General features: G+C 40.8%; 2 protein-coding genes across 3 annotated transcripts; one reads left to right on the forward strand and one right to left on the reverse strand.

The window, feature by feature from the left end:
• The first annotated feature begins 8135 nt into the window (after window positions 1-8135).
• On the forward strand, window positions 8136-19576 carry TSHB (thyroid stimulating hormone subunit beta). Its single transcript, XM_079136042.1, has 3 exons — window positions 8136-8710; window positions 12779-12941; window positions 13421-19576. The coding sequence occupies exons 2-3, from the start codon at window positions 12780-12782 to the stop codon at window positions 13673-13675; spliced, it is 417 nt and encodes a 138-aa protein (XP_078992168.1). The 5' UTR covers window positions 8136-8710; window position 12779; the 3' UTR covers window positions 13676-19576.
• Window positions 19577-21913: 2337 nt separating this feature from the next.
• On the reverse strand, window positions 21914-65242 carry TSPAN2 (tetraspanin 2). 2 transcript variants are annotated; one of them, XM_079135887.1, is made up of 8 exons: window positions 65096-65242; window positions 49607-49709; window positions 36639-36736; window positions 35203-35277; window positions 33745-33843; window positions 32499-32570; window positions 27409-27492; window positions 21914-22632 (listed from the first exon to the last, which is right to left on the reverse strand). In XM_079135887.1, the coding sequence occupies exons 1-8, from the start codon at window positions 65162-65164 to the stop codon at window positions 22567-22569; spliced, it is 666 nt and encodes a 221-aa protein (XP_078992013.1). In that variant the 5' UTR covers window positions 65165-65242; the 3' UTR covers window positions 21914-22566. The 2 variants fall into 2 exon arrangements, with proteins under 2 accessions (XP_078992013.1, XP_078992014.1); XM_079135888.1 differs by lacking the exons at window positions 21914-22632; window positions 27409-27492 and adding an exon at window positions 30551-32299.
• Between the last annotated feature and the right edge of the window lie 78937 nt (window positions 65243-144179).

A 144179-nucleotide genomic window follows, 5' to 3' on the forward strand; every position in this document is an offset into this window, starting at 1 on the left:
TATTAAATCAATTTTGTCTCTTCACTGGGAGCTTTAAGATAATACAATTATCAATATGCACCTTAGAGCCAACTTTACTTGTTATGAATTATCTGTATTGTTTATGAAAAAACATTAAGAAAAATTAAGTAAACAGGTTTGTTTCAAATGGCAGACTATTCTAGTATGACTCTCATGGATAACAGATTTCAGGTGGATAAGCTGATATTCTAAAAATATCTGCTACCCAGAATTTTAGAATTTTATAGAAATAGAGCATATTAACACAGAAAAATACTTACTTTATGGGGAAATGAAAATGTTAGTAAATCTGATTCATATTCTAATGCTACTCTTGTTTTTAACTAATGGAAGGTTTGTGTAGCTTTTTTTCCTTTGAAAATGAGTTAAAATTTTAATGAAATATGAAAGATATCAGGAAACTTGGATTTTAGCTTGGCTTTGCCTATAACTATCTATAGAACATCAGAATATTTAATAGCCTCTCTAGAGATTTATTTGTATTTCCATTTATTTATTCAATCAATAAGTATGTATGGAACACCCAATACATGCTGTTGGCTGCTTTGAACTCAGAATACAATGATGAGCAAGACAGATAAGGTGCTCCATTTAAAGTGCTTGAATTCTTGTTGGAAGAAGAGACAGAGAATAAATGGATTAAAAAATTACATAATATAAAATGATAAATACTATGAAGAAAATAGGAGATAGTGGAATAAAAAATGACAGGGAAATTACCCTTTATTAGATCTGATGGCCAAGGAAGGAATACTTTCTGAGGAAGTATTTTTAGCTGAGATGATAAAGAGGAAGTCATTCAAAAATTTGGTGAAAGAGCACTTGATAGTGTTTAAATAGCAAATGCAAAAGCCCTTCTGCAAGAAAAAGTTTGGAATGTTCAAAGAATATGACAAGTAAAAGGTTGAAAGAATGATATGAAATCAGATAAGTTATCCTTGGTTTATCCTTGGTTTGCGGCAACTTAACTCTAGTCCTGACATGGCGTCCTCCTTATTCATTTGTGTGCCCAAATTTCTGCTTTTAAAAAGGACACCAATCATATCGGATAGGGTCCCACTCTATTCCAATATGACTTCATCTTAATTAGTTACAATCAGAGATCCTAGAAGTTTGGACATAATATATGAATTTGGGGGGTATATAATTAATCCCTAAACTGCATGTATTTAAAGTGTACAACTTGATAGAATATGTATATTCTGTGAAATCATAATCAAAATAATATATTCTTCACCCTCCAAACTCTCCTCTGCCCCTTGGTAATCTAATCTCTCATGCCCTTCCATACCTTTCCCCATCCCTCAGGCAATCACTGATCTGCTTTCTGTCTTATAATTAATTTGTATTTTCTAGAATTTTATATAAATTGAATCATATGGCATGTACCCATTTTTCCATCTGGATTATCTCACATAATTATTTTTTGAAATTCATTCATGTCATTATTGTTTTAGTGGTTCATTCCTAGTTATTGCTGACAGGTATTCTGTTGTTTGTGTATGCTATGATTTATTACCTATGGATGAGCATTTGGGTTATTTCCAGTTTGGGGCTATGAATATTTGCATACAAGTCCAAGTATGAACATATCCTTTTATTTCTCTTAGATAAACATGTAGGAATGGAAAGCCTTGATTATGTGGTATGTATTTGCTTACCTTTTTAAAAAACTGGTTGTACCTTTTTTATAGTTCCATCAGCAGTATATGAAATTTTCAGTTACTCCACATCCTTGCTAACATTTTTGTCAATTTTAAAATTTATGTATTCTAAGAAGTGTGCAGTATTATGTTTTGAGCCCTAATTTACATACCCCTAAGACAAATGGTGAACATTTTTATCTGTTTACTTTCCATCTGTATACTTTGGTGAAATGTCTGTTCAAATCTTTTGTTCACTTTTAAAATGGGGTAATTTTTTTTCTCCCTTTGCCTAATTGTACCTTCAGTATGGTGCTGAAGAGGATGTGAAAGCAGACATTTCTGCCTTTTTTCTGATCTTAAGGAAAAAGCATTCCTGTTTTTCAAAATTAAGCATAGCTTTTTTGTTGATGCCCTTTATGAATGTAGGAAGATTTTTTCCTAAATTTTTGGATTTCTTCAAATGCAAGAACATGTGTGTGTGTGTGTGTGTGTGTGTGTGTGTGTGTGTGTGTGTGTTTCTGTTGAGATGAACCTATAGTTTTTATTTTTTTTGTAAAGAGAATTTTACTGCTAGAATGCAAACCAACATTGTGTTTCAGAATAAACTCCATTTGGTTACGATGTATTATTCTTTTAAAATAGTGCTGTATTCAATTTGTTAAATTTTTGTGAAGAGTTTTTGCATCTGTGGTCATTTCATGAAAGTTATGGGTCTGTGGTTTCAGTTTCTTCAAATGTCTTTGTTAACTTTGGTGTCAGGATAATGCTAGCCTCACAGAGTGGATGGGAATTACTTCTTCCTCTTCACTTTTTCTGAAAGAATATGAATTTGTGTAGAATTTGTAATTCTCTGCTACTTTCTGTGCAAATTAGATCTCATTTCTTAAATGTTCCATAGAATTTCCCTAGCAAAGTCATCTGGGTCTGGAGTATCATTTTTGAAATTTTTTAAAACCACAAATTTAATTTCTTTAGTAGATACAGGGCTACTTAGTTTATTTCTTCTTGAATGAGATGTGGTAGCTTATATCTTTCACAGATTTTGTTTGTTTCAGCTAAATTGTTGAGTTCTTAATATAAAATTCTTTATAATATGCTCATCATTTCAATAGCTGAAATACATGATATTATTTCTCTTATCTCTAATCTTTGTGTTAATCTTTTTTCTGATCTATCTGATTAAAAGCTTATCCATCTGTTTAATTTTTTTTTCAAAGAATGGGTTTGGGTTTCATTTTTCCCCACTGTTTCTTGTTTTTTATCTCATTGATTTCCTCTTTAATCTTTATTATTTTATTATTTCCTTTCTCTCTGATTATTTTAATTTTCTTTTTCTACTTTCTTATGGTAGAAGTTGATATTAGTGATTTATGATCTTTTTTCTCTTCAAATATAGACCTTTCAGAGCTACAAATTTGCCTCTAAGTATTGCTTTAGTTGCAGGCAAAAATTTTATGTGTTGCATTTTATTTTCATTCAGTTAAAAAAATTTTCTAATTTTCCTTTTGGTTTCTTCTTTAGTTCATGAAGTTATCTAGAATAGTGTTATTTAGTTTCTAAATATTTTAGGTTATTCCTAATGACTTTTTATTTTTGATTTCTAATGTAATTCTATTTTTGGCATAGATCATATTTTGTATGACTTGAGTGCTTTTAGCCAAGAATGTGTGTTAACATGTATTAATTTCTCACAGTTTTCATAGGCATTCTAACTGGGTCTTCTGCTCAGTGTCTCACAGGACTGAAATCAAGGTGCCAGTAGGCCTCATCCTCATCTGGAAGCTTGACTATGGAAAGATCCACTTCTAGGCTCCCTCGTGTTGTTAACGGAACTCAGTTCCCTGTGGCAATATGACTGTTTTATTTATTTATTTATTTTGATGTTGACTGGGGACAACTCTAAAAATCCTAAATGCCACATTCAAGTCCTTGCTACCTGGCCCTTCCCTCATTGTGGTAGTTTGCTCTTTTAAGATCAGTAGGAGAGCATCTGCTGTAGCTTTTTCTGTCTCTGACTTCTGAACCCTCTCTTAAAAGTAACAGTGTCTAACTTTGAATGAAAATGATTATAGACGTTTTGGATTTTGTTGTTCTGTGCTTGCCTGATTCTCAATTTCTTTGTGATAAGTATTCTTTCAGAAAAAAAAACAAAACAAAACAGCAAATGAACAATAAAAATTTCTTTAAAGTTAAAGCCAAAAGGTTCCTTCTATCTTCCTTCCTTTTTTATATATTCTCTGCCATGGTGTCCAATTATATCATTTTTAATCCAAATTCTGTATTTACTTAACTTTTAGAATATGTAAGTCTTTAAAAATAAATAATCTCCAAGACTGAAGAATAAAAAGTACCTACTCAAAATCAAGGGGGATTTTTAAACAGGGTGTGTATACCAGAAGAGAGGAGTTTGAGAGGACTCTTAGAATTCTGCCTCCTACAGCTTATTGTACTTTAATATGATTATTGATATGGTTGGGTTGAAATCTACCATCTTGGATTGTTTTAGATTTGTCCCATCTATATTTGTTTGCTTTGTTTTGTTTCCCCCTTTTCTGACATCTTTTGGATTACACATGCTTTCATAATTCTATTTAATCTACTTTTGGCTTACGAGATATAATTCTTTGCTGTCTTATTTTAGTAGTTGCTTTAAGAATTATGTCCTTATGCATCTTTAAATTTCTAATAGTCTACCTTTAGGTGATTACTTTACACAAAATATAAGAACTTTATAGCAATATACTTGCATGCCTACTCTTATCCATTGTATAATTGTTGTATAATTTATTTCTTCACATATTATAACCCCCATAATATATTTTTTCTTTTAAATATTTAATTATCTTTTAAAGAAATTTAAATAAGGATGGAAAAATATATTTTTTCATTCCTTAGTATAGAGCCAGACATAATGTTTTCTCCTTTTAGTACAAGTATATTGGTAATAAATTCTCAGGTTGTGCATATCTGCATAAGTGTACATTTTTACTTTATTTTGAAAGATAGTTTGCTGAGTCAAGAACTCTGGGCTGACAGTTTTTTCTTTCAGTACTTTAAAGATGGTAGTCTACTGACTTCTAGCTTGCATCTTCCTACTAGAAATATGCCGTCATCCTTAGCTTTGCTGTTCTCTACATTATATGTGTTTTTTCTCTGCCTACTTTTAAGATTTTTCTCTTTATTACTGGTGTCAAGCAATTGATTATGTTTTGTCTTAGTTTGGTTTTACTTTTTTTAATGCTTGAGTTTCATTGGGCTTTTTGGATTTTATTTGTAATTTGCATAATGTCAATTTTCAACATTATGTCTTTAAAATGTTTTTCTGCATTCTCACCTTTGAGGACTTGAATTTCATATATACTTGGGATCTTCAAGTTAGTCCAAACTCACTGATGCTTGGTTCATTTTTTCCTTTGGGTATTTCATTTAGAATTGTTTCTATTGCTTTGTCTTCAATTTCACTAATCTTTTCCTTTGCAGTTTCTAATCTGTTCAATTTAATCAAATTATCCTAGCACATTTTTCATCAAAAACATTTTTGTTTTCATCTTTTGAAGTTAAATTTGACCTTTTATATCTTTATGTCTTTATATGCTTATTAATCTTTTCTCTAACTACTTGAATATATAGAAATTAGTTACAATACCTGTTTTGTTGTTCTCATCTATTATTTCTCTTATCTCCACCAATTCTGGGTTAGCTTCAATTGATTAATTCTATCCTCATTATGTGTTGCATTTTCCTGTTTCTTTGTGTGCCTTAAGGTTTTTTTTTTTAATTAAATGGCACATATTGTAGATTAAACTTTGTTGAGTTCTAGATATTATTGTATTCCTATAAATATTCTTCAGTTTCATTATATGACTAAGTTAACATTACTTGGAAACAGTTGCTCTTTTTAGGTATTGCATTTAAGCTGTGTTAGAAAATGGCAGGACAGCATTTGGTTAAAGGCTAAGTTTTCCTCACAGTTCATGCAAAAAACCTTCTGAGTATACTACCTCATTTCCATAAATTAGGAGATTTTCCCACTGTTGTGGGTTAGAACAAGAACTAAGCCTCATTTTGTGTGAGCCTAAGACTGTTTCTTAATCATTTTTAGTGTTTCTTTCCCTATCCTCAGTTAATTTCCTCAGATGCATGAGTTTATCAGTTTTCAGCTGAATACTCAGAGATTCTCTGCAAATCTCCAACATTCTTTCTCTGTGCAGCTCTGTTCTCTCCATTTCTTTGTAAACTCTAACCGCCTCGCATTCTATGGACTTTGAGGTCTAGCTCCTCAATCTGATAACACTTTTGGTCTCTGCCTAAGTATCTCCCTGCACAAAGGCCAAGAAACATTTTCTGGGTAATAAGGTAGAGCCCACTTATTTGTTTCCTGTCTGTCTGGGATTTCTTTTTTAATCTGATGTTCAGTGTATAGAACTATTATTTCACATATTTTGTCTTGCTTTAAATTTATTTTAGTTGAGAGAGTAAATCTGGGTGAGAAATGCAAGTTCAATTTGTGTGGGTTCTTTTAATAGCATGGGGTCATATATATGAATGCCCCTTTAAAAAAAATCCTACCCTACTGTATATTTTTAATATTTTTTCTAGTAACAGGCCAAATGTGTATTAGTTAGTATATATTAGTAAAATATACTAAGACTACATACACACACACACACACACACACACACACACACAACCAGGGATATGCATATAAATCCACTAGAAAATAAGTTCCTGAATCAAAGCTCCATTAGAAAGGAACATCTAACATTTCCCCCGTTACCATGATCTTGTTAACATCTTGTCTGGCATCACTTAAAGCAAGGTTAAAATTTTGCACCCCAATTCTAATTTTCCTGGACGTAGAGTTCTCTTACTGTATAGTAACTCATATTCCCAAAAAGGTAGGGGTCCCTGGACTGATTCTTTCTGGTATATATCTATTAGGTTAAACTGAGTTGTACCCAGGTTTGCTACTGTTCTGTGAGTCCCTTCTTAATGAACTAAAACCTAATTTAGTATGTAAACTAATTGAAAGCATAGTTTAAGAGTATACTTTGGTAAGCTTCGATTACAGATGGCTAGCTGATCAAACCATATTTATATATGGTATACCCTAAGCTGTAACCAGCCAAGCTGTTTCTGTACCTCACTTATGCTTTCTGTTCATAAATGCTGCCTACTGATGTTGTGGAGCTGCATTTTCTGAGCTTCTGGTTCTGAGGGCTGTCTGATTTGTAAGTCATTCTTTGGGCAATTAAACTCTGTTAAATTTACTTTTTCTTAAGTTTTTACTTAACATATGCCAGACTCTTGTCTTGATATCTCTGGACAGACTTACCTATGTCTGACATCATATTCCTTTAATTTTCATTAAAAGAAAGACAAGGGTAAGTGAAAACAAAAGAACTGTGAGTAACCTATAAGAATACCTATGATTTATTAAGTATCTGCTATATGCCAGGGGTTCCATGGATGTTCTCTAATTCTCTTAAAATCACTAACTAGCCATGAGGAAGGCCTTGGGGAATTGAGAAGGCTTTCAAAAGAGTTGCTTTCTCTGGCAAATCATGAAAGATAAGTAGAAATTAGGCGAAATGAGGCATGTAATGGGAGATAAGGCAGGTGTTCTAAGAGAGGGAATAGTATATGAAAAGGCTTGGAGGCAAGAAAGAATGTGACTAATTTAAGAAACTCAGTTCAGTTTGGCTAAAAAATGAAGTGGAGAAAGGATGCAGCTTGAAGATGGAGTGGGAAGAGATGAGAAAACATGAAATAGATCTAAAGCAGTCATGAGGACTTTGCAAATGATACTAAGGAGTTCAGATTTTTTTTCTTGAGGGCAATTTGAAAATGCCTAATGCATGGAAAAGTCATTTAAAGTAGTAAAATTGAGTTATAGCTATGGAGATGGAGGAATGTGTACATCTGTTCTAAAAATTCAATATTTATAAGCTCCTCAGACATTTATGCATTCAACAAATGCATTTATTGCCTACTAGATATTAGGCACTGTGACTAAATATTGGTTAAGTAAATATATGTTGAGTTATTGTAAATGAACTATCATTTAGAAATGTTGATAACACATTAATAGGTGAGAAAATCAGCCAGGTATGGTGGTGCATACTTGTAATCCCAGCAGCTTGGAAACCTGAGGTAGGAGGATGGTGAATTCAAATCCAGTCTCAACAACTTAGCAAGGCACTAAGCAACTCAATGAGAACCTGTCTCTAAGTAAAATAGAAAAAAGGGCTGGGGATGTGACTCAGGGATTAAGTACCCCTCTGTTCAATCCCCAGTACCAAGAAAAAAAAAAAAAAAAGGTCAAAAAACAAGTAAACAGAGGTCAAGCATTCCAATGACATGTAACTAGTAAATGACAAAAAGAATTTGATCTCAGGTCAGTTTAATATCTTGCCAGATTTTACCATGCTACTTAAATGAGCATTATTTCACACATGTTAACTGTACTTAATATCTTTTAAATCCAAAGGAAAGAACAATAAAATATTTTGCACTAATCAAGAAAATTTAATCAGCAACATATGGGCAAATTGCCCTAGATTTCCATAAAGAAGATGCCTTTATCTTGTAGATGAGGAATAATTTTATATTTCTGTACAAGAGCAGTTAGGTAAAATTTGGAGCACGCAAGCCCCAAATAAATTTTCATTCCAAAGACTTATTTCAATGATGGTGTTTTTTAAAAATTATTTTTCCCCACTCTGTATCTATCCTTTTTTAATATTAACAAACATTAATAAAGGATGTATTTAAAAGATCAATTTTATTTTGAAATAGGAGAGAGGAAAATGCATGCTACAATAATGTCAAAGTTTCCAGTGGAAGATATTATGAACTTGTTTGTCTAAACACATTTTATTTGGGGTTCAGTATGAATTTTCAATAGATGTTTTTCAGATAAGAAAGCAATAATTCAAATGCAATTATATAAACAAGAAGATCAGAAGGGAATTATCCTGAAGGGTATAAAATGAACCAAGAGTCTGGGTCATCACAGAAGCAGCTCACCAATGCAAAATAAGGTAGGTGTCTATATTGAGAAGGCTCTGTGAAAAGAAATGTTCTTATTCTAAGTTTCTTTTATTTTCAAAATTACATTTATTTAAAAATTGCAAGTGCTAAGAGATAATTTGCTTAATTAAGCTCTAAAAATTTAATCATTACTCTAATTGTTCGGTAGTGGGTTAACTACATTCGTAAGGATAAGGAAAAATTCTATTAACTTAAAGGAAAAGAAACAATTGGTTGATTTCCTAAGGAAGAATACTTGATATGCATGACATTCTCCTGTTTACATTTTGATTTAAATTTTTTTTATCAATTGAATAATCTGTTTATTAAATTTTCTCAATTACTAATGGTCATTTTTGATAAAAATATGACTTCTGGGAAGTCTTAGAGTAAATTCAGTTTCTAGTATCTGCAGGGGCAATGTTCTGTGTTTTAAAAGGTCTTTTTAGTTATTGAATAGTAAAACCTCCTTGGATGATATCCAACACAAATATCCACCTATAGTATTTTTGCTCTATAGAAAAATGTACTGCTTTAGGGAAGTTCTGGTATTGTTCATAAGATGGGTAATAGATTCTTCTTCTTTCTTTTTTTTTTTTTGTACTAGGGATTGAACCCAGGGGTACACTATCACTGAGCTATATTCCCAGATGCTTGCCCCTGTCCCTCCACCCCGCTTTTTTAAAAATTTTGAGACAGGGTTTTGCTTGGTTGCCAAGGTTGTCTTGAACCTGTGATCCTCCTGCCTCAGCCTCCCAAATTGCTGGGATTATAGGTGTGCACCACCACTGTTCCTGGCAGCCATTGATTCTTTTTGTGGTATAATGAGGAATATGGAAAGAAAAGATTGCACAGAGAAACATTTATTAAGAATGAAAGTAGTCAGAATGAAAAGAGAAAAGAGAGAAAGGAGTAAAAGAAATAATATTGTCTTGAAGTAAGAAAAAAAAAACATTGCAAGTGGGGACATAATATAGTCATGATGCTGAAGAAGGCATCTCATTCTTTAGGTCCTTCCTGAAATCACATAGAATCACAGACTGTGATACAGAAAACTTTGTGATCATCTTCTGGTTCTAAGCCTTTCTTTCATAGATGAGTAAATTGAAGTTCAGAAAGATTGTGATGGTGAAGTTTTAATTCCAATAAAGAAGTAAAGGAGAAATAGTTCTTACTTTCTATATATCCACAAAAGTTTTATCACTATACTGGCTAATAATTCAACACTTTAAATATTCTACTTTCATTAGTTTAAAGTTCTGCATTTATAAGAGGAACTTCAAAAAAATGTGAATAGGGCAACAATGAGAAAAGGTTAAAACACAATTTTAAAAATATTTTTTAGTTGTTGATAAACCTTTATTTGTTTATTTATATGTGGTGCTAAGAATCGACCCCAGTGTCTCACACATGCTAACCACTGAGCAACAACCCTAGCACCATAACACAATTTTTTGTTTTTTTTTTTTTTTTTTGGGTGCTGGGGATCGAACCCAGTGCCTTGTGCTTACAAGGCAAGCACTCTACCGACTGAGCTATCTCCCCAGCCCCTCATAACACAATTTTTAATCCTAGACTTTTAAAGGGGGTCAAGTGTATTTGTCTGTTTCTATTTCACAAATGGGGGAAACCAGGCTTAGATAGATTAAATGTTTTAGTCAATTTCTCATAGATCCATGGGACAATTCTGTTGCTTAATTTCTAGGTCAATATTTTTACCACTTGGTCACCACAAATCTCTTTTATATAGAATTGTAGAGCTAGAGGTTAATTATTTCCTATGGTAAAAATCAGTAGATAGCTGCCCAGACAAGAACTATGTGATCATGATGGGTGAGTGTTTTATATAATTTACCTGGTTCATATTTTTAAAATCCTGCAGAGGATACTCTAGGTCTGTGGCTCTAAAATAATGAAACCAACTCTATATCATAGAGGGAACTCATGTGTGTGAAACACTTAAGAAAATCTGTTTCCATAAACAGGGAATTCCTTTTTGGGGGCTAGGATTGCAGCTCAGTGATAGAGCAGATCGCCAGTAGAACAGGTTGCCAGGCATACATGAGGTCCTGGTTTGATTACCAGCACTGCAAAAAACAAGACCACAGGAATTCTTTTTTTTTTTTTTTTTTGTTTTTAGTTGTAGATGACACAATATGTTTATTTTATTTATTTATTTGTGATGCTGAGGATGAAACCTAGTACCTCACATGTGCTAGGTGAGTGCTCTACCACTGAGGTATAAACCTAGCCCCTGAATTCTTAAGTTTTTGCTTCCTAAATCAAATACCAAAAAAGTCTACAAGGAATGCTTGAATGAGCAATATTTTACTTAAGAGTTCACCAGCACTTCTTCTTAAAATCATTTAGTTCACTTCCTTTTTTAGTCACAAGTAAGTGTAGTATACCTAAGGAAATCCTTGATAATTGTGAGTTTCGGAGTTATAAGTTGAACTCTTTCAAAGAACTTAGAACAATTGGTGTTGAGTTCATACTTAACTCCACCATTGGACTGTCAGTCCTTTAGATCAAAAACCATATCTTACCCATTTTGTGTCTCTTAGTGCCTGACTCAGATGCTCACTATATATTTATCCAAATTATCTTCAGTTCTCATTCTAGGAATAAGAAATTGGTTGAATGACCACTAGTCTTTAGAAGTTGACATTTAAGATAAATCCCTGGTTACCTGTGAAATGTGGTCTTCATTTTTTTGTTACAAGTTTATTGAAGACAAATTTTAGTTAACTGAGGTTCTAGTGTATGAGTTTCAGTAAGCAGAGGTTTTAGCTTAAAAATACTGTTTGGATATGATTGAAAGATTTGAGAAAATCTTGAAACTTTTTTGATGATTGAATAAAAATGCTTAGCAAATAATTATTTAATAGAATCAGAAAACATCTTTGTGTTCATAGATAATACTATTTCCATTACGGGGTGTATTTTCTTTACTGACAATGATACCTGAGAAGGAAAAAAAAACCACACAACACACACCTTAACTAAGTGTGTACTAGCTAACTGCTGTACAATATTAGTAAAATGAAAAAATCTTCTTAATCTTTAAAGTGATCAACCTACATCCCAAAGTCTGAAATTTGATTACCCTCTCTTAGTAGCAAAATGAAAATAATTATGTCATAACATTATCCAGATCATTACAATGTCCAATTGGTAGTGAACAGGTTCTCCATTAGACAGGCTCTATTGAGATGCATGTTCTACTTCTGCCTCAGAATGCTCTGTTGTTTCCCATGCAACCAAAAAATATTTAGTATTTCTGGCTAACTCATAATAGATCTATCACCATTGATTGTATTATTTTCATTGTATCAAACTATGTATTTGCCTTACCTTCTATTTGAGATAACGAGTTTCATATATCTTCTGTGTAAAATAATCTTTTATTTGTTCCAACTCTGCTTCTTTCAATCTTAAAGGAATACTCTGAGGGTCAGAAGGTGGTTCCTAGATTTCTGGGTTAGCCCCTTAACACTAGTGGTAATTTTAGTTTACTTTTTCTGGACTTTTTCTAGCTTCGTGGTATCTTCCTTGACTGGAAATGAGTAGAATTAATTATATGCAAGATTATTTGCACTGGGATGGTACTAAAATTTGGTTATGCTTTTTTTGGTTACTTTGTTTTTTTCCTGATTATGACCAAAATATTTGTTGGCCTTTTAAGCTATTGGGCCAGAATTTTTAGAAAACTACAATTCTGGGAAAGCCCTTCCTTAAGCATAACTGTTAACTGACTTCTTTTAAAGGTAGTTATTTGGATTATATTTCTACTGAATGAATTATTTTCCATTTGATTCCCATATACATCTCTGTCATTTTTCTGTTGTGTTAACTTCAGGCTTGCCATTTTGCTTCTGGCAAGCTTTGTGGCACTTGCAAGCAGGACCACTACTGAGCTCCTCTACTATGAGTATGTGAATCATAGCCACATCAAAGTATATATCATAAGGTTTGAGAGTGTTAAATATGTAAAAACATTCAGCTTTTCCCAAATGTGCTTTCCAAATGTTCTGAAAGAATATATGTAATAGGTTTTTAACTTTTATCTTTGATTTTAGCATGACTGCTATCTTCCTGATGTCCATGCTCTTTGGTCTTGCATGTGGGCAAGCAATGACTTTTTGTATTCCAACGGAGTATACAATGCATGTCGATAGGAGAGAGTGTGCTTATTGCCTAACCATCAACACCACCATCTGTGCTGGATATTGTATGACACGGGTATGTAGTTCATCTCATTTCTTTTAGACGTAAATTATATAAACATAGGAGCAGTTCATTCCTATCTGTGAAGGAAATGAGGTAAATCACAACCTCATTTTAAAAATCCAATGATTATTGGCTTCTTGAAAGTAGAACACACAGTTTACAATACTATGTGGATCTACTCAGTAAAAGGGGTACAGATAAATTTATTATAGTTTTGCTACCCATATTTGTTTAAACCTATCTTGTTCCCACGATCAAGGATAAAAGAGAGGAAGGTATCAGTTTTGTCTCTGTAGGATTCAGATGGATGTAGATGTGTTGTTACTGGGGAACAGGGTTAAAGAATCCTTGCCTAGTTGTTATTTGTTACAAAGAAATATAGTGAATTGGCTTTCATCTGTTTCCACTATCTATATGTTTTTTGAAGTCCTATCACTTTTTTTTTTTTTGAAGTCCTATCACTTTATACTCTCTTTTCTATTCTTTCTCAGGATATCAATGGCAAGCTGTTTCTTCCCAAATATGCCCTCTCCCAGGATGTTTGTACATACAGAGACTTCATCTACAGGACTGTAGAAATACCAGGATGCCCACACCATGTTACTCCCTATTTCTCCTACCCTGTAGCTGTAAGCTGCAAATGCGGGAAGTGTAACACTGACTATAGTGACTGTGTACATGAGGCCATCAAGACAAACTACTGCACCAAACCTCAGAAGTCCTATCTGCTGGGATTTTCTGTCTAGCTTTAATAGCAATATAATTTGCAATTTGGCTAAATGTGTTTACCTGGAGAAAAAAAAAAACTAATAAAACATCATTATATTTGACAATACCTTGTATATATCTTGAGTATTATTTCATCCATGTGCATGCCCACACAGGCATTAGAGAGCTTAAGGAGCTTAAGAAAAGGTGAGTGAAAAAGCCTTTTGTGGTTTTCACATGAAAGAGCAGAATGGAGGTAAAATAGAGAACAGAGACATGTAGTGAAAGCCAGATTTAAGCAGGTCTTCCTAACAGAGGGCCAGGAGGTTTGTCATGATAGAGAAAGTGAATGTGGGTCCATTGTAGCAATGAAGAGAAAGCAATGTGATCAGAACCTGAAGGTACACATAGCATCAGAGTACCAGAGACATTTTCTTCCAAATGTTAGAAGCTGGGCTGGAATAGGGCAGGGAGTAAGGAATATGTGAAATCTACAATATAAAGTTTTATCTTACTCATTCAAATGCACAGGATAAAACTCCACCAAAACTCAGGAGAGTATGGGAACTCTTTAATTTAATTACTTTGGTGGGTCAACTGACCTATGAAAGTTATACCCCAAAAGGTCAATTTACAAAGCCTAGAAAAGAGGCCACGATCATTTTACATGTGGAAGTCTAAATCCTTCATAGTCCTTGAAGTAACAGGAGATACTTTCCAGCATTTGTACAAAAAGCAACTTGTGCTATTTGGCTTTTGATATCACATTCACTTTCTATAACATGAAAAATTAGTACAATTATGAAAGATTTTAGGGATGCGGGTAAGTGCTAAGGGATTTAAAGGAGTAGAACCATCCTAAATTTTAATCTAAACCTTCATTAATATTGAAATATTGTTTTCTAGTGAATATGCTTAGTAAATGGCTCTTTATTTTCTTTTCCTGCCTTAGAAACTCTGTGAGAGTTTGGTTTCAACAGATGATTGAAGTGAGAGAGGTCTAGTGGCTTGTAGACTTGACCTCAAAAAGACTACCCTATTATTTGTCCATTACTTTCCATGCACATTGCCATCATCAAAGTGAAAACCAATTGTCATTAGGGCCATTTGGCTTTGCTGTATCCTGGTCATTGGTTAAATTCCACTGGGCATCTTGTAAATGACTGTCTGTTGATAGTGACCATGGGGAGGGTGATGTGATGCAGATAAATCAGTACCAAACTCATATTTTGCCATGGAAGGAAACGGATATGCATTTATATACAAAAGAGTCAGGAACTTATATTATTTTTACCATAACACCTGAAGTTGATGTTTTTATAATCTCTAAATATTAATCTGGGGCTTTGGGTTCTTCTATCAATGGATAACATGGATACTTAAATCTGCATATCACTTAAAACTGTTTATCAAATACAGATTTTTAATTAATAAGTAAAATGTCTGATGTTCAAACCTCATTGGCACTAGTCACAAATGACTTTCATGGATTCTGAAAAACATTTTTTTTTTCAAAAACTCAAACCATGGAAGGAACAAGAGTTTTAGGGAGGCAATTCATAAATAGTCCTGCTCGAGATTTTAATTACTTGAATAGGTTTCCTCAACCTGCAGTGAGAAGGCCAGACCTGGACATAGGTGTGATGGGCCTGTACCATCCTGAGCCATATTAACTCTAGAGGGGGTGCAGGAGAGACAATTTGTTTCCTCCCACTGAAGACAATCTGTTTGGATAGATGTGCACATGAATTATATTGAACTATTCTTGAAAGTGGAATAAGCCAAGACAGAAAAGCCTTAGGACAGAGCTTAGGGATTGGATGACCAGTACTTTGCTTCAGTTGGATCCAGAAACTTGGGAATATGGAAGTGCTATTTTGGAGGGGCTTGGCATCCTTTGGTTTAAGAGAAGGAGAATGAATAAAGTTTAGAAATAGGAAACTAGAGAATCATTGCTTGCACAATAGCAGAAAGATGGAAAATGGAATATCTTTTGAAGTGGTTTTTAAATTTAAAGTTTCAAGGAGTCAGTTCTTGGCACAAGAAGTTTAAAACTCAGTGCTTTAAGGGAAAAAAATCTTTTATTCCTCATTTGACTCTGAAATATAAAGAATGCTTTTATAACTTAGGTGAATTTGGGATTAGTGCAGCAGCATCTCTGTTTTTCTAATGACCAAATTGTTCAGGAGTAAGTGAATGTACCAGGATGAATTTATTAGCAGGTAGCATAATGCTTCCTGGTAAAAGGAAACTCTTGTAACTCAAGCTTTTCTTTTTATAGAAATTGCCTTTTCTTTTACTTGAGAGCAGCAAGTCTGAGTCTACGTGCAATAAAAATTCTTTTATCAAGGTAACTTCCACTCCAATCCTTTTGTTCAATGTTGAGTTTTCCTTTACCATCTCAGCAGACCTAGTTAATTCATTTTTATTTTTTAAGACATTTCTGTCTCATGTTTTCTACTTCTGCTTTCTCCTTTGCACCTGCTGTCTTTGTCAGCTTAGCATCCATGTCCCTGCTTCAGATAGTTGCACCTTTTTCTTTGGGGGTTCTTCTTACTCATACTTTCAGTTCAAGTTGTTTGAACTCAGTTCAAATGGATTGAGCCACAGTTCATTCCTTAAACCTTTATTTTCACCTTAAAACTTTACCCTTAAACCTTTCATTTCCTCTTCTGCAACTAGACTTGAGTTTCTGACACTTCACTTGAAAGGTCCTTACTGATGTATCATCTTTCCCACTAGTTTCAGGAGATGTTTCTGATCCCATCCCCCATCTCCTCCAGCACCTTACTGTTTCCTCCTGTATTTTTTTCTACTTCCTCTTTTTTGACACGTCTTCAATGTGAAGCATCCATAGATCTCTTCTCATCCTAAAAAAAAAAAAGAAGAGAGAGAAAACAACCTTCTCTTGACCTTCTATAATCTTCTAATTATTTGCCCCCTCACACCTTGAATTCTTATGCCAAGTTTTTTTGTAAAAGAGTCAGTTATATTAACTACCTACTTCCTCACTTTGCATTCTCTTCTCAGTCCACTACAGTTTGGCTTCTACTCCCTTGAAACTGTTTTAGTAAGAGCAACAGTGAGTAACAAATGTTTCGATACTCGGGACACCTTTTAGTCTTGATCTTCCCTGACCTCTCTGCTTCCCAGTGGAAGTCGCATATCTGTATTCACAATATAATATAGCTATGGCATTTATAATTTATCTTAATGAGGGTAAAATCAACCTTTTCTAATTTTTTCATGCCTTTTCTTTCTACCCTTCTTCTCCAAAATGACTCAAAATCTATGCTATGGTCTTTAGCTGACAATGGTGATTTAGGTCTGGACTGTGTTTTTCTTAGTAATTTTGCTTGATGCCATAGGAGTGAAAATTCTAAACTTGGTGAAAGAAGGGCTAGAGCTATAATGATCTTATCTGTTCTATTAACTGTTTGAATCTTATCTGTTCTATTGACCATTTGGACACTGTTAAATGTAGGGCATATAAGAAACTTGGCTTTGTATGAATTCATTCTTGGGTGTCCTAAGGAAATACACCCATTTCAGTAATCTGAAGTTGGCTTCACACTTAAACTATAACTTTCTTTTACTGTTTAACTAGTTAGAGTTGCATTTAGATGTTAGATGGTAGCTATTAAAGGAACATAGGAAGCTCAAAGAGACTCTCTGGCCTGAGATTAAGAAATGGGTGAGGAGTTATGACTTGTTGCAGGCTTCTAATAGAGTATAGGATTCTAATTTTTTTCAGTTTGATTTTTTCACTGGGGATTTAATCATGAGAGGTGGCTCATCTTGTTCAAATGTCAGCACTATCCCTTTTATGTGGATGATTCCTGAACTACAGTTTTAGTGCAGACTAAAACAGGCACTGTATATCAGTGCGTGTTTATATGTTCTTTTGGATGTCCTGGAGTATCTTCTGCATCTCTGGTTCAATCTACTATTCTTCCTGTGCAGCACTATTTTCCAGCTACTGAGTCAGAAACCTGAGAATTATTCTAGGTTCCTCTCTTTCTCTGATTCCTCAAATCTAATTTCTCTTAAGTCTACTTCTTATGAGTGTTTCCAGTACATTAGTTAGAAATCCTTATGACTCAAGTCTTTCCATCCACTCACTCCTTATATTTAAACCTAGTGATCTTTACCTTTATGTATATCTATAAAGCACTAATTTAGAAGAAATGATAAATAGGAGGAAGGTCAGTAGAGTAGAGGAAGGAAACAGGAAGAAGTGAAGGGAAAGAAATACTAGGGACCGAAATGCAGCAAATTACATTCCATGCATGTATGATTATGTAATAGTAAAAACAACAACAAAAGATTCAAGTTTGGTTTTCTGTCACTGTTTAAGAATTCCCCCATGACCTCAGACAGACACTCCTTAAATATAGTTTAACAGGGGCCTTTATATCATTAGCTGTTGACATGCCCTCCTTCAATGTTTTCATGCTTTCTGTGTTTCAGGGTCTTCGGCATGCTTCCCATACAAATCCTCTGCTTTTTTCCTCTTCCCCTTCCACTTTTGACTTGGATAAGGGGTTTTTAACATCAGTTTAGAGACCCTAACATTCAGGAGACATCTCTCCCCATTCTTCCCAAGTTTGAGTGGGTCTTCTCTGGGTTAAGGATGATTATAGTATTTATCTCAACATACCCACCTGCTTTTCTTCACTCTAAGCTCCCTGACAGCACACTTTGTCTTGCCCATCATACCATATCAGTATTCCTATAAAGTGTTCCATAATACACAAAATAGTAATCCTAAAGTTAAAAACAATTTCAATATTAATGTGGGCTGCATCTTACAATGTAGAGCAGGCCCAGAGAAAAGTATAGTGACTTTGGCTATTGATACCAAGTTTTTGAATTAAAATAGGATTGTGAAATCTATCAAATGCTATTCAGTAATTCAACAAATGAATATGCTCATATAATTAGTATCATACAGAAGTATCTTCAGTTCTATGATTTTTTAGAAAATGATTTACAGTTAACAAAACTCAAGAGAATCAATATAATAATTATAGAAATAGCTCATATTCACTAGTTGCCAGATGCACTAAGCACTTTATATTGGTTATTTGTTTTAATTTGATTTAAATTTCTACTATTTATTGCAGTACTGGGGATTGAATGCAGGGGTGCTCTAACACTGAGTTATGTACCAACCTTATTTTTTTTAAGTTTTGTTTTGAGATAAGTTCTCACTAAATTGCCCAGGATGGCCTCAAACTTGTGATTCTCCTGCTGCAGCTTCCCAAATGGCTGGAATTACAGGTGTGTGACACTGTGCCTAATTTCTATTATTTAATATAAATAAAACCAGCATAAATTACACACAAGGAAACCCCCCAAAACAAAAATGAAAGCTTTGGAAGGGTTTCTGTCACATTAGCTAAGTACTTTATGAAATCAGCATCGATGACACTTTGCATCATACAGGACATGTTACTTCTATCCTTCATGCTTCTTCTATTTCCAGGAGATAGCCATCTGAACAGTGGGTTCCTGGAATGTATTTCACTTTTGTTGTTATAATAAGGATACCAAAAATTAATAACATTCTGTATTTCACCTTTAAAAGGATACTTATATATATAAATACTATGTACCTATATATTTAAAGCAAAAAATGAAGAATCATGTTGAAAGAAGGAGAAAAACTTTCATCCCTCTTAAAATACACATTAACACAAAGTTGATTTTGATGAACCCAAACGAAGATACAACTAACTTCAAGGGCCCTTGAGTGTTCTCCCACAGTTTTTGGGAAAACTGGGTTGCTGAAATTGAGCTGGTGGTCAAAGAGGATGGCAAGGAGTCCATGAACCAGGAAGGTTCTAATATGCACCTATTGAAGCCTCAATGGCTGCCCCCAGAGCAATAGAAAGCACCTTTTTACCTGTGACAGGAAGGTGGCTCTTTTTTTTTTTTTTTTGCAGTGCTGGGGTTTGAATCCAGGGTCTTGTGCTTACGAGGCAAGCACTCTACCAACTGAGCTATATCCCCAGCTCTTCTTTTTAATCTTTGTTAAACTTACTTTAGAAAAGTTGCTGTCCCCTTCGCCCATCTTCCCAGCAGCCTCATCTCACCCAGCCAAGCCTATTAAGCACTGCTTACAAATAAAGGAGAACAACCTTGTCATTGACTGCATCAAGGACCATACTGGACCCTGAGTCATTGTACAATCTTACAGATTAAGCCACAGATTACAAAGAAGCTATTCTGGAGAGGTACAATTTGGATGAAAAAAATATTAGTTGAAATACAACAATATGCAACGAAAGTCTTTAGGATGTTGCTTTTAAAGTTATTCAGCTCCTAATAACATAGAAGGATAACCAGTTGTTTCAAATACCATATTGTTTGGTTATTGATAGTTACAAACATTTAAATAAGTCATGTAACGGTGTGTAAAAAGATATACAAAGATTTTAAGATAACTCAGACAAGCAGTTCAATACATAGAAAATTTAATTTAAAATAACTTAAAATATTTCATCATTAAGAAGTTCTAATTCAGTGCTTTGGCACCAGGGATTTAAGAAAACATTTATGCCTGATCTCCAATCAGTTCAGGTAAACAAATAACTGAAAGAACTTGTAAGTGTGCGCATATGTATAGATATCTATATATACATATATAGATATATATGCACACATATACGTGCACATACATATATATGTACATATAGTCAAATTATAGATATATATACTCAAATGTTTTCATAGAGAGATTCAGGTATATAGGGATTTTCTATCTATATGAAACTATGTCTCTCTGTGTGTGTGTATATATATATATACACACATATAAAATCTACTCTCGCTCAGCAGTGGAATTTTCTAACTTTACCTATGGCACTTATTTTAGAAAGCTTAACCCCCTAAAGGGGCATGTTAATCATATGTGAAACAGATTTCTAATCTTTTACTTAAAAAAAATTTAAAAACATTTAAAAAATTAATATATTTCTACTCTTCCACTTTAATTACTGTAGCCTTCTTTAAGATTGTTAATTCAGACATGGAATGAAATTTATTTTTGTGGAATCTGAGATAATTCTGAGCTGGAGGAACCTGAGTACACACTTGGGCCTGTTTCCTGTCTTTTAGGCAAATAGATGAACTAAAGTTACTAACCTTTGCTTAAAAGGTTACATTTGTCAACTACTGACATGCAAATATTTATTTCATGAAGTGATTTTCTTAAAATAATCTCTTTTTCTTTGCCACAGATACAGCAAAGTAGCCACGCACAATTAAGTTTTTAGCTTGCTTCCAATCTGACTTTTTCTTTTCCTAGAAGTTTTCCTCCTAAGTTAGTAGAAATAGCAAGTATGGCTGAAAGCAGTGTGGTGCTTCATAACCACTACTTTGAGCAGTTACATCTTTTCAGCAAAATGTTTTGTTCTTGGGAACATGGCACTTTCTCTTAGTACACACATGTATAGAAGCTCACTTGGGAATTTCCAAAGTCCCACACATTTTCATTTTTGTGTGATCTTTTGAAATGCAATTTTTAAAAAATCCATGATTTACTAAATATAACAAGTTGTTAAAAATTACTGACAAATATGCCAATTTAGGTCCTAAATGTGGATTCCCTTACTTGAAATCAAGAATTAAGACCAAAAAAGAAAAAAATCTGAACATTTTATTTTCACAGGGGACTTGCATAGAAAGGAATATATTTGTATTGCGTACGTTTGTATATAAATATTTTGTTTCCTTAACTTGTCTTTGTTGTGGGTATACAACTTGGAAATGTTTTTCTTTGTTTTAGTTTGGCCAAGGATGCTTATGATATCTGAATTGTGCAAGAATTTGTTTTATTCAAGTGGTGAAAACTGTAGTTCTTAATATATGAAGAATTCTTTAGGTGAATAAATAAGAAAAATACAAAAAATTAGGAAAATATGTAAACTCAAGTTATGAGGTATTTCAAAGGTACAGTGCCAATAAAAAGTTTCTTTCCCACAATTTGCAACTGCCAGACTTCTTGCTTTAGTTGTTCTGTTCTTACATTTGGAGAAATACAGAAGAGTTTGAGATAAAAGCCCTTTGAGGATATGAGGGTTGCAGTAGTTCAGAGCAGAGTCAGAAAAGGAAAGGGATAAAGCAATACTTACATGTATTTGTATAAGAACGAAATCATTACCTTAAAAGTTTTTCAAAGTTTTTTTTTTTTTTTTTTTTTTTTTTTTAGTTCTAAAAACACTTTTATAGGGCACATGATTGTCTGCATGACTACTCTTTCCAAAGGGAGGGTTTTGTTTTGTTTTGTTTTTGTTTTTAAATACTAGGAAAGCATGACTTATTCAAATTAGATTTTCCATGCTATATTTAGTTTCTACAGATGTGTTCTAAAACTGGTTTACTGTATTTTGGGGAGAGAATGTATATTAAAAAAAAACTCAGGAAACCCTTGTACTCAGAGTCAATTTCAACACTGCACCATGATCTCTCAATTCTGTAGCTTATTGCTTCCATTAAGTAGAAATCCCCAAATTCTCTGTATGTATCTAATTTTCCCGGCTGAAGTCTGAGAAACTGAACTATTATCATACTTTCTGAACAGCCAGGTTTTAAAAGTTTCTCAAAGCTATTCGATATTTTTCCGGTAGTTAAGTAGGTTGTTTCTCTTACATAACAAGAATTAGGAACTCCCAGCAAACAGATTTCTATGATATATATACCAGAAACACACAGCTCATGTGTGACTATGTTCCCAGTCAACACACAGTCATTCACTCAGGGGCAAACCAGTAATGAGTCAGACGTACATACATGTGCAAATGTACAATTGACAGTAAATTATTTTAGATTCTATTGTCCTTTGAACATTAAAAATGAGCTGAGAGATAGCTCTTGTGATTATTTAGTATGAAAACTAGATTGCAATTTTCATGATGAAGTAGCTTCAAATCACATCTCGTGAGTTTCGTATTGCACAGCAAAGGACCATACTGAATATCATGCCAAAGATCTGAAACAAGAAGGAACACTCATTAGTGACTTTCAAATATGTATTATTTGATTAAAAGGTCAGCAAAACTGCCTAGGTGTCTAACTCAAGTTAATAAAAAATAATTTTGATCAATAATTACTGGTTATAAATGGCATGTTTATATGTTCTTTAAAGATGGCTACTAAGACTTCCTTATTTACTGCTTAAATGCATTACTATATTATTATTGTTAACAAATAACAAGTTTCTGTTTTAAGAAAAGTCTGTTTCTAGCTCATAAAACAGTTCTTAATCATTGTAAAAGATTGATACACTAACTGGTTTTGGAATTGTATATATCAGATTAATCCTAGATCTCATTTATGTATTCATTTGAAAAATGTGTTCATAACTTCTTGTTGGTAAATAAGCTTATGACCCAAATAGTTTTCTATTGCCAGAAAAGCTTTAAACACATACTAAAAAGTGGGGCATATTTTCATTCCTGGCCTATTTCTAAGTTCAAATAATTCTTCACTGTTTAACTCAATACTTATACCAATGCACAAACAGAGGTGTTTGAACTATGATCTTCCTGAGTTTTTCTACTTCTTGAATAGTTCTCTTAAAAGCAAAATACTTGGACCAAATCAATGTCCACTTCCATGGTTTGAACAGAAGAATGAAAGAAGATTCTTTCTGTCCTCAATCAATTCCCCTGCAATTGTGCAGAACCTATGGATCCTGTCTGTTGACCCTTCTGTAAATGACTGTCAATTGTTAGTTTTTAAAAATTGGCACCATAACTGATTCTCTCCTCAATTCCATCATAAGTCAGACTCGGATCTGTAAATGCTAAACACAAGGCATGAATAACCAGTTGTTCTGGAAGAGCAGGGCAGACTTAAGTAAGGGCATAGCCAGTAAGGATTTCATGAGTCTGGCTGTCAGAACTCAGTACCAGCATGTGGCAGGGGAGACACCTAATGGATATTTGGTTAACTGGTTACATTGGGCAACTCTGACCTTATTAAAACAAACAAAAAACTAAATATCCCCCAAAGCATAATTGTGTTAAAGGATGGCCCCTAGCTATTAGGAAGTGGTGGAATCTTTAGGAGATGGGGCCTAACAGAAGGACATGGGGTCATTAGGGGCATGCTCTTGAAGAGGATATTAGGATCCTGGTCACTCCTTTCCTTTGCTTCCCAGCTGCCATGAAGTGAGCAGCTTTGTTCCACCTCACGTTCCCCACCACGATTCTCTGCGTCACTACAGGCCCAAAGAGCTATGGGGCCAAATGACCGTGGACTAAAACTGCCAAAACTGAACTAAAATAAACTTTCCTCCTTTTAAGTTGTTTATCTGAAGTATTCTGTCTCAATGATGGAAAATTAACTAACACGCCATGGTTATAAGGTTGGATGCAACCCTAACCTCATCTTAGTAGTACTCTGAAGAAATACCCTCAGAAAGAAATTTCTTCAGTCCCAGCCTGCTGCTGTCAAGAGTCATGGGTGACTTCTTTCAGGCTGCACATTTGTTGAGCTTATAGAATAGTTAGGCTTTATTTGATACCTCTATTATGTAGAATGTTTTCAACATACCTGCCTCAAGATTGTCTATGAGGAGCTGCAGAAATTTCAACCAAGCTAGCCCTGAATTAGATGGGGGGAACCTGACAGATATTGCTCGCTTTAGGGGTTCTCAGCATAGTCTTTTCAACCACTGTCCCACGTCTCTGTGCTCTAAATACAGAAAAAGGAAAAAGTGCTCGTGTGTCCCCTGAGAACTACCTATTCATGGATTTCCTCACTATTTTCATACTTCAGTGAGGGCTGTGAGCGAATCTCTATAGAGGTCTGGAGACTAGCTTGGCATTAGTTCTTATCACCCAACTTCTGGACAATGGAAATCACCTCTTTACTAGCCTCCTGGACTCTAATCTCATCTTACTCCAACCCTTCCCTGATCCTGCATCACATCTTTCTAAACCTCAAAGTCTTCCCTCTCCTTAAAAATGAATTCCAGCTTCTCAGAAGGGCACATAAAAACCTCAATTATGTGAACCTGATACCCCTCCAGTGTCATCTGGTCACTCCTACTTACCTATCCACAGCTATCAACTCCTCTATTATATTCTTCTTTTTTGCTTTAGGAGTACCAAACCCCTGGAGGCATTATGCCTCACACTCTCTTATATGCTGTTCCCTTTGCCTAGATTCTGGGTTTTAGAACACTAAGAACAGCTGGCATTTATTGAGTGCTGTATGTGCCAGATGCTTTATATAAATTAATTTGTAATAATATTTTACATGTAGTCTTCCATTTAATCTTCACAACAATCTTATGAAATTGGTGTATTAAAATCCCTATTTTTAGTTGAGTGTGATGGTGCCTATCTGTAATCATAGCTACTCAGGAGGCTGAGGCACGAGGATCACAAGTTCGAGTTTATCCTGGGCAACTTGGTGAGACCCTGTTTGGTGATGTGGCTTAATGGCAGAGTTCTTGCCTAAATGTGCATGTGGCCCTGGGTTCAATCCCCAGTACCACCAAAAAGCCCATTTTACAAATGATGAAATTGAGGCATAGAGAAATTAAGGTTTTCTATAATTCCAGAGCTTGGAAATAGTGGAACAAGGAAGTGAATCCAAATTTTGTGATGCCAGAGCTTGCTCTATTAGTTACTGTGCTATGCTACTGCTTCAAATCATAGGTAAACTGATATTATGCTATTTTGAATTGAAAATCACTTACCTAATTTAATAGTGGTGGTCTTAAAATAGATGTTATTTTAATGATAAACTCAAGGTCAAAATTAGGTCAATGTTGAAATTTATATCATATCTTAGAGGACTAAGTATGGATGTATTTAATTAACTTTGTTCTTAGAAGATGTACTGCAAATAAATATCTTTGTCCTTTATGAGAATTTTCTTTTAAAATACTGCCATCTAAGAAACACAATGGGTGATAAAATTACCAGGTCCAAGTTGGTTGTGGAACAGGATATTTACATGGTCTCAAAGTATCTTTCCATAAAACATTAACTATGAAGGAAGAAAGAATAATTTAAAATGGGCAGATCTTGGAAGATGCCACTTTACTGATGCGATGACACTTAACATTCCCAACCATTGGGCAAAATGACATCTTGTGGCACCCAAGAGGTACAGTGAGAAAAGCAGAACCATTTCTGTGACATTTCTACACAAAATTCATAACCTCAGACTTAGCATATGGAAACAGCAGACGAACCCAAATTGAGGAAAATGCTACAAAATAACTAGCCCATAATTTGAAAAAATGTTAAAGCCATAAAGGTGAAAAAAGGCCCAACTATGGTCAAGCTTCTCAAAAGGATTAAAAGCACATTATAAGAATCATTTTGGTATTAAAGGATATTGGAATAGTTAACAAACTTAAATGGGGATTTATGAGTGAATAATAGGTTTGTGTGTGTGTGTGTGTGTATGTGTGTGTGTGCTTTTCTTGCAACTGTTCTGTACATTTGGAGTTACTTCAACATAAAAAAAATCAACATTACAAAAAGTGAGATATCATAGGCATCTTTCTTAATAGAGGAACATTGTACTCCTCGTGAAATATTCTTGCCAATTAAAGAAACAATATGATGACTTTATATCCATCTACCAATTTATAGGAAATGTTATGGACAAAATCAGCATACTACAGTGACACAGCCACATCAATGTTTACAGCAGCTCAGTTCACAATAGCTAGATTGTGGAACCAACCCAGATGCCCTTCAGCAGATGAATGGATAAAGAAACTCTGGTATATATACGCCATGGAATACTATTCAGCCATAAAGAAGAATAATATTATGACATTTGCAAATAAATGGATGGAATTGGAGAATATCATGCTAAGTGAAATAAGCCAAGCCCAAAAAACCAAAGGCCAAATGTTTTCCCTGATAAGTGGAGAATGATATATAATGGGGGTGGGGGGTGGGAAATGAGAGACTAATGGGGGAACTTTAGAATATGTAGAAGGAAATGAGAGGGAGGGGGTATGAAAAAATGATGGAATGAGACAGACATCATTACCCCATGTACATGTATGATTTCACAAATGGTATGAATCTACATTGTGTACAACCATAGGAACAAAATGATGTACCCCATTTGTGTACAATGAATCAAAATGCAGTCTGCATAAAATTAAAAGCTAAATAAAAATAATAATAATTTAAAAAATCAGCAAAATAAAGATAATGCAAACCCTACAGGGAAAAACAAACCCATAAACTGTAAAGAAAAAGATAAAGGGGAGTGTATGTGTCATGAGTGAATTGAAGATAAACTGTGTTAGCAAATTTCATATATAAAACACATTGTTATTAGCTACATGTCCACCAAGCTGCACATTGGATCTCCAGAACCAGTTTGCCTTGTTTTTATTCTTTGGCTGACATATTTTCAATTTTGCCACCCCAACCCCTGGTTACCACCTGGTTACCAGCATTCTATTCTGCTTCTACCACTGTGGCTTTCTCCAAGCAACAATTATAATGTATTGAGTTTCTGAAGATCCTGACATAAATGCTATACCTAAGTATATCTATAGGACAATTAGGAATTCGAACACTATTTATGGATTTGATTATGTTAAGCAATCATTAATTATTTTAGTTATTGTTATGATAATGTGGTTATTTAATGAATAAAATGATGTGATGCCCCCCAAAATAAAAAGAGACTGCCATCTCACAGTTCATGAAAAATCATATGCAAAAGTTCAAGGCTCCTAAGAGGGCAAAAAAAGTAAATTCTGGAACTTTCTCACCGTGAGACCTGCAATTCCAATACCGACAATTCCGATGAGCTGGAGTTTAACACTGATTATGGTATCAATTTCATCAATGCAATTCTGTTTTAAAAAAAAAAAAAAGGAAGAAGAAGAAGGAATAAAAACTGCTTGTATGTGTGAATCATCCCCCTCATCCAATTCTTTCCTTCTCTATAGATCATTCTTCTGTGAGAGCTAATCTATGTCAGCTTCTGCCAATATTTAAACCATTCCTCTTGGGTAACATCATCCTGGCAATCTTCAAGTAAAAATGCAATTTGGGGAAAAATACAATCCTCTCCTTTTGGATTCCCTATTTAGGCCAGTGGCTGCTCAGAACCCTGAAATCCGGCTGGAGGAAGCTATTTCTCTGGGATCTGAGGCATATGAAAATTTGAGGCTTCTTCTTACTTTCAGTGAAGAAAAACAAATATCCTTAAAATAAGAACCCCTTGTTTAACCATAAGTTTAAAAGACTTTCTATATACCTTATCCAATTTACTATGCAAGTTAGGCATTACCCATTAAGAAACCAAAAATTCTGTACAGGTTCGACTTAAACAAAGAAAAACTGTCTATGTGGGCCAGGTCTTGGGAGTTAAAGGACCATTCTCTCTTTTGGTGGCAAAGTGGACTGTGGGTTTCTATCCTTTTGCCTGTAAGATGCTTATGAAGCCTGGATTCAAATAACCATCATGGACAGAGCGCAAAACAGATCACCTGTAACCATTATTTGTTTCCCCAGTTTCAAAATCATCTATTTGGAGTCCTTTTAAATAGAGTTATGCTCTCAATCTAACTGTATCCTCAGGCTACTTGATTCTTTTATTTGTCACTGGTCAGCTTCCTCTGATACCCATGTGAGGTCACCACTTCCTCACATCTCTTTTCATTGATTCAACAAACATCCCTGGAGCAACCACTTTGCATCAGCCCCTGAAATGGGTTGGCGGAAGTGGAGACAATAAGACATGGTTTCTTCTGTTCTCACAAAAAATTATATTTCATCCTGGGAAAAGTTTCAGAAACACTGCTGTAGACTGTGGCTTCCTTATATACTGCAGAAAATGGGAGTCAACCTAAAGCACTTCTTCCAGTCTTCCTCTTCTTCACCTCAACTCTTAACACGCTCCCTTCCTTCAGTGCCAGGACTGTCATAGGTGGCAAGCATAGAAAGGGGACATAGCAGTATCATTCCTGACTTCTTTTCCTCTCATTAGTGCCAGAGGTGAGCTTCTCTGTTGAAGGTTAACCTCCTTCCTGCTCTGGGTCTCATTCCCTGTCATCTCTCCAGGATGCCCATGCAGCCAGTTACCTTCCCTCTTTCCTGTACATTAAGCCTCTCCTCCATGGCATTTCAACTCACCAAATAACATCATGTTCAAGTTCTGCAATCTAAGAAAATAATAATACTCATAATACTGTCTTCTGATTGCCCATAGTCCCTCCTTTCCTTCATAGTCAGTTTTCGTTTATGAAAAACAAACTAACAAAACATGTATTGACTATTTAGTCACAAAGGAAGAAATTTGGAAAATGTATGTTAGAAAAAAGAAAATAAGAAATATCTGTACTCCCACCAAGATAACTAACATTTTTGGTGATTCTTAAACAAACACACCCACATATGTAGTTCATTCTATATATTCAATTGTGTGCCTTTCAAACTTAATATTACAATTTCAAAAATGTCTTGTTTCAATAACATTCCTTAAAACTGTTATTCTCAGTGGATGTAATATGATGATACCTTCATCTCATGAAGGTTAGGGTTAAGTATCATCATTTATTTAAAAAATCCCCTATTGTCACATAGTAAGCAACTATCCAATATTTAGCTCTTATGAATAACACTAGAATGAATACCTCTAAACAAAAATTTCTATCCACACTTATCATTCCTTTTTCCTTAGAATAAATTCTGATAAGGGGAATTTCTGGATTGAAGGGCATGAACATACTTAACACCCTGGTCTTACATAAATGCACTAATCTCTTAAGACCATTGTACCAATTTTTTGAAAATGTTCCATTTCATATTATTGTTGCCCAAACAGTATGTTATTATTAAGGCAGGAAAAATAACTTGTCCAATTTCATAGGTTAAACAATGGCATCTCTTCATTTAAATTTGCTATTAATTTTTAAGATCACTTTTAATTACCTATGCTTTTATGTGTTTAATGATAATTTGGATTTGGGGATTTATTTTTTTATGAAGTCTCTTTTCATATCCTTGGCCCAAAGCCAAATTACTTGAAAGAATGCCCTCTTTTTTCATGTCCTGCAGCCTGGGCTCATCATTCACCTTCTTAAATGCTAAATCCTGTTGGTTTTTCTATAGTCACCTCAGTGGACCTTCTTGGGCTTTTAGTTCCCCCGCAAAACCATTGTGTTTTCTGCTTCTGTGTCATTGCTTACACTGTTCCCTCTGTAGGCAGGCTATCCCTTCCCCCTCTTTAATAGCTTAATTACTTCTCACTTTCAAAGATTTAGTTGAGGCATCATTACCTCTAGTCAGCCTTCACCCGGTCCCCATCTTCTGGCTCTCCTAAGCGCCCTCCCTTTGGTACTTCCACAGCACCACAAAAATTTGACACATCATCACTCTGTGCATAACTCCTTTCTTGTACTGTACTCATTTCTGTGTTTACTTCTCCTACCAGACTGCAAGTTCCTTGTCCATAGGGACCTTTCCTTATACATCTTTGTATCCACAGTGTGGGCATGACATAGGTTGTCAGTAGTACTGAACTGCCCTCTATAGTAGCACTTGGCCCTGGAGGCTGACCATTCTCTTCTCCTTTTGTGGTGTCTTCTCACTTGTGTCTGGCTACTCCTCGCAGTTTCCTTACTTGAGCACTCTTTTTTTTTTTTTTTTTTCCTTTGCATAAAAGTTTACATTTTATTTAGGCTTTGGATATTTATTTCAAGACTCTAATATGTGCCTCTGTTACATACATTCTCTCTCTCTCTCTTTCACATGTGTAAAGTCACAAACCAGATTTTCCAACTGCCCATTGGATAGTTCCACTTGTAAGTTTCTATGATTCCTTAAAAAATCACCATATTAAACACTGGACTCATTTTCTTTTCTCCATAACTGGTTCCTTCTTCTTTATTCCTCAACTCAATAAATGATACCATAGCTATACAGGTGGAGGAACCAGAAATCTAGAAGATGGTCCCCTTCCTACTATGGCTAACTGGTCATCAGTCCTGAGGAATTTCCGACTCTCCTCCATGCTGCACTTCCTTGAATGTAACTACCCTCCTTTGCCTCCAAGACTGTGCCCTACCCTGTCTGCCTGGAATATCCCTCTCTTTCGTTTGCTTACTGAACTCCTACTCATCCTTCAAAGTGCATCCTGATAATCACATCAGAGACCCTCCCACAGGCCCAGGTGAGTCTGCTGGGCTCCCTCTCATGTAGCCTTGACTCAGTCTGTGTGGTGCTAATGGCTCCATTGCTGGATGACAGTACTTTACGGGTGGAGCTGTGTCTTGTTCATTTCATTCTACTCAGAAGGACCCAAAACATGTTCAATGGTGATTAATGACACAAGCTGGAACTTACATCTCATCATCCCTTCACAGCAAAATGCCTAAAGGCATTAATGTCGCTGTCTCTATATTCTCCTATTTCCCTCTTTCTTTCTCATGTTATACCTGTGCTTTCCCCAAATACTTCAGTAAGACTGTGTGACAAAGATCACCAATGATCCTCTAAGCAACAAATCCAACAAACTATGTTCAGTCTTCATTAACTGTTCTCTTCCCACATTTGACTTTATGGGCAAACCATCTCCTCCCTTGGCTTCCCAGAAACTGTAGTCTGGACTCTCTCTGACTCTCTGACTCCTCCTTCACAACCTCTTATTCTGGTTTCTTGTCCTCTGCTTGCCCTTTAAAAAACAGGGTCCTTACTCTTTCTTCCTGGGTGTTCTGATTCACTCCTAGGGCTTCAGATACTGCCAACGTGCTGAGATTCCTACACCTATGTCATCCTCTCAGGCTACCTGTAAGTCGCACAGGTATCTAAAGGACAAACTTGGTCAAAACCAAAGTTATCATCTGCCTTCAGGATCTGCTCCCTTCATTATATTCACCTCTCTCAGTGAGTGAAGCCCCTATCCATCCAGTCACCCAAGCAGAATTATGACAAAGTCTCCTTTCCACTCATCCTGTTGATTCTACCTCCTGAGCATTTCTGGAAAATCTCGCTGCCTCTCCTTCACTACTGTTTGTGACTTGCTTTGGCTCCTCATCCTTTCTTACAAGGATGTCACCTAACTGGTCTCCCTCTATTAGTCTCCAACCTTCCATTCTACCCTTCATGCAGGGTAGCCTGAGTACTCTTTGTACAATACAAAACTGTTTATGTCTCATTCTCTGCTCAAAGCAATGGTTTTCTAAAACCTCCAGGTGCAACATCTTTCTTGCTTTCCCTGCCTCTTCCAATGTGTCTATTGCCATTCCCTCTGGGCTCCCTATTCTTCTGCAGTCCTGGAGCTTCATAACAGCATGCCTCTGTTCCTGCTGCTTTCTGGGCCTGGAATGACCTTCCTTTGTTAAAATTCAATTCAAGGATCCCCTTTTACAGCAGCTTACCTAACTCTGCTGTGCTTCATGGTATTCTGTATATACTCTTGCATAGCACTAGAGCCCTAGACTAGTTGGCAAACTGCTGAGGGCAGGGAGCATGTCTTTTTCATCTTAGGGTGTCAACATGCCTGACACAGCAATTAATAGATGAAAGCATTTATCAACACAGTGATTCTGCTGGAGAAATGTGGACCAACATTTTGGGGGCACTCACCTCTGATCCTGGTGAGCATAATACTGTAAACATGCAGGCTCATAACTGGCAAGTGAGCATACCATCATTCTGCAGGGTATTAGGAGGCCACAACTCAGCACTGGTTTATTTTACATGGGAAAAGTTGAGGCCCAGAATCCACTGGGAGAGGTCTCCTAGGGTCCCTGGAAGGTAGGACCTGAGCCTCCCTGCCTCCACCCTGAGGACAAAAACCAGCTCACACACAGGGCAGGGGGGGGGGGGGGGGGTGTTCCTGGTAGAAGCTCACCTTGTGGCCTAGAAGTTCCTTTGGGCATGTGGGTTGGACCTGTTCAGAGCTTTCTTTTCCACAGCACTGAAACTAGAAAGTCAGAAAGAGACTTTAGGACATGAGAGGGGGAAGTGATGGCTATGGTGCCGAGGCAGCAAAGCAGTTACAAGGTCGGTCTCTACAACCCAAACTGCTATTTCTGGAAAGGGAGTGAAGAATCACATCGTCATGCTAGCAAACCAAGAAAATGACTTCCTTAAAGCTGTCTGAGTTCTACGATAGGAAGTGACTCAAGGCAACCCAAACAAGGCAAGAAGCTAATTGACAGTGTCCGTGAAAATTGCTGCTTTTTAGACAGGAGCTGGGCCTTTACAGTCCTTCTTCCCGAAGGGGATTCATATTACCTGCTGAGGAGCTAAAGTTTTATGAGCTTTGAGAAGGGCTCATTAACTGGGGGCTGTCACAGTAGAGAAGTAGTCACAGTAAATCCTAGGGGTCCAAAAACTAGACTGTAAGACTGGCTAGCAAATGGGTGACCTGCCTTAGGGCTGTCCCTGTGAGACAGAGGGACCTGTGTGCTGGTTTATGCCTCTGGGAAACCTGCCAACATTTTTTTTGTGACAGAGAAGATCCAAGTGCCTGAAAACACTTGGCCCAAGCATTCATAGCATTTCCATATCAGTGTCAAAGAAATCAGAACAATTCTGTCTTGGTCCACTTCCTCTGTCAATCTTCTTTGATTAACTGTAAGTAGCTCTGAGCACGCCACTGACAGCACAGTCCCACAGAACACTCCAGAGGAACAGCCTCTCCTGCAACCCTTCATTTTACAAATGAGGGAGATGATTGTGTATCAGGGAGAACCGGTAAATTGCTTAGGGTCACAAAGTTGTTAAGTAGCAAAGATGCAGCTGGAAACTAGCTGTCCTGACTTAAAGGCCACACTTGCTTCTGTCAGACCACCATGCTGCCCTTTGAGAGATACTGACATTTATTTGGGAGGCTTTCTCTGTGTTCTTGTTCATGCCCCTTTGTCTCTTTTGGGCACACTCTGACTTCCTCTTGTGAACTCTGTGGTAGGCCTCTTTCTCCTCTGGGGTTCTATACCGAATGCAAACTATGGTTCTCATGAAGGTTAAAATAGGAGACTGCTGCTTGCCTTTACTGAATTTATTTTTATTTTGAATCCAGGTGCTCAGAGAGAACCTGGTTCATACATGATCTTTAGAAGATATGAGGTTAAGAAAGAAGTAAAGTTACTTACTGCTGAGTGGAAGGTAACAAGAGTCCCATTTCCCTTTCCCCTGTCTTTAAGGTAATCATTATAAGCCTCTTCGTACATGGTCTGTACATGTCGTATAGCCTGAAAAAATACCAGGAAAACTGAGGGCATGCTGAATGGGGAGTTTCAAACACTCTCTTTTCATCAAAGAAAATCCCCTGTTCTATCTCCCTTAAAAACACTGCTTTTCCATATGTTTAAGATGATTCTGTATATATGGAACAGAATAGATTCTAGAGTTTCTTTTCTTTTCGTCATGCTGGGGATCAAACCCAGGGCCTTGTGCATGCTAGGCAAGTGTACTACTGCTGAGCATAGTCCCCGTTGATTCTAGAGTTTCTAAGATGCTTTTGAGGATGAAAGGACAGACTAACCCAAGAATAGTTTCCATAGACCAGAAAGATTTCTTCGAGTGGAGGTTTCCAAACCTGATAGGGCTTCAGCCCCAATGGGACCCCAGATTCCTGGGCTCCACCCAGAAGATTCTGATGTACAACCAGGGCTGGGAACTATGCAATCATGGTACCCCTTGGTTAAAAGGACTCAAGTCTTCTCATGGTATTGTTTAACAGATGTTCATCACTAAAGGAGAATTTCTGTATTCAAATACCATATAAAGTCTGGAGAAGGCTTTCTCAGGCATAAAAGTATGTGACCTCAAATCCATAGAAATCTCAAAATGTCCTAAGATCTAGTTTCACTTCTATATGGAGCTGAGTTTAAAGTAACCTATGAATATAACCAGCTACTTTAGAAAAATTCCAAAGGAGGCGATATATCTTATTTTACAGGTTTATCCTTTTTTACTCTAAAATAAGTTCATGAACACATTATTGATGGTGCATGAATTAATCTGAAATACAGCACTCTTAAAGTTCCATTCTTCTTTCTTTTCCCTTCTAATCTTCTCTACCTCTCAATGTGTTTATCTTTCTAAAAGTCTACTTTCTCTGTGAGTTCTTCTGATAAACTGTTTTGGACACCTGGAGTTGGGCAGCAAATCTAAATTGGCTTTGGGAGCACACAGTAGGTTAAGCTTTAATCTCTACGAATGTCACAGCCTGTGAACAGGCTGAGCCTTAAGGACAAATGAGTCTGACCAGGGACAGACTGGTGATGTATTTTCTTCCTGGACCCCTTTTACTCATGTATATACTCTTGCCTCATTTTGAACTAGGAATAATCTTAAACTAGTGATCTTATTTAAAAAATCATAAACCGCATTATAAATCTAATAAATCCTATGAACGATCTCTCTAGAAACACCTGTGCATGTATATGTATGCATGCTAGTACATACATATGCTCAGTCCTGTGCACTACTTCTAGATTAAGAAGTTCTGCCCATACTATAACTTTGGGCATATTTGATTTTTTAATAACACTCTGCATATCAATATTCTCACAACTTTTGCCATAAAAAAAGTAATTTTTACTTACTACACCCTTGCCTATAAAAGCAAATACTCCAGTGGTTACTTCAGCAGCAAATATCACCAGTAGGCAGGTAAAAAACTGTAGAGGAGAGAAAATACTAATTTCATTAATTTAATACCTTTTCAATGTATTTAGTCCCTTTGCCCCCAGTTCTATTAAAAAAGCATTAGGCAAGGTTATTAGTTTGAACTAATCTAGCAGTAAGCATTTGCCTCTTTAGTCTCCAATATGCAACAGTTATGTCGTTTTTTCATTCATTCACTCAGTAATTGTTTATTGAGCATCTGTTCTGCACCAGGTACTGTCCCTGGTTCTTAGTATACTATAGCCAACCACAATGTCTCTGCTATCATGGACTTCACATTGGATAGAGGAAGATATTCATGAACAAAAGATTTAAAATTTGAATAAAAGAATCTCAGACAGTGACATAGAAGTCTGACCATTCAGGTCAGTGCCTGGCACCTATGTGCTCAATAAATACTTGATAAGCTGAAAAGGCTCTATCAAGATATAAAGCAGGGTCAGGAGATAGAGAGGTACCATAGGGCCTGGGATGGGAGAAGGATGTGGAAAGGTTTCTCTGAGGGTAGCGGAATGAAGGTGTGTGTGTGTGTGTGTGTGTGTGTGTGTGTGTGTGTATGTGTGTGTGTTGTGGGGAGAGGGGGGTCCTCCTGGACAGATTTCTAATTGGGTCTTGGGTTTCCTTTGATCATACCAAGTTCAGTGATAAACTAGAGAGAGATGCCCAACAACAGGGGAGAGAGAGAAAGAATGGACGGGTTAGGAAACAAGTTAGGTGTTTTTATGTAGCAAGAGGTCAGAAGCAGCAGAGGCAAAAAATGCAAAGATTGCAATGAGTAACTAAAACTGAGAGACTGCCTAATAAAAGCAAAGCATCCTTCAGACTCCCTATGAAGAAATACAAAATTTTTCTCTCTTCCTACCCCTCTTCTTTCTTCTTGTTTCACTTAGGCTACATTGGCATTGGCTTTATAGCAGTTAACTGAAATAATTTTTTTTTTTTTTTTGAACCAGAGGTTGGTGGTTAAAATAAGCCACCAGAGGATGTTTGGTTAAGTTATTGATCTTAACCAGAAATGCTCTTCTTGCAGATTACAGCACTTTCCTGCCTATAGGAATCTTTTAGCTGCCTCACCCACAGTGAAATATTATTTTTAAAAAACAATCATAATCGTCCCATACAATTACTATGCACTTTTCTTTACACTAATGACCTCATTTTTTTCACAGTTTCCATATGAGGCAGGAACAAAGATAATATTATTCTTATGCAAGAGACAGAGAAACTCCAGATTGAGGAAGAGAAGTGAGAGTCAAGGGCTCATTGAATCCTGGGGGAGCCGGGGCTACAGGCCAGGCATTCTGACTCCCTTCAGACCAGTGTCCCCACCCCCACCCCCCTGTGCCCCACTTACTGATCCGAGCACACACTGTGACTCCCGCATGGCTCCACAGCACCCAAAGAACCCCACGGCCATCATCAGGGCCCCAGCTCCAACCAGCACATAGAGCCCTGTGGGCAAGAGGTCAAGGGAGACTATTCAGAGCCAGGCTGAGCGAAGTGCCTGGCTCTCTAGCCCGAGGGCCAGAGCAAACAGAATGACCTCCCCACCACAAACTGGGCTCCAGATTCCAGGCACCCCAGAGTATTTGGTTGTCAATACTGTAATGAGCAACACCCGCTGAATACTTGCTGAGCAGGCCATGTGCCTTGGCAGTATGCTGTGATCCTCTGAGGTAGAGGCTACTATTATAAACAAAAATATCCAAAACAGTTTCGGCACCATAACGAAAGCACAAATAACCAGGACAGGAGCAGACTTCATGGGTCAGCACTGCCTTTCATTCAGCAGCGGAGTCAAGCATTGGAAGGGCTCACTTTCTAGGTAGAAAATGGTCCCCTGGTTACAGAAGGGGTCTGTGTTTTATAGTTTACGATGAGGGTGGCTTAGTCATTGGGGACTGAAACAGAATGTGTCAGTTTGGGTAGTCAAGAAAAAAGTTGTAAAAAGCCCAAAACTTATTGTTGAAAGCTCAGAGCCTGTTGTTCATTGTTTATCTCCCCTCCTCCGGGTCCACTGTTACCCAGAGCTTTACTATTTGCTTTTCTCCTTCCAGGACTTATCGGCAATGGGAAAGGGTGAAAGTCCAGGGCCCAGCGCTCAGCGTCCACTCCTCCCTTCAGCACCCATTGTCACTGGGAAGGGATGAATGTTTGCCCTCTTCTTCCCTTCCTCCTCCTGGGTCATACTGTCTTGGGTGTTGTCATTTTCCATATCCTTCATTCAACTGTTACCCCCAGTTCATAGAAGAAAGCCCACGTTAAGGAGGTAAAGGAACCTGCTCAAGGGCACACAGCCAGCAAGGGGTGGAAGCCACAGCTGCCCAACTCCCAGAGCTCACATCCTGGATCATCATAACATGCCTCTTCAGGCCAGGCACTGCACTTCAGATTCCTATACCTTTGCACAGGATATAACATGGTCCACTTTCGCTTTGAATAAAGCCCTTGCTGCTCTGCCACTACAGCTTATGTTTTAAAAGGACATGCTTCTTTCTCTTCCTCTCTCCCTGCTTCTCCTTCATCTCTCCCCATCCCTAATCTCAGGGGAAACAGGATTACCTTTCTTCCCCATCCTAAGCAGAGTTCTCTGTCCTTGAGCACATACCCACCACAGGAATAAAGTAGTGCAGACTTTGGGGATGGCACCAGAAGATCTCAGAAATGACTCTCTCTCAAATTAACAAGTGAATTATAACTCCAACAGAGAGTACATGGAATGTAGCCTTTGAGTTATCTTTTTAAAAGCCCCCAGTTCCTGCTGAGGGGCAGAATCACAGCCTCCAGGACAGGAGTCCCCTGTATGTCTTCTTTGCTAGCAGAGCAATAAATCACCTTCTTCCTTTTTCTCAAAACTGTGTTCTTGTTATTGGATTGGCATCGGGAACAAGGACGGAGCTTTCAGCAACAAGGAGAGTTCTACCATCCACAAGAGATCCCTGACACCGTGGTCAGGAGCTGGTGCCAGGGCTGGGACACAACCAAGGCCAATCTCCTGAGCCCCTGGGCCTCTTGCACTAGAGACTTGATGTCTGTCTCCATCTGAGGGTCTAAAGCCCAGTGTTTGGGTGGGAAGAGCAGCTGCCCAGGCACTGAGTGGGAGCTGCTCAGGCACAGAGGGGGCTTTTGGTCAAGGACAGGAGCAGAGGACACAGCAATAAAATATAGGTTTTATGTGAATTTTCTCCATTAGTGGGCAATACTGTAGACATTGGGCAAAGGAGGTTGTTTGATAAAAACAGCCAACGAGGGCGAGAGACAAGGTCATACACAACAATATTATTAATATGACATTGGCTACACCTATGAGGGCTCATTTTTTCTGGTACTGATCTAAACTAGTGTTGATTTATAAATGTAACCTTCAGGGCAGCCCTGTGAAGCAGAACTCTTATTACCTCCATTCTTTAGTCAGAGAGTCCTGGGCCCCCCAAAATTAAGCCATTTGCCCAAACTCACCAGCTGGTTATTTGGCAGAGTGGGCCTTGAAAGCCAGCTCCTTGCCAGGACTCCATCCTGCCTCTCTAGAAAGAGCAGCAACTTTAATTCGGGTGGTGACTCTACTTCCTACCTAAGTCAAGCTCCAGGAGAGTTGTTCGCACAGGGAAAGAAAAGGGCAGACATGCTCTCTGAGAGAACTTCAGCCAAGCCTTCCCTGATTTCCTTCTCTGATCCCGAGATAAGGTGGAACACAATGAGACCTGGTACTTGGCTGACTTGGAATAATCCTAATAGCCTCTATTTTCTTTTCTGCATTTTACTCAGATGAGTCACCTAGAAACCACTCCCATTTACTGGAGGTGGGGGCTGGTGTCACGCCTCGGTGGGGAACCCCTGAGCCTGCCTTTCAGGCGCTTCCTGGGGCTCCTCTGCGTTGCTGAAAGTGGTTTGTGGGCAGGCCTATCTGTTCACAGACTCGGATGGAGCCGCAGGCGACGCTGCTCTGCTTCCTGCGCCGCCCTGCCTTACTCAGGGTCCTTCTCAGGGTGGCTACTTTGCAGTCCTGAGGGAGGTTCAAGCTTCCTGCTGCTCCAGTTCTGCCACTTCCTCCTGTTCTCTTTTCTCTAAAGGATATTTAATGGGGAGTGGACGTGTTAACAAGGGAAATGATAGCATATTACAACTAATGGTACTGTTGGCTGCAATGCCTAAAAACCTTATTGTTTTTAATAATGTTTTCATTTTTCAAAGCAATTTCACTTCAATCATCTCATGCTTCCTCAAAACAACCTGGTTAGGTAAGACGAGCATTCGTTTTACAAATGGGGATCAGCAGGACGAGATGCTGTACGCCTGGAGACCTGACTTCCCACCCCATACTTCTCAGGGAAACGGGTTGAATGAAGGGCAGCAGCAGTGACACCATATTCAACTCCCTCCCAGAATGTCTCACAGGTGGACCATCTTACTCTATTGAATTCTTGCTTAAAATGTTCCCCCCATTGTTATTGCTACAACTGCGACATGACCATCTGCAGACTCTGCGTGGAGTCACAGCCTAAGGACCAGCCCTCCTAAATCCTCATCCATCCTGCACTCCAGCCATATGGAAATCACTGTGGTCTGACCCTGCCTTGCTCTTTTCTCATTTGGGCCTTTGCAGATTTCCGTATTTGTCTCTCTGTAGATTGTAAGTCTACGAACAAACCTTATTCATTCTATCTAGAATATGCTAAATATTTGAAGTGGATCAAGAGAGTAAGTCAGTTTGGAAGTGCTGAACTGGGCTGCCTCATCTCCCATCTTTGCTTAGGAACCCATCTCAGCAAATATCCATGAAGCCAACATAGGGCCAGACTCTCCAAGGTCAGGCAAATGAGAGTGGAGTCTTCATACCACTGGAATGTAGGAAAGAAGGGTGCTCCTACAGAGGCTGGGGCTCAGTGGGCAGAGGCCCAAGGTCTGAGGAGGAAGAGTTGCTCCACATTGTGCACAGACAGCTTGATCTCTCTGGCAGTGATCCTTATGTTTACAAAACAATGAGCTCTCCGAGAACATAGTTTGGCCAGGTGTGGTGGTGCATGTCAGTAATTCCTGCAGCTGGGGAGGCTGAGGCAGGAGGATTGCAAATTCAAGGCTAGCCTCAGCAATTAAGTGAGGCCCTAAGCAACTTAGTGAGATCCTGTCTCAAAATAAAAAATGAAAAGGGCTGGGAATGTGACTCAGTGATTAAGTGCTCCTAGGTTCAATCTCTGTTACCATAAAACCCCGTATGCTGACTCCAACAGTAGTCCATGCTTAGGCTCTGAGAATCTCAGAGCTCACAGCAAAACCAACCTGCAACTGCCCTAGAACCTCCCACTCCTGAGGCCTCTTTCCAGCCAGCCTCTACTCATGTAGTAGTGCATTGTTGTGACTCCCCCTTCCCAGTGAGCATTGCTTGTGGAGCTGGAGGGAAATCAGAAGAAACCCTGCAAGTGGCAAATTTCTTGGGCCTTCTGAATTCTGTTCCAAATCTGGTTGTAATATTCTGCACAACATAAGGCCACCTATGACTTCCAAGGATACCTTATCTTTCTATGGCCTCCTCCTCAAAAAATAGCTGCTGGATGTATAAGTTAATTTGCAGCATATTTTAATTCCAACATGGTTTCTACAGAGCCCTCTTCTTCCTACAGCACGTGTGACAGACGCATGACCTATTTCCCAAATCCCTCATGCTTTCCAAGCCCTATTTCTCTTGATTTAAAAAGAGGAAACACTTGGAAAACACACACACACACACACACACACACACACACACTTTGAAATTTCATTCTATCACTAATAGCTGGGTGTTGTGATGCCAGTGATCTCTAGTGACAGGCTTCCAACAAGAGCTTTTTCTGAACATCTTTCTCCCTGACAATTCTATTGCTTCTTTCTCAGATTTTGGATACTTCTTTTAAAGCAAGTAGCATCACTTCAGTTAACACAGAAAGGGGAAGGCTTCATAAAGTCCTGTTGGCATAAACTCATTTTAAAATGGCCCTCTCTTTGTAGGGACTGGATATTGGCATAATCATCAGCTTCAGTGTCTTTTGGCAGCAGATAGTTTCACATAACTTGCTAATGACCATTTTTCATCTGAAAAATTTTTTATGTTTCTGCATAAAAACTCTCTCTCCTTCTCTCCTTCTCCTGAATGCATATAATTCCAATAGCCCTCAGTATCCCTGGGGGGTTGCTTCCAGGACCTCCTTCGATATCAAAGTCCCTTTTGTAAAATGGTGTAATATTTGCATATAATCTTCCATATGCTTTAAATCATTTCTAGATTACTTATAGTATTTAGTGCAATGTAAAGGCTATATAAATAGTTGTTATACTATATTGTTTAGGGAATAATCACAAGAAAAGTATCTACATATTCAGTATGTAGATTTTTTTTTTTTTTCAGAATCTTTTTGATCTGTGGTTGGCTGAATCTATAGAACCTACAGTTCTGGAAGGCTGGCTTTAAATAAATATCCAGAGTGTTAGACGGGACTTTGTTCATGGGAAAGGGAGGACTTAGTGCTCTCTAAATAACACCAGTAGCTATCAGCTACTGAGTTTTATTCTCAGTGCTTAACATGTCTCAGTCATGCAGTCACTCAACACTATTGGTAGTAAGTACCACTTCCTGGTGGCCAGCCTGCTCTGAGTGGCATCTATACTGTTAACTTGACAGACATCATCTCAAAAACCTGCAGGCTGAGCAGTTCAATGCTATCAACTAGTCTCTCCTTTATCTCTTCTTCCTATTCTCCTGTGTCATCATGCATTGCAGACAAATCCTTCCTCGGCATGCCCTTGTGACGGTAATAGCAAAAGCCAGCATGTACTGAGAACTCACTTGGAAACAGGTACAGCACTTAAGCATGTTCAAATTTCACGGAGGAGTACTTGGAGACACAGAGAATTAAGTACTTTACCTAAGACTGCATTGCTAATGAGGGGTTAAACTGGAACTGAGCCAAGGTACAAACCCTTAACTGTCATGCCACACTTTCAATAGGAACTCAGAAGAACAGTGACTCTCTTAGCTAGAAATATGGCCATTTAAAAATGGAAGAAGCAGGGGGCTAGGGTTGTAGCTCAGTGGTAGAGCACTTGTGTAACATGTGTGAGGCACTGGGTTCAATTCTCAGCACCACATATAGAAAATAAATAAAATAAATGTCCATTGACCACTAAAAAAAATTTTTTTTTTAAATATGGAAGAAGCATTTTTCTTGAGAAAAGTACTTGAGGTGTCTAGAATTGATGATTCCTGAATTTTCCTCTGAAAGAACAGGGCTGGCATCCTTGCTTGTAGGTAAGTTCTCTTATTCTTCAATTTTGTTATCTTCAATATGAAAATGATTATCTATTCCAACTTGTTGTTAAGTACATGGAGAAAGGATCTCAATGCTATAAACTATAGCACCTTTCTGTTATCCAGCTACTGAGACTGTCAGGTACAAATGAAAACCAAGAAGTTAAAAAATATTACCAGAATGAGTCAGAATTTTTAAAAAGGCAAGCCAGCCCTTAATGTTCAGCATTGGAACACTTTCCTTACACATAACCTCCAGCCACAATCAAAGCCAGGCTCCAGGACTCTGAATTCGACAGGGAGAGACAGCTGCAGCCAGGCTGTGACCCTGGAGAGCCAAGTGGCTCCTGTTTGTGTGGGCAACCCTTCCATGGAGAAAGCTGCTCACATCCTCTGCTTGCAGACATGACCTCATGCGCTCCAGAACACGGGCCCTCCAGCCTCCTGAGGGCTGAGGGGATCTCTCCCCACTCTGCACTCCTAGAAAGAAGACCCTGGAGTGTCTTTCTGTCCAAAAGGCAGGCCAGAGAGGGACAGCAACAGGACATATCAGGGGCAGGTTGTTGGAAATTGGAAGATGGGGGTCTTCTCCTAAGAGTTCACTGAAAGAGGCTAGAGGGGAGAAGGTCTCGGAATCCCTGGTAACCCAAGGCTTCTTACTGCCAGGTCCTCTTTTGCCAGGATTTCCCTCCCTCACCTCAGCAATCAGGGATACCATGGATCAGACTCCCAGCCTCAGCCTGGCCCCAGAGGGCCTCAAGAGATCTCAGCAGGCGGCAGTCAGTCTGACTATCCTCTCCTACTGTCCTCATTTCCACAGCTGGGTCCTCCTGTCTTGGCCTAGGATCTGTCACTCTTCCAGGCTTGGAAGTGGTATCTGGATCTTTACCGCAGGAAGGGAAACTCCATTACCAAGGAGGGAGAACCAAGGATGTCAGAAAGAAAAGCATCTGCTGAAGATGGGACAGTTTTACCAGAGCTTAACAGCCATCTGTCCAGAAGCAGGGAGTTAAACAACATACCTTCCCCAGGGTCCCTTTCAGAGCAGGACTTGAGGCTGGAAGTGTAGTTCTCTCTCTCTCTCTCTCTCTCTCTCTCTCTCTCTTTCTCTCTTTTTTTTCCTTGAGATGGGATCTTGCAAGATTGCTGAGGCTGGCCTTGAACTTGTGATCCTCTACCTCAGCTTCACAAGTAGCTGGGGCTATAGGTATATGCCACTGAGTCCATCTAAAGACTTGTTTCTTGAAGAACCACTTAATTGTGCCATGTCTGTTTAGAATACTCTTTAGCAAAGGGGTCATAAGAGTTTAATGAGCTGATTGCTTTGGAACCTACTCTGCAAAAAAAGGGGGAAAAAAACCCAGTAGATAAAACCACCAAACTGGGTCTGTTTCTTTTTTAAATTCTTTTTACCTCATATTGTACACTATGAGGTAGCATAAATGGTACCCTGGTATATATTTCTTCTTGTTTTGTTGCTAGAGAGAAGGTATTGTTTTTATTTGGAAAATTATTTATTGAGAAAAATATCAATTTCTACAAACATGTATATTGCTCTTCTTATTTATATGAAATATCTGAAGTAGAGAAAAGGTCCCAACTTCACAAGTGTTTTTCGTTGACACCATCCAGGGAGGCAAAAATGAGCAGGCATAGGCCTAGGTATCTGCAGACTTGGGATTTGTGTTGAGTCCCACCAGGAAGAGCTGGGAAACTATGACTGACTGCCAGCCCCTGCTGTTTAACCCTCTGCTCCCCAGTTTCTTTATTCTGCCTAGTGCTAAGTTTCTATGATGACTACTTCCCCAACCTCTGAGCACTGACCGTGAGCATCCTCACCACCAGCTGCTCCGGGATGACCTAGAGGAAAAATCAGGGTAGGTAAACCCACATTCAAGGCCTGTACCCCAAGGACAAACAAGAAGCATTCAGAATCCACTTTTGCACTATTTTCCTTGCCAAGAATCCAGTTCCTTTTCTCTACTTAGATAAATGAATCTCCTCTATTCTCAATCCATGAGGCTTGAGAGTGCCAACTCACCCCAAGTTTCAAGGTGGGCATGAAGCCCAGGCTTATGCCAACAGCTGGCCATAATGACTGGTTTGGGGATGGGTACTACACCCAATATGGTCAGTGAGGTTAGGTTGGGGACTTCAGGTGGAACTTATGGAATAAAAGAAGTGTGTTCTTCTACTGGGGTTACTCTGGAGTTGGAGCCTAGAGCCACTGGCAGCCATTTTATCACGTGAAGAGGAAACTGCCTAAGAGTGTTGCCAGAGGGAAACAGCCAACATGTGGCCACAGGCTGGATTCTGTACACCATCTCAGTCCCTGGGACCAATACTAATCCTGGACATATATTATGTGAGTAAAATTTCTATTTTACTCAAGTCAATTGGAGGAGGTCTCTTGACTTGACATAGAAGAGTCTAGTCAGATAAGCCCATGCAGATATGACCTGATAACTCTCTCATATCTCAGGCAGTATGCAAACTGCTCTGGTTTAGGTTAGAAAGCCGAATCAGGAACGTTTTGTAGAGCGAGTTCACCCTTCTGCTTAACACAAAAATCTCCTGGAGTAATAAAACACCCAATTCTGATTTTTGTCACAGTAATGGTAAAATACCAACATAAAGGACAGTTCATTTTCTTCTGTGGGAGTCTGTTCAACTTTTTTGAGTTATCCTATCATTAAAAAGATTTTCTTATGTTGAATCCAAATCTGTACCTGTGAAATTGCTGTAGTACTTTGTTTCTGAAGCAATACAGAGAGGCTGCTTGGGGGCTGACTTCCATTCCCTTGCTGATTGCACAGAGGCATCTGTCTTCAGTAACTCACCTAAAGATCATGAATCATCACTGCCAGGCTTGGCTCTTTCTATCACTGATATCTTGTGCCATTTGGAATCCTTCTGTTCCTGAGTTTGATTAGTTAGGTTTCGTTGTGGACAATGCTTCTTATCTTCCTGTTTTTCTTTATAATTCTCATTGCAACCACTATGGGTTATACCCCTATTTCTTCCAGCCTGACTATATCAATAATCTACCTTTTTTTGTTTGTTTGTTTGTTTTGTGCCTCCCCTCTTATTCCTCTGTTGCCAGAACAATTCCTTTAGAATGCAGCGCAGGTCCCACCAGGTGCCAAGCCCCATATTATCTATTGCTTACCAAATTAACCATGACATTCAAGGCCCTTTATACCTGTTTTCCTTCCTTCTCCAAGTAAGTACTCTTCCTTCCCACCATGCCCCACTCCTCACTCCTGAAAGATCCTTCCTGCAGTCTGGGCTTACTCATCACTGGTCTGGACACAAACCTTGTGTGTTCTTGACCCTCAGCCTTTGCAGTCCCCATACTTCCTCCTCTCTAGTCTAGTTTTCAAAATCTAACTCAAATCCTTTTTGCTTTACCAGTTTACAAGGACCTTTGATGCTCCCACTGCAAATACTACTTAGTCAGTACCTAGTAACACACTAACTTAAATTTAAGTTGTTAAGACTATGAGTCTTTTCAAATACACTGCAAGTCATGTGGAGGCAGTTATAGCATTCTTATATTTTTGTGTGTGATGCCCAACTTCTGAGCCTATAATGTTGGCTGGAGGATTATATTTAGGTTATATATTTTTTTCTCAAATGAAGGAATCTACAAAAAAATGGGAATATAGATTACTGGAATACATAACTATGTTCACATAAAACCAAATATTTAGTCAAATCCAAAAAATTAAAATAATCATGGAAAGATTTTAAAAAATAAATAGATACTTATCATTGAGAGGGATATAGTACATGGTCTTTTAAAATGGGGTTTCTTCACTATTGCTAAAAATGTCCAGTTCTATCTCAGAAAAAGTACATTTCTTTACTGTTGCTAAAAAAATGTACAGTTTTATCTTAAAGTATGTTTTAGAGCTTGAAATCCTTTACCTGCAAACTTGGCAGTGAGGGTGAGTAGGGGGCTGGCATTTAATTATTGCCAAACAACTGGAAGGAGACTTTGTGAATGGAACTGAACTGGTTGGTGTCTTCTCAAGTGTTCCTTCTAACTAAGGGTGAACTCCTCCCCATTGCCCTGAACAATCAGCCATATTCCCCATAGACGAGGTAAAAGATGGTGGCTGCCTGCTCTGTATTTGCCAAATCCCAATTCAGAGCCATGAATAAAAAGCCTTCCCTAACTCAATCTATCCCAAACTACCTGTCCTTGGGAGTCTCACGGGAGCAGCCTCCACCTGGGGTTTCCCACCAGCCTCTCTCCTTGATTTAGTGGTTAGGTACCACTCACGCAGTGCCTACCATATGCTTATGACTGTTATTTGCTCTTGATTATTGATGACTTCCTCTCCCTATGTCTGGAGAGGCAAGAAGCCTATTTAACATGGGATTGAGTGGAATTTTGTTAAAACTGAATTCAAAATTGTGGGGAATGCTATGCGATTGGTAGCTTCTAGAATATCAGCAACATGAGTGTTATGGTTTAGATATAAGGTATCCCCCAAAAGCTCACGTGTGAGACAATGCAAGAATGTTCAGAGGTGAAATTAGATTATGAGAGGTATAAACTAATCAGTAGATTAATTCACATGAATGGATTAACTGTGGTAACTGAAGGCAGGGAGGGTGTGGATGGAGGAAGTAGATCACTAGGGGTGTGCCTTTGGGATTTACACTTTGTCCCTGATGAGCAGCGGTCTCTCTGCTTCCTGGCTGTCATATTCTGAGCTGCTTTCTCTGCAAGCCCTTCTGCCATGATGTTCTGCCTCATCTTGGGCCCCAAGCCATAGAGTCAGCTGACCATGAACTAAATTTTTGAAACTGTGAGCCAAAATAAACTTTTCCTCCTCTAAGTTGTACTTGTCAGATATATTTCTCACAGTAGCACAAAGGCTACTAAAACAGTGAGGGAAAATTCATTTCTTCCCCACTCTGTCCTCTGCTTGATCCTGGTGACCCTGGTGTGGGCTCACCAATTACTGAAGGCGACAGAACAAGGGTGGGTTAAGCTTGTCCTTGGAACACTTGAGGGCTTCTCCGGAATAGCAAAATGCTTCTTGAGAAGTTTTCAGAGCCAGGAGTCCCTTAAGGAAGAATATTTGAAGTATATGTTTGCTAGCTTTGACAGAAGTGTGTGTACCACCTGAGAGTTGTGTGGATAGAAAAGAGCATTTTCGGGTTAAGTCTTCAGCAGATTCCTTTGCTTTTTCCTTGCAACAAAATGCCAATCTCGTCCAAGTGTCAGAAGACTTCTGGGGAACCTGGGCCCTGCTCCAGGCCCAGACATGAATATCAATTAATCAGGGAGCCAGTCACAGTAATTCTCTTCTTGGCCATGATTGGTTTAGGCATAGATACAGTATAAATCTGGCCAATAAGATGCAAGGGGAAATGTTGTTTTCAGGAGACTCCTGAAAATGATTTCATTTATTCCTAAAAAGGGCCATATGAAATGAAACTTGCTTTTGTTTTTCTTGTTTGGACGTTGTTGTCTGAGGATACAATGTTTGGAGCCACTGCAGCTATCTTGGAATCACAAGGCAATGTCTGAGGATGTGCAGAGGATGGCAGAATGGAGAGAAAAAAAGGACTTGGGTCCTTGATGACTTTGCTGAACCCTGAACTAATTCTGGAAATTCCCCATCTCCAGACTTCTTTAACCACATTGCATCAATTTTTTAGTTTTTTTAAAAGCATTTATCAATTCTGAGATTAGGATTCATCTTTTATAGTATATCATAATTAAACTGGCAGCATTTTTTTTCATAATGTTACCTAAAGTTATTGGGTATTATACCAAAAAATAAAACAAAACGAAACTATATGTAAGATTTCATGAAATGTAGAATGGTCTTATTATTATTCATCTTTAGTAGATTTTCTGCTACTTTCCTTTGTAAGTATCATAATTAATATGGCTGCTCTCCTCACAGGAGGATTTTGTGTGTGGAAGGTGTTTGGTTGAGGAGGTGGCCCAGCCATGATTTGTCCTTCATAAGGACACCCATGGCTCTGAGTGGGGCCTGGGCTCTTTCTCTCTGGAAAGAGATTCAGGGAAAGAGATTCTACTCTTGTTAGGCTGTGGAGCCAATGACCTGTACGGTCTCCTCCCTCTCCCCAGGCATAGATGTCACAAAAAGCAATCCAAGTTTACTCTGTGGTTGGTGGGGTTCTTAAAACAGTCAGTCAGTGATGGGGGTTAATTACACTGGCAATGGGCTTGGACTTTTTGAAATCTAGAGTCCATGTCCACTTAGCTGGAGAATGGGAAATGGCTCCAGCAGAGGCTGGAAACAGGGAACTAAGTGCATGGCCACAGTGTGTAGCCCTGCTCTTCTCACTGTCTCTGTTGGAGGCTGTGCCCGCCCCCACCCAGGCTCCTCATCCCCTTCCTACTGCTGGCAAGAGGCAGAGCTACTGACCCTCTCTCTCACTGATGCCTCTCCTCCAGGGCTAGCCCTCTTGTCCCCTGCCTCCCATTCCCTCCCTCCATCCCTTCCCTTCTTCCTCCCCTCCTCTCTGCAGTCCCTAGTCATTGTGGGACTGGAATTAGCACCTCCAAACCTTGAATGTCTCTCTTCATTTTGATTTACACTCTCCTCCCATGCAATTTGAAATACAAAAATAACAAAATAAAATTCTGACTCTGTAGGGGCACCATGTCACCCTGGATGGACTAGTGAATAACACTTACCCACTTTCCTCAGGGGCAAAGAAAATTTTCTAACTCTTTGAAATGAATTCTCATTACATTTCCTTGAGATTTCTTTTCTTTTACCCAACAGGTCAATCTTGCTGCACTGGCCTTCCTTCACTTTGGAGAGTGGAGGAATGGTCATTTGAGGGAGAAGCTGAAGCAAGGTCCCGTCCACCTGTCTCCCCTGTGCACATCACTGAGGCCTGGTGGAGCACAGGGTCTCTGATGTTGACTCCTGCCTCTTCCCTGCCCCTCCACGCCCCTTTTTCCCATCAAAACCCAAGTGTAGGCTCTAAGTCTCCAAGCTGCCCTAACTGAGCTAAAGCTTAGGGAAGCTGAAGTCACTCACCCATGTAGAAATACTCTGGGGACTTGTCCTCCGACGACAAATCCTTTATGGTGCCTCCAAATCGAAACCATAGTCCAAAAGCAATGACGGCTGACCCGGCCAGCTGCAGGGCAAATGACATTGCATTTACAATGGAAGGGGAGAGGGTGTGTGCAGACACACCAGCAGGTGCAGGCGCAGACAAGGGGTCACCCCTTTTGACATCACCTAGTCCACCCTTCACCTCTTATAATGGAGGAAAGGGGGGCTCAGAGAGGTGGAAACATGTGCTCAAGCCCCTCAGGGCCTGGAAATGATGAGTGAACTAGTCTCTGCTGATTCCCAGTGCAGGGCAGTCCTTGGTGTCTGGCTTCCCAGTGGTTATGCGGCACACATGATAGGAGGGACATCTCAGAAACACTGTTCTAATAACGTCCCCCTGGAAGCATCTGCTCCCTGTCATATTGTTCTTTGCTGGTTTGTTGGACCTCATCACCCACACCACAGTGAGAGGTGACCCGGTCTCAGGTGTCAGGTCACCAAGAGCAAGATGAACTCCAAGACCTGGGGGAACTCACTTTTCTAAGTTAGAAGAAAATGCACCAAGCTTCAAACCCACCCACACCTCATGATGTGCACTCTCCAATTAGAATGTCCTTTCAGAGCTTCTGTAACCCTCTCTTCTGCAGTCCTGTGTGGTGGTCACTTCCGGGCCCCTGCCTGGGAATGAGGTAGGGAACCTGGCTTTTTTTTTTTTTTTTTTTTTTTTTTGGTAACTATTTTGAGTTTCTATGGAAAGTGAGAGAGGAAAAAATAATTTTCTGAAACAGCGTCGTCTGTGCTATGTGGCTCATGGAGAGGCTGGGTGGTTGGCGCAGGCGGTGGCGGGGCAGGCTGGCAGCTGGTAGAGTCATCACCCGCTCCCTCCCCCGCCTCTGAAGGTTGCTGTGGGGCTCAACATTAAAGCCAGAGCCCTTTCTGCCACTGCAGGACTGTCACTGCTGCAGGCCAGCAGGCTCCTGTCCCGGTGTTCTCAAATTTCACTGTATCAATCAATCAACACATATTTACTGGGCACCTTCTGGGCACAAGGCATGATGGGAAAATAAGCAGAGATGTAAAAATAGCCTCCAAGCTTCTGCCACCCTGTCCAGTCTCTGTTGGGCTGCCCCAGCTTATCACCAGACAAGCAATTCAGAGTCTACCCCTGCAGGAACAGAGAAAAGCACACCCGGGTGCTGGTGACATGAGGATAGAGGATGAAAATCACAGAGCAGAGGTTTAACAGGGAAAAATCAAAGTCAGGGTTACACCAGAGACCTTTGCATACGAGTTCCTTTATCTTGTGGGCTGCTTGTAAAGGACCTGGTGTTATCTGGCTGAGTTTATATCAAAACTTTATCCCCCTTCACCTTCTGCCCCTCAGGGCCAATTCCCTCCTCCCCAGGGTTTCTTCAGAAACACTGCACAACTTTAGTGAGGAGGAGTCAGAGTTTTACCAGCTGGACTCTCCCCATGTGGAATAACTAACAGTTTCCAGCCTCAGAGGAAAGCACTAATTGAATAATGTGAGGGGCAGCTAAAGGAACAAGGCACAACAAGCTTTGAAAAATTTCTGCATTTTAAAAAATAGTAGCATGGCTTGAAAACATGGAAAGAAGTCATGTTAAAATATTTATAATATTTATTATTGAAGTGAGAGATTACAGGTGACTTTCTTTTAACCTTAAAAATGTAGTTTTGGAAAAGCTTTACATAGTAGTTTTTTAATCAGAAAAAAAATGGTGAGAGTCTGCTTTCATTGTGCTTTACCTTGGAAGGAAACCAGTTTGGGGACCTTGTGTTGCTGTGTAGAAAAGAGGGTGCTGCCCTCAGTCATGTGCCATCCCTGGAAGCACCCAGGGGGCTGCCTGGGAAAAGTTGCCCAGCAAAATCTGACAGGCAACCTTACCACCCTCTTCTCTGCAGTGACCTGATGGAAAGAGTTTCCAAATACAAAGCAAAATCTATTGACAGAGGCACCAGGCCAAAGCCAGCAGCCACCAAGCAGACTATGGAGGAGGTGACTGGTCCCAGGGACACCCTACCATGATGCCACATTTTTGGAATCTCTGTACACAAACTCTAATTTATAGCTGTCTGGGATCATCCTCCCAGACGGAATACATTTGTCCAGTCCTGGCACGGATGTATTTGATGCATAATGGAAAATTAAAAGAGAGGTTGCAATTTAAAGCCAAAGGGAAAAAATCTGCGCTTGCTCATCCACGCCCCAACCCCCAAACCACACGGGTTTCCTCCTGGTTCAAGGAACTGTGGCTTAGCTGAATGTCATCACTGTGTGGAAGGGAATCCTCCCAGTGTGCTGCTAGCTGGCCAGGGCAGATGTTGTGATAAAGAAACAGAATGGGCACTGCTTTGGAAAGAGGCACAGCAGAGACATCGTAGCTCCTTTTGAACTCACTGATCCTGCAAGGCTCATGAAATGCTTCGTGTGTACTGGACTTAGGTTGGTCTATTGAACACTAGAAATTGCTCCCCAAAAGTTCATGTCAATTGCAGTCCAGTCAGGATCAATGCAAGTAAATCTGGTGTCCCTAAATTCTCATTACTCTGTGTTCCATACAGCCAGAAGAGATGGTCTCTCCAGTGCCCTGAGGGAAGCCGTCAAGCCCCTGTAATCCTAAACTACTAGGCCAAAACTCCCCTATGCCATAATTCTCTCTTCTTTTAATCTTAGTCCATTTTTTGCATTCAGACATATCTGCACCTCAATCAGGGTTAAAACAAGGAATGAGAGGCTGCTCCTTTTTCTTCCTTTTGTTTGCCCCTATACTCATCTCCTTTTACTTCCTCCCTTTCTTCCGTGCATGTTTATTCATTGGGAATCAACTCTGATCCAGGCTAGTCAGCTATTGCCCTTGGCATCAGGGAAACAAAAAAGGTGGGGATCACAATTCAACATGGAAGATGATCAGTTGTATGAAGTAATAAATGCAATAAGATGCAGTAAGCGAGCTTTGAGGAAGAGTGTGCACACTGCCAAGGGATCGTGCAAAGCACAACCACCGGTGTGCAAGAATATACAAAAGTTCACTTTTGATTTACACCCTGAAGAGTGAGTCAAGTCACTGATCAGAGAATTAGAGGGCGGCCAGAGCTCGGGGCAGAGGAGCGAGGAGCACAGGGAAGGGCTTTATTTCCTTACCCTGATGCTGTGTTGGGGAAAGAGAGGGGTCTGGGGGAGGCCAGAGTCTGCGCTTTAGCAGGGAGCTATGGCAGTCATGACTCATGGGTTCTGCCTGGCTTAGTACCATCTTGGGAAGCCCAAGAGCCTTGAGTGAAGAAGAGATGGAGACCCTTCTTTTTATGGTGGCAGATAGAGCAGCGTGGAGTCAAAGATAAAGGCCTGAGTGCGAGGACTGGAGAGAGAACACTAGGGAGCAGAGTGGATGTGGACAGCTGAGAGGACCAGAAAGAATTCACTGTACCATTTGAAGAACTTTGCTGAGGGCTGTCCGGCTTCTAGTGTCAGTACTGCTCCCTGTGCCTTTGGGAGAATTACAACCAGAAATATTATTTTGCAGAAATGGACTTGTTCATACAGCAGTATGATGTTAATCATTAAAAAACAATCACTTATTGAGCATAACTGTGAGCCAGGAGCCTAGGACTCAGAGGTGAGGAAGAACCAGTCCTCCTGAGGTTCTCAGGGACTCATGGAAAGCTATTTGGTGGTTCAGGAAAAAATCTATTCCTGTAGATGAGGATCCAATCACAGGACCAGCCTGCTAGAATGCACACAAAAAAGTTGCCAGATAACATCACTTTTTCAGTCAACTCTCCTTTTCTGAAGACCAGTTGTGCACAAGGCACAAAAAATGTGATGAAGTAAGGTTTGAGGGTTACAGTGTGCCCACTACTTAAAAAGACAAAAGACATAAAAGAGAGAAAACAAACAAAAACCAAAAAGGTGAGACGAAGGCAGTGAAAGGAACAGTGACATATAAACCTAAGCGACATATAAAAAAATGTCATATATGTCATTTTGTTTTAACCCTGATTGAGGTGCAGATATGTCTGAATGCAAAAAATGGACTAAGATTAAAAGAAGAGAGAATTATGGCATAGGGGAGTTTTGGCCTAGTAGTTTAGGTTTACAGGGGCTTGAAGGCTTCCCTCAGGGCACTGGAGAGACCATCTCTTCTGGCTGTATGGAACACAGAGTAATGAGAATTTAGGGACACCAGATTTACTTGCATTGATCCTGACATATAAAAAAATCACCAGATTTTCCTGGGTATGTTATTCCAGTAGCTAACCATATTCCAGAGTGTTTTTGCAGGACACAAAATTGCAAATTGTAAGCATATGTCTTTAGAGAAGACAGTATGTATTCTAAAACTAAAGAAGCAGAAGAGAGGAATGAAGACTGATTTAAAGAATTTTGAAGCAAAGTGGATGGGTAAAGTTTCCTGTAAATAACAGCTATCTGACAAAAGCAAGCCATTTAGCATGAAGCAAAACTTATCTTATGGATTTCAATTTTATTTTACTTCATTTATTTTCACTTTCCTGGGCTTGTTGATAAAATGTCCTATCCTGAGGACATAATTTTTTCTCTTAAAAACAAAAATCATTTTGTGAATCATGAACATGGTCCCCTGTGGTTAGTCCAGCTGGAGGCAGGTAGTGCTGAGATGCAAAAATGCAGAGACCACTCCCTGGACCAGGCTCCTCCTGTCTGCCCAGCCTTCCCCTCCTGGACACAGGCCAATCTGAATCACAAAGAGCAAGTGCATGGTACTGCTGGCCCTTGCAGAAAAAACCAGCAGAAAAACCCCTTTCTGGGTCAAAAGCACCCCCAGAGAAAGTTCTAGACAGTACATATGCTTACATCTAGCTAGGAACCCAAAGAATGATCCTCAGAGGCCCTAGCCACAGTTTCAGTTCCTTCTTCCACTTGGAGGCCTCTACTCTTGCTGTTTCCTGAGCCAGAATGCTCTCCTCCCTCCCCCACCAGACTGACACCCACTCAAGAGCTCAGCTCTCCTGTCATTTGGGGAAGAATACCCTGGCCTAGTTATTTGCCTTCCTTCATAGCACATGTAACCATTTCTATTTAAATATTTCTGTGATTTTTTCAAAAAGGCCTGATTTCTGTGAGGACAGGGATGGGGGCCGTGATGCTGAGAACAAACCCCTCTCTCTGGCTTTGCAGAATGGGCCCCCAACGGACATATGTCAATGAAAGAACAGAAGACCTACAAAAAGGTACCATTTAGACTACACTACACACAGAATTGTGACCCCTCACCCCACAATCCACACATTGCAGCCCTACCTCCCTGTGCGATGGTATTTGGAGATGAGGCCTTTGGGAGAGAATCATATGATACTATGAGGGTGGGACTAGTTTCCTCATGAGAAGAGACACCAGAAAGCCTGCTTTCCCTCCCTCTGCCATTGAAGATCCAGTGACAAGGTACTACCAGCACACCAGGGAGAGTGTTCTAATTGAGACCTGACTATGCTGCCACCCTGACCTCAGACTTCAACCTCCAGAACTGGGAGACATACATTTCTGTTGTTTAAGCCACCAAGTCTTTCTTTTTTTCTTTTAGTGCTAGGGATTGAACCCAGGGCCAGGTATTTCTTTCTTTTCTTTTTTTTTTTTCTTATGTCATCCCAAGTTGACAGGAGCAATTGTGAACAACCTCCCTCACAGCTCTCCAAGGGTAGACTTCACAAAGGCCTATTTTCAAATTCACCTGCACCTGGGAAACACTGCAGATACACTGCAACACAATGTTGAATATACACAGCAAAACAGTTGCCCATGGAAAAAGAAAACAATTGGAGTAGGTAGCATCAGTTCTGTTTCCCTGAGCCTGAGGTGACATGTAAGGGTAGGTCTATGCATGTCTGTTAGTGGCAAGGGGAGGGGCAAATGAACACTGCAAATGGTTACAGCAACACACACACACACACACCCCACTGCATGAGAATGAAAGAATATACAAAATCAATCCTGTATTCTTGCTTCTCCAGGATGAACACCATGTATACATACCACCCAGTTCATTTGTTACTGTCTTCTTTGGGATGAAGTCACACGGAGTTGGAAGTGACACTTTCATCCTAGGGTTTTCATTAAATGCTTTCAAGCTAATACTTGCTCTCAGTGGCAATTATCATCCTAGATAGAATTGTAATGAGCACTCACTCAAGATACTTGATCTGATTGAAACCCCATTATGATGCCATGAGGGTAATGCAGCCTCCGCCTTTTAGCAGGCAGATGTCAGAAGCACATTTGCTTTAGAAGATGATACTAATTTTCTCAAAGTGGAAAACTGGCTCCCAAGACTTTCATCCTATTATGCACCGAAAGCAAGACCAGGATTTAGATGGCACTTTCTCAAAATCAAGGATTTTATCAGAAAAATACAAGAGCTGAATGTCATATGACATTTACACCACATGTCCCTGAGGGAACTTGCTGCCCTGGCCTCAACATCGGGACCAGGTGAAGTGGAACTGGAAGCAGGACCAGACGGCAGGTGACGGTGAGAAACCTCTGATAATACACAACCAGTCTGGAAATACACAGCAGCTCCATAAGGTATCAGTGTGCCAGATTTCCCCTTTTATTTTCTTCTTAGAATTTCGTTAAGAACAGGCTCATGCTAAGAAAGACTTCTTTCAGGTAAGAGTATGGCTTCATGATCAATCAATGCTTAATTCATTCTCTGTGCTGATAGAAGTGTGCTCCAATTTAAAACCTGATCGAATCAGGAGTGTTCTGTTCATCTTTGGGCTATTTGTTCCAAACACATGTGCTTGTTGAGGTTTTTATAAAGTTAACTTTCCTGGATCAACAGTTTATCAGGGAAGCAGTTTAGAAGTGCTGCAGGGAAGGAAAATAAGCTGGGGTGAAAAGTTTGCTGTGAACCATAAAGCAGATAATTTACTTCTGGATGGCGAAAAATGTGTTTATGCAGTGGTTACACTTAACACCTTTTATCTTAAAGGAAATGCAGGGAAAAGGAGGAGTGGAGGAAACAGCAAGAATTATGAGAAAGTTGATGGCTGCTTAGTTTTCTCTATATAGCAAAATGAATGTCACAGACTACCAGCTAATTATCTGGTGAGCAGATGGTTTTATCAAGTGAAGGTCAATTATACACAGGTCTAAAATCCAATCTACCAGGCCACAGAAGTGAATTAAACTAAGTGTCTGCATTACCTCACCTAGAGGAGTAACTATGGGTGGAGAAGACAAAAATGATCTTTTCTAAGTTCTCTGCATTGCCTCCTAATAGCATCCATCTGGGTCTTATACTAGGCTCACCCTTTTATTACACATTTATTTTGGGGGCCAAAGTGACCACTCATCTATATAGACATGCCATCTCATCTTTATAGAGCTTTATATAAGCAAAGTTATTAATTAATATTTGTTTTGGACAAAATTCTTCCAGGTGATTGAGGGGACTACTTCTGAGCAGACAGAATTCTTAACTATTGATCAATAATAATGATAGTTACCCAGTTTTAATTGTTACAGAGAAACAACAGCAGAAAAAAGTATTTCAGGTAGAACTCAGGAATAACTAAAACACTTCATTTAGGAAAATGTTAGCTTGGATGTAGTTTAGTAGAAATTATGAAAGCTCAGGCTGGTGTTCTATAGACAATTTTTCTTAACATTCATTTTATGAGAGCCCGTTTGAGGTCAGGAAGGTGTAGCATGGCCCATTCACAGATGCACAGGCAGAATCTGGCATATGGAGGGGGAACAAATTGACTTTGGGGCTGAGTGACAGCAGCTTCCTAAGCCTCCCCCAACATCATGCTGCCTCTGTGGTGGGGGTGGGGACTTTGTCATCCCTGCTCAATTCCCTTGTACCCTCTTTACGAGATGATTCTTTTCCAATCACCATCACCATGGAGAGGAGGGAGCTTGGTACATGTTTTGGAAAATTTGACACCTGGACTTCTAATTTTACCTCTTCTGAGTGTTCATACTGAATAACTGATGCCTGGAGATGGATAACAAACACATCCACCTATACAGACAGCACTGGGGCACAGGGGAGTTATCATGGTCAAAACGGGGGTTCAAGTCAACTGGATTGAATCAGGCTGTGCACTTACTAATCCTGTGACCCTCATACAAGCCACTTCACCTCTATTACCCTCAGCTTCCTCATTTGCAAAGCAAAAAGTAATAGTACTGCCTTAAGAGATTAACCAAGTTCATGTTACACACTTGAGTGGTGAGTGCCCAGCACTTAGTCTTATTACCTTGCTAGACTCACTAATGTTACATTCAGACCCAAAACTTAATCTTAATCCCATGGTACCAGTAACTTAGCTGTCTGCCATCTTCTGACTTTTGTTGACACTATGCTCTTACTTTCCATGACAGCTGAAATTCCCTTGAATTTTCTAAACTATCTATACCAGAAAACCAGTGACCTTTTACAGAAGCTATATCCCCTTTTCTCTAGTTTTAGTTTAAGACCCAGTAAGAGGAAAATATGTATTTATAAGAAAAAATAATTTTATGTAGGTTAGAGCTGTTCAATAGAAATTTCTCCAATGATGTAAAGGTTCTCTATTTGTGCCATCCAATACTGTAGCCACCAGTCACCAATGGCTATTGAACACTTGAAATGTGGCTAGTGAGACTGATGGAATGAATATTACATTTTACTTAACTCGAATTGATTTAAGTTTAAATAGCCACATGTGCTCAGCAGCACAGTCACTGTATTGGACAGTGCGTGTCTAGAAGTCATGTGTATGTCTGAGCTTCAGCCTTTATACTTCGAGTGGTTAAGAGCATGGACTCTGGAGCCACACACCAAAACCCAGCTTTGCCACTGGCTAGCTCTGCAACCTGTGCAAGTCTCTTAAGCTCTCTCTACTTCTGCTTCCTAATATGTAACCTGGGGATGATAATAGCTTTTATTTCATAAGATAATTGTGAGGATTAAAACAACTCATACAAAAATGTGCTTAAGAGAGCAGGAAGCACATAGCTTACTATCCTTTTTTTTCAAGTTTTTGCTACTGAAAATAATTTATGAAACTGTCTCTTAATACACACTGTCAATTTCCATCTTTTCTTCTGCCTTAAAATGATCACTGAGTGTTCTCAATATTTCTCTTGCTTCTTCCATATGTCAGGGTATTTCTTTTTAAATATATTTTTTTTAGTTGTAAATGGACACAATATCTTTTTATGTATTTGTTTTTATGTGGTGCTGAGTATCAAACCCAGTACTTCACACATGTGAGTCAGGCACTCTACCACTGACCTATAGCCCCAGCCCGATGTCAGGGTATTTTATTCATCTTTTCACACCTACATTTCTGGAATACATAAAAACTAAATCTAACACTGGATTTAGTCACCCTGGGTCACAGACTTCACACTAGTATCATTTCTTATACCCTATATTACCCTTGTTTCCAAAAGTAACTACAGTGGGGAGAAAAAGGGACATACTACCTACTCTGCCTGACTTGGTTTCTATATTTGTAAAACGGGGCAATTATACTATTCCATGGTTTTGTTGTGATTCACAATCAGATGGGATAATGCATGTGAAAGCATCTTGTAAACTAAATGTATAAATGTTCATTGGTATTGTTCTTTTGCTCCCAAAGCCAAAGAGGATGTAAAGGTAGGCCAAGGTAAACTCCATTCATCTGTAACATGTGCTCTTAGCCCTTTGGATATCCCCATCTTACTGACCTCATTCTCTTCTCGATTCCTTCTCCTTAATCTCTTAGTGACCATGACATAATTTGTTTCAATGATCAGTATAACATCACTTGCTTTAGAAGAAAGGCATGATTGTGATATTGTTGACATTAACACTGGAGGATGGAGGTTATATTCTCTTTTGTTGCACATGGTTGGAGAACCAAAGGATTTCAGGGATGATGTTCTAGAAAAACAGTGAAATGCAATGGATGATGGTAATTCTAGAAACCATCAAGGATTAATGTGAAAAAAACAGAATCTGAAAATAGCAGTGGTAAAGTGGTAACTGGAATTAAAAGCACTGCCAAGAGCAAGCCAAGAAGAAGGAACGTTCTGCCTCAACCAGAAGTGAGTGTGTCTGGTAGGTTTCGATCTCTTCAAGTCACATCTGAAACAGTGGTTCTCAAAATGTGGTCCTAGAGCAGCAGTGCCAATCACCTGGGGGCTTGTTAGAGATGCAGAATTACTGAATCAGAAATGTAACTGAACAAGGTCTGGGGTGGTCTGTGCACATCCATGTCTGAGCGGCTTTGATCCCAAAAGCTTTCCCATGCCTCCCCTTGGCCTCCAACGGTGGCACAGATGCAGGGAAGGCAACAAACAGCTCTGCTCTGGGGGCAGTGAACACAGCCCTGTCAGCTGAAGCCTACTAGGTGCGAGGGAATAGAAGAAGGGGATGCTAGTATGACACAATCCCTGCTTTCAAGGAGCAAAGACCTGAGAGAGAAGAAGCTATGATCAAGGACAAAATGGAGGCCATAGACAGGCAAGGTGCCTCCTGATTTAGGATATCTCTGAGCTTCCAGCACTTAGCAAGGTGTCAGGCACACAACAGGAGCTCAGCACAGGCTTGCTGACTGAATGGATTATAGAAGAGGGACCCTGTCTTTTGACTCCATACTTTTGATAAGCTAAGACTCTTGGCAGTTTGATCGGTTGGACGTGGGACATCTTGCTTCTTCTTACCTTTTTGGGTCTCACGAAGTCTGGATTCTACTTTCTCAGTTGTACCTCTAGTATTCAAATTCAACTATTACTCATATCTTATATTATTGAGTAATTACTATGTGTGCATACATGTGTACCATACTAGATGATCTTACATGTATTAACTCATTTTATTTGCACAAAGATCACAGATCGAAGTGAATACTTTATCATGCCCATTTCACAGATGAGAAAAACTGAGGTTCAAAGAGGTTAAACAACTTGCTCCAGGTCCCCCTAGGCAGTAAATCATGGAGCCAGGAAAATATTCAGGTAGTGTGGGGCCAATATGTACCTTCTAGGCTTTGAATTTCCATGCTGTGTAGACCTGTCCACACACTGTAACATAGCTCTGGCTTTCCTAGACTGACCCTATTATAGACTCCTTGCTCCTCCTAGCAACACTAGGTCCCTCTGGCCTGATAAGGGCTGACCACTACTGCTCTCTTCCCACTTTGACAAAAATCAGGAATAAAGATTATTCTGTAATGAGGCTGAGCAAATTCTTAATCTGTTTTCTGGGGTGGTCAACCATTTAGATGGACTCCAAAGGATATGTTCTTCCTTTTTTTTTCTTTTCTTGAAACCAGTTTCTCCAACAGTTGATTTCTCTGAAGCTACTATTTGACATGTTTGGGAAAGAGGAGGAGGCCACCTCTATAAGATTCATTTGACTTAAGCTGCTTTCACTCCCAAGCCAAAGAGACACTATCTTTCCTACAAGGACCTGTTAAGCATCACCAAGTGAAAACCCAAAGCTACATTAGTAATGGTAAAAAGGAAAGGAGAGAAACTTCAAACTCGCCATATACGGCATCTGGCTTTCAACAAAGAACTGCCTCACTTCCTGTTGGACGGTGACAGTGAGCTACTCACTACAGCACAATGATAGGAAAACGCTGAGCAGACAACAATAAACCAAGGAATAAACAGCGCCCAGGTTTTTCTTTAAACCACCATATGTGGCTGGGTGGGTTGTGGTGTTTTATTTATATTGCTATGCAACGGAAAAAAAAAAAAAAAAAAAAAAAAAAAACAAAAAAAACCCGAAGGTGATTTCAATGAAAGGCACAGGAAAATACCGAGCTCTCTGACTGCAGTGCCTGAATTTAGACCTGACAGATGCTGGGAGGGGTTTCATGATAGACATCAACCATGATATCAGAAATTAATTTAGTAGAGTTAATGGGTAGGCTTTACTTTTACTTTAAAAATTCAGTGGAGAATCCAGGCGGTGGCCCTGGGCCAGGCACTGCTGTGCAGGCTTTGGCAGCATCTAGCTGAATGTTTAGAAAACCAGGAGTACAGCAGAGGGAAACTTTAACCCAGCTGCCTGAAGGAGGTTACAAATCGATCTGTCAAACTGCAGATCAGAAAACCTCTATGCCTGCCCTCTGGCCAAGTTCTGACAGGACAGAATATGCTGTCACCTAGGGGGACCTTATACCTCAGAAGGGCAGACATCTAAGGGTGTGTGTAAGTGTTACACTCTAAGTCACAGCTGAAGCCTGTCCTTCCAGGAAAAGCCCTCCAACCAGGAAAAAAACAACTTTAGAAACTAGGGTGGGGCTTCTCTGGAATCAGGTTCCTTCGGTGACAATGGAGGTAGATAACTTACTCCACACAGTTCTTCCCCCCTCAAGCATTAGGCACTGGTTTCAGTTTGTCCGTTTCATGTCCGTTTCAACAGACATGTGAAGGTTGCCTCTACCTGCTGCTGTTGCACAGTCCTGTCCCCTGTCCCCTGCAGCCCTGTGGAACTGAAAGAGAGGAAGGTTCCCATACTTCCCTATTGAGCTCGGTCTAAACAACAGCTAGGTATTGAGCAGGCAGAGATAGGGTCAGTTGACAAATGATTATGTAAGTCAGGAATCCAGGCTATTTTCTAACTGGAGATTAATGCAGCTTCATTAATTCACTCTTATTGAGTGCCACCTATATGCTGGGCACTATTCTAAATGCTGGGGATACAGCTGTAAATAAAACAGAAAAAAAGAAATTCCTGCTCTCAGGGCTGTAAGTTCCTGTGGGGAAAATCTGCAAGTACAAATTAAGAAGATAATGTATAGTTATTCCCAAATGAAGACAATTGGAAGTCATTTGGCACATGTTTATTATTTGCCAACATTAAGGGAATCAGGGGAATTCAGCTTTATGTTGAATGCTTCCTATGTGCCTGGCACTTTATAATAAATAATAATTAACCTTTTTGAGCTTTAATATGTATAAGGCTCATAAAAGGCAAGGTTGGATAGTTAACATATTTGCATTTAATGCTCTCAACAACTCTATTTCTCCACTCACACAAATGATAAATCAAGCTGAGAAGTAAAAATAACTTGCTCAAGCACACTCTGCTTAGGATCTCTGCCCTTAAGCCTGACAGCTTCTTTACTCAGATGGTGGCTCACGCTCCCCTTGTTCTGCATCTCAGCTGGTGGACGCTAATTGTTCACCTTTGCTTTAATATCTCCTTTTTCAGGAGACTTTGCAGCCTTCTTACTGTTACTATGATCCCTTCTCTGAACACCTTAATCAGATCATATATACCAAAGGCCATATCTGACCTCAGTGGCTCACACATGGAGGCACTCGAACTTTGCTTTGCTGCTACTTCCCTTCTTTACTGTGTTTATGGTCAACAGTGTGAAATTTGTCACTTGATTATATACTGAACTTTTTCTTGGTGGGAGGGTTGTTCTATAGGCATTGGTCTCATTTCCTCAACTAGATTAGCTGCTTAGGAAACAATGTTTGCAGTTACAAGTGGTTATTTATTTATTATTTGTTTAGTCATTATTTAATAGTGGCTCTCAAACTTGCACATGGATCAGAATTACCTGGGTGGCCTGTTAAAATAGATTTTGGGTCCCTCTCCCAGAGTTTCTGATTCAGCAGGTTCAGGATGGGCTGAGAATGTGCATTTCTGACACATTTCCAAGAGATGCTGATGTTGCTGGTCTAGTAGCCACACTTTTGAGAACTACTGGTTAACGGAATGTACCAAAGTATTTAAAAGCAAGTAGGCAGAGTTTGAGAACCATCTTTGCCACCTGCTAGCTGTGTGACCTTGGGCAAATTAACCTGTTTGAATCTAAGTTTCCTCATTTGTAAAAATGGGGATAACAATGCACACCAGTATTTCCATGAAGATGAAGTGTGATAATGAATGTAATGTGGTTAGCCCTGTCCCTGACACATTGAAAACACTCAATAAATGCTTCCAATTATCCCTGGAAAGGCTGGCACAGCATCAAGCATTAAATAAGCACTGAACCCAGTCTAAGAACTTCTTTTCAGGCTGATATAAACTTCTTTTGAATTAGTAAGCAGTGAGAGTGAAAGGTGTCACTGCAGTAATGACATCTATAATTAATTAATGGCTTTGAAATTAAGCCAGGCTACTAAAAAAATACAAGATAAGGGCCTTGAGAAATGTTCCTCCCTATAATATGCTGGATATAAATGCCCAGGTGTACAAAAGTCACATGCATCTTTAAAATGCAGGGGCTGTTCCTGGGTATCTCCACCGCACATTCCATTGCTGAAAGATGCTGAAGATGGTTATTTGGAAGAGCTTGGAGTTGTTGGAGTCACCCAGGCATCTGGGCTAATGGGTTGGCAGACACAAGCTGAGCCCATTATTCAATAATTAATTACTTGCAGTCATGGGAAGCAACCTCCCCACAGCAAATGGTTTCAAAGCACCTAAGCCCCTGATGCTCCCTCTGCCCTCTAAAAACCTCTTCACCCAAAGCAGGACCTATATTTTCACTCAGGATCTATTTGAGCAGTTACTGTGGCTGGCATTAAGAAAGCCCAAGAGGGACTGTGCAGCAGACAATTTTCAGACCTTTCTCACAGTTCTCCAGGGCCTGGGGCTGAGTATCCAGGGAGCTAGGGATGGTGTAGCCTAACTATTCTCTAATAATGCAGAAGACAAGGGTCACAGCCCTATCTCTCTGGGAACTACTAATTCCCGGATTGTTGTCAGCTCCATAAAACCCTGCAAAGTTGAATGAGATCATCTCCATTAGCATTAGCATTCAGCTGCGGACAGGGAACTGTGGGGGAGATGCTGCTGCCTCTGGGAAGCCCCTCAGTTCCTCACACCTTACCCCCAAAAGCACCCCCACCGCCTCATTCACTGGGACACTGTTATAATGTCTAGAAAAAGGGCAATCCTTCCCCACCCCCACAATTTCATTCCTACCCTCAATTTCCTAAACAAACCCTCAGAAGCAGGTGGTGTGTCCACACACTCTGGATGGGGCGCCACCCCACAGGCAGCTCTTGGGCAAGGGTTTCCCTCCCAACCCCCTGGCCAGGCGGCCGGGCTCCCGCGGGAAGGCAGAGCGACAGGGGGGTGTGTGTGCATGGGAAGCTGGAGCGGAACGCGGACCGCCAGGGCCGGGAGCCCTCAGGAGGTGAGTGGCTGGGTCCCCGCACCTGGCGTCACCGGCCCGGAGATAAAAACCTAGGCAGAGGGGCTCCTCCCGGGGAAGAGCCTCACGGTGTCTCCGCTTCTCACCGGTTCCCACTGCTCAGCCTTCTCTTTTTTCCATTCCCTCCCCCTCCACCCGTACCCTCTTCTTTGTCTGCCTTCTCGCCTCCGCGGTTGGAACACCCTGCCCTCTCCCAGAGCCAGCTCGGACGCACCACGGTCATCTCCCCCGAGACCCCGGCCCCGCGCCCGCCGCCAGGCCCCCTGCCCTGCTCGGGCCTGCCCGCTCGGGTCTCACCCAGAACAGCAGGTTGAAGCCGAGCAGCAGGTACTTGATGCACCGCAGGCCCCCGCGGAAGCGCCCCATGCTGTGGCCCAGGCGGCGGGCTCCCGAGTCCCCAGGCCCGCGCTGCGAGCCCGGGGAGCGGCGGGCGCCGGCGGGGAGAGGCGGAGGGGGCGGGCCGCGGGCGGGGCCTGGGGGCGGGGCCTGCGGGGACCCGGAGCGACCAGCTGGCGAGTGGGTGGGGAGGTGAGCAGGGGTGCCGTGGGGGTGCGGATCCCTCCACCCAGGGACTCCCTCCTTTCTTTCTGCGGCGGAGACTACCTTCCTTTCCTCCTCGGGTCCCCGCTCCTGGCGAGTATCCCAGCATCTGCGAGGAAGGAACGTCCACCAGGGACGCGGGACCCATCTAATCGGCGGCGCCCAGTGCCTAGACTCCTTTGAGGCCCCTCCTTGATGGATGAGAGATAAGGTCGCGGCCTCGGTGGCTATGGAAACCTAGGAAGGTGGCTTCAGGTAGAAAAGAGATGTAGGATCCGAGGCCGTCCTGAAGCTGGCAGGTCCCGTGGCGGAGCACCCGGCGGAGTGGCCAGGGCTGTGGTCCCGCGGCGCCCTGTAAGCTCACAGGCCGCAGAGGCGGCTCGTAGGGGACCCTCCCCCCTGACCGCCCCGCGCTTCTCTGAGGGTTCTTCCCTTAATAGGCAAGAACTGGGGGATGGCGCGCGGTGCGGCCATCCTGAGCCCTGACCCTGCTCCCCACCCTACTTGGTGTCAGATCCCCCAGCCCCCTATCCTGCTAGATTTGACGGATGAGAGGGCTTGAAATGAATCCAAATTCCTGGGGTCTTGATTATGTTGTGGAGATAGGAGAAAAAGGGTGGTTTTGGTTTTGCTTTGTTTTTATTAAGTTTGACTGCTGGCGAGAACTCAGGCTCCCCACTCCTGTTGACTAAAGTGTCTACAATGTGTGGTGTCAGACAGTGTGGGGGAGACAGGGATGTGTAAAATTCAGGGAGCTTATGCATTAATTCAGCAACATTCTAAGTGCCAATTATAAACCAGGCATAGTAGCAAGCCCTAGGGATTCAACAAGGAGGGAGTCAGTCAGTTCTCCACCACATGTCTAGTGGTAGAGACAGATCCGTACACAATTAATTGTGGCCAGATGGCTAGGCAGATTAAGTGCTGGACAAGTGGCCCGGCCTCACTGCGTTGGCCGGAGAAATTTTTCCTAGGAGAGTGAGCCTGATCCTTTCTTGAAGAATGAGTCTCAGTGGAGAGGAAGAGCAGTCCAGATAACATATGCTAAAGTTTGCAAGGAGCCAAGGCCTCTTGGGAAAATGATGAGAAACTTTGCTAGCCAAAGTGGAGCAGGAGCCCACGTGAAGGCAGTGGGGAGGTGTCAGGAGGGTGCTGGAGCCAAATCACAGCTTGCAGGTAACTGTTCAGTGTGCAACACTATCCTAGGACCTCAGTGTCCTATTTCCTCACCTGCAACGTGGAGATAGTACTGGCCTCAAAGATTGAGTTAATGCTTATAAAGTGCCCAGAACAGTGCCTGCATGGAGTAAGTACAATATAAGGGTTAGTTATTTCAGTATAGTATCCATTCAGTCTCTACCATGTTGCCATCTTGGCCTATATCTGCATCTTTAGACACATGTTTCAAAATCTAGTGAATTTTATTTACAAAAATGAGTACAAGAAAGAAAAATGAAAGTGCTGATTCTGGTAGTAAGCATAAGTCTCACACAGTGAACTAGAGACAAAAATAGAAGTTATTAGGTATGCAGACACAAAGCTTTGGTTACACAGTTCTATAACTGACACCTCTATTTTACTATAAGAGAAAAAAAACCTGAAGAGTAGTATTTAGTACTCAGCAGGCATGCAATAAATCAACTAAATGAACAACAATGACATTATAATTTATATATATTGTTGAATTTCATATCTCTAAGACAAAATGTATTTATTTAGACATTATATTCTCTACTCTGGGACCAGAACCTTTATTACGAAATGCAAATCTATTGTTCTTTCACACTGTAGTTTAGCGTGTGTGTGTAAGAGGCAGATGATTGCCTACTTAAAGTAACAGTTTTAGATTTTGAGTCTAGACTTGCCCAGCACCCCCTATTCACAAAACTATATGTCTTCGGAGAGGCTGACCTTTGGCAGGACTAGTTTAAAATAATACTGTTTTCCTTGTATTTAGTTCAGAAAACAAACTGAGAGATGTTTTGGCAAATGGGATGGAGTGGTGTCTAATGGGGCCCAGATGGTCTCTCTTCTTTTCAAAGTTATGAGTCTGGATGTTATACTTGAAATCGTCTCCAATTTGGTACCAGCCTCAAGACAGATCCAACAACATCGAGGACAACGAAGCAGAAAGTTGAAAACCCCTGGATCGTTAATGATGACTTAATCATGAAGTCAGCCAATTGTAGTTTGGGTTTTGTCTGTATGTGTATATATATGTAGGTGTGAATTGTGGCTGAGAGGCATCCTAAATAAATGACATATTTTCAAGAGTACATTATTTATGAAAATAGGGGACTACATTAAATGATATAATAAAGAAGTTAGCCTGTGGCTTATTGTCACTAGCATTGCTCTTCCTTTCTTCTGTTCTTCTCCTGTCTTGAACTCAGACATGGTGCCCAAAACTCTAAAACAATTTTGTGAGTAGAAGAAAGAACAGGGAAATTGCAGACCTGCCAGCCATGATGCTGCCAAACCATGAAACCACACCAGCATCCACCTAACCCCAGATTTCTAGTTCAAAGAAAATAACCCTCAATGTGTTTGACTTTGGGTTCTGTTACTTATAGTTGAAGATATTCCTAACTGATAAAGGGAAGATGATATGTTCATTTTTCGATCTGCTGTTTTAGAGTTGGTGGGAAATCCAGATGGAGTGGAAATTTGAAATTCTGGAGAGAGGTTTGAGCAATAAGTTTAAGGTAAGGATTCATCAGCAAATGGTAATAATTGAAGCCAGTAGTCTTCAAACTTTCCCCCACGCTCTAAAATAAGTAAGAAACAAATAGTCCCTCTAGCACTTGCCCCCAACGTTTTACTATGAAAATTTTCAAACATACATAAATGTTGAAAAATGGGCATTGAACATCATATACTCACCACCTAGATTCTACAGACATTTTTCTTTGGTTGCTTAACTTATCTATACACCTGTGCATTTGTCAATCTATTTCGTTTACTATGCATTTCCACATAATATGTTTTACCTCTAATTTCTTCAACACATATGGCATTAATCAGAGGTCAAATATTTGTTTACATTATTTTCAGATAAAATTTCCCTCAACAATAAATACCCATTTTAAGAATGTCATTCAATTGTTTTGGACAAATGCCCAAACCCTATTAGGATATACAGACATTACCATTGTCCCAGAAAGTTCCATCATACCCCTTCCCCAGGCAATCTATGCCCCACCCCTCCTGGAGGTGAATCTTGTTCTGCTTTCCTTTCACTAAAAATTAGTTTTCTAATTTCTGCTGTAGAACTTTATATAAATGAAACTGTACAGTACTCACACATTTAAGTTGATATACAAAATTATGTTATTATAAGTTAAAATGTCATTTCTTCTCTTTTTCTTTTCTTTTCATTTTTTTTTTTTTATACCAGGAATTAAATCCAGGGGCACTTAACCATTGAGCCACATTCTCAGACCTTTATGTATTTTTTAAATTTAGAGATAGGGTCTCTCTGAGTTGCTTAGGGCCTCACTAAATTGCTGAGACTGGCTTTCACCTCACGATCCTCCTGCCTCAGCCTCCCAAGCTGTGTGTGTCACTGTGCCCAGATCAAAATATGTCACTTCTGATGTATCTTGTATATTGACATTTTGAAAGAAAATTATCACATCACTCATTTCAAGACATCCAATAAAAACTAAATGCCAGTGTGATCTGCTATCTAATGTCATCCATTTCTAAAACACCAACAAGCTGCTCTTCAACAGGGTAGAGATTTTACATCTTTCCTTTTTATTCTCGAACTTATATTTTTATTCCACAGATGTAATCCTAAAGTAAGGCTTTTTTATGCTTGAAAGATTTTTATTCAATGTTCTTTTGTATTTGTCTGGACAACAATTACTACATGGTGATTAAAATAAATTTAAAAAATTTCCCCTGAGAACCATAAGGCTCTAATTGTTAATTAACTTCTTCTAGATTGAGTTATTGCTAAAATTATTAGTAATACACAATTGATTAAAATAACAAATACAGTTTTAAATGAATAATTATTAAATGTGATCATGAAAATATTACTGAGCATGCCTATTTTAATGGGACTGGTGGGGTTGGTTATTTTTCCTACAAGTTCGTGCATCCATGAATGGAAATCACTTATTGCTAGACCAACACAGAGCTCAGCATAAATTCTCTTACTATTGTCCATTGCTTTGATATTTATGCTGAGAAACTTTGTTTAGACAAACAAGTAGATGAGGATGGTTGATGTTATTATAGCAATGCCAACTGCTTTAAACTCCTTCTGAATTAAATACCCCATTCACATACTGGTCTAACATTAAAAAATGTTTTAATGATCAATCAATTTGCCTGACAATTGCATTTAGTCTTTCTTCAATGTTATTGAGAGAATAGGGTTGGAACCCTTCTAACTTACAAGAGCATTTATCACCCATATTATAGATATTTACTTTCTCAACACCTACAGCATTTGCAAGCTGGTGGCTCAGGGCTTTTTACACTCTGGGGAAATGTACCATAAGTAGACCGAGGCTGGGTGATGTTTGTGAAGGAAAATACCTTCCTCACAGGCATATTCTCGGCAGATTGATTCTAGGAAGAAACACAGATAGAAATTGAGGATCGGGGAACCAGTCCCTTTAAAATTATTCATTTTGGAATGCACTTTGGAAAGATATCCTACATCCTCAGATATGCATGCCCCAGAGTAGATGACTGTTTTAAGCCATGAAAATGGGTGATGTGCCCATGGAGAATGTGCAGTCTTAAGAATAATATCTGGGCTGCAGATATAGCTCAGTTGGTAGAGTGCTTGCCTTGCAAGCACAAGGCCCTGGGTTCAATCCCCAGCACTGAAAAAAAATAAATGAATAAATAAATAAATAAAAAAGAATAATATCCTAGGTGGGCAGAGAAGCTGTAACACTGTATTAATCAGCTTTGTGTCATTATAACAAAATACCTAACATGATTTAGCTTATAAAGATAAAAGGTTTATTTTGGTTCATAGTTTGGAGGCCCATGATTAATTGGTCTCATTGCTTTGGGCCTATGGTGAGGCAGCACACCATGGTGGAAGTGCATAGTGAAGTAAAATTGCTTACTTCATGGCATGACATGAAAGAAAAATCAAGGGCTTAGGTCCCATATGCCCTTTGAGGTTCCTCCCTCAATCACTTGAAAGCCTCCCATTAGCCCCATCCTTTAAAGTTTCCACCACCTCCCGATAGTTTCAAGCTGGGAACCAAGACTTTATCACCTAGGCCTTTGCGGGACATATCAGATCCAAACCACAACAAACACTCACAGGAGACTGGAAGAAATGATCAGAGAGATATGAGAAAAACCATAAGAAGATGGTGTCACAGAGGCCAAGAAATGAATAAGATTCTAGAAGAAGAGAGCAGCCACCATGCAAGTGCCCCAGCAGAAGCAGGCGGGATAATAGTTTATTGCAGTTGGTGGTCTGGTGCCTTAGGACTCTGACAACCTGGGTAGAGAACACTTCAGAGGGTGGGGTGGGACGGGGAGGGAGAAGGTGGGAGTCCCAATCATTGCTCTTCCCAGAGGTTTAGTTCTAAGAGTGAAGGAGCAAGGTGGGTAGAAGCCAGTTTTCACTTCTTTTTCATTTCCTCCATGTCCTTATGGGAAGATGGAAATGTGCTCATAGGCCTTGGGGAAGGTAGGCAGAGAGAAATTTGAAGAGAAGAAATTCAGCTGGGTGCACTGGCACACGCCTGTAATCCCAGCAGCTCAGGAGACTGAGGGAGGAGTGTTCAAAGCCAGCCTCAGCAATGGCGAGATGCTAAGCAACTCAGTGAGACCCTGTCTCTAAATAAAACACAAAAAATGTCTGGGGATGTGGCTCAGTGGTCAAGTGCTGCCGAGTTTAATAACCAGTAACCCCCCTCCTCTGCTGCCAAAAGAAAAAAAAGTACAGTGTCTCTGAAGAAGTAGAGAAGGACATGAGAGCCAGAACACGTGGAGTTCACATTTGGAACAGGAGAAATGGGTAAGGTTGGAGCTGCAGAAACATTTTGTATTCTAAATCTCATAATCCCAACATCTGAGCGCTCCGTGATCTGATTTTGCTGCCTGTGGAATTTTCTGCCTGTTCTTTTTAGCATCTTGTTCCTTGTTTATTGTGTGATTTTTAAAAAACCGTAAAGCTGTTCATTTTCCTTAGAAAATTGTGGGGATTGTGGAAGTCCTCAGTTGAAGTTTTGCTTCTCCAGAAAGGATTTACTCAGCCTTCTGCAAATGATCTGAAGGCACTGCCACAGGGTGTTCACTCAGACGGCAGAGCAGTTGAGGGCTGGCTTGTGGTCAGAACTTCAGGGGAGATCTTCCCCCACCTCAACAGCAAAGTCAAAACACGTGCACTTCCTTGTCTTCTTGTCTACTTTTACCTTCAGGGTGTAGCTCCTGGGTGGTGGAACACGATTTTGGTGACATCTCCTAATAGACTCCATGTTAGTGGCACTTCAGTTTTTGCTTCACAAACCCCAAGTCATGGAAGCTGTGGAGACAGAAACTCAGGGCTAAAGGTGACCTTGTTGCCTGCTCACTTCCCAAGGTTCTTGCTTTCACTTCATTTGGCCTTTGTAGATTCGCTTCCTTTCGTGCTAGCTCAGCAGTGTGTATGTGGGTACATGTGTTTTTAAATGCTTACTTATTTTATCCAGGGATTTAGTTTCAATTGAGAAGACAGTTCAGGATATCAGGTCTGCCCTTCTGCTAAGAAAGGAAGCCTGGTGTGTTTGCTGTCATAAGTTTGGTTTTGATAAGCAGGACACAAGCAGTTTCTGACTGCTGGGTTTGCAGTGTATGAATCCTGGTTGCTATGCAGTTGTTGCTGGAAAATAGTCTGTAGGCTTAGGGTTTTTAAACCAACCATTCTTGGATGCCCAGAGAAGGAAGGAAAGCAAGGGCCTGGCTTGCTGATTACAAACCATCTCCATGGCCACAGGTTGCTGGGCTCTCCTCTTACAATGTTTTCCCAGCAGCACTCAGACAGCATGAACTTTCTTTATCATTTCTTAGCTTCTGGTATTTGCTTGTGAGAGGAAGGACTGTGTACCTGCTTGTGGAGACATGTGTGACACAAGGCGAGGGACAAATGGAAGGAGAGAGCAGACTCCAAGCATAACAGATTGTTTCCATAGAACATTACAGAAACAACTAATCTATTTTTGTTTTCACTTTCAGGGGTTGGGGGAAGGAGAAGAACATAACTCATTCAGGTTTGAATTTTTTAAGTTGAAATTCTTATTCTGCCTCATAGATGATCCACATTTGAATCACCTGAATTAGGAAAGATGTTGTAAAACTTGTAGAATAATAATCTGGCATAATTGAAAAAATTTTTTTAGTTGTAGATGGACACAATATCTTTCTTTATTTTTATGTGGTGCTAAGAATCGAACCCAGTGCCCCACATGTCCGAGGCAAGCACTCTACCAGTGAGCTACAGCCCCAGCTCCACTCTGGCATGATTTTTGTATGACTTTTCTTCTTGTCTTTAAACTTCAACAGAGGCCCCAGAGGCTGAGAGCAACCCTATAGGTTAAGTCCCTTTACACTCTGAAGCAAGATTCAAGCTTGTCTGTGTTAGTCATTATATATTTGCATATATGATCTATTATAAGGAATTGACTCTATAAAGATTGCAGAGGCTGACGAGTCCCAAGATCTGCAGTGGGCAAGCTGGAGACCCAGAAGAGCCAAAGGTTCAGTTTCGTTCAAGTCCAACAGTATGAGAACCAGAGAATTTGTGTTCTAAATTCCACTCCAAAAACTGGCCCCCAAAGAGTTGATGTTTCAGGTCAAGTCTGAAGGCAGGAAAAGGTGGGTGTTCCGGGTAAGCACCCAGGCAGGAGGAGTTCCCATACTCATGGGAGGGTGGGCATGTGGTCTATTCAGGCCTTCGACTGATTGGACGAGGCCCACCCAGTTTAAGAAAGGCAATCTACTTTGCTCAATCTCACAATTCATGTGTTAATGTCATCCAAGCACACTTTCATGGACATGTCCTGAATGGTGTTTGGCCAAGTATCTGTGCACCTCATGATCAGTTAAACTGACACATGAAATTAACTATTACAGGGAGCAAAAGAAATACAGAGCAGTTAGGATAAACTGAAAGAACACAGTAGGATGGTAGGTTTATACTCAAACCTCTCAGTAATGATATCAAATATGAATAAAGCAAATGCTCCAGTTTAAAAAAATTAAATCACATTAAAACAGACAAAACCAAAACTAACAAAATCCAACAACTTGCTGTTTAAAAGAGAAACATCTAAAGTAATAGGGCCTAGAAAAGTTCAAAGCAAACCAATTGAGATACACACATTAATCAAATAAGTCAATAAATGAAAGCTATATAATAGATGTTAATATCAGAGGACAAGTGGATATCACTTGTGGTTAATTAAAAATAGTCATACATTTTTAAAAGATCCTCCCAACAAGAAGCAGTCTATTTCCCTACCCTGTGCATCTTGGTTAACATTGTTACTTATTTTGACCCATAGAATGCCACAGAAATGATATTGTATGATTTTAGAATCTGAGCCTTATAGCTCTATTCTTGCTCATTTGAAATGCTGTTGCCAGCTAGCTGGCTGGAGAGGTCATGTGTAGGAGAACCAAGACTGCCCAGGCATCTGCCAGACGTGTGAGTAAGGCCATCTGTGAGCAGTTAGTCTCAAGCCAACTAAGCATTTGCAAATGTGTGAGGGAGCCCAACTGATTAGTTCACAATGGAATTGTGAGCAAATAAAAATATTTTTTGTTTTAAACCATTAAGTTTTGGGGGATGATTTGGTATGCAACAGTACAAAATAAACATAGCAATGCACTTTAAAACTACAGAATATACAACCTTTTCAAGCACACATGGGTCATTTACAAAAATAATCAACACTGGTCTATAAAACACATCTCTACAGATTTCAAAGAATCAAAATCATGAAGTATGAATTCTGGCAATAATGTAATTGTGCAAGGACAATTAGAAAATCTCAATGTATTTGAAAATTAAGAAATATACTTTTAAGTAACCAAAAGAATATATCATAAAGCATATTAGAAAAATATTTGTACTGAATAGTAATAAAAATACTATATCAAAGATTATTAGAATGCAGCTAACATAGAACTTAGAGTGGAAATAGTAACCTCAAATGCCTATATTAGAAGAAAAGACTGCAAGTTAATGAGATACACATTGATTTCAAAAAGGAAGTGAGTTCAAACAAAGTAAAAGAAGGAAAAATAAAAGCTTCTTTTAAAAAAAGCTTTTAGAACTAAAAGCAAAAAATGATGAAATGGATATTAAGTAGAGGATTAATGAAGTCAAAAGCTGGTTCTTCACAATGTCTAATAAAATCAACAACTTCTGTGGACACCATTTCAGAAGAAAAGAGAATGTAGAAATAACCAATATCAAGAATGAAAAGGAATTAATCACTACATATCTGCAGACATTTATATACAATCAGAGGATTTTCTGAACAACTCTATGCCAATACATTTAAAATCTAGTTGAAATGGATAAATTCCTTTAAAAGTAACATCAAAGCTGACTGAAAAAACTAGAGTCTGAATAGTCCTGTAACCACACAAAAAAAATTGCATATAATCTTTCCACAAAAACAAAAAACAGAAGTCAGGCCCAGAATCCAGCTTGCCCTTCACTGGTGAGGTCTATCAAACATTCAGGTACAAAATTATTCTAATCTTATGCAAACTGTGTCAAAGAACAGCAAAGGAAGGACCACTTCAAAAATACTCAATATATGAGGCTACTAGCATAATCTTGAAACCTACATCTGAAAAAACCAAATTTTTTTTTCAGGGAAATTGCACGTCAATTTCACTTATGAACATAGAGGAAAATATCTTTAGCAAAATAATAGCATAACAACAACAACAACAACAACAAAAACCCACAAAACCCAACCCCAAACAGTAATGCATAAAAGCTTAATACATCATGATCCAGGAAAACAATGTTTGTTTACATTTGAAAATCAGTATCATCCACCACAATCATAGATCAAGGGAAAAGAAATTCTATGACCATTCAGTAGATGGAGAAAAATCTTTGGGTAAAAGTCACCATCCATTTGTGGTAAAAATTCTAACTGACTAAATATAGAAGGAAATTCATTCATATTATAAGGTAAAATTTGAGGGGGAAGACAGATTCCTGCTTTCTCTACTTCTATTCAGTATTGTACTAGATAGCCTAATAAGTCAAGAGAAAGAAATAAAGTGTGTAAGGTTTAGAATGAAAGAAACAAAATTGCCACTATTTGCAGATGATTTGTGTGTTCATTTTGATTTTCTACAATTATAAATTACTAGAATTAATAAGAGGGCTTATTAAATTTTCTAGAAATAAAACTAAATGTAAGAATATATTTTCCTTCTATCAGCAAAGAATAAGAACTAAGTTCTAAAAGTTTATAATTTAAAATGATATAACATATACAGTACCCAGAAATAATATGTAAGACCTTTACAAGACACATTTAAAATCTTTACTGAATAATAGTAAGGAAGATGTAAATGAATGGGAAAATATACTATATTCATATTAACAGAATCAATATTTTCAGAATGTCCCTTCCTTCCAATATGATATATAGATTCAAAGAACTTCCAGTAAAAATTTTCTTCCAAGATATTTGGTTTTGGATTTTTTGGGGGTGGCATGTGATAAGCTAATTTACAAAAATTTATATAAAAAGGAAAAGGATCAAGAATAGCCAAGACATCATTGAAGAAGAACAAAGTGGGAAGATTTGCTCTTCTGGATGTCAAGATTTATATGTATCTAGAGTATTTAAGACAGTTTAATATTGGTAGTGGAGGAGGCAAATAAACCAGGAGACTGGCTTTCATGTATGTGGATACTGAATTCATGATAGAAGTACTACTGGCTGTGTGATGGGAAGAAATTTTTTTTTTAATGGTGCTTGATCAATTGGTATCCACATGGGAAAAAAATCCATTCCAACGTCATATTATATCAGTCACTCCATGTGGAGTAAAGACTTACATGGAAGCTGAAACCATGAAGCTTATAGAAAATGTGATTTATTGCTTTTTTGGCCCCAATCGCTCTCTCCTTCCTGGGTTCATGTACTTTTCCATGTGATTTGCAGTTCCTCTCACAAAGGAGGCAGATTGTATTTTCCCTCCTCTGACTCTCTAGGTTTGACTGAGACTTTAATGAGTGTCAGTGTGGCCTTCTAGCCCCAGCCTCTGTGGGCCTTGTACATCTCTGCCTGTCACAGTGGTGAAAAACTGATTAACACAAGTGATAAGCACACGAATGGCCGGAAAGTGCCGCAACTGTTGTGCTACAATGAGGAACTCAGTCTGAAGAGCCAAGAGAATAACAGAATGGAACTTAGTCTTGATTAGATCATGTCTTGAAATCTTCCTCATTACCGAACTTCTCAGTTAGACGGTTTTAGCTAGTTTGGGCTGGCTTTTTGTGAGTTGCACTATAAACCAGTATAGGAAGCTGAGCAACAGGTTATGAGGAAAGATGTAATTTCCCTAGGATTTGGTAATTAGAGGAGGTACAGGTGACTCCTCTAAAAATGAAATAGAAACTTCATTAACTTAAAAATAAGATCAAGGAGAAGACTGAAGCACTCTGAGGCAAATGGCACTTGACTTATACTTGTGATATGATATCCAGTAGTTTGGTGAAGTTTTAGGGGTGATGCCTTGAGGGAACTAACTAGGAAAAAAATTTAATACTTTTTTGAGGAGACTATAAGGGCTGGGAATGACTGCAAAGATCAATCATTCCAGCCTCCTGATTGTATGGCTGGAGAAACTGATGCTCAGGAAGTCAGGTGGCTAGTTGGTAGTAAAGGTGAGGCCAGGTCTCACGTGTCCCCATTTCTCATTAGGGTGTTTTCCACTCATAAACCCTCATCATCTTAGTCATTTATATTGTTTCATTTGCTTACATTGAATCCCGTGGACCTTATTTCTTCTTCCTATCCAATAGCTTACATTTTTAACCTACCACCAGTCATTCACCAAATATTGAACACCTACTATGTGCCAGGTACTATACTAGGTATTGGGGATCCTGAATAAGACAGATGCTCATGGAGAGATTACGTTCTAATGGAGGCCACAGTCATGTAAACAAACAAAAACTACATCACTGACAGGTGCTTCAATAAAAGAATATATAGAATGAAGTGGGAATAAGAAGGGCCCTAGGGAGCTGGAAAAGGCCTAAAGGAAGAGATGCTATTTTAGCTAACATGTGAGCACTGAGTTGGTGTTTGCTAGGGAGGGAGAGTATTTATTGGGATGATTGAAGGGGAACTGGCCCATGGGGTAGTCTGCCCCACTTAGAGAATGCCAAGGAGTTGGGTGTGGCTGGAACAGGGAGTATGTGTTTGGAGGGGTGGTGGAATGGGTGAGATGTGTGTGTATCAAATGTACTTTGGACCAAAGTATGAAGGATCCTGTCCCTTTACAGCTACTATGTTATTGGAGTTTTATTTTGTGAAGAGCAGAGGATCAGATTCATGTTTTATGATAAAAGCAAAGTGTGGAAAACGTATTTATCCACTAAACCTCATTGTGCACCATCCTATGCAGAGAATTTAGCTGACTTCTGATCTCAGGAAGCCCACAGATGTTCGAAAAGAAGAAAGTTGTCTATCAAAACCTTGGTTTTCGAGGTCAGTGCTGAGTCCCAAATGAGAAGGCCCAAATGCTCCAAGTGCAGTGGAAATTCAGAGAAGAGAGATTCTTTCAGGCTGAAGAGGGATTGGGGAATGCTTCAAGTCAGGGTGTATTAGAAGGCTGGGTTCTGAGTGATTAGTGTGATTTGAAAGGCAGAGATGGGTGGTGGGACAAGCTCTGGAGGGAACAGTGTGTGTGTGTGTAATGGTGTTGCCTACTTTGGCCAGAGTGTAAGATGTATGGAAGGGACTTAGGTGGGAGCCAAGGGCAGGTCTTGATTGACAGGCTAAAGGATGTCTACTGCAGTGTAGTATCTCTAGGGGGGGCACAGGATGATTTTTGGTGTTATGTTACAAACATTTTAAAGCTAGATATTTACATTAATGTATACCGAAAATATTTAAGTGATAATTATAATATTGCCTACAATGAGGCAAGAAAAATAAAATAAGCCAATTTAATCAACATTCAGAAAGTAATAATATGGATGGTGTACAGATATGATAAAAGTCATCAAGGAAATATGCAAATATATAAAAAGGGGAAATTGTGTCAAGAAGTTTAGGATAATTTAGGAAGGTAGGCATCCTAGTATTAAAGGATAGTCCTTCAGTAGAAAGATTGCTCTAAGATGGGTGCTGTGGTTCACGCCTGTAATCCCAGTGGCTCAGGAGGCTGAGGCAGGAGGATGGCAAGTTCAAAGCCATCCTCAGCAACTTAGTGAGACCCTGTCTCAAAATAAAAATAAAAAGGGCTGGGGATGTGGCTCAGTGGTTAAGTGCCCCTGGGTTCAATTCCTGGTACCAAAAAAAAAAAAAAAAAAAAAAAAAAAATCCGTCTGAGAACTGGTATGAAATTGATTAAATTGGAAAAAGTAGAGATCAGAGCTGAAACAGTAAGGAAGCTACTGTGATGTATTAGTGGTAAGAGTTCTCTCCTTGAGGAAACTATACAGTTTTCCCATCTACATTCTCACATTCATCTGCTTGCTTCCTGTGGAAGTGACATGTTTGTAAATGACTTCTTTTCTGCAAAATAGACATTTCTTGATTTTGGCAGTGATGTTTTCAAAGTTTGACGTGGTACACATCACAGTTTTATCTCCTATCCTTAGAATCAATGACACTTTTATTTTACTGAAAAGTTTAATCGAAATGCCATGGTGGAAGCATGAAAATAAATAAGACTTCCAGAAATTGTTAAGGTAGTGTCTCAGAACTGCATGAAGAACCTGAACTCTTCCAATGAAAGTAAGCAGTAGAGAGGGGAACAAATCCTCCCCATCTTGCCCAGCACCCAATTTTTGTCTTCTTTTGCAATGTCTACTTTATTTGAAGCATTGTAGATATCTTAAGATGCTGCAACTCACATTCGAAATATGCTTCCTGTGAGAAATTATGCATTGAATTAGCATATTTTAGTTAAAGCTTGCCAGTTCAGGAAGGAAACCACCATGCCGATGGATAGAGAGTAAGAGAAATGGCTCTGGCCCATCTCTGATATTTCCTGCCTCAAGGTCTGTCTGGAGACCCATGATTTGTTTTCCCAGCATATTTTTCTGCACACCCAGAAGCACATCTACAGATAACTTTTTCCTTTTTTCGTCTCCCTAAGGAAGGAAACACTCTGGGTCAGCTTCCATCCTTGGATGAATAGATTTATGCATATTATTGATGGAAAGGTTAAATTCCTGTTCAGTTTCCTCTGCCACCTTTTATTACCTTTGGTGGCTTGTGTATTTAGTGGTGCTTTCTCTCTGAAAGTTACAGATGAGTCAGAGAATGAGGCCTGAGGGAGAGTTATATGACATGGTACCTCATTTGAAGTTTCATCCAGCAACTTTTTTCTCTATTTCCCTTCTCCCAAACCTCCATATAGTTTGCCCCTATGAAGAGTTGCTGCCTGAAGTAGTTTGCTTCCTGGGCAAAACCACAGGGACATCCAGTTTCTTCCTGATGACCCTTTGTCTTTTCTTCAGAATCTGCAGTAGACATCTGATAATTGTTTTGTTTTTTTTTTCTTGTGGTGCTGGAGATCAAACTCAGGGCCTTAACATAGAAGGAAGATGTCTTACCATTGAGCTACACCCCAAACCCCTCATGGATTGTTTTTTGTTTGTCTAAAATTTCTTTCCAGTTCTTTGGAAACATCACTCAACTTTTTTGTGATTTCCTTTGGGGAACACCCACTCCCTTGGCAGCTGTCAGTATAGATGTGTTAGGTGAGCAGGTGCACCCAAGGGGAGCTTGTCAGGTCCGTGTCTGGGGAATTTGAATCTGGAGAGGAGTGCCACAAGGCTGGAGTGTGGTTGGAGCTGAGTCAAACCCGTCTGCCTGGGCCTGTGGTACTTCCTTTGTTCTTGTCCTTCTCAAGGCCTTTCCTTTGATGCTATGACATTTCCTTCCTGTAAATTAATTTTTCCTGAAGTAAACCAGATCTTGTTGCTGTTGCTTATAACCAAAGAACCCTGAAAAAGCCACCTTTGACTTCCTTTCCCATCCTCTTCTAGGCTCTTACTCACTTATGGCTCTTTAATGGTGTCTTAGTCCACGAGGGCTGCTGTAACAAAATGCCATGAATGGAGTGGTTTATAAACAACAGGCATTTATTTCTCACAGTTGTAATGGCTAGAAGTTCAAGACAAGGGGCTGACAGATTTGGTGCCTGGTGAGGGTCCTGTTTCCTGGTTCATAGATGGCAGCTTCTGGTTGAGTTCTCATATGGCAGATGAAGCTAGTTAGTTTCCTGTGGTCTCTTATTTTTATCTTATTTTTCAGAGACACAGATTTATTAGGAAAACAGATGCACATTCAAGGGAGAATGTGAGATATCTCAAGGGAGAGAGGTCTTTTGGGGTAAAGGAGGAAATACACATTCAAAGGAGAACGTGGGCCAACTCCAGAGGGAGAGACTTGTTATGGGTGTTAATATTGATAGAATAGACTAGAGGAAGCATCAGGGCAGAGTTACACAATTTTGGTCCAGTTTCTCTAGTGTTGGCACAATGCCCTCAAGTTACTTTTTATAGGCAAATGCAGGGGGTCATGTGTGCAGGCCTAGGGTGAGGGCAGAGTTGCTCAGGAATGCTTGTTGGAGTCTCTTTTATAAAGCACTAATCCCATTCATGATGGCTCCACACTCATGACCCAACCACCTCTCAGGGGTTCCTCCACTTAATGCCAGCACGCTAGTGATTAGTTTCAGCAGAAGAATTTTGAGGGGATTACAAATATTCAGGCCATAGCAAATAGCGTCACATTTCTATTAGATTAAGAAGACCCAAATCCCAGCCAAAGCCTGCAAGCCCCAGACTGGTCTGGCCTTGGAGCCTCTCCAGCCCACACTCTCCCACCTCCCTTCTCCATGTCTCTTGAAGCTCACTCACTTCCTTCCCCTGCCTGGGGCATCCTGTGCTCACTGTGAGGATTTCACACAAGAAATCCTGCAGCATTCTCAAGTGGGCCTTCTCATGCCCTTCCCAATTCTTGATTGGGTTTATTAGGTTAGGGGCTCTCCTGGTACACACTTGATACTTTCCCACCATAACGTTTATCTCAGTTTGTAATTAAGTCGGCCTTCATGTACATGGGTTCCACATCCATGGATTTAACCAACTGAATTGAAAATATTTGAAAAACAGTTTTGTCTGTATTGAACATGTACAGACTTTCTTTCCTGCCATTATTCCCTAAACAATGCAGTAGAACAAGTATTTACATAGCATTTACATTGTGTTGGCTATTATAATATAGAGATGATTTTAGGTATATGGGAGGATGTGAGTAGTTGTATGCAACTATTGTGCCATTTTATAGAAGGAATTTGAATATCTGCAGATTTTTGTATCTGCAGGGATTCTGGAACTAATCTCTCCCGGATACTGAGGAATAACTATACACATGTATATATGAATTATTTGATTCTTCTTTGTCTTCCTTACTAGATAATAAAGTCCAAGAATGCAGGAACTATACTTTTGTCCATAATTGTATTCTGATATCTTACACAGCACTTGTTGTGTGGTAGGAATACAAAATATTTTTGTGGAATGAATACATTTAAAAAATGTGTTTAAATGTGTGTAATTAATTAAAAAATATGAACTAGTTTTCTTTTCTCATGAAGATCTGTAAGAGTTATCTGTTCTCATTAATGCTCTGGTCAGTAGTGGGCAATGATGGGATGGTTTAGTCATAATTTTTACTAACTTGCCTCTTCCAGCTCCTCTTTCTCTGACCTCCTATCATAATCTTGCCTAATGGCCATCTTATACTACTTGATGACATTCTCCTACTGAATTAGTATATGCTTGTGATAGGATTATTATATCCTTGCAGGCTGGAACTAGGGTTATGAAGAGTAGTTCCTTTTCTGGTTCTTCTCCTGAGTATCTGGGTGGACTTTAGCTAACTCATTTAATCTCTATGAACCTTAGTTTCCTCATCTTTACAATGGGGATAATGTGTGTTCTACTAAATATTACCTGGTGGTGGTAAAGATTCAAAGAGATATGACTGTCAAAGCAATTGGGAAAATTGCTAAGTGGATATAATATCTTAGAAATATTTTTGATTGTTTTATGGCTTTTTGATATTCATTATAACATTCTCAGGCATTCTCCAAATAGTATAACACCTTAATCTCCCCGTCCTTATTTCATGTAGTAAGTAAAATGTTATGTATTATTAAGTTGTGTTATCTTATTTCCTCATTTGACTGCAGGAACTGAAGTAGGAAAGATTAAACAAGTTATTCAGGGTCACTTCAAAGTCATGTTGCCTACAAGTTGGGAGACTGGGATTCAAATCCAAGTCATTGACTCCGAGGCCAGCAGTCTTCACCAGGGCCCACGTGGTTTCCCTCTCCACACGTCCCTTCAGTGACCTACCAAAACTCACACTTTAATAAGTTCCTCCCATGACCTAGGCACTGTGTTGGTCAATTTTCTTCCTTCCTCTTTTTTAATGTTTACATAATCATCTTCTTTTCAGATGAGGAAACAGAAGCTTAGGGAGGAAATTTGGATTTCTGCATTCTGGTAGGATATAGAAAGCAACAACAGGCCACCTCTACTCTACTGGGATAATAGGAATAAAACTGGATACATTGTAACAAAGGAAGATCTAAAGTCGACTGGAGAGCTGTGTAAGCAACAAGCCATAGAGAGCTGAACTAGAGATGATGCCAACAGACCCCTATCTCATTTTCTGTTCCAGAGTATTTGCCTCCTCTGAGTTTGGGTGTGGGCTTGACCTCAATGAGCAGAGACAACACTGAGGGGAAGAGAAACAGGTTGCATCTGTCTTGCCAGGCTGGTGTGACAGAAGAAACCAGAGGAGTCCCAAGGCAAGGCTGGTTTTCCCCAGGCAATGTTTGCTGAACTCTGGAGCTGCTGAGACTCAATAACCTGGAACCTAACGTTCACTAAATCTAAGTCTGAGCTGTCTGTGTCAATTTAGTTTAAAGTTCTTTTCCTGGGGCCGTCAGGCCCAAGGGACTATTTGCCCCTTTTTTCTTTTGGCATTGATCTTCCTCTGCATCAATTGTTTCTGGGTTTTCTGCGGCAGGAGACTTTTCTCAGACATTGGCGCCCCCTGCTGTCAGAGAGCAACATTGCAAGTACTTGGCGCCTGCCCTTTCACTGTTCTCCCCAAAATGCCGGTGATGAAATACTAAATCCATCTCACTGGTCCCGGGTACTTGATGTCGACTGTCTAGTTTGTAGATGCCTGCAGTTGCAGTGTCCTCATCTGTAAAATGGAGTCAGTAGTGCCTACTGCAGAGTCTTTTGTGTGTTAAATGAATCAGTAGCAAAGTGCTTAACATTGTCTGCCATACAGTTAGTGATCTGTAAGTAGGGGATAATGGCAGTGGTTATTGTTGTTAGGGCCGCGATGAATCTTCCTCAAGCTCCTCAAAGCAGGTAGCACCTGATGAGTGAGAGCTAGCTCTGACTCTGGGTGTTCCAGTGTGTTCACATATTCTGTTTTACCCACACAGCAGGACACCACTGGCCGGGACCTGATGCTCAAAGCATTAGGAGAAAGACCTGCGCTGGCAGGGGGCTTCTGTCTCAGTTTGTCAACAGGTTAACACTGAATGCTTGCAAGCCTCTGGCCTATGGAAGCCAAACTGTCTTCCTACTTCAGTTGCTGAAATTGTCTCTGGAAGATTGCATCTGAAGGGTGCATTCTGTTTATCTTAGAAGATGAACTCTGTAGTCCCTCTTAGATGGAGATGCTCTGAATTAATGGGTCTAATGGACAAAAGGTGCTAGATAATTCAAGACAGTTCTTGACTTGGCAAACTGCTTTTCAACCTGGTTTGTGCTGCTCTTTTGAGGTGGGTGCTGGTAGAAGAAAGCTGCCTGGAGGCCTCTTGGTGCCAGGCTCCTAGCAAGAGACAGTCTTGTCCCTGAGCCTTAATCGCCAACCTCCATGGGTTGCTCAGCCCTTTGGAACCTGCAGCTTCAGCTCTGGACCCCACCGTTTCCTGTTTTCCAGTTTCCCTAACTCAACTTCCCATATTATCAGCACCCTAGCAGACTTCATCTCGTGGAATTTTCTTTCCTGGAAACAAAGAAGACTTCCTGCCACTCTATTTTGAAAGCACACAGTGTCCCTCCAGCACCTCTCTGTTTTTGCATAAATCTTGGAACTTCTTCCTCCATGGGCACTGCCCAGAACCCTCAGTCTCCCAGTATGCCTTACCTCTGTACAGATTTGAGTGGATGCAGCTGGCTGCCAAGTCCCTGGACCACTCTCCCAGGACCCAAAACTATGCCTGCCAGACAGAGGTGCAGCCAGCAGCAGCCATGGTGATGGGTCATAGTCTGAGGTTTTCCAGACACCTTGTGTGTTCCTGGGTTGCCACAAGGTCCCACAATATCCCACAGACTCTCAACAACCCTTTAGTTTCTGACACCATTAGCATTACGTTTCTTTCTTTCTTTCTTTCTTTCTTTCTTTCTTTCTTTCTTTCTTTCTTTCTTTCTTTCTTTCTAACTATATCTCAAGTATTATTATTTTTTCTTTTTTTATCTGAAATTCAGATTTAACTGGGTGTCTGCATTTTTCTTTTTTTTCCTTTTTTTGGGGGCGGGGCTACAGGGGCTTGAACCTTTCACCACTAAGTCATATCCCTAGACAGTTTCTATTTTGAGACAGGGTCTCACTAAGTTGCTTAAGGCCTTACTAAATTGCTGAGTCTGGTTTTGAATTTGTAATCCTCCTGCCTCAGCCTCCCGAGTCTCTGAGATTACAGGTGTTTGCCAGTGGTATCCTGTATTTTTAGTCACCAATTCTAGCAACCTTGTTATGGCCTGTCCCATCAGAGGGGTCCCCCCAAACTCAGGAACTTTCTTGGGGCAGGCTCCTGGCCTGACAGCAGGAACTTTGCCCTTCCCTTTATGAGAATTTTAATCAATGATTTCTTCCTCAGATTGGGAGCTCCATGAAGATAGCACCATGTCCCCTCCTACCCCCATAATGCAGATGTTCTGGTGGGACCTGCTGCATTTGCAGAATCTCCAGCTAGGGCCCAAGGGGCTCAGTGCATTAATAGTTGGGTCCCATTGGACTGAAACCACACATGTCCTGGTGCTATCTGCCTGCTCCAGGGACCAGACTTCCTGATGTGGCAATGGGCTGATGAGAGGCAGAGAACCTGGACAGAAATTTCCCTCTGATCACAGGTCTGTGATGGTGACAGAGCTAGGGGATTTGCTCTGAGCTATGCAGGCTTCTTCTGGGTGCTTCCTGTCATTTTGCCAGTCATAGAGGTGCAGTTACCTTTTGTGCAGCTTGTGGTGTAGGATAAGTGGTGCTCCTGGACCCTGCTCTCTTTACTTGATGGCCTATTTCTGATCTTGTACTTGATCTCAGAACAAGGGGCACACTCTTGTTTTATAGGTGAGGGAATGGTTTTGACTAGTCACAAGGTTAATGAAGGGAAGAACTTGGACCAGAATAGACCTCTTGGCTCTTAGTCCAGTGCTCAGCCTGTCTTTCTGGACTCAGAGGTGGAGACCTGAGGTGGGGAGGAGGTTTACTGAAGCCTTGAGCTCTGGCTATGGCATCTAGCTCTAGTTATGGCATCTGTTCTTAGCTGAGATGACAGAAAGTGTCAAAGCCAAATATTCACTGGAGGCAAAGTCTGAACACTTCAAATGAGATATAGTGAATCAACTGGTGGAGGGGAACTTGGGAGTCAGAAATCCCTGCAGGTTATGGACTGATGGCCTGGCTAATCTCAGGAAGATGGACAGGGGCACCTTCTGGTATTTATGTTTTGAAATTTCTCCTTTTCTTCCCCTATTAAGGAAAAAAATAAATTTTATCCTTTGGGCCACAAAGCTTGAGAGGTTTTGGAAGCCTATAATCCCTGAGTCATAAACCCAAAGAATTCATCTAAGAATTCAAAGGACCCCCATTGCATCTATCCTTGCTCTTAACTCTCCTCTCATTTTGGGGAAGCTGTGCCAACGTGCAGATCACCGCAGAACACTTAGAGGCTCACCTGTCCTCCACAGGGCCCACCTGAAAGGGCGTCTCTTTTTGCAAAAGTGCAGCCTTTTCTGCATTAGCCCGAGTGCTCCTTCATACCCCTGTTATCACCATCCTTTTTTGCTAAATTTAAATCCCTGAGTGCCCCTTGGGATCCTCTGTTGGGACTTGTCAGTCTTCTGACAGCTGGAGGGGTGCTATTGCTGGGTGGTATTTCTAAACTTCAGCCCCTTCCCTTGGGCTCTTCTCCTCTTTGCCCCACCCCTTGCCCACCTGGCAGCTCTTAGGGAGTGATTAATGGTGTAGTCTCTCCTTACATTGCTAGCGGGGAGAAAGTGAAGATGCTGAATGAAAGTGAGAGGGGCCTGGGCCTGGGGGTGGGTGGGCTTGTCTCTGGGGGGTGGTGGGGACCTAGAGGTCTTTTGTAATATCCTGAATTTCAAGCACTGATCTTTTGTGGTCAATAAAGTAAGTTTTAACATTTTTTAATTAGAAAGCAAGTTTTAGAAAGGACTCCCCTACGCCCATTGCTCTTTTGACAAAAGGATAGTTTAATAGTCACAAACAAGACACAAAAATAATTTGCCATTATATTGATTATATTAAAATAAAAATTCTGTTTATTATACTGGGAGAAGATATTTGGGATGCATATGACTTGCAAAGAATCAGTTCATATTACACCTAATTTTATTAAAAGAGATGATAAGAATAAGGGCTTTGCAGAAAAGGAAATATGTGAGAATAAACAGGGGTATTCCGCCTCATTTTATTAAGGGAAAAACAATGAAGACAACTGTGAATTGACATACATTTGTCCAATTGGCAAATACTAATTTGTCTGTTAAAATAGGAAGTTGAATAAGATGTAGATATTCAACTATTATTTGATGAAAATTCGTTGAGCCTGACTTTGCATTGGATACTCTTCAGGTGCTCAGGTTATGGAGGTTAACAAAGAAGATAAAAATGCCAGTTCTTGTGGTGACTGACATTCTTCTGGGAGGAGACGGACAATATGCAGCAAATGTAATTGTTAAGTAAATGACACAGTGTGTGGAAAAGAGAACTCAGAGGAGGATAAGGGCGATTGGGAGTGATGGTGGGATAATTCCCAATTTGAATGGAGTAGTCAAGTTAAATCTCATTGAGAAGGTAACATCTGGGAGAGAACTGAAGGCACACAGATGCCTGGAGGAAGAACATTATAGGCAGAGGGGACAGCCAGCGTGAGAGCCCTGAGGTGAGAACTCAACAGAATTTCTTACTCCTTGTTGATGGGAATGTGACTTAATATAGCCCTTTTGAAAAACGACTGGGCTATATCTTACAGATTTGAAGAGCAATTCTATTCTCAAGCATATACACAAACACACTATTTTGCATGTAGTAGGGGAAATGTACGTGAGTGTGTAAAATAGTGATGTTCAAAATAAATAAAAAGAATTAAATAACTCAAAAGTCGAGTCATAAGAGTTTTAAATCATATTGTTTGGGAATGTTTTACTTAGCTATTGCTACATGAAAATCCCAAAATATAGTAGCTTAAAACAACAATCATTTATTATCTTTCAAGGTTTCTTTGGATCAGAAATTTGGACAGGGCAGAGAAGGAAGTCTCTCCATTGGAGGACTTAGCTGGGAAGACTTGAAGATTGGGGTGACTCAAAAGCGGGGATCTAGAATTATCTGGAGCTATCAGGAGTCACATGTTTGTGGTTGTTGCTGCCTTTTGGCTATGATCTCAACTGGGCTGTTGGGCAGAGAATCTTCATGTGGCTTCTTGTTATGGTTTAAACCTACCTGGACTCTTGCCCAAAGACTCATGTGTTGAAGGCTTGGCCCCCTATGTGACAGTGTTCAGAGGTGGGGCTTTTGGGAAGTGAGTGGATCATAGGCTCTGGCCTCATCAATGAATTAATCCATTGAGGGATTCACAACTGAATGGACTATTGGGAGCTGTAGAAATATTAGGAGGTGGAACATAATTGAGGGAGAAGTTCCTTAGTGCAGGTCCTCGAGGACTGAATTTTGGCCCTGACCCCTTCCTCTCTCTGCTTCCTGGCTGCCATGAAGTGAGTGATCTCATTCACCGCACACTCCTGCCTACTACCATGATGTTCTGCCTTGCCTCAGGCCTAAATCAATGGAGACAGCTGGTCATGGACGGAAACCTCTGAAGCCAAATCTCTGAGCCAAGATAAATCTTTCCTCCTGTAAGTTGTTTTTCTTGGGTATTTGTCACAGCAACAAAAAGCTGACTAATGCAGGTCTCATGTGATCTTTCCATATAGGATAGTTTGTACTTTCTTCCAGGATGGTAGCTCAGTTCCAAGAGCATGTGACCCTCAGGATGTGCTTGAACTATTTATTATCGAACTTTGGAAATTTCAGCGTCACTTTTGTCTTACTCTATTGGTGAGGGCAGGCACAAAGATTTACCTAGATTCAAGAGGAGGAAACAGAGATATCAGCACTCAATGGGAAAAATATCAGGAAAAACACGAGGGTTGAGTGATGTGACTATTTTTGAAAAATACAACCTGCCACAGTCCACCCTTAAGCTACAATAATTCATATCCCTCCTAAATGCAAAATATACTCATCCCTTCCCTAAGACTCCCAAGACTTATCCCATTGTGGTGTCAGCTTGAAGTCTAGGTCTGGTCATTTAAATTAGGTCCAGATGTGAATGAAGCTACTCAGGTGTGGTCCTCAAGGATACTTTAAATAGGTTTTTCTTGATTTGAAAAACTGTAAGCAAAAGACATAGTCTATGTAAAATGTGGGTTAGGCATACTGACCCTTCAGTTCATAAAGAGTTAAATAGGACACACTGGTCCATAGAAAGTCTGAAATCTCTCTGGGCTCAGTCAGTTATGATTAGACTTACTTCTCTCTGGAAATTGCTGTGTGCCTCTGGGTTCTCCTCTCTCAGTTCTTGGGCTCTTGATTTTGGTTTCCGAGTCACTCTTCTTTTTACAAATACAACAGCTTATGTTTCCAGCTGAATGATTTTCCAAGTGTACTCTCTGCTTGTTAAGGTTTTGGGGCCCAAAGACTTAATATTTTACTATCTGTCTCCTTTAATCCAAACTAGCGTAATTGTTTAAAAACTTTGTGGGCTCTTAATATCTTAATTTATTATCCATTCCACAAATCAAAATTTCTGTTCACAATGATCTTTGACATACGATCTTTGACATGTTATCTTCTCTACCTTGGGTTCCTGGTTATGCTGTTGTAGGATAATGACTTAAATATTTTAAGAAGTTTAGTTTTTAATAGAGAGGATCTGCAAGACGTGCTCTTCACGTTTTTACAAGGGAGGAAGCACTTCAAATTGGCAGAGTTAGGGGACTTCTGAAAATTGATTTCTCTATAAAAGTAACTAGAACACTGGCAAAATATTGTAATGAATTTTTCCCATATTGTGGAAATTAATCAAAGACATAACAATTTGGAGAGTGTTTATTTAAGAGGAATGGCTGAATTGGCAAGAAAAGCAAACTTTATGATGTTTTCATTTACCCAATTCCTGTTCTTCTTGCTCCAGTTCTATAGTAGTATTGAAAACCAATAGACTAGGAATCATGGTATTTGTGAAAACCTAACAACTACTGGAGGGGCATAATTGTCTTAGAGTGCCCACTGAAGTCCTAACCCCAGGGAATTGTTACTATTTGACCTCCCGAAAAAGCTCCATCTACAGGGCTTATCTTTATTTACCTGACTCAGAGTTCACTCAGGAAGCCCCATTCCTAGGGCATTTTCCAAAAACAATTCACTGCAATTGTTCAACATCAAGCTGTTTGAGACACTGACACATCTTGGGGGCAAGGGTCTGATCAAAAAACTTAAAGGAAAACATGGAATGGAACCAGTTATTCCAGTTATTCCATTTGACCCAGTTATTCCACTCCTTGGTCTGTACCCCAAAGACTTGAAATCTGGATACTACAGTGATGAAACCACATCAATATTTATAGCAGCTCAATTCATAATAGCTAAGCTATGGAACCAACCTAGATGCCCTTTAAGAGATGAATGGATCAAGAAACTGTGGTATATATACCCAATGGAATATTATCTTAAACGAGAATACAATTATGGCATTTGCAGGTAAATGGATGTAGTTGGAGAATATCATGCTAAGTGAAATAAGCCAGTCCCTAAAAACCAAAGGTCAAATGTTTTCTCAGGTGGTATGGATGCTGATCCACAATGGGGTGGTGGTGGAAGGGATGAATGGAGGAACTTTGGATTGGGAAGAGGGGAGTGAGGGAAGGGAAGGGAGCAGGGGAGTGGGGAAGATGGTGGAATTAGATTGACATTATTACCCTAGGTACTTTTGTGATTGCATGAATAGTATGACTATACATCATGTACAACCAGAGAAATGAATAGTTGTGCTCCTTTTGTGTACAATGAATTGAAATGCATTTTGCTGTCATGTATAACTAATTAGAACAAATAAAAAGGAAAATCTGAGGTATGATATGTTCATAGGGGGTTTTATAAAGCTTCAAGATATTCCTGTGAATCTAGAAGGTCATACACGTGTGGGCATATGTATATGCCCAGAAAAGTCCTGAGAAGGTCCTGATCTCTCTCACTTGTGACTGGTGCTGAGGCTCTGCACATTGAAATAAAGGTTAAGGCAGACGTGTAGACTGTTGGTAAATTGAAGATGCATCCCGATGCACAAAAGTACATGCATGGTAAAGGATTGGCAACTAATGGCTTACATGCCTTGAAGAAATTCTCTGTCCAAATACTAGCTAATCACTTAAGCTAACCAAGTAGAGACTTCAATGGTTGCATATGTCAAAGATTAAAGACTTTATGGGATTATTCTAGGAAACGAACAGGAGCACTTGGTCCGTTGAACAAATAATAGCAGCAGGGTGGATGGAAGAACATGATTTCCAGACACATTATATTGTTTAAAATATTCAATTTTCAACCAAAAATTAGGACAAAGAAGAATAAAAGAAATGTGACACTATAGAAAAAAATCTGATAAAGAAATTCTCCCAGAGGAAGTCTCATGTATTGTATTTACTAAATAAAGACTTTAAATTAGTTTTTATAGACCTATTCATAGAATTAAAAAAAAAACTATGCCTAAAGAATTAAGAGAAAATATGGCAATATTGACTCAACAAATAGTATCAATAACAGACAGAAATTATAAAAAGGAACTAAACAGGAATAAATTCTAGATTTGAAAAGTATAATTAATATGAAAAAATCACTAGAGGGCTCAAAGAAAGAATCAGTACAAACTTGAAGATAGGTCAGTAGAGATTATTGAGTCTGAGGAACAGAAGGAAAGAAAAAAATGAACAGAATCAGAGATTTGAGTGTGTTCGTCAAGTGCACCAACACATGGATAACACATGGACAACACATGGATAACACAGGGATTCACAGAGGGAGAAGAGAGAAAGAGGCAGAAAAATCTTTGAAAAAATAATGAATGAAAAGTTTCAAAAGTTGATGAAAAATATTAATCTGTCCATCCAAGAAATTCCACAAACTCCAGGTAGGATAAATTCAAAGAGAGCTACACACATCACACACAAGATACTGGAAGTCGAAAATAAAGACAGAATATTGAAAGTAGCAACAAAAAAACAACTCATAATACATAAAATAGTTTCTCCATAAGATTAACAACTAACTTAACATTGGAAATCATTGACACCAGAAGGCAGTGAAATGACATTTTCAAAGTGCTAAAAGAATGACATTGTCAACCAAGAATTTTGTCTTAGGTAAAGGTATACCATAAAAAGGAAGGAAAATTAAAATATGACTAAAGTAAACAAAAAAAGTTAATGAAAAATCAACTCACTCGGAGAACTTCCTTATAAGAAGTACTAACGGGAGTTCTTTCAGACTGAAATAAAGGGCCGTGGCAGTAGCTTGACTCCAGATGAAGAAATAAAGAACATGATTAAAGGTAACTACACAGGTAAATAGAAAAGACAATATAAATATATTCCTACTTGTAACTCTTTTCTTTTTCTATCTGATTTAAAAGAAAATATATATAAGCAATAATTATGAAACTCTGTTGATGGGTGTATGATATATGAATATGGCAATAGGAGGTAGCAAATAAAGCCCTAGTAAAGTTTTATACTATTGACATAAAGTTGGTATTAATCCAAGCTAGGTTGTCTTAGTTAGAGAAGAAGAAAGTCTATGTTTTAGTCAGATAACCAACAGCATTTTGATGGACCCAAGAACCACCTCCTGGAGTGGCCTTGAGATTTAGGGTCTTTTTAGAGAGGCTAGTGCCTCACCATGCAGCACCAGAGCTCCGATTGACTCATAATCATTCTTTGCTCCCAGGAGTTAGCAGAGGTGGGTTCCAAGGGACAACCCTGTCTGTGCCTCAAGGTCTCGTCTTATCAGAATACCCAGACCTTGACTGCTGGGATGGTCATCTGACCAACTCAGGTCCATTAGTTATTTCTCAAAAATTTTCCAAGTTGGAATTGAAGAAAGAGATTCATTGCCTTTCTGAAAGTGGCACACAAAATCATTGAGGCTCTGAAGCCTCAGCCACCAGGTTACCTCCAAGAGCCATCCACGATCAGTGTAAAGAGAATGAAGCGGCAGCAGAGAAAAGCAGGGGCAGGGAGCCAATGGTGAGCTGGAGGTGTTGGAGGCCAGCTACATCCCTGTCCTCCCCTGCATCGTGATCCGATAACTTTCTCTTTTGGCTTAGCCTGGTTTCTGCTCAGTATATGTCATTGAGAGGTTAAGGAGAACACTTGACTGAAGAATAGCTTTAATAGCCATATTTCAACACGATTTCAAAGCAAATACCTCAGTGCTGATGCTTTTCTGAATAGAAAAGCAAATATGGGTTATCTACCTGAGAAGCCTGAAGGCACTCATTCATTTGTTCACTTTCCTCATTTTTTCATCCAATATCTACTGTATGCTAGGCTTTTCTAAGCCCAGGTGGGCAAACCTGCTGTGAGGCCAGTTCTCATGAAGCTTATAGTCTGGGGGAGCATTCAACACACTAGCCACATATAAGTATGTGAGAGGTCAAGGACAGAGCTGAAAGTGGGTGCTCAGGAAGGCCTTCTGAGGAAGAACACTTAACCCAAAACTTAGACAGGGAAGGAATCTGCCAGAGGAAGAACGAAATGGAGCTCATTCTCAGCAGAGGGAAGAATGTAGGCAAAGCTGTGGCAGAGAAATGATAATAACAAAAATATGACACTTTACTATATACCAGGGACTCTTAAAATTAATTCTCACAACAGTCCTTTGAGGTGGTTTTTGTTATTCAGGTGTTTTTTTTTTTTTTTTTTTTTTTTTTTTTCCTTTCAGAATTGGAAATCAAGGTATATGGAGGTTAAGTGACCTCTCCAAGGCTGCCCAGTCAATAAGAGGTGGAGCCATATCCAGAAAGATGCTGTCAGGACTGGGGCTGGCAGGTGAGGACTAGAGAGGACAAGAGTGGCAGGAGATCAGGCTGAGCTAAGTAGAGGGTCTGGGTTTTGTCTAGCCTGTGGGCCATGAAAAGCAGTTTGAATCTTATCTTATTCTATGCGCTATATGAAGCAATTAAAAAAAGTAATCAGGAAAGTATGCAATTAAACATGCATGTTAAAAAGTCAGTGATGAACTTAAAATATATTTTATGATTATAAAACTTACATATGCTCATTTGGAAAACACAGAAAAGTACCAAGTAGAAAAAAAAAATCACTTATAATTTGATACTCCAAGGCAACAGATAATCATGTTAACCTCGGAATGTAATCTTGTAATCATCAATAAATATTTGTATTATAGCATATTTGGAATGATCATGCTGTACATATTATTCTATCAACAAGCACTTTAGAAAAATATAGTATCAAGTGACAATTTTGTTCCAAGGTTTTGTAGGAAGAGGAGGACATTGGCCGGGTGAAGGGATGGAAAGAAGTTCCTGTTCCAGGGGAATTAGCCTGGCAGGAAGGTGGGTCATGTCTGGGGCATGGGTTTAGGTTGTCACTTGGAAGGCTGCTTTCAAGCCTGAACTCTCTGAAGATTCCAGTTCCTCAGAGTTCTCCAAGGAAGAAAGTAGTGCCAACCCCTCTCCTTCCCCTGCAGGCCCGAATCCCCAAAGCAGCTGTCCTGTGTAACTCATAATGTGGAGGGATTGTCCTTTGGTGATACTCCAAGGCCTCTTCCATCCCCATCTTTCCTTCTGCCTTCACAGGTCATAACCCGGGCTGAGGAGGTGGGTAAATCATAGGCCTCAGCCTATCCGACCTGTTCATAATGCCTTTGTATCAGACTCAGTGACAGGTACTTTTCACATGCATCATGTTGATGGATCCTCTATTATTTACCTCATCCTCTGAGCAGAGGCCCCTTTTACTGGTGAGGAAACTGAACCTCAGAGAAGTAACAACAACTACCAAATGGCAAGGCCAGTTGAATGTAAGTATGTCAGATCCAAATTCCATGTGTTTAACCACTTCTGCATATAGCTATGTCCCCTCCAAACTGTCTACCATTATTCTGTTTTGTTCAAGGCATCAAGTTCGCCTCTTTCCATCTGACCCTAGGATTGGGCTGGACTGAAAGATGATCATAGGTCATAGGTGAGGCTGACCAGCCCCAAAGCTAAGGATATTTAGGATGCGCATATAATGATAGATGCATGGAGGACATGTTGCCAAATGCCAGAAACCCATGCTGAAGAGCTATTGGGCAGATTCATCAAGGAGAGAAAGCTGGCTTGGGGAGGCAGGGCCACCTTGAGCACATGACGAGGGCTGAAGGTCTGAATCCTCACATACCCACTGGGGCTCTGCCATGAATGGTCAGGTTGGAATGACTTCCCCAGAGCTGGCTGGGAAAATCCCCAGGATGCCAGGCCGCTAGGCAGTGTTCCCAGGGAAGCCGACCCCCTCCCTCTTATGCATGGAAAAGTACAGGCAGGCTGGTGCCCCTCAAGCCTTCGGGCAAATGCCTGACTGCCCTCTGGACTCCCCAACTGCAAGTGCTGACTGGTTTGTCCACGATCCAGGCCTGGAGGAAAATAGTTTCCTAAAAAAGCAGTTTAAAAAAAGTATGGAAAATATCCACAACCCAAGTGGGGCGGGAAGTCTTCTAGACAGGCTCCAGCTGAAGATTCCACAGTCCTCCTGTGAAGACACGGGGAAGGAATGTGAAACCCTATCACCCTAAGAGGCAAGGCACAGTGTGCCTTTCACTTTTTGCCCACTCTGGGAAGGGGTCAGGCTGCAGAGCATGCTGGGATCTTGCTTCACAAGGCTCAACGGTGGGTGAGTCAGGACCCCAGCTCTGCTCCGCAGGTGCTCAATGGAGACCTGAGCTACATGTCTCCTTCCTTGTGGGTGCTGAGGTCACCCAGGCCTCCTAGTTCTGACCTCTCTTTCCTCCCTCTCATCATCCCTTAGGTAGTGATTCACAGTTTTACATATGATCCCATTTAACACTGGCAGTGAGTGAAGCAGCGGGTATTACAGGGACTGTTGTACAATAGGAGGGACCAAGCCCCATGGTCATCTACAAATTCAGTTTCCTTACTGCTAGACTGGGGCATGGCCTTAAGTGATCCATGGGTCCCTGCTGCTATTATCTCAGAAGTTGAAGTGCTGGGCAGTGAAGGTCAATCTGCAGCTTGGAGGCCTGGCCTTCGGTGGCACTATGCTTGGCTTATTGATGGTTTGATAGAGTGAATGCATACGACCTTGGGCAAGTCACTTCACCTCTCCATATCTCAGCTTCCTTATCTGCACAATACAAGTGTGAGTTGAACAGCTGAACCCTTCCCATTCCAAAGTTTTGGGGGTCCATACTTTCTGATCAAATCCAAGCTTCCTAACCTCTGCCAGTAAATCCATCTCCTTCTTCCCAGTCTATCCAACCTCATTTCCTACTGACTGCTGTGATCTTTTCTGATACCCACCTTGCTCTGATTTAGTGAGCTGAGTTCAGGGTCCAGACGTCCAATAATCTCCACAGAGCCCAGGCTAGATTGCCCACTATAAGCACTGCACAAGCTCTTTGATTTCTGCTGGTTGAGCCCTGAAAGGAAAGAGTGAGGCTGGGATTTGGTAAGAGACTGAAATATGGGAACAGAAGTCTTGTATATGGAACAATCAGAGACTCAGTGTCAGAGTCAAGGGTAAGCGAGATTGGGGGTGTGGATCAGAATGAGTGGCCTAGAAATGATAGGCTGGTGGGGGTGAGATTGTTTTGGCCAGGGCAGGGAGAAATGCTGTAACTCTGTTCCTGGATCTAGACTTAGTGATTCAGGGGTGCATTTCCTTGTTCTGTTCTTGGTTGGCTTGTGTTCTCTGTTAGGACTAACAGCATGGGAACTGAATCCCTGAGCAAAGGGTAGACTTGAGGGGTCTGGGACTTGGCTTTCCACCCTGAGAATGGCAGAGTGCCATTTGAATCCTGTCAACCTGGCTATCTGCATGCCTGGCTGGACTTGGTCTGGTGGTGCTGGGGTGTGGGGAGAATGTGTAGACTTGGGAGCAGGGAGGACCTGGCATTGGGATAAGGGTGAGGCTGCCTTTCCATCTTGGCTGATTCAACCCTTCTCTGTGTGTGTGGAGATGGTGGAGAGGGGTGGAGGGTGGTGGTATGGCTCCAGGCTTTCCCAGCCCAGCCACCATGTTTGAAACTCAGTTTATTGAATTTACAGTAAAGGTTTTATGGGGCTTTCCTGGAAGCTTTTCATTATGGAAACTCTTGTGCTGGCAGTTTGGTGGCTGGTGTCTGGTTTGCTTGGGAGAGGTTGAGTCAGGCCCTGTCTTGATGGAAACTTCCTCTGCCTGGGTCACTTGAGGGGAGGAAGTTGGGGGGCCCACATGGGCCTGCTAAGTTTTTGAAGAAGGTAGGTTGTCCTGTAGGATGGTCCTTCCTGACCCTTCTTTGTGGGTTCCAGACATCTGCTTCTTAGAGGAAGGTCAAGTGAAAAAGTCACTCTTATTATTAAAGACATTTCATTATTTTACACATATTTGAAAAGCATGAGATCCTGGTCTACTGGGAAAAAGTAAACCAATTCCACACAAATGGATTTGTTGATTATAAACATCAGGAACACAACTCCCAAGGCCACAATCTGGATTAGAGTCCTCCCGTCGTAGCATGAGGCGCCAGCAGCTATCCTTGTATTCCCCCTTTTCTGCCCTTTCCAGCATCCTCCTGGACTCCCACTTTGCACCTTCTTTGCCACTAGGCCCACATTCTGACTCCAGGATGCCTGACTTTCATTATGTCTTTGGCGTTAGGATCTTTGAAGAGGCCCAGAAGCACAGTTTATGAATGTGGGTAGCTGCATCATGTGGAGGCCCTAAAATGCAGCCAATTCAGAACTCACCAGCCTTCCTGGTTGTCAGTGGGACCATTAGGTCCTGCAGCACTGGGTCATGAGAATTTTCCATGTACTTTTCATGTCTGACCAGTATTTCCTGCTTTAAACACAGGGGCATTCATGAAACCAGAACATGCGGGTTGGCATTTGAATGACAACGGTGCAATCAGGCTGTCTTCCTCAGGCACTCACATGTGCCCTTCTCTGTGAGGGTGTTGAGGAAGATGGCAGCAGCCTCTCTTTCTGGGGGTGAAGTATGCTCTCTCCTCTGTGCTGGAGAACAGCTGCCTTTTCTTGAAGTCCAGGTGCCCAGGCATGCTCTGTGCTGCCGAGGAGACAGTGAGCTGCCCAGCACTGCAGACACCCCGCTGGGCTTTCCAATGACCATTCTGAAGCAGTGTTGGCCTGAATAACTTCTGAGGTTACTGACTTAAGATTGTAGAGCGAGCAGCTCTGGGTCTGACAGCCCTGGGATCAAGTCTCAGTTCTCTTATACACCTGGTTTCCTTCTCTGCAAAAATGAAGATAATAATATTAACTTTGCAGGGCTTCTGCGAGGAATAAATGAAACAACACACCTGGAGCTTGCTATTATTCTCTCTTCCTCATTTCAGCTCAGCTGTGTACCCGGTATATGGAACAACTTTGAGTTCTAGAATAAACAACCACTTGGCTTTGTTTGATACATGATATATGCACCCACAGGAGTGCTTGTGACTTGTTTTCATTTCTCTCTGCTGTATTTCCAACATGGCAGTCTGGGTGCATCTGCCCTAGATAGTAGCCCTTGGGAATTCTGAGCTGCACCAGGTATAATTATTGACCTTGTAATAGTGATGGTGATGATAACAACATCTGTTTTACAATGAAGTTTGCCTGTGACTTTCACAGTAACTGGGAGAGGCAGGAAGTGAGGTGAATGACCATAATTGATGAGAAACTGCCCAGGGACACACAGCTGGATGTGGGGACAAGACGAGATCTAGAACATGGCAGCTTATGCCTGAAAGCTTTTCCCAAATGGGCCTCTCTTGGCCACCCTCCTACTCCTTTGTAGACATTCTGTCAAAATGTGCTCCTGAGACTCTGTTTTTCTGAACTTGGCTTGAGTTCCTGTAACCAAATTAGATGGCTAAGTTTCCATGTGGGCTATAAGTAGCATGATGTAGAAGACAGGAAAGACTTTTTCCTTGGGGCCTTCAGGTCTGGGTATTTGGTGTCTGGGGGAGCTGAGGACTCAGTCACCCATGTGTGATGCCCTGGGGAGGAAGAATTTTGAGCCCTGTTATGGTTTCTCCATCCCCGAGAGAAGAGCAGGGCAGAGGAGTATGGCCGTGGGGACAGGCAGCACGTGATCATGTGTCTTCAGGGCTACATTGCTTTAAACAGTGATGGTCGGTCTGTGAATATTTTTTCCTTGCTAAGTTAATTAATATGCTCTATGCTCTATGCTTCGGCCTGCATGGCACATTACACTGTGTGTTTTGTCACATACAGGAAAGGTGAGATCCTCCCTGGCCTTGAGTATTTTGTGGTCTCATTGATGAGTCAAGTAGGCAATGGAAGTAGACAAATGGATGCACCAGTGAGCCAGTGGTGGGGGAGGGGGAGGGAGAGAAAGGAAGAGGGAGAAGAAGGAAGAGGGAGAGAAAGAGAGAGGAAACTCATGGCAAAAGTAGGATTTAAATCTTGGTTCAGTGTGGGTTGCAGGGATCCACTGAGATGCTATTGTGGAATTCCAGGTGCAAAGTGGAAAGAGCCAGGCCTAGGGTCAGCTGTGGAAAAGAAAGGAGACTGTGCACGCAGGATGGGACTGTCATTGTGCAGTCTGCCTAGCATCAGCTCACAGTTCCTGGTTCTGGAAAACAGCCCAAGGTTTTATTTTTGTACAAGGCTGTCCCCTGATTAGACAGGGCATCTGACCTAAGTGCAACTAATCCATGGGCCGGTTGGTGACTTGGCTTGTTTGAAAAGATAAGCCTGGTTGGTTGTATTTCCTGCTAATGTTTCTGAACCAGAAAAGTCTGAGAGAAGGGGTAGTGGTGGGAGAGGAAGCTGAAAGGTCACGATGGTGTGTGAGGGAGGGGTCTGCATAGGCCCACACAAGTCAGCATAGAAAGGAGTGGGTGCTCCAACAGGGTGGGGGAACAGCCAGAGTGGGCATAAGAGGGCACACAGTCATGACACAGGAGGGAAAGATGCAGGTCATATCGCATCAAGGGTGTTAAGGGTGGAGCGTCAGATGGAAGATGCACAGACTACTACTACCCAGGGCCAGAGGGCTGCTGCTGATTCAGAACCAACCTCTATGTACTGTCCCTTCCCCAGTACCAGGCTGTTTGACTTTCCCTGGGTTCTTGGGTCCATGCATCTTTCAAGAAACCTCCATGATATCTTCAAGATTTTCTATTTTATTAGAGTATACATTTTCAAAATAGTTTCCGATTATCATCTGCATTTCAGTAGTGCCTGTCATGATATTTGTACAACCACAAGAATGGGAAGTTATATTCTATATATGTATAATGTGTCAAAATACAATTGCTCTCATGTATAACTAAAAAGAACACATAATAATAAAAGAGAAGCCTCCATGACAGAGGACACATTCCTTATTCTGCCTCATTGCTTACTCTGTCTCAGAATACCTGTTAGGCTAATAATCCCTTAGAAGCCTGGAGACTGAGGGTCAGTGGAACCTCCCCAAGCTCATATCCATGTATCTCCACGTAAAAAATATATTTGCAGACTCAGTTGCAGCACAGAAGTCCTGAGAGGGTGGAGCCAGCTGAGAAGCCATGGGGAGTGCTAAGTGAGGGGACATGGAATAACCGGCCAGGAAAACGCAGCCTCCCCTTCTGGAAAGCCTGGATGGAAGAACTCGTCGGTCATGACAGTAGAAAGTGTTAATCTCAATTTCCTTTAGGATGTAGATGCAGAGTCATTTCCAGACAGTAGTGCCCAAAAAAATGATTAATTGGAGAATACTCTTGTTGCTCTCTGTGTCTAAGGTGGGCAGTGTGATGTCCAGGAGCAGGCCACGGTGGTCCAAAGGCAGCAACTCTGTGATGCCCCAAAGGCTATTTCTGGGCAGCCTTTATCTTCTGTCTGCCCTGAGACTCCCCAGTGTGGCTGATTCTTCTTCACTGCGATTCTTTGAATACCTATACTGTGTGTCATCTGTGCATAACCTCTTGGCACCCACCACCTACAATTTTGGTTACAGCTCTTAAAGGTCTTTTGTGTGTGGGAGTGTCTTGCTTTCCTGGATCCTGGATCTTCAGTCAGGAGTTCCCCCTGTGGAACTCTGTGCGGTGTGACCTTTGGTAAGTCATGAACATATCCAAGCCTCTATTTTCTCATCTGTAAAGTGGGAGTAAGACTTTGGATGACCAGCAACCATGACTGGCCAATCTTCCAGAGACAGGGTTCCTGGAACAGGGATCAAATGTTAATGTCTGTGAATGCTTTGTAACTGAATTGTGAGGAACTGACATTATTTTCTTTTTGTAAGGGCTGTTCTTCATGTTTTTATGACTCTCTCATAGCTCCAACTCTGACAAGATAAGCACACTTTTGAGCAAATAGGAGGAGCTCGATAAATAATTGTTGAATGTGATCATCGTGGTTCTCATCTTCACAAATTCCTCGCTAATGCCTATGTGTTGTGCCAGAGGACTCACCCTCCTGCTGCTGACAGAAAAGCAGGGGACACAGAGGACCATGGGAAAGCATCAGAGCTATGCCACTTTCCAGTAGAGACTAGACATGAGTTAGTTACACATAAAAAACGCATTTTGGAGGTTGAAGAAGCATGAGTGAATAATTGAGGAAAGAAAGTAGCTTGTGGGAACAGACTAAAGATAGAGATTGAGGCAGGATGGGTAGGGGAAACTGCTTTAATCTAATTAACCCAAGAAGACCTTCTGGAGGAAGTAGGCTTTTAGGAACAGGTAGGTTATGGGGTGGGGTGGGCTTAGCGAAGAGGTGGTCAGAGAACATTCCAGGCACTTGAGTGTTGGTCCCTACTGAAGGCTGAGCTGGCAAGATGCCTTCAGGATGGCTTGTTTCTCTTGGCAGCTTGGAATGGCTTTTAGAGGGGAGGGGGATGGAGGGGGGGCGTGGAGGGGAAGTGACAGATGGTGAGGTAGAAGGAAAGAAAGTAGATACTTGGTGCAGATGATGAAGAAAATATGAGATTGATAATCTTCAGGTGTGAGATGTTTCAGAGGAACTCATAAAGACATTTCTTTACACTGTATTCAATAAAGATGTCCCTAGCATCTTTGGATTCAAAACTTGGAATTGGGCCTAGGTTAAAATCAAAAGAAGGGTTAAGGGGTAAGGCAGAATAAAGAAACAAGGTCCCAAGATCCACACAATAATTTGTGGGTCTAAAATTTGAATTTAGACCTAACCTACCACCTCTTTGAAGGTTTATCACTGTGAAATTGAGCTTTTAATTAATTTCTGCTCATCGTGGAGAACCGTCAAAATCCCCATGCTCCCACTTGTTCTAGGCTTCAGAAGGAGGAATGTGGTCATTAAGCATCGAAACAATGGGTGGCCGATGGTAATCAATATGGAGGGTCCTCAAAAAACTAGGCATGGAACCACCATAGGATCCAGTTATCCCACTCCTTGGACTTAAAAGTCCCAAAGGACTTAAAATCATCATACAACAGAGACGCAGCCACATCCATGTTTACAGAAGCTCAATTCACAATAGTAAAGCTATAGAACCAACTTAGGTGTCCTTCAACAGATGAATGGATAACGAAAATGTGGTATATATACACAGTAGAGTTTTTTTCAGCCATAAGAGAAATGAAATTATGTCATTTTCAGGAAAATGGTTGGAACTAGAGACCATTATGTTAAGTAAAATAAGCCAAACTCAGAAGATCAAGGTCACATTGTTTCTCTCATAAGTGGAAGCTAGAGAGGAAAAAAGAAAAGAAGGCGGTGGGGGTAGTGAGGGGATCCCATGAAAATAAAGGGAGATCAGTAGAGAAAAGGGGCCAGGGGGTGGAAAGCAAGGAGGGAGGGAGAAAATGCTGAGGAGTGATATTTGTCAAATTATATTGTTATTTCGTGTGCATGTGCAAATATGTAACAAAAATAAAAAGTGGGTGAACAGGCTGGGGATGTAGCTCAGTTGGTAGAGTGCCTGCCTCACATGCACAAGGCCCTGGGTTCAATCCCCAGCAACACACAAAACAAACAAACAAAAATCATTCGTTGGCATTTCCAAATGTGCAGATCCACTTGGAGTGAGGAGGGACTGTCCAAGTGAAATGGTCCAATGCCACTTCCTGACTTTACCTACTTCTACAGATCCTAGAGCTTCACACATGCTTTAACAAGGGTGGCTCTCTAGAGGGAAGATGGAGACACAGGACCACTGTGTCCCATTTTCCAAATGGAGAAATGGAGGCACTAAGCTGGGGGAGGGGGTTAGTAAGGATGAAATAATGAGCTCCATTTAAAAATGAGAACAAACTGTTTGATTCAGGATGGCCAGTTATTGTGTGTGTGTGTGTGTGTGTGTGTGTTCCTCTCTAATACTCAGTCTTCAAAAGGGACACCCTGAAGATAACACAATTTAAAAAGGGACCCCATTTCCTGACATTGGGCACATTACATAATCCTTATACGTCCAGTGTCTTTATCTATAAATGGGGAATAATAATAATACTATCTTAGAGTATTGTGACGAATGCTTGGAGCCAGTAATGTCTATATATTGGGATTTAATTACTGATGCTCAGCAATACATGGGCCACTCAGGACACAATGCCCACTTGGTGATTATGTACAGACCTGGTCAGTGGAGACAGCAGCTGATCTAATGTGGGTCTGTGTCCTGTTATGTTTATTTCCTAATTATGTTGTAGTAGAGGAGGCTGCCAACTCTGAGTGTCTGCTATGTGCTGGGTTCAATAGTTGTCCCTATCTAAATGATTTTTCTGATCTTTATCAGAGTCATCATAGTCCTGTGAGGAGTTATGAAAACTTAGAAATGTTTACCTGGGTTGTCCTGGATATTGAGTAATAGAAGGAAACCAGATGGATACTTTAAAAATCCAAAGTGAAAGAACCGGAAAACTGAATGCCCGCACCCACCATTCACTCTTCAACTTGCTGCAAGACTTGTCCTCATAACTGTTTGAGGAGGTTGATTGCACCCTTTGCTGTCTACAGTTCTTTTCTGGTTTTCTGTCCACTTCAGTCTTCCTTCTTGGTCTCCAGGTGGAGCTGCTCTTCCTCAGATTGTCTCTTAAAAACGAACTTTCCCTAAGGGTCTATTGTTTTAGTCAGCTTTTTCACTGCTGTGACCAAAAGACTTGAAAGAACAATTTTAAGGACGAAAAGTTTATTTGGGGGCTCACAGTTTCTGAGGTTTCAGTACACAGATGGTCAGCTCCATTGCTCTGGGCCCAAGGTGAGGCAGAATATCATGGTGGAAGGGTGAGGTGGAGGACAGCAGCTCAAGACATGGCACCAGGAAGCAGAGAGAGACTAAGATGATTTCACAAAATATGTACCCTAAAGGTATGCTTCCCCCAATAACACACCTCCTCCAACCACACACTACTTGCTTTCAGTTACCACTCAGTTAAATCCTATCAGAGGATTAATTCACTGATTGGATTAAGGTTCTCCTAACCCCATCATTTGACCTCAAAATCTTCTTGCTTTCTCTCACATGTGAGTTTTTGGGGACACCTCTTATCTAAACCATAACATCTGTCCTCAACTCTTTTTCTCTTCAAGTTTGACTGCTACCTGGGGAGAGTTCTCCCCTTCCCATGTCATCAATTACTACAATCCCAAATCAGTTCCCAGAGCTTCACATTAAACGGTCATTTACTGATTTCCTTCTGGAATTTTATCTCTTAGTCACATCCAATTCTAGGTCTTCAAAATTGAACCCACCATCTCTCTTCCACATCTGCTCCTTCTCCGTGATCCCTGGATTGGTGAATGGTGTCACCATCAGGCTCACCTCCTGAGCCTGCAGCTGGGAATTGCTGGGGACTGGTCTCTTTCCTTTACCCTAAGTGCCAGACTGTAACCAAGTCTTTTTGACCCGCTTTCCTTCACATTTCCTCCTCCTCACTGTTCCTGCATCCTGGTCCTAATTTAAGGCTCTGGTTTTCCGCTTGCCTACAGTTTTGTTTCCCTGCGGTTCTGTTCCCTTTACTGGAATGACTCTTTTGTAATTCTGCAAAATTGATTTCTGCCTCTGTGACTTTAGAATGAAGGCCAGACCCTCCGTGGTCTCACCTTATCTACCCCGCTCTGGCTTCCTTCCTGGATGTGACCCCCACCTTCTCTCTCAGAGTGGGCAAAAACGTCTTCATTTTGTGCTGTTCTGCCCAACATGCCTGCCCCTTACTTTCTATCTGACCAACATATTCTCAGCTTGAGGGTCACCTCTGTCAGAAAGAAACTTCCTGACACACAACCTGGGCCTTTGGATACTACTGTCCTTGACATACACACTGTTGCCATGACTTACTTTTCCAGCTGAGACCCTCTTGAGAGGGGTGCTTATGTCATATTCATGTTTTTACCATTTGTAGCACATAGTGGGAATTCAGCTAACGTCTGCAGACGGAGTGACTGAAGGAGGTAAAGGAAATTTATCTTTTCTGGTCTGCAGTCCCTGGTCTGGTGAGTGCTTGTTCCTCCCACTAGAGGGCACTCTGGCTGTGTGCTTCACTGAGGTGGCCCTCTGCTCCGCTTGAGCTGCACTCCAGGTGTCTGGCAGAGCCTGGGGGCCCCCGGTGTGCCCAGCAGCCCCAAGATACTGTGCTCTGACTGGCTTCTGTCATTGTCTTCAGATGTCTCCTTCATTTTTCTCATTACTCTTCTCTCACCTCAGGCTTTCCCTAGATGTGTACCCTTTTAACTATGGCAAATTCAGACCTTTCTTTCTTCTGCTAGTGGTGGCCAACAAAATTTGAAATAACTTGCTCTAAGGTGCTAATTGTCGACGATTCTGGAAGGTTCCATTCTTCTCTTGACATAGTTGCAGCATAACATTTGTTTTTAATGCCTTTGAGTAACAAGGACAGTTATGTGCTTTGGTGGTGGGCATATTTTTTGGTGGAAGGGGTGGGGTTGCCCTGAGAGTCCCTCACACCATACCCATAGTGACCTCCCTGTGAGTGCCCAACCTGACTGTCCTCAAAAGAGCTCACATCCAACAGCACACAAGTCACAGTATGCCTATGTGTGGAGTGTAGTGGTCCCTTTGCAAGCTTGTGTCCTATTATGAATTGACTGTATTATTGTTTCTCAGAACTTTTACTTGTAAAAGTAATGCATTCTTCAGCTTTATACATAAAGTTTCTCCTTCATGGTGTCTCACAGTGCTTTGTGCTGTGAAACTACATGTGAATTCCTCCGTTCTATACATCTCTTCTTTTAAAGACAGAGGAAATTATCCAAGGGTCATATCAAAGGAGGGTGACCAAAAATGGTGGAGGCCTTGGGAGCCGTGCCTTTGCAGGGTCACTTGAAGTAAGGAGCTGTGAAGGCTGGAAAGAGATGTAGAGTTGGCTTCCTGGCATGCAGATGCTCTGTCTCCACCTACAGGTAATACAGAATGAAAGAACACGTGTTTCCAACACCGAGGAAGCTCCTGAGACTTCTTATGTAGACCGAACTTGGGGGAGTAGGGTGAGAGGAAACAACAGAAGATTTAAGAACTTGAGAGCCTAAGAATACATGTAATGATTCTGTCATGAAGGCAGGGTGGGGTAGGGCACTGTGAATAGAGGCTGCAGCCTGCATGTAGGCTTGGTTGGGACTGGTCAAAAGAGGGGAATCTTTTGGGGGGCCTCTGCACTGATCAAAGGAAAACTATGATGAGGGAAGATTGTAAGAAGTTGTCTGTGGCTGGTAAAAACTTTGAGAAATTCCAGGACAGTTTTGAATTGCGTCTTCTCTGATTCTTGGCTGTTAGATTCTTTTATTTGAACAAGATTTTGCATCAGGAGTACAAGGAACTCTGGAACTCTATGGGTTAAATGAGGACAAGTTCTCTAATACCCAGTCAAGAATGGTGATGTGGTGAGACCCACTGGTTTGAGTGAGCATCTGTCAGGGATGTAGAGATGTATGTCCTGAGAAATTCACGGTGGCTTCTACAATCCCTTTCAGTTCTAAGATTCTGTGACTTAATTAAAATGACAAACTGATAGACAAGTTTGAGGGATGCACCTTGTTACCTGCCCCTCCCATGGACTGATGTAGAGTTTGTGAAAAGTTGGGAATGCTCATGGAAATGATGGGCCTCTCGCCTATGCTGGGCAATTCTTTTCTCGTGGCTAGTTTAGACCTAGAAGACCCTGGTCTCATCTCCGCAATCATAGCTGGATCACCATCTTTCCTTGTGCATACAATCAGAACAATTAAATAAAATAATGCAAGTGTTTGGATCAACAACGCTTGCGAGGGCCTCTGAGTCCAGGTTCAGTCCAGGAGCTGGGGGTACAGGTATTGCTGAGGTACAGTGACTTGAGACATTCATCATCTGAGGGAGATCCATGTGCGCCAACGAGTGCAATCCAGTGGATAGAAATATGCGCCAGGATGGTGTGAAGACAGGTGAGGGAAAGCTTTGCTGAGAAGGTCAGTTTAGAGCCAATTTTAAAAAGAGTCAGTAGGAGTTTACCAAGTAAAAGGACATTTCAGGCAGATGAAGCACTGTGGGCCACGGAGCAGATAGGTGAGGCTGAACAAAGTATCAGGGGAGTTGGGGTTTGTGGTGTGGCCCGAGACTGAAGGTCTAGTTACAAATTGTGCTACAGGACATGGCAGAGTTGTGAAGCACTTTGTCTTCCATGCTAAGGAGATTTAGCTTTAGCTTATAGAGACTTGGGAATTCTGGAGCGCTTAAATCCTATTGCTTTTGGTGAGCAAGTAGAGGGTGGACTGAAGGGGTGTGGTTGGGTGTGTACATTTGAATGTGCATATACAGATGTGCATGGTTCAGATGAAGTTAATTTAAAGGCCTAGGTACATGGGGAGCCTTCCAAGCAGACATCCTTATAATTTGTTTCTTAACCAAGCTTTTATCCCCCAATTGCTTCTCTTGCCTCCTATGGAATTAAGAAATCATTTACTGAAGATTCTTATATTAGAGAAGGAAGCTGAGGTCCTGAGAGGGATAGTCCCTTGCCCAAGGTCACATAGCTAGGGACTAACAGATCCCTTGGTTCTTTGGCTTTGATCCAGTGCTCTTGTCATAATGTCTTTCTGCTTTCTGAGATGCTCTGATATCCACAAGACAAAGTGGGGCTCTGGAAAATGGTCAGTGAAGTTTTAGTAAACTGGGCACAATGGTCTTTTTCTCTTAGTAGATCCCCCACACATGGTGTGTCTGGGAATATCTTTATGCCTCACTTAAAAGCTCCTGGTTCTACTCTCTTCCTAAAGAACTCCCACTCTGTCTGTAATGTCACTTTTCATCTGAGGCAGTTCTTAGCCGCATGACTCCTTTGGGTGGAATAGATCTTTTTTCCTTCCTATTTGTACAGCACCCAATATGACAGGTTTAGAACCTCATGCTCCACAATTCTGCAGGCTCTTGAAGAAAAGCATCATTTCTCTCTGCCTCCTGCTGATAGCTTCAGTGCTAGCTTGGTACCTGGCTTAGATAGGTATGCACAAAATATTTGCTGGATGACTGAACTGATGAATGTATGAATCAAAAATCAGACTCAGTCCTTCCATGTGGACCTACTGTGAGGCCCTTGGGGCTCCAAGTGCATGATTTTTGTATTTGATGGAGATGATGCTTGTGTCTGGAGCAGAAATGCATTAGGATTAAAACGATTTCTGTGCCTTTTTTTTCCCCCTCTCTCGTGAAGGTGGTGATTCTGGGGTTCATTGCTTCTCAGTATTATGTTGACCCCAAGAAATTACTTTCTAATGGATTCTTTCTTCACTTTCAGCCTGGAAGATTAAAAAAACATTGTTTTTAGTTACTAAGTTAAAGTTATTCTTGCAGTTTAGATTTGTTTAGGGTTTGGGGGAAGAAAAATTCCCTTACTTAAAAAAATTTTTTCTTCCTTCTCCCTCTCAAATTCCATTCTTGTTTAATCTTGTTTAAACAATTAAATTCACCTTAAGGAAGCCATACTTGGAGCCACCTTGGGGAGGGGGCTGGGGACCAGCCCAGTCACTTTTCTTTTCTCTTATAAAAAAGCCTCTCTCATCCCTGCTCTTCTGCCAACTGATTAACAACTTGTGATGAAGCACCTAGGCTGTGCCTTTCCAAGAAGTTAGCTCTTCCCGGATGGAGATGTCTTGTTCTTTGTGCAAGGAGGACTCTACATTTTTTTTGTATTTGATTAAAAACTCCTGGGCCTGATCCAGGCAAAACTGCAAGAGGGTGACCCTGGGGCCTGGGTGGATGGCATGTGAGAAGTTTCTGGGCTGTCTTGCAGGAAACAGCAGTAGCAACCCCCTTTGACTGAAGCTTCTTTTTTTTTCAGAAAGCTTGTTTTCTCTCCGGCTTCGCTCTGTCTGGAGCCTGAGTTTTCTGGGACTTTACAGGAGCTCTTTGCAGCTCTTGGCAGCTGGGGGCTCAGGACAAGAGCTTAGATATAGCATATTGTTAGGGAGGGGCACAGGCATCTTTCTGGAGGTCAAGGAGTCCGAGGACTGAGGAGCTGTAGAAGAACAGCCATTTGGGAAGCTGAAATTCAGAGAGTGATGCAGGAAAGGGAAAGGAATGGCACTTGTGGATTACATATTTTCATTTAGACTTCATAATAATGACTGCTGACATGTATTGAGGAACTCACTTACACCAGGAGCAACACATGCATGATCACACCTTGTCCTCAGAATGTTCTTCTTGGAGGACTTACTATTATATCCATTTTGCAGGCTTGGAAAGGAGAGGTTGGGTTAATTTCAGGACTTGCCAAGGGATGGGAACCAGAACTCAAAATCCTGTGCCCTTTTACTATGTCTACCCAGGCAGGGGCTTGACAGCCAATGAGGGTTTTCCAGAATGCCATAAAATATGATCTATTGAGTTTTCTCAAATGAGCAAGGAAAAATTTCCTCTGGCAAACAAATGATTGTATGCTATGTACGCATTATTAAACCACAAACACAAGCAGCCCGAACCATGAAAAAGCAAGCTGTTGAGGACACACGCGTGCTCGTTTCTGGATGTTCTCATTAATAGTTTCTACTCATTCATTTATTTTGTCTTATGCTGGTTCTGGCTAACAGACAAGTGGTAACAAGCACCGAGGGTGGAACAAAAATTTATGGAGTCTACAACTGAGAAAAGTTTATATGTTCACTTTTTCCCCCAATGCTGCTGATATATGATTTGAGCACTGCAGCCCCAGGCATATTTCCTGAGCACCAACCTGGGTTCTGAGCCATACTGAGCAGGGGTGGTGAAAAGCAGGTGTGTGTAGGAGAGGCTTGTCCCAAAGGACGGATCTTTCTCCTGAGCTCTGAGAGATGTCACATGCCATTTTACAGGTAGACGAGAATTTTCGGTGTCCTTTCTGGTTACCATCCAAATGACCATGAAGTGTTCAAGTACACTGATGGGCCTATGAACTTGGTCTGAGAGTGCTAGCATAGGGGTGGAAGTGGGAAGGGGCTATTTTCCTGGAATTTTAGAAGCGCTTGGGAAAAATGCCACAAGTGCACCCCTGTATCCTCAGACATCACCTTGGGGATTAGCCTCTTCTTGGAGAATTCTCCAGTTGGCATAGACTCACAGACCATCATTTCCCCTAAATTGTAAACACTCTTCCTGAGAGAGAACAAGAGCACTCTGGCGACTCTTCCTGTCATCATTTCTTCACCATGGCTTAGAAGGTATGAGTACCACCCACTCTCAAAGCACTGGAGGGATCAGGGCTCTCTCTGCATTTACTGCAGTAACTGTTATTGTCGTGTGAGAGGTCGGCTCTATTCCCAAATCTCATGTGAACCTCTGACTGCTCCCTCCCTTTGGAAGGTTAAGAGGTGGCTTAGGTTGAGTGTGGGAATCATACCAAAGTTACAACAATGCCCATGTATTGTTTCAAAATCCTTTCTATTTTAAAGTGTCTTCAGTGTGCAGGGGCTGGGCTCCAAATGATAAGGTACTAGTGAAATGATTGTGCCATTTTATACATTGCACTTGTATAAAAAGGACAAATGTTAAATAACAACAGTAATAGTAATCTGATTTTGGTTTGGGGCAGAGGCCTCAAAATTTCAGAGATGGAGCACATATGGAATACATTCCTAAGTCTGTATAATGCCTGTAAACTGATTGGGTTCAGATGAGAAACATTTGTCAGCAGAGTTCCCATTACTGGGTGTGGTGAGGTCTGGCTTGGGCTCTTACTGGAGGGGCTGCCTTAGAAGATGGGATGCCATTGTTAGCTGGGGTGGTGAGGAATGTTCTGCAGGGAATTCTTCCTGTCTTCATGTACACTCCAAGTCAAGGAAGGGTTAAAATGGTTTATGTTGTTCATTTAAGTCTTATATAGAAGATGTGATGGATGCAACAGGAAATGCTGGGTTAGGAGGAGACCTACTGTGAGACCTACTGTGAGAATTTGGGGTTTCAATTCATCTCCTGAAGGCCCTTACTATTTTATTGCTAGTAATTGAATGTGGACTTTGGTGAAGTTATTGCAGGTTTGGGGAGTCCAGAAGACAATGTGTGATGAGTTCCACACACTGACAGTTGGTTGTGGTAAACCATGGCACTATTTGGGTGCAGTACACATCCTAACAAAGCCTCTGCCATTCTAGTATTTGGGTTGGGCATCCCTTTGATGGTAAAGTAAACTACCACGTGACTAACTACCACGTGACTACATTTTGCTATGGAAAAGAGGAAGCTGAAAGTCTTCCCAGAGGGCTCTGTCCCTGGGGTTTCCTGCTTCTCTGTGGTTTGGTTTCCCCACTTGGGTGGCCTTAGTGGGCTGCTGTTTTTATCCAATTTCCTTGCTTCTATTTTAAACATCATTGCCACCAATCATTGTTGTATGGTGTAGTGGAAAATTTTGCAAATATTTAAAAATGAAATTGAGTTAGGTTTATCAAATAGAGATGTTTGCCACATTTAAAGAGTAGTTCTAACATATGCAGAATATTTACCAAGCCAAAGTCTGTTTTAAGCAGGTTTCTCCTTTGTGACATGAATTTTGTTGTTGTTGTTGTCTTGTTTTTTAAAACTCAAGTTTGAGGAATTATGAGATGCCTGGGGAGATGGAAAAACCTCAAGGAGATTGGAGGGGAAGGGTGTTGGGAGCTGAGGCAACAATGGGGAAATGGATAACTCATGGAGGTCACGTTCAGAGGAATGATGTCATACCACCATTATCATGAGAAAATTATTATCGTTAAGTGCTTATGTGTGCCACTAATAGAAACATGGGGATGAGTGGAATGCCCAAATCTAGGACAAGGGGCAGGTAAGCTAGTGTTTCTCATTTTATCAGAACTCAAGGGTTTCCTGAGGACAGAGGGCATTTGGAATGATAGGTGGGAAAATGATGGCTGAGCCAGTGGTCAAGTGTCAGACCTCCCTCTCTGTGGACTGCAGGGTTTTGTTTTTTTTTTTGGTCCTGGGGATTGAACCCCCAGGGGTGCTTAACCATCAAGCCATAACCCCTTTCCTTTTTTATATTTTATTTAGAGACAGGGTCTTGCTGAATTGCTTAGGGCCTCACTAAGTTTCTGAGGCTGACTTTGAACTTGTGATCTTCCTGCCTCAGCCTCCCAGCTGCTGGGATTAAAGGCCTGCACTATGGTGTCTGGCTGCAATTTCTGATCCTATGAATTTTCTTTTTCTGTTTTCACTATCTTCCCTAGTCCTTGAGGTCATTCCAAGGCCTTAGGTGGGTCTTAGTGGAGAGTGGTGCTCACCTCCAGCAAGGAAAGTTCCACCTGCCCAGTTCACACCACTGCCTTGCTACCTACTTCTGACCTCTACTTTCTGTCTGAGTTGTTTGGACTTCTCCAAGTGCAGGTCCAGTTGGTACCACACAATTGAAATGTACAAAACAGAATGTTCTTATCATTCTTCCTTTTTTGCGTCTCTTGACATCCAATTTTACTTTGAAATGCATTTCATATTCTTCCTATAATTTTCATTCCTGTCACTACCACCACAATCCTCTTTTGGGACCAAATTACATCATAACTAGCATGCTACCATGACCATGTTTCCCATTGCCCTGGCCTCAGGGTTCTCTTCTCCCACGTCTGAAGCTAGAATAGCCTCTTGTGTATAGTCCCATTTAGTAGACGTTCACTTACAGGCTCTTAATATATTGGTCCTAGGTACACCAAAGTCAGAAAATGCACCAAAGATGCGTTTTCTCTCTTTTAGGAAGACAGTCTTAAAACAGAAATAGCTGAACAAAGGGAAGAAAAAGATTTTTATAAACAAAGAGGATGGAGAAACATTCCAGGCACTAGGAGATAGTGGACTATGTGCTGAAGAGGGGATCCAGGAGTCACTGCTAGTCAGCGATGGACTGCAGTCAAGTGTGATCCTGTACACTCTGCTTAAGGGAAGTTGGTCAAATCATTCGCTATCTCTAAGCCTGAGGTTTCTCATTTGTAGGGTGAGAATTAAGAACTATATCCTTGCCAGGGTTCCTCCTGGGGGACAATTTGACTAATCATTTTGCTGACTTTTGCTAGTTCTGCCCAAGGGCTAAAGTTGGAGTCATGATTGATGATTTAGTTCTGAAAATAAGCAACTCAAGAACTTGCTTGGAAATTTGAGTCCTTTAATCAGTAAACACCATATGCCAATAGATACGCTGATTTATTTATTTGTTTTTTTATTGATGCATTGAGCTCACAGACCAATGCATGAGTCATATGCTCCAGCACAACTGTAATCTGCATTGCCATTCTTGGGAATGATGCTGATGATCAAGACTGGTCACCAGGAGGGATATGTCATTAAGATCCCCAACCTGGAGCAGTATTTAGCCACCACCCACTGCTCCCATAAGAGTTACCTTACTCTTCACTCTCAAATCCAAAGTCCCACTATAGTCCTTATTTATAATGCTCTGAGCAGTACTTCTGAAGGCCCAGGCATGACACCATTTTAGCTCATTAGATAAAACCTGGGATCTGGACTGTTAAAGTCACCAAATTATGGGATGGAGGGAAGCTGTTCTTACCCTGAACACAGGCTTCTGGCAATCTGGTTCCAGAGTGTGCATTAACTCAAGTGTCACAAGAGAAATTATGAGGTCAAAACAACTCCAACTTTAAATATTACTTGAAAAAAAATTTTTTAAGTTGTCTAATGTTGAGTACATGGCCTAATTTCTCTGGCTTATCAAATGCCAAAATATTAGTTTTGAGGAGCAACACTATGGGTCTGGGAATCATTTCAGGAAAAATAAATCATACATTTAAAAATTCCTCCTAAACCTGGGAAGACTTATTGTCATCAAGGATAATAAATTTGGTCATCCTAACAGGTCTAGGGAAAGATTAATTTTGGTCCCAACGCAAGATTAATAAAAGGAAATCCTTCACCATATATATTCTTTACTCTTCCAGCCAAGCTAATTTGCTCTCAGCATCCTCTCTCTCTCCATGCAACTTTCTTTCCCCTTCACCTCTATCAGAGTTCACCTCTATCAGGACTTGAACATCACCCTCACACCATAGAAATGTTCTTCCAAACTCACTCCCTCTGGAGGTTTTCCATGATCAAGACAGACAATTGGAAGATCACACAGTTGTGTGACAGTGAACAAGAGTCTTAACCCCTGTATCTCATTATATGTTTAATCTTTGAGATGAGGGGGCAGAATATTAAGGACCTGTCTAGCTCTAAGTGCTATGGTTCAAGCTGTGGAAATTTGCGTGCATTTTCCTTCTTTGTAAGAATTAGATTGCAGATTCAGATATAAAGGGACCAGAAAGAAACTGCTGGCTCTGAATAGAAATTAAATGTGGAAGACTCATTTCCCTTCCTCTCTGCAAAATGGATTACCCTCAGCCTTAGATAAATGCTATCTCTATTCTTCCTGATATCTGTCCTGGAGGGACAAGGTCATTTGATTCTTTCTGCTCCCTATTTCAGGCCATCATGGTCTAAATCTCACTATTAGGTTGAACCACATTGTTTTAGTCAGCATTTGTTTTTGCTGCTGTGACTAAAAGACCTGACCAGAACAATTGTAGAGGAGGAAAAGTTTATTTGGGGGCTCACAGTTTCAGAGGTCTCAGTCCACAGGCAGCTGGTTCCATTCCTCAGGGTTTGAGGTGAGGCAGAACATCATGGTGGAAAAGTGTGGCGGAGAGAAGTAGCTCACATGATGATCAGAAAGCAGCGAGTGACTCCACTCACCAGATACAAAATATATCCCCCAAAGACATGTTCCCAATGCCCACCTCCTCCAGCCACACCCTATCTTCCTTCAGTTACCACTCAGTTAATCCTGTCAGGTGATTAATTTACTGATTGAATTAAAGCTCTTGTAGCCCAACCATTTCTTCTCTAAACTTCCTTATATTGTCTCACACATGAGTGTTTGGGGGACACTTCATATCCAAACTACAACACATACACAATGGTATTTCTGTAGATCAAAATGATCTAATATTGACAATTTCATATGGTCAGTCTAGTATAAAAGACTTCATTGAAGCTGTTCCCTCAGACTTGACAATCTTTTCATCTTTTCTCTCCCGACCATATCCCTGGACCAAACGATACACTTCAACACGTGTTTCCAGATTCTGCTTAGATAAGAACTTTATTCTCTGCATCCTTTAATGACCTCTTGGACCCTCACTATACTTCAAATGCTTCCTTTATGTCACAAGAAGTCAGGGTACCAGTAGGAAATAGATGGCACAAGTGGGAGAAATTTGGGGGAATTTATTTGGGTGCCATTTATAAAAACGTGGTCAGAATGAAGGGAAACTCATAAGGTATATTGAAGCACCCAGCTGGTAATGACAGGGAGCCAATGCACACCCCAATACCTAAGGAAGCCAGAGGAAGGAGGGATTACTCCAACCCAGAAAGAGCCAGAGGAGAACCCAAGAGAGTTCACACTTAGGAGACTGATCTCTAGTAGAGAAATGTAGTCATTCCAACCATCAGTCTAACAGGGAGAAAGTCAGGGAGAGCTACCCTGTCCTTTTTCTCTTCCTCTTCTGCCATCTCTGTCTCTGCCTCCCATTTGCCAATCCCAGCCGAGAGCAGGAAGGCAGGGAGCCTGTTACCCTTACAGGCCAGCTTCCAGGGTCAGCAGGATGGGGGGCTCTGCTGAGGGTCAGAGAGATTGCAGTGTTAGGAACTGGCTAGAAGGCTATTGGTGACCTAACTGCCAACTTTTGTGTCATAAATTTTCATTTGCCTCTTGAGGAGGAAAATCTAGCAGAATTAGACTATTCATCCTTTGTGAGGAGGGATGAGCCTAGAGAATGTTTCAAGAGAGATATTGACATCTATGTTTTTACAACTAGAAATATTTCAAAAGTTCAACAAATACACCATTTGATTTAAAATTTTTAATATTTTATCTTGTTTCAGGTATTTATTTAAAGAAATAAAATATTAGGGACTCAGCTATAGCCATCTCCTGTACATCTCATCACCCTCTCTTTTCAGAGGTGAGTATATTTTTGAATTCTGTTACCTTTCCATGATTTTGTTACACATTTATAAACAGTACACATCATCTTGAATACTTAAATGCATATAAAGGGCATCCTCTTGTACGTCCTTTCTCAATCTGATTTTCTTTTCACTAAACTGTATTTTGATTGAAATTTTTCCACGTTAGTACGTCAGATCTAGTTCGCTCATTGTAACAGCTGCTCATCATGACTACACCATCATTTGTTTATGCTTGCCTATAATGATGGATATTTAGGTTGCTCCAGGTCCCTCCCCTCCTCCCCGTCCCCTCTCTTCCCTTGCTTCTTCTCTTTCCCTCTCAGCTTCCCTCTTCCTTTCCCTCCCCTTTTCACTGCTATAGATACTACTGCATTAAGCACCTTTGTGCCTATGTACTGTGCAAAAGCACCTCTGAGCTATATATCTAGATGTGGAACTGGTGGCTCACAGGGAATGTCCATCTTCTACTTTATTATAGGTGGTCCTATAATCCTTCAAATTGGTTGCAACAATTTACAAAGTCATGGATTAGAAGATAGGGGCATATGAAGTCCTTTTTGTGGTTGCCCTAAGGGTGGAATTCCTCAAAGGCATTGTTTCTAGAGACTTTGGGGCAGTCATAGTGGAGCTACTGGGCTGCTGAGGATTCCCGTCCAATGTTACCCATACTGCTGAATAGCTCCAGCTGGTTCATGCTTAGTGGGTGGGGAAGCAACATGGGTAGGGTGACAGGTGGTTGGTCCTTTGACCTTTGGAAAATAGAACCATCCTTGGTCCAGCTGGATGTGGGCTTTCCAATTGGTTTGTTTTTTCTTCCACACATAATAAGTTACTTTCTTTTCTAGGCTGGAATATCCTTGTTCACTGTTGGATCACTATATTTATGCTAAGTGTGGGACTGCTGCTCAGAAAGGTGAAGAGACTTGCCTGACATGGCTCCCTGCAGAGCTGAGGCAGAGCCTGAGGCAGCCTGACTGTTGTGTGCCAAGGGGCTGGGCAGGGAGAAGCTGGAGCCAGTTCCTGGGACAGGAGGCAGCAGTGATTGATATAAACCAAGCATCCTTAGAACTCTTTTAAATAAAAATAGTCTTTGCAAAAATCAGTGAGGATTGCTTAACTTCTTGCCAACAGTAAACAAAGTGAGAGAGGCCACCGTATGGTCTCTGAGCTTTGAAAAGAGGCAAAACCTCAGCAGCAGTTTGTTACGTGTTACATTATGCATATTTTCTCCATGTGTGTAAACCCTTCAGTTTGTTTCACTGGTAACTGGAGGAAGATTCGGGGTTAAGAGCCTAAGGATTATACGGTTTAGAGGGCACTTTTAAAGAACAAATACAAAATGCAAATTCCAAATTAGGGTGTTTGTAAAGCAGCCTCTGCTTTGGTGATACTCTGAGGGGCAGGCAGTGTAGGGGTGTCCATGAGGGTATTTCCAGAGCCTGGCAAAGGGCTGGACGCAGTGAGCCCAGGTGGTGAAGAGGGAGGGTGGAGGTGGAGAACAATCTTGCTGGAGGAGGTGCAGGCCTGCTCAAAGTCCAGGAGGTAACACGTTTTGAGGGCATGCGTGTGTGTGTCAGTGTGAGTGCACGTTTGTTCAAAAGAGACGGAAGGGAATTGGAAAACCTGGCAGAGTGGTGTGAATGATGAGAAAATAAGTGAAAGGCAACATTCTGTGAAAGAGAAAAGAAGGAGGGAAGTTGGCTGCTGGGTATAGCTGTGGAATCCACGTGTTGGCTCTGCTACCAGAGAGAACGACTGAGTACTTATAGAACCAATGGTGTAGGACAGGCCAATCGTGTACTAAAGGTCAAGAGGGACATGTCTGAGCAGAAGGACCTGCTCTCTCATACCATTTGGAGGTGAGAGAATAAAATCAACAAGGGACTGGAGCAGTACCCCATTTTGGTTTCTGCCAGTTACTCATGTATTGCTACTGTTTAGAGACAGTCTTGAAAAACTACGTGTTGGGACTCAAGACACAAGTACCTGTGCACATACATGTGACATTTTACATAAAGTGTCAGAGGGAGCAAACACCTTCCCTCATCCCCCGGAAAACAAACCCAGATCAACAAACATCTTTGTGGGTTTGTTGTGGGAATGAACTTTTGTGGAAATTCTCAGCATACGGAGGACATGTACCAAAGGGTCAGCCTCTGGGAAAGACACTCCTTTGAGTTAGAGGGGACCATGCTATTCTAAACCAGAAGTCAGGAACATAGTCCAACCAAGAAACAAATATTAGAAACTCCAACTTTCCAGAATTCTGGTTCCAGGGAATTGCTTTGGGGTGGTTGATCTTCCCTGGAAACACCAAAGATGGTCAGAGGATGCTAAATTTGTTAAGAAGCTACACTGGACTGAGCACATTCATAAAATCATCTCATTTAGTTTCCTCGTTGAATACCGTGAGATAGTGTAATTATTCTTATTTTGTAGGTGAGGTCGCCAATAAAGTCTCAATAATTTTTTCCGATGTTATCCTCTTAATATATGGTGGAGCCTGGGCCCTTCAATAGCACCCAGTCTCTAGCTCTTGAGAAAGTTAAGGATGGTCACAAGAGTCCTTCCCAAGTCTGGGTCTGATGATGCAATAAAGGACTGTGCTGGGTCCCTTCCCTTATCCATAAACTTGGTCCCAGAGGGAGAGGGAGAGGAAGGTCAGCATTTGCTTGTGACAGCATGTAATTTTTCTTGGAGAGCCCTATGGGAGAATAACATCTATTCCACGTGCTCAGGGGTGAGAAGGGGACTTGAGAGAATAATTGTGGGAACTTTAATTATTTTCAGTATTTACGACATGGTAGACACTGTTATTTATTAATTTGCCTATTTTAATTTTTGTTAAGAATTATTATACACACAGAGAAAAAATATTTATCACAAAAATAAATGTGCTTAATGAATTGTAACAAAGAAAATACCTGTGTTACCTCCACCCAGGTAAGAAAGAGAACAGTCACCATCCTGGAAACCTCTCTTAGGTCCACTCCTCTATCTCCAAAGTAGAAACTTCCTTAAAACCAACCATTATTTGATTTCTAATATTATAGTTTAGTTTTGCCTGTTTTTGAACTTTATGTAACTAGAGCCATATGGTATTTTTTTCTTTTATGCCTTGTTTCTCACTTATTCATATTGTTAAATGTAGTTTATACATTTTCAGTGCTGTATAGTATTCCATCATATATGTATATCATGAATTATTTACATATTTTACTACCAATAGGATTTTTTTTTCCATTTTTTAGCTATTACAACCAAAGTCACTATTAACATCCTTTGTGCACATATACATGCACCTTTGTCGGGCACATGCCTTCATCTTTGATACCTAATGCCAAACCAGTTTCCAAAGTGGTTGTACCAATTTACGCAACCACCAGCAATATATGAAAAAATTCTTTTGCTCTAAATGCTTGCCGATACTAATTATTTTTCATCTTTTTAATTTCTACCATGCTGGTGGAAATGTAGAGCTAGTTGACTTGTGGTTTTATTTCGCATTTCCTTGATCATTGATGAGGTTGAACATTTTGAAACCTATTGACCATTTGGGTATTATCTTTTATGTCTTAATCTGCTCCTGTTGCTATAAAAGAAATACTATAGATTGTAATTTATAAATAATAGAAATTTATTTCTCATGTCTGGAGGCTGGGAAGTCCAAGATCAGGGTGTTGGCAGATTTCATATCTGGAGAAGGCTCACTTTCTTCTTCCAAGATGGCACCTTGTTACTGTGTCCTTTGAAGGGGAAAATGCTGTGTCCTCACATGGCAGAAGGGATGGAGAGTCAAGAGGGCTTAGATATTTCCCTTGAGCTCTTTTAATAAGGTACTAATCCCATTCGTGAGTGCAGAACCCTCATGATTTAATCACCTTCTGAAGCCCCACCTCTTAATGTTATCACTTGAGTCTCAGGTTCTAACATATGAATTCTGGAGGACACATATATCCAAACCAGAGTGCTATATGTAGTGTCTGTTCAAATCACTTTTGATCTTTTTCTTTTGGTCTGTTATGTTTTTCTTACTGATTGAATTTTTTAAAAAATATATATTCTGACTGTAAACCCTTTGTTACTCACATAAATTGTCAACATCTTCTTTCACTTTATGACTTGACTTTGAACTCTCTTGTGTCTTTTGGTGAGTGGAAGTTCTAAATTTGAATGCATACTGTTCCTTCAGTCTTTATCATTATGAGTGATCCATTTTGCCTTCTGTTTAAGAAATATACCTTCCCTTACAGTTACAAAATATTCTTATATTAATGGTTAGAATTTTTATCTTATTTTTCAAATTTAAAGCTACATTCTTCTTAGAATTGATTTTTGTGAAGGGTGTGAGATAAAAGTTAATTTTTTCCAAATAGATATTCAATCAACTCTGTATCAGTTATTAACAATATACATTCCCACTGCTCTGCAGTAACACTTTTGTCTCAAGTCAAGTGTATCTGTATGTCAGGGTTTCTGGAAGTGCTACTATATTCCACTGGTCTCTTTGTTTATCCTTGTGCATTGAAGACCACTCCGTTTTTGTGGTTTTCTAATACATTTGGTATTTGGAAAAAAGTTATGCCTCTTTGGCTTTGTCAAGTGTTTTTGCTATCCTTGGCTTTTGTGTTTCCTTACATATTTTATAATTATTAAGTTCTACCAAAAAATCCTACTGAGATTTTTATTGCAACAGAATTGAATTTATGGATCACTTGCAGAGAACTGATAGCTTTACAACATTTGTTTTTCCAAGCTATGAGCAAGGGAATGCTCAATATCCTTCTTACATTTATTTAGGTTTTCTTTATTATATGTCAAAGATGATTAAACATCTTTTCTGTGAGAGTCTTGCATATTTTTCATTAGAATAATATCTAGGTATCTGATATCATTAATGGTCTTATAAATGGTACTTCCCTTTTTATGTTTAAAGATTTAATTTATAAACATTTATGTATAGATATTCAAATGTACATTAGATAGATTTTGACCATAGCATATACCTGTGTAACACAAGATACAGAACATTTCCATTACCCCTGAAAGACCTCTTTTATCTCTTTCAGTCAATTCCCCTCAGAGGTAACCACTCTCTGTGTTTCTGATTTCTTTCCCCATAAACTAGTTTTGCTCGCTCGAAACGTCATATAAATGGAATCATGCAGTATGGGGCTCTCTTATGTCTGGATTTTTAAAACTCATTTTGAATTTGACCTATACTGTTGTGTGTACCAGTAGTTTTCTCTTTTATGTTGCTGAATCGTATTTAATTGTATGGATATACCACGTTTGTCTTTCCATTTCTTTGTTGATGAAAAGTTGTGTGGTTTCTAGTTTTGGGCTATTACAAATAAAGCTTCTCTGAACATTCTGCTATTAAGTCTTTGTGTGGACCTGTTTTCATTTCTTTTGGGGGAAATATCTAGAAATGGAATGCCTGGATTATAAGGTAGGTGTATATTTATCAGAAATTACCAGACTTACTTTCAAAGCTGGTACACAATTTGATACTCCCACCAGTAATCTTTGAATTGTTACACATCCTGACAGTGTCAATAGTATTGTCATTCTTTTTTAATTTTAGCCATTCCAGTGGGCGTAGTGGTGTCTTGTTGTGGTTTTTCTTTTATTTCTTTGATGATGAATCATCTCCAGTGTCTCCTTATGTATTTACTGGTTATTTATATGCTGTAATTTGTCAGGTGCATGTTCCACTCTTCTGTCCATTTAAAGAAAAATGAATTATTTACCTTTTTATTGAGTTGTAAGTGTATTGAAAATATATTATTAATATATCCTGTGTCAGATATTGTGAATATTTTCTTCCCACCTGTGTGCTTTCTTCAAGTATCTTTTGATGAGCAGACATTTTAAAATTTGCAAAAATTAACTTATTAATTTTTATCTTTTGTGGTTATTGCTGAGATCTAATAAACTTATATACCCAAAGATGGCAAAGATATTTTTCTATGTTGCCTTCCAAAAACTTTACAGATTTATCCTTTATATTTACATGTACAATTCTTCTATAACTAGTTTCATTGTGCAGGTTGAGGTTTTTATCTTTTTTTCCCCCTGCAGATATGGTAGGTAGTTCTTCCAGTATCCAGAAACTAAAGAATTATAAAGAAATCTTAAAAATATTTTCCTTTCCTCACTCATTTGCTTTGACATCTTGGTAAAACATTAATGATCATAAAATATGGGTCTATTTCTGGACTCTATTTATTCTACTGATCTTTGTGTCTATCTTTATGCCAATTTTATACTGTCTTGATCATATTACCTTTATAATAATTCTTAAAATCAGGTAGAATAAGTTTTCCATGCTGGTTCTTATTCAAGATTTCTTTGACTAAAAATGTCTCTGTATAGATTTTAGAATCAGCATGGAAAGTTCTAAGAAACTTGAAGACTGAGATTGTGTTAAATATATATGTCAATTTGAAAAAAAATGATAAAATATTGAGTCTTTCAAACCATGAACATGGTATATTTCTCTATTTAGATTTTTATTATTTTCTTTCAGCAATATATAATAGTTTTTCATATGGAACTCTTTCATATATGTCCTCAGATTTATCCCTGAATATATTATGTTTTTTGGTGGCTTTGTAAATTATATCTAAAAAAATTCATTTTCCTTTCATATTGTTATGATATAGAAACATAATTAATTTAAAAATATATTGACATTATTTATTGATTGGTTATTTATTGTCATGCAAAAAATCAACCCCAAATTTGCAAATTAAAAAACCCAGTTTTTTTTAATTTCACAGTTTCTGAGGGTCAAAGATCTGGGAATGACTTAGTTGGGTAATTCTGGATCATAGTGTCTCATGAATTGCTGTCAACTGTTGACCAAAGTTGCAGTAATTCACATGTTCAACAGGGACTGGAACATGTTTTTTCAAGGTCATCCATGTGGCTGTTGGCAAGAGACTTTGGTTCCTAATCACGTAGGCCTACATATATGATTGAATGTGACATGGTGGCAGATCTTCCCCTCAGTGATTGATCTGAGAGTGTACCTAGAACAGAACTTGCAGTATAACCTAATCTTACATGTGATAAACTGTCATGTCTGTCATACACTATTGGTCACACATACAAATCTTGACACAACATGGAAGGGACTATACAGGATGTGAATTCCAGGAAGTAGGAATCATTATGGGAACATCTTGGAGTGTGGCTATCATAGATTGCCCTCTAGCCCTCAATAATTCATATTCCCTACCCATGCAAAACACACTCATCCCATTTCAAGGTCCACAAAAATTTCATCCCACTACAACATCAGCTCAAAGCTCAGAATCTCATCTTCAAAATCAGGTCCAGGTCCAGGGATAGTTCTTTCAGCACAGCTGCATAAGTACAATATCTCTCAACTTGCAGACCTATGCAGGAAGGAAACAAGTGATCTGTCCTCTGCACACCCAGTGTACAATGGTGACATAGGCAGAAGACAACTAATATAGATACTTTTGTTTAAAAATGGGGAAACCAAGGAACAATAAATCCACTGGTTCATAGCAATTCTGAAACTAGCCAGAAAAATGTTATAAGTTCCTCGATTAGAACTCAGCCTATTCCTGCCAGGAAATAATATAGTTCTTATTCTGTTCTCTAGGCTTTTGATCCACCTTCTGAATCAGCATTTCTTTTTCATGAAAGGTATCATGTGTTTGCAGCTGAAGGGTTTTCTCAGCCTATTTCTGCCTGTAGAACTTGGGAGCTTGAAACTGTCTATTCATTTTATACTGTCTCTGTCACTTAATGTCCATGTTAGCAGTATTCTTGTGATACGGTTCTCTCAAAACCTTTATAATTCTCCTATGAATTTCACTGGGGTTTGCTACATCAGAAAATCCACATCTACAAATCTCTTTGAGATAAATTCTGTGTGGGGTTTTTGCTGAGATAGCTGAGGGATAATGCCCGTAAGTCTTAGAAACTTTATTATTTTATTTATAGATGTGATGAGGCAAATCTTTAAATTCTGTAGAGGGCCTTTTGTCTGACTGAACCTACCCTGAAGAACTACGTTTTAACTTTCTGAGGTCTTAAAAAAGGACTTTATAGTTACACCCTTGGCTTCCCCTTCAGAATATTGTTTCCTGAGGGTGCTTGGAGTTGACCTTTGCTTGGAAGCAATTTCTTACTCTTAGTGTTATTTGCCATCTGGAGAGTCTCAGAATCTTCAAAACCAGTCAAGCCCTGTCTTTGGGTTTAACAATGCTTTCTTTAGTTTATCTTCCTCTTCTCACATTTTAATATAAGCAGCAACAAGAAACCAGGTGGCACCATCAAGACTCTGAGTGCATATCTTAGTTGAATTACCCAATATGTAAGGTACATTTTCTATCTTTCATATGACTACAGAAGACAGTGCTGCTAAATTTTCTGCCATGACCTAACTAGAATCTTGTCTTTTCAAATTTCCAACAAGATTTTCATCACTTTCCTTTAAGACCTTACCAGCAATCTCCTTTAAGTCTGATTTTACTAACAGTTTGTTCCAGGCGATTTAGGTTTCTATTAATATTCTCCTTAAAGTTCTCATGGCTATCTAATTTTCTGCCCAGTGCCTGATTTCCAGTTCCACTCCTGTGTTGTAGTTTTTTATTATGGTAGCACCCCATTTCCAGGCTCCCAAACTTGCATCAGTGGATTTAGTAGAAGGTATACATTTTTAGGTCTTTAGATGGTGGATCAAAGAGACAGGAAATAAAGAAGTGCCTTAGCACACACTGCTTCTTTCAGTGCAGTGACCATCTGGCTCCATTTTGAGTCCCTGAGTTAGTGGGAACCAGACCTGAAAAGCTCTAGAAGGTTTAGGAGTGGTTAGGGAGGGGTTAGTGATGAACACATGTGAAAAGATTTAGGTCAGAGCTAAGTGTATAAGAAAATGAACATGCACACAGAGCTTATATCGTAGATTAATCACATTTTATAGATGAGGAATCTGTCATTCAGAAGGGTAAAGTGACTTGACCATGGTCACAAGACCAATAAGTAGTGGAGAAGGAACTAAACCCCTAAAACCCCTATTCTTTAAATAGTTTTATCCAGTACTCTGCCCAGGTACCACATGGCTTCAGGTGTCCATCGTGTTCTATACCTCCAACAAAGCATCTTCTACCTGAGAACTCTTGGTGGACATTTAATAAACCTTAAAGGTCTTCTGAATCACCTAATATGAAAATTTTGGATTTTTCCCTTTCCTTCAGATGAATTTCCTTAGAATCTATTTCAGAAAATATTTCTTGAATATGCCTTTTTTTTTTTTTTGACATCCTTACAACTCCTGCCCTACTTTAAGTTCCCATTTCTTCATTCACCTATGAATGGCACTTATTACATGCCTACACGATATCACGCAATATTCTGTGCTGGGATACAAAGGTGAATGAGATGAGACATTGCACCTTTACACAAGGAACTTATATGTGGGGGTGGATGGAGAGGGAAGCAGAATAAAGAATGGCAGGAAAGTGTGGTACGTTTTACATATATCATTTCTCTCTCGAGCTGCTACAGTAGATCTTGGTCCCTCTCTGTCTCCCCTCTGCAGCCTCTTCATTGCTATCAGAATCACCTTTCTGAAGTAAAGACTTAACCATGTGGCAGTCATTTTTGTCTCCCTGTTGCTTGAAGAATGAAAGTTGTAGTCCTCAGTATGTCTTTACAATCTGCCTTTACACCTCTCCATCCTTCTGTTTTCTACCTTTGACTCCCAAGCTTTAGCCACATGACGCTATTTGTAGACCTCCAAATCCTCCTCATATGGTCCCATTTTTCTGTCTTTCCCCACCCCATTCTTTTGACCTTGAAAGCTCATTTCATTCATCATCTGGTTAGTTCTAACTCATCTTCAGACTCTTACTCATCATTTAAGACTCACCTTCCTCAATTTCCTTAGCCTGAGGCAGAATAAATTACATTCTCCTTTTAATATACCACTATTACAGAATTTATTTCATTGTTTTATAGTTAACTTGTAGTTTAGATACTGAATTCCCTCTTGGAACCTAGTGTAGTGGCAAATATATCTTGATTGAATGATTGAGAAGAATATATGAAATACTTAAACCATACAGTGCAACATTGTAAAATGTGTTCTTAGTTTTACTGGCAATCATACTGTGAAAAAGTAAGCATATTCAGAGTCCCCAAGTATCTAGCCAGGGTAATTACAATTCCTGTGTATCTGTTTTTCATCCCCTTTCTCTTACATAAAGTTTGTGGGTATGGGTTGAGACATTTTTGTTGGGTTATCCTAATTTTACAAAGTCTAAGATGGGACTAAGTGACCTCAGGAGTTCCCATCAGAGAAGCAGACAGTGGTGAGAGAGTTCCTCAGGGATGCTGGAGGTCAGGAGAAAGTCCCACTTTCACTACAGGGATGTAATTGAAGTGCTTTCACAATCTGTCTCCTGTGATGGTAGTGAGGTAGGATATGTGTGTGTGGCAATACTTGGAGATAATTTGAAAACTTAGACATGAAATGACTAGACATGATTCACTGGTTGCTGTCAGTGCATCTTCCCTAACAACTTTATGAGTAAGTGGCAAGATATCTGGCCTAGGCTCTTTTTCCTACCAAACCCTGCTTTCAGAATGCAAACAGGATGCTTCAGAAAATAATATGCTCCATATCCAATTGGATAAAGATTTCTCACACATTTGGGAAAAATCACTCAAAAATTTCTGTCCTTATTGCAGATTAATCCCCAGAATATCATTTCATGGTAATGTCCACTATTTCAAAACATTTCCCATCGGGAATTCTATCAATGGATAGGAAGTCTCCAGAAGATTACAGATAAGGGCTGGAATGATTTCCTTCTTTAAAAAAAAAAGAATTCCCAAGAGCTAAACCATATGATCTGCAGACCTGGTTTAGCGATCTGTGTTTACAGGCTCTTAGAATGTTGGTGCTGAAGGGACTTGAGGGAACATCTTGTTCAACCCCACACTTTACAGATGGTGACGGGGAGGTTGTTTGAAGGTCACAGAGCTTGTCAGGGATGGAGCTGGGATGAGGAGCCCTGGGCCTCCTAACTCCTAACAGTCCAGGAGTCTGTCCTCTATGCCAATTTAGAGACAAGGCAAATTGCTGTACAAGATGCATGAAGAAGTTTTAAAAGGCAAATGTTAAGACCTTTAACATCTTGAGTATGAATGTGGATGGATCATTTCCTGAGACCTGAATTGCACTCTAGGCCAGTTCTCAGAGGCAGCCTTGGAATGAGGCATGTGCTGCCAGCCCTTTTGCTTTTAGAGGAGCTGTAGATGGATCATATTTCACATAGAGTTTTGGGGTTGGCATCAATGAACTTAGCTGATGTCTGCTCTGTCATCCTATAACTAGCAGGAACCTCCAGTTCCTCTCCAAACTTCAGCCTCCTTTACTCCTACTGTTGAAAATGACCTCTGATTCCTTGTGTTCAGCCCTGCCTCCTCCCCTTCTGTCCAGCCCAGCCTGCCCCGCCCAGGACACCTTTGCTTTCCCTCTGTGTCACTCTTCCCTGGAGCCCAGCAGAGCCCTTGTTCTGTTGGAAACAAACTTCCCTTAGCCTTTCTGTAAAGCCCCATCTCTGATCTCTCACCCCAAAAGATGCTTAAAGTGCCTTTTCCCTGGAGTCTGTCCTGCAACCTTCTCCAACAGAAACTGCCCTTCCCCCACTCCCAGTGGCTCAGAGAATGAGGAGAGTGAGGAGAAGGCGCTCCTTCATTTGCCTCCAAATTGTGCTCATTGGTCTTCCTCAAGCCCTCTCAAGGCTTTTATTATCATTTAAAAATTTATTACTGACTCATCAAAGCTTTCTCAAGAGTTTACTCATTCTGAATCTTTCTCTCCCTCTTAAAACGCTGAACAATAGTTCCACCCCTTTAGGCTTTGTAGAGGGCGTTATATCTTTCTTTCAGAGAACACTGAGACTTCTTCTCTCTGTTTCAAAATTTCTATGTATCTTTTCCTCTATTTTATTTTAGTTCTTTCCTGCTATTTCAGAGAAAGAAGTAAAAATTTCAAGACCAATCTCCCCAGGATTGCTGGATTCTGCCATCTCTAGTATATCAAGAACACATCTCTGAACTGCATTTCTTGGTATTTTTTTCTCAGAAGATGGCACCTTTATTCCCCCATGTGTTAGAATCATCTAACCTACTTCAGAATGTAAGACCTTCAGTCTCTTCCCAAAGGGCACTGTCCAGTTAAGGCTATATTCACATTGACTAAATAAAAATCTTTGGATCCAGTGTCCAGAATCTACATTTTGACAGGTTGCAAGGAAATTTTAGCTGCAGAGCATGTTGAACCTAGAATCATTGCAGACCTTCCTTATCAAAAACAGTCATCCAAGGGCTGGGCATATAGCTCAGTTGGTAGAGTGCTTGCCTCGCAAGCACAGGCCCTGTATTCAATCCCTAGCACTGCAAAAACAAAACAGACAAAAAACAACAACAATGCCACCCCCTAGTCATCCTGTATTGTCTGTATATTGCTGCATAACATATGCTCAGTTTGCTGAAGGCCAGAGCCCCCTGCATCAGGGCTTCCATAGCCTGAGATAGAAGCACTGGTGAAGGTTGCTGTCCGTATCAGGGCTCAATCTGGAGAGGATCTGCTTCAAGGCACAAGCGCATACCTTTTGGCAGCACCTGGTTCCCTGTGGGCTGTTGTCTGCTGGTCTGAGGGACTCAGTTTCTTGGTGGTGGTTTGTTGGAGGTCACTCTCTGTTCCTTGCTGTGTGGGCTCATAACATGTCACCTTGCTTCCTTGGAGTGATTAAACTGAGAATAGACAGAGTGAGGGAGAAAAAAACAAACAAACAGTCTTTTATAAGCTAATCTCACAAAGAGAGCCCATTGTTCTTGCCACATTTTCTTAAAAGTGAACACAAGGTCCAGCTCATGCACAAGAGAAGGGGTTACAAATGGCCTGGACCAAAGTCAAAGTTCATTCTCTTCGTGGTTACTAAGAGTCGTAAGGATGATGCATACACTTAATAAAGTCTTTAGTAAATGATTGCCTAAGAACAAAAACAAACAACACACACACACACACACACACACACACAAAACAAACAAACAAACAAACAAACAAAAAAGGGTCTGGATATCAGCACGGAGGTTTTTGGAATACTTTAGCATACTGACAACCATATGCTCCAACCCCAAGATCTTTTCTTGAAATTTACCCATTTAATGTGTCAAATTACTTTTCTCCTTTTATTTACCACTCAGCTTCTCTAGACAGGAACAGGAGCAAGAGACCTGGGTCTTCTGACCACGCAGTCACTCTCCATTAAAACCCGCTCTGTTGTGGCTTCCACTTTTGCCACTCTACATCATTATTGTTTTGAAGGTCACAAGTGAACATCTGATTGTCAGTCTTTTCTCCTCCTCCCTATCTGGGCTTCTTTCCAGCACTGGATTGCCTTTTCATTCTTAAAATCATCTCCTTTTGGCCTCCACAATACTCTGCTTTCCTCAGTCCTTAAGTTCCTTTGCTCAGTTCTTCTATCTATTCCTCTGTTGATTTCCGTTCCCCCATTTTGACCAATTCTTACACTATACGAGACATACTAATTTTATATTTGAATATAATATACAATCTGAGGGAAACTCAAAAAGTTTGGGAACCAGCTTACAATTTCATTCAGGGACAAAGATTTTCACTGGCCCATTTGGGAAGAAAGTACAGAAAAAATTGCAATTGCTTAAAAATACACATTCTCACCTATCATACCTATGAGGAGCCTAAGGAGACATTATAACAAAATGCAATGGGGTATCTTGGGTGGGATCTTGGAACAGAAAAAAGGGCATGAGACAAAAACAAAAGAATTTAAAGAAAACAAGAATGCTAGTAAATAGTAATCACTTCTGATTTATTATATCCATGTAAGATATTAAAAATAGGGGACCTTGGGTGTGAGATATATGAGAATTCCACAATATTTCGGGAAATCTAAAAATGTTATAAAATAAAAAGTTTATTTAAAAAACACACCCTATCAAGTTATGCTCTTCTAATGTAAAGATCACACTAGTATTTATTTGCAGTACTTGGAATTAAACCCAGGGCTCTCTGTATGCAAAGTGAGCCTTATACCACTGAGCTACATCCAGCCCTCACATTGGTATTGTGGATGTCGCTTCTATGCCTCATGTCTCTACAAGATTCCACCTTTAGGTTGATGTTCACCTTTTTAACACCTTAGAACTAAGCCCAGAGCCCTGCATAGTTCATAAGTAGTTATTGAATGAGTGAATGTTTGAGAATGCATGAATGAGTGAAGAATGAAAATCACTGAAGTGAATTCTTGGACGGGCTGTTCTTAAGCACATAATTAACCCAGTTGAAACCAATGGTAATGGGGACATTTTACTGGCCTTTGTCTTCATTCAGTTCAATTAAACCTCCAAAGTGGCCTGTTTCCACTTTCTTCTTCAAATTACATGTTCCTGCTCCGTTTTTATCTCTTGTCACTTTCTCTTCTCTCTCTCTTTTTTCTATTATTGTCTCTTTTACTGTGGTGCACTTTCCCCCACATTCTGACCCAAACAAGGATGTCTTTCCTAAGGGTTGTGGTCTGGTGGAGGGCTCCATGGGTGTCAGTGATGAGCTGGGACTGAAGCAAGAGGAGAACAAAGTCATGTGGTTCTGGAAGTGTGCCACCTAGGTAACCACAGATGCTGGACAGGAAGGCTCAGAGCTACTTCCCATGGAACTAGTCAAAATCAACTTGTTTTTACTAGCATTAAACAATTAGACTTAATCCCCAAATTTCATCATTTTGGAATAATTGTTTTTCTTTCCATTAGCTGTAGTTTTACTGTTTGTTCATGGATATGGTTGTCAAATAAAGAGGATGGAGTGCTGATCTCCATACAGTACAAAACATTTGCATATTTAGAAACATTTGAATGATTGGGTACATTTCCCCTTCTCTGTCTCCTCCTCCTCTTTCTCCTCCTCCTTCTTAACATGTAGATACACAACTTGCTTATTCACAGACTTGGGTTTTCCTGGACCTCGCTAAAGGTTCTCTTTCTATTTCTTTCCTTATGTGTCAAACAAACAAACAAACAAACAAACAATACACAGATGCACAGAACATGCTATCCTCTGTAAAGGAAGCTAGTGCTATTGAAGGATCCTCCAAAAGCCAGATGTGAGTCAGTTGGTTTCTATTGGTTTTAATCAGCAGTTCAAGACTTAAGCCCAGACTGTGACATGACAACAAATACAGTTAATAAGAACACAAGGTTTTGACCTTAGCAACACAATTTTCCAATCCTCTCATCTAATTGGATAGGGATTACATTAAAATGCTTTGTGTTTTTATAGTACTTTTTCCTCTTTAAGAACTTTGATTTACATGCTGACTCTGAAAGGCATGGTTTTTGCAGGAAACCTAGTTTTCAGACCAGCATGGCACTGGGCGGAAAGCTTGGCTGTCATGTTCAGATGGTGGCAGGGATGAAGCATGGGGTGCGCTCCCTTGGAATGTGTTTCAGAGTGGTGAAGCCTAACAGCAGGGACCAGGCTGCTCCTGCCCTGTTAATGCTCTATCCCCAGAGCTCAGAACAGTAACTGGCATCAAGTAGGTACCCCGGGAGCATTGGCTCAATCTCTTTCTTCCTTGGAGGAGGTGAGAGCAGGAAGCTGAAATGGGCAGAAGGTGTGATTCACTCTCATGACCCATGTCCCTGAATAGAGGTTTCAGCCAACAGTCTTGGGGAGGTTGTGGTTCCCAACTGTTCCTATTTGTGGGAGATGGATGGGCTTGGCTGTGTTCCTACTTCCCTTCTTATGTCTGACAGGGAAGAGGAGTAGTTAATTAGATTAGTCACAATCCTGGACACAGAGCCACCTTTACCAGTAGACAGAATTCGAAGGATAACAAACTGATGTGTATGTCAACACTCAGGCTTCTGGGGCTCACCTCTTTGGTCTTCTATAACTTGCTAGAAGGTGGTGAGACCCTTAGGCTATTGACCTGGTCACGTGTGTGATCCCAGCTTACCATGAGGCTCTGCAGTGGAGTCTCAGGCCCAAACTCAGTTAGAGGGTTGTATAGTGGAATGTTGGTTTCCTGATTGCTAATTTTCCTCATGCTTGTATCTCTCCAGGGAACTCACAGGTAGAAGGAATGGCTAAGCCAAAGCATGACCCAAGAGCTCCTAGGGTCATGAGTAGGACCCCAACTAAAAGTCCCCAACCTCACCTAGCTTCCTGATTCTTTTGTTGGAGATGCTACTCTCCTTCTGCTCTGAAGTATCTCTTTAGTCTGGATCTTGAACAGATGCAAACATCAGTCACCAACGAATACCTCCGTGGGCTGAAGAACTTACACTTCCTTCCTTTGTCTCCAGATTTGTCTGCAATATTTCCTAGAAATAGGTAGTATATTAGTTTACTGTGGCTCCTGAAATAAGTTTCCACAAATTTGATGGTTGAAAAACAATAGATAGGTTTTCTCTCATGGTTTTGGAATCCAGAAGTCCAAAATCAAGGTATTGGCAGGACTGCACTCCCTCTGGATACTGTGATGGTAAATCCTTCCAAGCCTGTTCTAGCTTCTGGTGGCTGTGTGGCTTCTGTCCAGATCACTCCAGTCTCTGCCTGTCTTCACATGGACTTTCCTCTTCCATGTGTGTCAGATCTTCCTCTGTCTCCCTCTGGTATGGAGATATGAGATGATGTTTAGGATTATGATAATCCAGGATGCTCTCTCCACTTCCAGATCTTTACCTTAATCACATCTGCAAAGATTCTTTTTCCAAATAAGGTAACATTTATAGGTTCCAGGATTTACGACCTGATGTCTTTGGGGCCACCACTGAAACCATGAAAGCAATTTCTAGAATCTTGTTTTTGCCTCTTTTTCTGTAGTATTGCCTGACCTTTTAAAAAGAGTGGCATGTGTGTCCACAACTAAATGTCTTTGAACAAGCTGAGCTTCCATTCTTGTTCTCGGGCACAGTGCTGGCAAGTACCTTGCTTGTAAAGGACAAGAAGCCTCTCACTTCTTCCAGTTGTGACTTATTCCAAATTGTAATAGGAAACACAACCTGTAGCTGTGGTCGTGAGACTTCCAGGCAAGGTCTACACGATACTAACATCTGGATGAAAAGTCAAAAAACAAACAGAAGAAACCCCAGCCAATTTACCAGACGCTGGCTTAGAAACATTTAGATGTTTGGTCCTTGTATTTTTTTGGGTGCAGGAAACACTGCGAGGCAGTCCTGAGAACAGGAGGGGCAGGGTTCCCTTCTCCTGGATGTGACTGGGGAAGGTCCTGGTGCTGCTAGCCCACTAGCAGGGAGCTGGAGTCGAGGAACGTTCGAGATGAGGGGCGCAGGGGAGAGATTCTGAACATAGCGTTCAAAGTTGTGTCCAGGAACTTGGGGTGGAGGTGCAGTCTGTGGAGAGTGAGGACAGAAGTAGCTGCAAATGTGGGATTCTGGCCCCTCCAAGCAGCCATATTAAAGATCAAAGCAACAGAGCCTGTGCATTCCAGACAGAATCAGGCAGCAAGCGCAACTATGAAAGCATTCTTGGCTGTCATACCCTCGAGTGCAGGGAGTGGGCTTCGCAGAGCACGCCGCGTTCTGCCTACTGCATGGAGAATGCTCCTTTCAGTGTTCACAGGGTCTGAGCTGTGACAGGGGTATTTTCAGTGCAATCGAAATAAGATGCATCAGCACTGTGGCTCCTTTCTGCTTTCCTGGGGATGCTTGAGGGTCCCTGGGAATAGGAGAATGGGAGAATCTCGTCTCTGGTTTCTGGACTTTTGAGTGCAGCCTAACCCATTCATATTGGGGCCAGGGCTTTTGGGACAGCCACCTGGTTTATAGCTTCTTTTCCTCTGGGCTCTTCCCAAGAGCTCAAGGTCGTAGGTTCTCTGTCAGAGGATGCTGACCAGAGTGAGCCTGGAAAAAGAATGGCAGAAAAGTTGCCTGGGTCTGAGCCCATAGGCTTTTTGTCTAGGCTGGTGATTTGCTTTCTCCTGGTCTCAAATCTCAGTGACTTCTATTGCCTCCCAGCCACTGGCTTGGCGTTTAGATGGACTAAAGGCTGTAGGCCTGCTGATGCAGCCATAGCTCAGCGGAGAGCCTCTATCCTGATGGGCTATGTGAGGAGTGTGAATGGGGACGGAGAGCCCAAGTCTTGAGTTCAGCCCTTGGCCACTTGCTAGCTGTATGAACTGGGATCTCTGTTTCTTCTCCTGTGGAAGTCTGAGGAGAATGCCCGCCTTTAAAACTGTTTGTGAGGATGGTGCGAAATAACCTGTAAAGCTCTAGCTCAGAGGCTGAGCTATAGTAGATGCTCAATAAACGCCTGCTCTTTTTATTGCTATTCTAAATGTACTCTCAGAGAAGGTCCATTCTTCCCTGTTTTCTTTCTCCTGTCTCCTCCTCTTAGGTTTATTTTTAGAATTCCACATATGCATCCTGGAAAAAGTGTGTGGGTGTGTGTGTGTGTTTGTGTGTGTGTGTGTGTGTGAGAGAGAGAGAGAGAGAGAGAGAGAGAGAGAGGGAGAGAGAGAACATGGATTCTACCAGAGGCCCTCTCATCCCAGCTGCGACTTGTCTATAGTAAAACAGTTTGGGGGTCACTTGTACTCTCAGGCAATCATTTTTAAAAGAAACCCACTAAGTTCCAACTAAAGGAAAAACTCATGAACCACAGTTAAGGTTCCCAGGTAGAGTTAAATCCAGTGACTAGGCTAACATGCCTGCCAATTCCCGCCTTCCTACACACAGCCATGTGGCAGACCCTTGCAACGAGGTGCCTTCTTCTCCCTCTCCACCTCATCTTGCTCCATCTCCTTCCTAAGGCCCAGGTTTCCAGGTTCTCTGATATTTCAAGCTTGTTCTTCCTATGTGGGTCATGCCTACCTGATTTTGGAAGTACTAATTATAAAACGAAGCAGAAATCCTGGCCCATTGCAGGTGCTCAGTAAAATGAGGTTGAATAGCTCAGCTTGCCTCAAAGGCAATCTGTGAGCTTTGTTAGCTCATAAGAGATACATTTTTTTCTTTAGGTAAGGAGAAATGTGCTTAGTACCAGTTGTAAAGTTCCTATGAAATCTTCCAGGTGATGCAATTTAGAGGTAAAGCAAAGGCCTCTCCCTAAAAGAATCTTCTGCTTCCCTTGTGGCTAGAGCAGAAGGTATATGCAAGGCAGAATCCATACTCTGACTTCCAAAACTGGCTGCTCTGTGGACCATGATGGTCAGGCTTGTCTCCTGAGAACCTTGCTCACTCCATCTGTAGAATGAAGATAATACATACCTCAGATGATCCTTGTAAAGTTTAAATGAGATACAGTAATGTATACACCTTGGCTTAAGTGAGGATTAATCCAAATGATTCCAAGAAAGCAGCCTTTTATTTGAGCCATACAAGAACTCTTGAGTTATAGGGAACTCTCAGTTAGTTTGTTCTGAACAACAGGGAAATGTTTGGTTAAGGCCCAGATTGAAATGTCCTAAACCAGTGGCCCCTTTGAGCAGCTTACAGATCTTTAGGGGATTGTAGGGGGAGGTAGTAATTATTATTGGAAAAGGGATTTTCATTTGCAAGTAATAGATGTAAATAAACCCTTTGAGGATTATTTTTAGATCATAAATAATTACTGTTATGGTTTGGATATGAGGTGCCCCCCAAAACTTGGTGTTAATGTTCAGAGGTGAGATGATCAGATTACGAGGGCTGTAACCTAATCAATAACCACTAATCAGTGGTTATTGATAGAGTAGGAATTTGAAAGACAACTGGGTAGTAACTGTAAGCTGGAGGAAGTAGGTCACTGAGGGCATGCCTTTAGAGTTTATATTTCATCCCTGGCACCTCATGTGCCTCTCTGCTTCCTGGCTGCCACGAGCTGAGCTGGTTTCCTCCACCGTGCTCCTCTACCATGATGTTCTATCTGCCTCACCTCAGGCCCAGAGCAATGGATCAGCTGACCATGGACTAGACTTCTGAAACTGTGAGCCCAAATAAAAATTTCTTCCTCTAAGTTGTTCTTGTTGGATATTTTGGTCACAGTAATTAAGACTAACAACCTATAAGAAGAATGAAAATTATAACATTTCTGATGTTATGAATTGCTTCTTTTTTTCCTTCCTTCTATTCTTTCTTCTTTCCTTCCTCTCTATGGTTTGGATAGAATTTCTAGTGACTTATGAAAAATCTCAAATAACCTAGATGGGGAAAAAGGTTGAAATGCTCTGGAAAACAATGTCCAACAACTTAAAAGATGGCTCCAGGGAGGCCCAGACACTGATATTAAACATAAATATGAGGAGGTTGGAAAAAATTTTTATGAACTGTGAGTATAGAAAAAAACATTTCTAAAATATTATTTTGTATACTATATGATTTTAAATGTTTTTTCAATTAAGTTTTCTATTGTAAGTGGACATTTAACCATTTCATCTATGATCCTACATGTTTTGTCTCTTATATCAAAATCAGGGAGAGCACTTTGAGGTAGTACTGGGTCTCAGCAGCTGGGTCTAGTTAGGGACCCAGGGGTAATTTTTTCTCTGGCCTCTTTCTCATGTCAGCTTCGTTTTTTCCTGATCATGTTGTGGGGAAAATGGCTCCCACCATGACTTGGTTTTTACACCTGATTTGTGGAAGGCCTTGGCTTCAACTGAGACTGGAATTTCTGTCTCTGTTAAGAATTTTCCAGAAAGAGATTTAGAATGGCCCAGGTTAGGTTGGGGCCTCACCCCTGGACCACTTGACTGTGGCCAGGGCCACATTTTATAGACAAGGCCTCTGGGACTTGTCCCTCCCATGCTATCAGTGACTGGCAATAAACTACATGCTGTTAGGGACTATCTGGGGCACTGGAGACAATTACAGGAACTGAATTTGAAGTGAGATGGGAAATTTAGTAGCTACATTTGAGGAAGGTTAATAATGTAAGAAATGATTTTAGTGGCAAACAATGATTTACTAGAAGTTTTTTTTAGGAGGATGGAGGGGAATAGGGAAGTCCTTAGGCCCTTCAAGAATTTTTAGTAATAGATGGCAACAGTCAGGGAGGGAGCTGCCATGTCTGCACTTGACCCCTGGAGGTTGCCACAACCATAGTGGTGGTAAGAGGGACAGAGGGGCAGGTAGTGGTGAGGTGATGGCTTCTGAGGAGAGGAGATCCTGGCATGGTTTGGGGTGGGCACTATGCTTCCATTGTCACTGACCTCATTTCATCAGTCCCTCAGTGAGGGGCCAAGACAGCTGTTTGTGCCTGACAGGACCTGGTTAGGCAGTCTCCTGGCCCCTGATGCCCTAGGCAGCAGGCCTGACATCTGCTTGAAGATGTTTCCTCCAGGGGAGGCAGGTGAGCAGTGAGGCCTGGACAAGGCAGTGCAGTGACCTAGCTGAATGAAACGTGAGAGAACTCTTGAGTCAGTTTGGTGTCTGCTGAGTGTGGGTTTAGCTGTAAACACATACCCCTCACTCATGGGGCAGGCCCACAGGGGGTCGGTGGGTGACTCAGAGGATGGCGGCACAGATAACCCGCTGACTCACTCTTAGATTCCTCAGCTCCCTTCTCAGACATGTCTTGGCTTTGGAGGACAGGTGACTCACACGATGACCCTCTCTGGTTTTTCCAAGTGTTATCTTTAGTTCTCCAGGTCATCCCAACCTCTAGGACATCTCTGATCTGGAGGCTAATTCAGTCATATTAGGTTCTTAGCCTCCTACTTAGTTTTCTCATGGGGATTTCTGTTCTATTTCTCCATTTCAATCATCTGTCTATTCAACAAATTTTTCTTTTTTTTTTCTTTTGGTGATTGAACTTAGAGGCACTTTAACCCTGAACTACATCCCTAGCCCTTTTATATCTTGTATTTTGGAAAGGGATCTTGCTAAATTGCTGAGGGTCTCACTAAGTTGTTCAGACTGGCTTTGAATTTGTAATCTTCCTGTCTCAGCCTCTCAAGCCCCTGGGATTATAGGTAAACACCACTGTGTTCAGCTTCATTCAACAAATTTTTAATTGACATCTATAATGTGCTGGCTCCATGCTGGGCATTGGGGGTATGGTGGTGCTGGAGGAATGACCCTTGTTCTTTAAGAGCTATAGCTGTCTTTGGTGAATATTTCTGACTTTTTTATATGGAAGTTGTTTCAGCCAATCTCTTTGGATTCCTCTCCCTCCCCCAGGGGGTTCAAGCTTCTGGGCAGTAACTGGTAAACTTCCTAGTGCCCTAATCTAGCCTGAGCAGCAGGATTTTTTTTCCCCATGTACCTATTTCATATTTCTGGCCAAGTGAACAGAGTTAGTTCTCCTCCTTCCACTAACAGGGGAGAAATTTGTATTGCTCTTCTTGAATTTGTATAGACCATTCTTGTAGCTCACTGAATGCCTGTAGTAAGTTCCACACACATGGTGGCACCTTGCATTGCACCTAGACCCTTGGACATTGTCCATGAATCCCCACCCTATCCCTGGGAACAATAGTCACTTCATTTATTGAGCCTTGGTGTTTGCATATAATTTGATGATCACAGCGACAGTATAAGATAGGCCATTTGTCAACAGGTAATACCATCATCATCACTATTTTACATGTCAGGAAACATCGACTAAGAGAGATTAAACCACCTGTTTCGTAAGGGACACAACTTGTAAGAGTCAGTCTTGTTTCACCCTAGAGACTGCTGCTGTCCATGATTTGCACATCTTATCTCAACCTCTAGGGAAGTTTTCTGCCTTCTTGGGAGATCATTGAGACTAGCAGGAGGGGTGTCTTCTCTTCTGATTTCTTTTTAAGCCCAGTAGGCACAGGCTGGTCATCAAAGAAAGGGACAACATATAGATGAGAGTGTGTAGGTGAAGATATAATAAAAACGGAAACTTCCACGACCTGTGAGTCTGGTGACCAGGACTTGTGACAGACTTTGGATGATTTTGGACAAGGTGATGATATGGACAGAATTTGTTGTTGGGCTCCAACCCCTTGAGTAATATCTTCCTGTGGTCCTGGTTTCATGGGCTACTCCTCAGGTGGGCCCTACCTCTGCTGTCCCACCCAGGATGTGGTGAGAGGAAGTCCCACGATCCATGCTTTAGAGTTAGAAGGGGTACAATCCAATTTCCTCATGGGCAAAGACAACAGGGGACAGAGGAGCTTTTAGGACTTGTCTGAAATGATGACAAGATGAGAACTTGAACTTGGGTATGTTTCTGTCCAGTGCTATTTCTCTGAACAGGATGACAGAAAACTTGAGATTATAAGGTTGGGCATGAAATATGGCAATGTTTTCATTAGTACGAGTCTATATGGATGGGCTTCTCCTTGCCTATTCCCTGGTCTCCCCTCCCCAAGAAAACTACCTTGCCATTCTGTATCAAGACCCTTTTTAAGACCATATAGTCTTACAAATCCACAGCCTAAGAGTTACTTTCAAACAATGACATCTTACAGTGAAAAGTTTCAGCATACATTTGTTGGATGTGCTAGGATTGTATTCATCTGCGGATGTTCTCTTTCTTTCTCTTTCAGCATTGATAACCATCATTGTTAGTGTTTTTCATATTTTTCCCCAAAGTACTTGAGTTTGGCAGAATTGACATGTCAGCATTCTTGTAAAGAACATTTTCTCTTTGTGAGAGGCCTTGCATTATGGGTCCTTGGTTTGCTTTCACTGGCTCTGAGGTGACTCCTCCTGGGAACATGCATGATTTCCTGTGGCTGCGCCATGATGCATGTGGTGTTATGGAAAGGTTTGGATCCTGAGGTCAGATAGAAACTGGTTGAGTCCTGACTCAGGTGCTTTAGAAATAGTGAGTCCTTGGAAAAATACTTAAGAACTTGGAATCTTGACTCCCCATCTATATACTGGGGTCAACATGAGATAAGGATTAGGGGTCACATGAGATAAGGTGTGTGAAGAGGTCATGCAGGCAACATGTTCTGGATGCTTCATGAGATGTGGCTGCCAATCATTGCCTAAGAAATTAAAAGGGCTTTAACTTCAGGTAATTCACTCAATAATGGCAGGTACACACATGTTTGTGAAATAATCTTTCTCTTACTGGGATTCATGTTATTTTCCCCAATGGCATTGTAGGGAGAGTGGCCACATGGTGGGGAAAGTGGGGGAAAGGTGGCCCAGAGGGTCTGGGCCTTTCCCAGTTGCCATTTTCCAACCATCCCGAGACTTTGGGTTGTTTTCTCATCTGTAAAATAGTAGGGATACTGACCCTTCTGGAGAGTGACTAGAGGATTAAATGGGATGATTTTTGTGGATCATGTGCTGCGCAGTGTCTAGAATATCATATGTATGTATTACTTAGTAAATTGGCATAATTTCTGAGAAACCTTATTTGTATGGTATTTCTATATAATTAATGAAGAAATAGCTTCCCCAAAGATGCAATCATTTCTCTGTTTTCCCCTCAAAATGTCTCCAGTTGGCTGGGCTATTTTTTGATTTTGAGAATTTAGAATGTCCTCAGCAGGGAGATCTCTGGACTGAAGGTTCATGGCCTATATAAGAGTATTCTCTCTATTTTGGAGCTTAAGTCTTCATAATCTTGAGCCTTGATATGTTCCTATAAAACAGAGTGTGTTGTTCATTTGGGCCCCACCTGGGACTGGGAAGAAATAGGGCTCATCTTCAAAATGCCAAAGTGCCTCTGCATGTACTGTTTTCTCTCCCTGGAATGGTCTTCTCACTTCTGGTAAATGCTTAGTTTGGTAAAAGTCTTTAAGAGGTTATCTATCTATCTATCTATCTATCTATCTATCTATCTATCTATCTATCTATCTATCTATCTATCTATCTGGTTAGCTAGCTAGCTAATCTATCTTTCTGAACAGAATTACAGAAAATTTGAGAGTATAAAGGTGGGCATGAAATATGATGAGTTTTCATTAGTGCAAGTCTGTATGGATGGGCTTCTCCTTCCCTATGCCCTGCCCACCCCCATCTATCATCTCCCTCCTTCCTTCCTTCCTTCCTTCCTTCCTTCCTTCCTTCCTTTCTTTCTTTCTTCTTTTTTTTCATCTCCCTCCCTCCCTCCCTCCCTCTCTCTCTTCCTTCCTTCCTTCCTTCCTCCCTTCCTTCCTTCCTTCCTTCCCTCCTTCCTTCCTCCCTTCCTTCCTTCCCTCCTTCCTTCCTCCCTGCCTTCCTTCCTTCCTTCCCTCCTTCTCTCTTTCTCTCTTTCCAAAGCCTTCTTCAGCCACGCTCTGCAAGTTCCATTGCTCCCTTCTCTGTGCACCACAGCAATCTGTTCGTGCCTCTGAGATCCCGCTGTGTGTTGCATGTGGTGGCCCCGTGCTGTCCAGCTTTTCTGTCCCCCACCTGCCCCGGCATGTTGTACAATAGTTTCCCAGGTATGCTACACCTTCTCTTTTTTCCCAGCTTTCACACATCCTACACCCTCTGCTGACAGCAGCACTACAGGCCTCTCCTCTGTCCCCATCTTCCTTGGTCCCTAGTCCTCAGGCCAGCTGAAAATCCTTCCTCTGGGAAGATGTTCCTGAGCTCCTAAGTCTGGGTGGTCCTCCAGTGGGCTTCTGTGGTACCTTCTCCTAGTCCTTATCAAACTTTGTGCTGTGTGTATTGTTCACTGTGTGTGTGTCCTGTCCGACTCCCCTGCTAGACTGTAAGCATCTTGGAAAAGGAGCTGGGTATTGTATCTAGCCCTAGCATAGGCCTATAGAAGCTGTCCATCATATTAAAATATCAAATTGATTTTTATGTTCGTCTTCCACCAAAGAGGGCTAGCTCCTTAAGGACAGAGTTGATCTTCATTAACATCATGTCTCTGGTGGTTAGCAAAGGGCCTGGTGCATCTCATCAAGCCTGACTTACAGCCTGAACTCCTAGGCCCTGTCACAATGCACTCTGGAACTACTTTTTTTTTTTTTTTTTTTTTTTTGAGCAATCAAATTTCTTTTTTTAGCATCAGAGAAGCAAGAAGCTGGAAGGGATCCCAGAGACCCAGCTCCTTACTGAAGCATAGGCTCTGCACTCTCCACCCTCCCTGGCAGGTGGTCCTGCATGACTGCCCTCCCTCGCATCTTTGCTTCCACTTACCCCCTCTCCCCACAGCTGAGCTGTTGTTGACAATGTGCTGGGCTTTTCTTCAAGGCTGAGATTCACTCTGGTTGTACTTAAGAACATGAATCCATTTTGTCCAGACTTGGACCTGTCAACATTAGTAACTCTTCTCCCAAATCTGGTCATTGCAAACTCAACTATCCTCTTCATTTGATCAATATGTTGAGCGCCCAGGTCAATGGGAGTTGCCCCATGGGTTCCTGGCTCATTTATTAAAAATGTGGAACAATTTAAGTTCTTGCTGCTCTGACTGGAAGTCATTGAGCGCATGTTGTTTCCAGCAGGCTGCGGGGCTGAGGAGGTCAAGTTTCAGATGCGATTAATTCAGTGTAAAGGTGAGCCTGCCAGGCCTGGAAGAAAGAACAACTGACAACTGATTTATGATGTGGCTTTTAAACAAATCACCCCTAAAACTCAGCTCGTTTCATTATGGCAGGGGCTCAATTTGTATTAAAGTGTCATCCTTGGGCACTGAATGCTTCCCCCTAGTCAGCAGCTGGTACAAAGAAATGGGACTTCATTGGTTCCAGAAACTCTCTCCAGAACGTTTGGCTAAGGAAATGCTGGTGCTTCAGGTCCCTCTCATATCCACTTAATGACAAAACATGCCATCGGTGCCTAGGGGTATGTGAGACTGTGCAAAAATAGCTTTGTGAGTCCCTGTCCTTGGGGCTGAGAGTGATTGTGAATGTAGGAACACACATTCACAAACTGCCCTTTGCCTCTGTCTCCTGGTGTGGTTTCTGTCCCCAGAAGTGAATAGGATCAGGGACAGTGACAGCTCTGGAGATGGAGCTACTCTGTGCTTTTGGAAATGATGCTTGCCTGGGAGTGTGGATGTGCTTCAGTTTACTGTGCACTGTGCAGGAAATGGAAAGCATGCATTCGTGCTGAGTAAATAAAAAGTGTGACTAAAGCCCTCTGGTAGGTCTGGGGTGGGGGCTGACTTCCAGGTATTCCAGTGTTTAATGACAGACTACCCTGGTTCTCTTTGTTCTTTCTGTTCCAAATATGCAATGGAACATTTTGTCACCATCTGGGCACCCTAGGACCTCAGGGGGAGCCTCTGTGTGGCAGTGCAGGGAGTGGCCCTCAGGATGGAGACTTGGTGAGCTTTCATAGGTTTTGGTCTTCCCGTCTCTGGCCCAATAACAATGACTCAGCGACAGAGAAAGTGGAGTCATTTCTGAAACCCAGACATGCTGCTGCGGGGGCTCCTAGTTAGTGGTCAACCCAGGCAGTAGCTGGCAGGAGCTGGGCAGGAGCCATCTGTGTGGCTAAGTGGGTGGGCAAGACTGGGAGCAAGGGGCTTTGAAAAGTGACAGCCACAGTGGAAGAAACCTTCCATGTGAGGTGAGTGTGCACACACACGTGCTGATTTTCAGCTCAAGTGGGCAGGGTAATGTGGATGCTACCATCCTGGGTTTCCAGGCTGTGCTCTGCTAT

This window comes from Sciurus vulgaris, assembly GCF_902686455.1.
Source record: "Sciurus vulgaris genome assembly, chromosome: 1".
Classification (NCBI taxonomy): Eukaryota; Metazoa; Chordata; class Mammalia; order Rodentia; family Sciuridae; genus Sciurus; species Sciurus vulgaris.

Excerpts from the sequence above, each read along its gene's own strand:
- TSPAN2 (XM_079135887.1), bottom strand. The coding sequence starts at position 65,164 with ATGGGGCGCTTCCGCGGGGGCCTGCGGTGCATCAAGTACCTGCTGCTC. Across the intron at positions 32,571-33,744 it reads TTGTTACCTTCCACTCAGCA|TTTCAGTGCTGTGGAAAAGA; the intron begins GTAAGTAACTTT and ends CTGACTTTCTAG. Across the intron at positions 22,633-27,408 it reads TTGGAATTGCAGGTCTCACG|ATCTTTGGCATGATATTCAG; the intron begins GTGAGAAAGTTC and ends TTCTTGTTTCAG.
- TSHB (XM_079136042.1), top strand. The coding sequence starts at position 12,780 with ATGACTGCTATCTTCCTGATGTCCATGCTCTTTGGTCTTGCATGTGGG. Across the intron at positions 12,942-13,420 it reads CTGGATATTGTATGACACGG|GATATCAATGGCAAGCTGTT; the intron begins GTATGTAGTTCA and ends ATTCTTTCTCAG.